The sequence below is a fragment of the Heteronotia binoei genome, chromosome 18 (assembly GCF_032191835.1).
Source record: "Heteronotia binoei isolate CCM8104 ecotype False Entrance Well chromosome 18, APGP_CSIRO_Hbin_v1, whole genome shotgun sequence".
NCBI classification, from domain to species: Eukaryota; Metazoa; Chordata; class Lepidosauria; order Squamata; family Gekkonidae; genus Heteronotia; species Heteronotia binoei.
Genome location: NC_083240.1, coordinates 3092254 through 3232585, shown reverse-complemented (window position 1 = coordinate 3232585; position 140332 = coordinate 3092254). Strand labels below are relative to the sequence as shown.

Sequence of the window (140332 nt, the reverse complement as noted above, 5' to 3'; positions counted from 1 at the left end):
CAAGTGCTCCTCACAGACAAGGCATCCATACTGAACCGGTGGTCGGAGTATTTTCAGGTTCTCTTCAGTGCCAACCGCGTAGTTCAAGATTCAGCAATCCACCTCACCCCACTTCAACCAGTGAAAACAGAGTTGGATGAGATCTCCACCCTAGAAGAGACTGTTAAAGCCATCAAGCAACTGAAAAGTGGCAAGGCAGCGGGAGTTGATGGAATTCCACCAGAGAACTGGAAGCATGGGGGCACAGTACTACATAGCTCACTTCACAAAGTACTTGTCACCTGCTGGGAACAAGGCAAATTACCACAGGACTTTCGCGATGCAATCATCATCACCCTATACAAGAACAAAGGGGGAAAGTCAGACTGCTCCAACTACCGGGGGATAACCCTGCTCTCCATCGCAGGCAAAATCCTTGCCAGAATACTCCTGAACAGACTGGTGCCCACCATTGCAGAAGAACTCCTCCCAGAGAGCCAGTGCGGCTTCAGAGCTAACAGGAGCACCACCGACATGGTATTTGTTCTCAGGCAGCTCCAAGAGAAATGCAGGGAACAGAACAAGGCTCTGTATGTGACTTTTGTCGACCTTACCAAAGCCTTCGATACCGTTAGCAGGAAAGGCCTGTGGCAAATCTTGGAACGTTTAGGATGTCCCCCAAGGTTCCTCAGCATGATCATCCAGCTACACGAAGACCAGCGAGGCCAAGTCAGACACTGCAACGACCTCTCGGAGCCCTTCCCAATAGGCACAGGTGTAAAGCAAGGCTGCGTTCTCGCGCCAACTCTCTTTACGATCTTCTTTAGCATGATGCTTCAAAGAGCCGCAGTAGATCTAGATGATGACGATGGTGTCTACATCCGCTATCGCACCGATGGCAGCCTGTTCAACCTGAGGCGACTAAAGGCCCACTCCAAGACAATGGAAAAACTCATCCGAGAGCTACTGTTTGCTGATGATGCTGCACTCGTCTCCCACTCGGTATCAGCTCTGCAGCATATGACGTCCTGCTTTGCAGAGGCTGCCAAGCTATTCGGCCTAGAAGTTAGTCTGAAGAAGACAGAAGTTCTCCACCAGCCTGCACCCCAGGAAGATTATCACCCTCCCTGCATCACTGTGGGTGAATCAGTTCTGAAGACAGTCCAGCAGTTCAGCTACCTGGGGTGCATCATCTCCTCAGATGCCAAGATTGACAAGGAGATTGACAACAGGCTGGCAAAGGCAAACCGTGCATTTGGCTGACTGCACAAAAGAGTGTGGAGCAACAAGCATCTGAAAAAAGGCACAAAGATCAATGTTTACAAAGCGGTTGTGATGACAACCCTCATCTACGGCTCCGAATCGTGGGTTTTATACCGTCATCACCTGCGACTCCTCGAGCGCTTTCATCAGCGCTGCCTTCGCACCATCCTCAACATCCACTGGAGTGACTTTGTGACCAACACTGAAGTCCTCAAGCGGGCGGAGGTTACCAGCATTGAGGCACTGCTGCTGAAGACGCAGCTGCGCTGGGCAGGGCATATTTCTAGGATGGAAAACCACTGCCTTCCCAAGATTGCCCTGTATGGCGAACTCTCCACCGGCCATCGAAATAGAGGGGCACCAAAGAAGAGGTACAAGGACTCCTTGAAGAAATCCCTTGGCACCTGTCGCATCAACCATCACCAGTGGTCTGACCTAGCCTCAGATCACAAAGCATGGAGGCACACCATCCACCAGGCTGTCTCTTCCTTTGAGAACGCACGCATAGCTGGTCTTGAGGACAAAAGGAGATTAAGAATTGCACTGCACCAACCCCAAATCAGACTTTTCCCTGCAGCCACTGTGGCCGGACCTGCCTGTCCCACATTGGTCTTGTCAGCCATCAGCGAGCCTGCAGCAGACGTGGACTATTGCACCCTTCTTAAATCTTCGTTCGCGAAGCCAAGCCGAGAACCCTCGCTCTAGATCATGCAAAATCTCTTTTTCCAAAAGGCGTTTCTTTCTTAGAAAGACAGCAACACACAGGAGAGGCACAGATGAGTGCAAAGAAAGGCGTAGGCACCAGGACGTATAATGTCAGCTTGTTGAAACCAACCCGCATGAGCGACAGTTAAACACCTGAGGGGGCATTGCACCATTAAGGTCCGGACTGGAGACTTGCTCCGTTCTCGGGTCTTTCTCAACACCTTTGCTTGCAAGTGAGGCCCTCCCGTTGACTTCGATGCAACTTACTTCCGTGAAAGCCTCCTTGGAATCTTAGCCTAAAAAGATGCCTGGCTGATAGGTACTTGGCACCAAGGTATATGTCTACCAGCAGCTGGATGTTGTACCTTAGGCTGCCTCTGTAATCAGAGGGTGAACTTTACATTGTTTCCCCAACCCATCTCTCTCCTCCTCCTTTCTATCCTAATAACAACATTCCCACCTGTGCAAAGTGCATACAGCATGTCTGTGATGCAAATGTACAACAACATAAGTTAGCTAGAACTGATGGGGAAGAATCTGTGGGCATCAGGTGCTACTTCTGACAGTCTGTTGCTTCTCTCTTTGTTATCTGTTGCTGTTCCCAAAATCTTGTAACAGGATTTTGGATTCATTTTTAAACACAATCTCACCTGTCATTTTGAATATCCTGGCATTCAAGAATACCCTAGCTTAAAATAGTTTTCTGTATCTCTTGGTTGCCAAGTTATTCATAGAAAATAATATTTAAAAAAGGAAAGAAAGAAAAATGTATCTTATTTGTTCACTTTTGTATTGAAACATGAGTAGAAGAGAATTCTCTGGCACAAAGTGCTTTCTTCAGCCACTCCTTTCAAAGTGCATTAAAGTTAAAAGGCTATTAATGATATAACTCTGCTTAGGAACGCAATCACACTTTCTCTACTTCTAGATACCAACAGGCCTTGAATTCAGCAGGAGCTCACAGGAGTGCAGCTCCTGAACCTTTCTGACGCCCCCCCCCTACCTACCTTGTCCATTGAATAGTAGGTGCAGCTGCATAACAATCCCAGGATGAGCTCCACCATCTATTTTTCTACAAAATGACCTCTGCCAGCATGATTATACATTTAGCCATTCACTATCTGAAGTTATTGAAATAGGAAATTGTATTCAGTGGCAAATTGCAGAGTAGATAGTGCCGCCCCCAAAGTGACACCACTTCCTGTTTCCCCCCCCACACAAGTGGTGGCCATTTTGGGGAAGTTACATCACTTCCTGTTTCCAGCAGGGCTCCCTCGCAAGTGGTGGCCATCTTGCGGAAGTGACATCACCGGAAGTGACATCATATCCTGTTTCTGGCAGCGTGCACACACATAGGGGGGCCCACATAAATCTTGGGCCCAAGGCCCCCAAAGCCCTAGCTACGCCCCTGCTCGGCTCCTCCACCGGCTTCCAGGCTGGTCCCGCGCAAGGCAGCCTCGCGGCCGCCTCCTTTACCTACGCGAATCCTCCTCGCTCCAGGCAGGTCGGCTCTTCAGCTCCAGGCAGGTCGTTGCTCTTCGGCCTTTTATACCCAGAGCAACGGAAGCCGAGAAAACTCTCCTACCCACGTTTTGCAGCCCGGCCAACTAGTCCCACCCCCAGGCCTTCCCTGTCTCCAGGGTGTGAGCAAGCACAAAAGATCTGGGGTAGAGGTAAGGGGCTGGGCTGCAAAAGGCGTGTGTTGGGGGGAAGCGGCGCTCACGCCCAGAATGAAACTTTCTTGACCCTAAAGACGCTCCTGGACTCTTAACTTTGTTCTGCTGCTTTAGACCAACACCACGACCCACCCCTGCATCTCTTCTTCTTGTCACTTTCCACCCAACCCAGCCCCCTTCCCCCTGCCCAGGGGCCCCTCCCTGTGACAAGAAGAGGGGGGGGCATTCCCTCCTTTGGTCAGGGGGGAGAGGACTACTTTGTCCATCTGAAAAAAAATCAGCCTTAATACTGAACAGCTTCCAAGACAAAAGAGTTGCATCCTTCTATGTTGAGCCGCTTCTTACCAGCATGCAGACACGATGCATTATTTATTCATTAATCAGATTTATATCTCGCCCTCCCCTGACAGGCTCGGGGCAGCTGACAACATTATAATATCACTCTGACATCAAGCGTCTCAAAAGTATTCACATCTGCATATTTTAGTTTCATATGAACACAGAACAAGACCACGAGTCTCCCTTCTTACACCTCCCCCCCCCCCAACACTGCTGCTCTACCACTCACTCCGAGCAGAAAAGCAATCGGGGACCGAGTTGAAATCCAGCTTGCTGAATCTCCACCATGGCCTCTGTACCCCATTATTGCCTCCTTGCACGGGTTGTCAGCCACAGAAGGATGTTTCCCAGCGTTCAAGGATATTGGGGATTCAGTTCAGGCAACATTTAAGAATGGCTGTTACAATAGAATAAAAATATTTGGAAAAGGGAGCTTTGCAAAATTATAAAATATACAAAAAGGATAAAAAGCAGTCAACTCCAAAGTCCCTCCTTTACAAAATTGTCAGGAATTCTCCTGGCAGCCACCAGAAATCTGGCGCAATCCTACCTAAATTGCAGGGCCGGATCTAGGGGGGGGGGGGGGGGCAGAGGGGGGTGCTTGCCCCAGGCACCAACAGAGGGGGGCACCAAATTGGGTATGGAGTCCATTGTATTCTATGGGACCATAAGATAGAATGACCCATGAGGGGGCATCATTTTTTAATTTTGCCCCCCCCCTCAAAAAAACATGTAGATCCGGTCCTGCTAAATTGGGGGTTAGAGTCAGCTAACAATTGCCTCTCATGGATTGTTGCCTTTGTGGAGAAACGCCATCTTGGTTAATGTTGGTGCTTGGTTGGAGGGGAACATGAAACTACTAGGCAGGCTGTGTGGCCTAGCCTTCCCTTCACTCCCCCCTCCCTTCCGGAGTTAAACCATCAACTCTAGGGGGAAAGCCTTCTAGAGGGGCAGGAAGTTCTTTAGCCTTCCCCTCATTCCCTCCTCCCTTCTGGAGTTAAACCAGCAACTCTAGAGGGAAAGCCTCCTAGAGGGGCAGGAAGTTCTTTTGTTTTTTTTATTTGAATTAGGCGGGAAAAGGCCAGTTCTCAGCTGGCGCTCAAGGAGAGAGGTTGAGAGTCTGTGGGCTCCTGCCTGTGGAAGAGGCGGAGTGGCCCCCAGGCAGTAATTCACAAGGTAGGGCAAGTTTACACCAGGGACGAGAGGATGCATTTAAATCCACCTTTTATTTGTCCTTCTTGTTGCTGTTCAGGTGCTGTGCTAAACTTTTACATGTAACTGTTTTTGTTTTTATTTTTTTTCTTTCTCTTCTTATTAAACATTTTTACTGTTGTGAATGCTGGCAGTCAGACTCTGTACCACATAGATCCCCAACCGCTTAGACCACGCTGCTTTATGAAGGGTGCCCCGGGGAAGGGGGAAGGCATGCAGTTGGATAAGGTGCCAATCCTCCAGGGGTTCCCCAAAGAAGTGCTGTGGTCTCTGTGATACCCAAGTACAGGGTGGCAGAGGACCTTGAGGCCTGGCCTCATAGCTGGAGAGGGGGATTGGGAGTCCTGTTCCTCTCAATCTGAACCCCTAGACTGAGCAGGTGGTGGCAGCGAGCCCAAGTGGCCGGAGGAGAAATAGCTCCCTCCAGGAGTTGGCGACTCAATAGGGAGTTGACGGGACCGGGTCTGAAGGCAGAATCGGGCTGGTTCGTCACAGCCTTGTCGTGGCGAGAGGGCTTGCGCAGTTCAATGAGGCTGTGGGCTATGCCATGCAGGGCCAGCCAAGATGGACAGGCCACAGCTGAGAACCCAGACTAAATGTGATCCACTGGAGAAGGAAATGGCAAACCACTCCAGTATCCTTGCCAAGAAAACCTCATGGACAGTAACAAAAGGCTAAAAGATATGGCGCTGGAAGATAAGTCCCTCAGGTCAGAAGGTGCCCAATATGCTACTGGGGGAGAGTGTTCAAGTAACCACAGAAAGAGTGAAGTGGCTGGGCCAAAGCCGAAAGAACGCTCAGCTGTGGATGTGTCTGATGGTGAAAGAACAGTCCAATGCTGCAAAGAACAATATTGCATTGGAATGTGGAATGTAAGATCTATGAATCAAGGTAAGCTAGATGTGGTCAAACAAGAGATGGCAAGACTGAACATCGACATCTTGGGAGTCAGTGAACTAAAATGGATGGGAACGGGTGAATTTAACTCAGAGGATCACTACGTCTGTTATTGTGGGCAAGAGTCCAGTAGAAGAAATGGTGTGGCCTTTATAGTTAACAAGAGAGTGAGGAAGGCAGTAATGGGATACAATCTCAAAAATGACAGAATGATCTCGGTCCGTATCCAAGGCAAACCATTCAATATCACAGTAATACAAGTCTATGCCCCAACCACTGATGCAGAAGAGGCTGAAGTGGACCAGTTCTGTGAAGATCTACAACACCTTCTAGAATTAACACCAAAAAAAGATGTCCTCCTCATCACAGGGGACTGGAATGCCAAAGTAGGAAGTCAAAAGGTGACCGGAACAACTGAAAGTTTGACCTTGGAGAACAAAATGAAGCCGGGCAAAGGCTAATAGAGTTTTGTCAAGAGAACAAGCTGGTCATAGCGAGCACCCTCTTCCAACAACTTAAAAGGTGACTCTACAAGTGGACATCACCTGTTGGGCAACACAGAAATCAGACTGATTATACACTCTGCAGTCAAAGATGGAGAAGCTCCTTACAGTCAGCAAAAACAAGACCTGGAGCTCATCATGAGCTACTCATCGCAAAATTCAGGCTTAAACTGAAGAAAACTGGGGAAGCCATTAGGCCATTCAGGGTTGACCTTGATCACATCCCTTATGAATATACAGTGGAGGTGAAGAATAGGTTTAAGGAACTAGAGTTGATAGACAGAGTGCCTGAAGAACTATGGACGGAGGTTCGTGACATTGTGCAGAAGGCAGCAATCAGCACCATCCCAAAGAAAAAGAAATGCAAGAAAGCAAAGTGGCTGTCTGATGAGGCTTTACAAATAGCTGAGGAAAGAAGGAAAGCAAAAGGCAAAGGTGAAAAGGAAAGATTCATCCAACTGAATGCGGATTTCCAGAGAACAGCAAGGAGAGATAAGGAGGCTTTCCTGAAGGAACAATGCAAAGCAATAGAGGAAAACAACAGAATGGGAAGGACAAGAGATCTCTTAAAGAAAACTGGAGAAATCAAAGGAACGTTTTGTGCAAAGATGGCCATGATAAAGGACAAAAATGGTAGGGACCTAACAGAAGCAGAAGAGATCAGGAAGAGGTGGCAAGAATACTCAGAAGAATTATACAAGAAGGACCTCAATGTCCTGGACAACCATGACAGCGAAATCGATGACCTTGAGCCAGACATCCTGGAGAGTGAAATCAAATGGGCTTTAGAAAGCATTACTAACAGCAAAGTGAGCGGAGATGATGGTATCCCAGTTGAGCTATTCAAAGTCCTAAAAGATGATGCTGTTAAAGTGATGCACACATTATGTCAACAAATTTGAAAAACACAACAGTGGCCACAGGACTGGAAAAGATCAGTTTATATTCCAGTCCCAAAGAAGGGTAATGCCAAGAAATGTTCAAACTATCGCACCATTGCACTCATTTCACATGCCAGCAAGGTCATGTTAAAGATCCTACAAGCTAGGCTTCAGCAGTATGTCGATCGGGAACTACCAGAAGTTCAAGCTGGGTTTTGGAAAGGTAGAGGAACTAGAGATCAAATTGCCAACATACGATGGATTATGGAGAAAGCACGGGAGTATCAGAGAAACGTCTATTTCTGCTTCATTGGCTATGCTAAAGCCTTTGATTGTGTGGATCACAACAAACTGTGGCAAGTACCAGACCACCTCACATGTCTCCTGAGAAACCTGTGTAAGGGTCAAGAAGCAACTGTCAGAACAGGATATGGAACAATTGATTGGTTTAGAACAGGAAAGGAGTTCGACAAGGATGTATATTGTCACCCTGCTTATTTAATTTATATGCAGAGTGCATCATGCGGAATGCTGCCCTGGAAGAAGCACAAGGCGGAATTAAGATTGCCAGGAAAAACATCAACAACCTCAAATATGCAGATGACACCACTCTAATGGCAGAAAATGAGGACCTAAAGAACCTCTTGTTGAGGGTGAAAGAGGAGAGCACAAAAGTAGGCCTGAAACTCAGCATAAAAAAAACCTAAGATCATGGCATCTGGCCCCATCACACCTTGGCAAATAGAAGGGGAAGACATGGAAGTAGTGACAGACTTCACATTTCTGGGATCCAAGATCACTGCAGATGGTGACTGTAGCCATGACATTAAAAGACGTTTGCTCCTTGGGAGGACAGCTATGGCGAACCTGGGCAGTATAATAAAAAGTAGAGACATCACCCTGCCAACAAAAGTCTATATAGTCAAAGCGATGGTATTCCCAGTACTAATGTATGGCTGTGAGAGCTGGACCATAAGGAGGGCGAGCGCAGAAGAATAGATGCTTTTGAGATGTGGTGCTGGAGAAGACTCTTGAGAGTCCCTTGGACTGCAAGAAGATCCAATCAGTCAGTCCTAAGGGAAATCAACCCAGACTGTTCCCTGGAAGGTCAGATGCTGAAGCTGAAAGACTTTGGCCACCCAATGAGAAGGGAGCACTCCCTGGAGAAGATCCTGATGCTGGGAAAGACAGAAGGCAAAAGAAGAAGGGGAAGGCTGAGCGCAGAAGAATAGATGCTCTTGAGCTGTGATGCTGGAGAAGACTCTTGCGAGTCCCTTGGACTGCAAGAAGATCAAATCAGTCAGTCTTAAGGGAAATCAACCCAGACTGTTCCCTGGAAGGTCAGATGCTGAAGCTGAAGCTCAAATACTTTGGCCACCCAATGAGAAGGGAGCACTCCCTGGAGAAGCCCCTGATGCTGGGAAAGACAGAAGGCGAAAGAAGAAGGGGGCGGCAAAAGAGGAGATGGCTGGACAGCGTTCCTGATGTAACAAACACGAATCTGAGCAGACTTCGGGGATGGTGGAAGACAGGAGGGCCTGGCGTGACTTGGTCCGTGGCTCTCACAGCGCGCAAGCAAAGCGGGTCCTGGCTGGGTGTTCGGCCGTAAGACCTCGCCTTTTGGGGCGGGCCTCCCGTTTGGGGCGGGGCCTGGCGAGGGAAAGGGGCGGGGTGCGATCCAGAGGCCCCTTCAGTTTCTTGCTGCCCGAAGCTCCGCGCGCCTCTCAAGCCCTAAATCGGCGAGATCTCAAGCGGATCCCGGCCGACTAGCTGCAAGCGGGCGCTCCCTTCCCACCCCCGCCCAGGAAAATCGCCTGGGCGCCCCTTGGGGAGAGAGAGGCCTTAGACCCGCAGCCAGAGCAAGCCTCCTGCAGCCGCCACCCGCAGCCGGACTCGGAGATTTTGGGGGGAGGGGGGGCAGCGTCCCCTCTGAGCTGCAGAGTCTTGTGAGCGAAAATTCTCCTTTGGGAGCTGCCGGCATTCAAGCTGTGAGCTGCTGCATCCGTGAGGGCGCTCTGGGCTCCTCCTTCCCGAGCTAAGACCAAAAGGTGGGAGCTGGAGGCTCCAAATCTGTGAGCGAGCTCACTCCAGCTCAGCTTAGAGGGAACACTGGTTGGAGGGGGGGGGCTAGCTTCTTTAGAGGTCCCTTCCCGACTCCCACAGATTGCCATCCTCCCAGGCCTGTAGCCGCGGGGGGGCACTGCCCCCTGTCTTCCAGGCAGGACCCCGCAACTTCCAGGGGGCCTTCGGAGCGCAGCCTGCTTTTTTCCTTCACTTTTTGCCACGGTGCCAAGCCAATAAAGCGCCAGGGTGGAGGAGAGGGAGATCCTCCTGCTTGCACACAAGCTTCTTGACTCCACCCTTTCAGCGTTGGCCGCCTCGACTTGGCCACTTGCAGAGCCTCCACCTCCCCCCCGCCATTGGTTCTGGAATCTGCCAAACATCTACATGCTAACTGGCTGCTGCTCTCCCTCGACCTATATGCACGGACTGGTAATTCCTGTTTTTGTTTCTGTCCTTGTTGCCACCCCGCCCGGCGGCCCTCTCTCTCCTGCTCTTCCACCCTGGCTGCAGAAGGGGCGCGTGGCGTGCAGAAGGAAGCGCGGTGGGCCTTCAAAGGGCCCTGCTGGACTCGAGGCTCGTGTTGCTCCAGACCAACACGAAGCCCGCTTGGCGGTCCTTTCAGCCCCGCCGACGGGCGCAGCGGAGAAGAGGAAAAGGAGGGGCCGCGGGGAAGGGGGAGAGACTCGCACAAGCCCCCAGGTAGGTTCGTTGCAGGACCCCCTCCCACCCAGGGGTGCTCCAACGGAGCCTGCGAAGAAAGAAGGTCCCGGGGGAGGAGGGGGGCAGGCAGCCGGACTGCTGCTTCTTGCGGAGGGGGGCGGTTCCGGGAGCCTCTGGGCCAGCCAGCCCCCCGCCTCACTTCTCCCCCGAGCCCGGCTGCGGGTGACTTGCAAGGCGCGCCCCCTGCCCGGGGGACCTTTGCCGCAGGACCCTTGCCGCGCCGGCCCCTTTCTCTCCCTGGGGATGACGCGCAGCCGAAGCGGGCCCGGGGCTGCTGCACCCTGGGTTGGCCGCCTGCTGTGCTGATCCAGGGAGCGGAGCTTCTGGCTCCAAGAAACAGACCGACTTCCCCAAGTTTCGCTGGACGGTGCCCGGGATCTCTGGGGCGCAGAGACGCTGCTCCGCCTTCCCTCTCAACCCCCGTCTTTCCGCAACAAATTATTTACTGCTCCCTGTAGGCATGGACGGGCCGTATCCCATTTGGGTTTTGTTTCCGTCTCTTTCTTGCCTCTAATCGGCCCTTTCTGGCAGCTAAGCTCCCCTTCCTCTCTCTGCCTATATGCAATGGTTGAGGACATTCTATTTCACTGATCTGAAAAAGTGCGCTTGCATTACGGAACCTTTTTTCCAGAACTAAACTTGCCCCGTCTCCAAGGTGCAGTTTAACGCAAACGTTTACTATGTTGATAATATTCTGCGCAGGCGCACTCTGTTGTTTTGGTGCTGTTCAAATAAGAGGAGGGGGGAGGAGCGTGCGCCCCTCCCCCTTCCAGCCCCGCCCCCCAACAGGCGGCCCCTCCCAATAAAAAAGGAGGAGCCCCGGCCGCCTATCAGAAAGGCGCTTCTTGGGAGGGGGGAGAGAAGAAAGGCCATGGCAGAGCAAAGAGTTCCCGCAGTCTCAGCCTTTTCTTTTGAGAACGTTTGCATTGTAAATATGGATTAGCCAAATAACTCATAATTACAGCCTGTGGCCCCAGCCAGGATTCCAGTGCTTGTGCACTGTTAGTCCCCACCCCCCACCCCCATTTGACCCTCCCTGATTGCAATTGCAGGCGAGCCAGAATCACCAAAGTCTGCAACCTCACCCTGCAGGTTAGTTGGACTACAACTAAGATTCGCTTAGATAGATCCAAACAGGCAGCTGTGTTGGTCTGAAGTAGTAGAACAAAATAGGAGCCGATTGCACCTTTAAGACCAACTTAGTTTTATTCAGAACGTAAGCTTTCGTGTGCATGCACACTTCTTCAGGCGAGGAATGAGGTACAGTAAGCAGAGCCACATACAGCTGGTGGGGTTTGGAATGCCAGGTGGTACAAAGTTAAAATCCAATAGCAGAATAGTAAAATTAACAAATTCAGAAAACCTTTGATCTGGGTTGCATTAGCGTGGGAAACCATAAAACAGGAACATGTCAGAATGTGGGAATGCCTGTTAATTATTCTATTGCAAATAAACCTGGGTCAAAAAGAAGGCATTTCTTTCCCAGTTTTTCCTGTCCAACTAATTTACCTTTTAACATGCAACATAACTATATACATCATTCTAGTTTGCCATTAGGAAAAAATACATTAAAAGATTGTGGAAGATGGGTTTAGTATATGTCATGAGATAAACAGCCAATATCCCTTGTTTGAGTATGTCAATACAAAAGCATTATTCTGATACACTATCCTAAAAGAGAAATACATTGGAATACTGTGGATATATTGCCATACTTGGTGATAGTAGTAAGTTCATCTAGATTTGCAGAAACACCACTTGGCGGGGAATTTTATTACCTTTTATGTCTATCCAGACCAAATGCCAAGTCACACTGCTTTATGTGACCAAGTGATCAGTTAGTTTGCCCTCAACAACAAACTGGTGGACGAGTGTTGGTGTGAAGCAGCAGAACCAAGTCTGAGTCCAGCAACAACAAAGTTTTATTCATGGTATAAGCTTCTGCGTACACACACACTTCGTCAGATACCCATTGCGTCTGAAGAGGTTGCACACGAAAGCTTATACCTTGAATAAAACTCTTCTGGCCTTAAACTTTGTTCAGTTTTTTGAAAGGAATCATAGACAGAAAAGAGGAGTGGGGGGGGCTCTAAACAAAACCTTCCGATTGTACTGAATAGACTGACCGGGGAAAGTTCTTTGGAGCATAAACCTCTGAATGATACAAAGAGAGGCATGCTTGTACCTGGGACACATTTCTCACAGAAATATCGTTCAAAAGGACGGCAACAGATATGTCCGAGAGAACAGAAGTGAGAAACAACTGCGAGAACCAGATTGGGGGAAACCTTGCAAATGGACATACCGTTAATGCTTCAGAGCAAGAGACGCTGTTCTCCGAGGAACGTCCAGTGATACTAGACATTTATGGTAAATTTATTTCCTTCTTAATGAGGAAGATGGTGGTTCTTAAGAAGAGCAATGTAGAGATTTGAGATCGTGGCCTTTTGGTGGACTCCTAGGGGCCTGTATTATTCTCTTTTACGAATAATTTCCATTTTATGATTTCTGAAACAGAAAGCAAACCAGAAGGAAACAAGCAGACACAGTCAGGACTCCTTCATCGCTGCAGATGGTGTTTTGATGAGTGTGTTTATGGATTTGCTTCCTCCCTCTCCTCTTGCTCATCTTCTCCACCATGTTGACATTTCCCAGCCAATCGATGGGGAGCCAAACCCACACATCTTGGAGCCAACGTTCTGTGCAGAGTTGACAGTAGCCTTATGAGTGCACGGCCATCTCTGCAGATTTGTTGCTGGTGACTGGCATTTTTGGGCAGATTTAGTGATAATTCTGCACACCGAGTCAGTACTTTGGCTGCTGCGACCATCTAGCCCTGCTTTAAAGAGGGCAAATGGCTCTTTCAGTGGTACATAAAAGACTAGGGGGAGTGGGGACCAGCACAGGAGAGCTGGTCCAAAGGCCTGTCAGAGACGTCTGTCCTCTGGGCAACCAGTGTAGCCTCCAGGTGGCCTTCAGGGGCATCCCTACCTGGATGCTGGAGCCAGGTCTCCACTCAGGAGGTGCTTCAGCTTGTGGGTCTCATGGAACAGGAAAGCTTGTTCCAGAATCGTAAGCTGTTGGTGCCACGGATTGGTCTTTTGTCTCAACACAAAGGTGCTCTCTTAGAATCAGCAGCTTTTCTGTTATTTTTGTACATAAATGGTTAAGCTGCATCTTCATGAAGTGGTATGTCTGTATGTTTGGCTCTTTTAGCCAAAGAGCTAAAAGAGGGAGGTAAACTGAAATTCAGCAAGAAAGATGTTGTCTATATCGGACTCTCAGTTTTCCTGCTGATCTCAGTTGTGTTCTAAATGTTTACCAGACTGGCAAGTTCTTCAAATCCCTTTTTATTATTTTCTTTCTGTGATGCTGTCATCACAGCTCCCTGTTTGGGAGCTCACACTCTGATTCTTTGGGCTTCCCACCCCCTTGCAGGTCCATGCACTCGCAGCTTCCTCCTTCCAGTGCAGCCCCTCCCACCTGCTCCCTCCATTATTAATTCTCCTCCCAAACAGAAGATCTGCAGATGAAATGACAAGGAACTGGTTTTTGGGTACAGATGACGCATCAGCAGCAGAAGGGTGACATCTCTTTCTTTTTTAGCAGTTTTCAGTATTTTTTTTTGGGGGGGGGGGGGAGAAATCGCTTATAAAATAACTGTCTTCCACAAGTTTTGTGTGTTTGTGTTAAGTGCCATCAAATATCTTCCAACTTATGGCAACCCTCTGAATTAACAACCTCCAAGGTATTCTGTCATCAACAGCCTTGCAGACCGAGGGCCCTTGTGGCTTCCTTGATTGAGTCAATCCATCTCCTGTTAGCTTTCCTCTTTCCCTAGCATTATTGCCTGTTCCAGTGACTCTTTCTTATCATGTGACCAAATCGCAATAGCATCAGTTCCATCGTTTCAGCTACTTGGGAGAGTTCAGCCCAAGGCAACATGAAGACAACTTAAAGGTGCTGCACATTTTGTAGGCCACATATGTTTCAGGGTTTTTCTCACTCAGTCTAATGACAAGAAATTTGCATATTTTGAAGGGGCAGGATTGCACCCCCAAGAGAAAGTTGTGAGTGTTACTCTTTACAACAGTTGGCAGCAGTGTCTGAATGCAAATAGAGGAGGGGTCCCCAGTTACCACAGGGAGAGGGAGTGTACTCTGCACGTGCTTAGCATCCTTTTTTCTTACTACATCAGAAAAATCAGGCTTGATACTGGACAGATGCCAAGTGAGTGCCAGACAAAAGAGTTGTATTCTTCTATGTTGAGCAGTTTGTTACCAGCATGCAGATATTATGAATTATAATATAAAGAATCACAAGAATATGAACATCTGCAAATTCTACTTTCATATGAAAACATCCTGGGCAGAAAAGTGATCAGGGACTGATGAGCCTAAATCCAGCCTGCTGAATGAGGTGCTTTAAAAAAAAAACCTCTTTAAAACAAAACAAAAAGAAACCTTTTAAAAAACCCTAAAAAACAACTTTTGAAACAGAAAACTGCTGGAAAACCTCAAGGATTTCCTCACAGCTTCTGGGAATCTGTGAGGAGCAGTGGGGATCCAGGTGGTGTAGTGGTAAGGATCTAGTGCTTGTTTTTCTCCCCAGCAGCCTCACCTCTTCCTGCAGAAATTAAATATAGCAGTCTTTGAGTATTTCTGGCTGGCAGCTGTAGAGCCATGAGCTAAACAGAGGCAGCCGGCTTGCTGAAGGAAACCCAAAATAGCAATGGAGGGCTGTTCACAATGAGATTCAATACGTCCCAACACAGAGAGGCATTTCAACAAGAGCATGATAAAGCAAGATAACTCATTCCTGACAACCACTTGGCGCCACAGAATAATGAATAATTATCATATGGCAGTATGTGCAGAATAGCCAGGAGATCCTAAGATTGTCTGGCAGCCAGAAGTTCTAGATCTTTAACATTATGCTAGGTAGCGAGCTAGATTTTTTTTAAAGGCAAGAGAGGTTTCAGAGGTGGTTGCCATTGCCTGCCTCTGTGTTACACCCCTGGTATTCCTTGGAGATCTCCTGGTCCGAATGCTAGCCAGGGTTGGCCCTGTTTAGCTAATGAGATCTGATGAGATTGAGCATAGGGCTAGCCTGGGCCATCCAGCTCAGTGTGCCACAGATTCATAGTAATGAAGAGGCTGTCCCGGAACTACATTTAGGGCTACAATTACCATGGGAAATCTCCCTAAGCCAGAGGGATTTGTCTCTTTCTACCCTCGCCAACTACAGCTGGAAGAGTAGAGCACTCTCTTATTTATCTACAACACTTTCATGTGCTTTTCCACTCAGATTCCACAAAGCAGAGGACATAAAAGAAACTTTAAAATATTTGGGCAATTAAAAATACACTTTAAAGTATAAAATAATTAAATTAAAAACACATAACACTAGCAAGAAGGGCCAGTAACTGCTGGTCGGTATTTTTGTTGTTGTTCAGTTGCACAGTCAAGTCCGACTCTTTGCGCCCCCCTGGACAAAGTCATGCCAGGCCCTCCTTTCTTCCACCATCCTCCAAAGTCTGCTCAAATTCGTGTTTGTTACACCAGTAAAACTGTCCTGCCATCTCATCTTCTGCTGTCCCCTTCTTCTTTTGCCTTCTGTCTTTCCCAGCATCAGGGTCTTCTCCAGGGAGTGCTCCCTTCTCATTGGGTGGCCAAAGTATTTGAGCTTCAGCTTCAGCATCTGATCTTCCAGGGAACAGTCAGGGTTGATTTCCCTTAGGACTGACTGATTTGTTCTTCTTGCAGTCCAAGGGACTATACAAAGTCACTATACAGAGGCACAAAATGGCAAACCACATCTGAATGTCTCTTGCCTTGAAAACCACATGGACCAAGTCACGCCAGGCTCTCCTGTCTTCCACCATCCTCCGAAGTCTGCTCAAATTCGTGTTTGTTACATCAGTAACGCTGCCCAGCCATCTCATCTTTTGCTGTCCCCCTCTTCTTTTGCCTTCCATCTTTTCCAGCATCAGGGTCTTCTCCAGGGAGTGCTCCCTTCTCATTGGGTGGCCAAAGTATTTGAGCTTCAGCATCTGAACTTCCAGGGAACATATGCCAGACCAAATGCAAAACTCTTTACAAATGCTTGAAGAAGAAGAAGAAGAAGATATTGGATTTATATCCCGCCCTCCACTCCGAAGAGTCTCAGAGCGGCTCACAATCTCCTTTACCTTCCTCCCTCACAACAGACACCCTGTGAGGTGGGTGGGGCTGGATAGGGCTCTCACAGCAGCTGCCCTTTCAAGGACAACCTCTGCCAGGGCTATGGCTGACCCAAGGCCATGCTAGCAGGTGCAAGTGGAGGAGTGGGGAATCAAACCCGGCTCTCCCAGATAAGAGTCTGCACACTTAACCACTATACCAAACTGGCTTGCAAAATGTCTTTACTCTTGAGTAGATGAGCACTATCGATCACTTCTAGATCCTGCTTCTTGGTGACTGCTGGAGTCAGTTTGGTGTAGTGGTTAAGTGTGCGGACTCTTATCTGGGAGAACCAGGTTCGATTCCCCACTCCTCCACTTGCACCTGCTAGCATGGCCTTGGGTCAGCCATAGCTCTGGCAGAGTTGTCCTTGAAAGGGCAGCTGCTGTGAGAGCCCTCTCAGCCCCACCCACCTCACAGGGTGTCTGTTGTGGGGGAGGAAGGGAAAGGAGATTGTGAGCCGCTCTGAGACTCTTCGGAGTGGAGGGCGGGATATAAATCCAATATCTTCATGTACCTCACAGGGTGTCTGTTGTGGGGGAGGAAGGGAAAGGAGATTGTGAGCCGCTCTGAGACTCTTCAGAGTGGAGGGCGGGATATAAATCCAATATCTTCATCTACCTCACAGGGTGTCTGTTGTGGGGGAGGAAGGGAAAGGAGATTGTGAGCCGCTCTGAGACTCTTCGGAGTGGAGGGCGGGATATAAATCCAATATCTTCATCTACCTCACAGGGTGTCTGTTGTGGGGGGAGGAAGGGAAAGGAGATTGTGAGCCGCTCTGAGACTCTTTGGAGTGGAGGGCGGGATATAAATCCAATATCTTCATCTACCTCACAGGGTGTCTGTTGTGGGGGGAGGAAGGGAAAGGAGATTGTGAGCCGCTCTGAGACTCTTCGGAGTGGAGGGCGGGATATAAATCCAATATCTTCTTCTATCTTCATCTTCCTTTTTTGTTCGTTCCCCTTTCCTTTGGCTGAACTGCTGTTTCTTTTAGGGTTGCCTTTTGGCTTCCTCCCCTCCCCCTCCAGACATGGGGTGTTGGATGGTGCAACACACACATCTTTATGAGGTGATATCTCTCCTTGTCTCTTTCAGGTAATAGCAGTAGATGGAAGCGCAGCACAATCGTACTCTTGGTCCTCCTGGGGATCTCAGTCACAATCAACATTGTGCTGTGGGGTGAGTTCTCCAGTTCCCTTTTTATTGGACTGTTTTGTATTTTATTAGCAGCCCTGTGGCACAGTGGTAAAGCCGCAGTACTGCAGTACTGTGGTCTGAACTCTCACCTCACAACCTGAGTTTGATTCCAGTGGAAGCTGGATTCAGGTAACCAGCCCAAGGTTGACTCGGCCTTCCGTCCTTCCGAGGTCGGTAAAATGAGTCCGCAGCTTGCTGGGGGGAAAGTGTAAAAGACCGGGGAAGGCAAAAGCAAACCACCTGGTAAAAAGTCTGCCGTGAAAACGTTGAGAACATCACTCCAGAGTCAGAAACGACTGGTGCTTGCACAGGGGAGCTTTCCTTTCCCCCTGTAGACAGAGCCCCATGGTGCAGAGTGTTAAAGCTGCAGTACTGCAGTCCTAAACTCTGCTCACGACCCGAGTTCAATCCCCGGTGGAAGCTGGGTTTTCAGGTACTTACTTTACTTTATTCGATTTATAGCCGGCTCGAAGTTGACTCAGCCTTCCATCCTTCTGAGGTTGGTAAAATGAGGACCCAGCTTGCTGGGAGGGAAGCGTAGATGACTGGGGAAGGCAATGGCAAACCACCCCGTAAAAACTCTGCCGTGAAAACGTTGTGAAAGCAACATCACCCCAGAGTCGGTGCTTGCACAGGGGACCTTTCCTTTCCTTTGTATTTTATTGTATTTATTCCATTTGTAGCCCAAATCTGTCACTGAGATGCAGGGCAGATTACAAAATTTAAAGAACATTTAAATCACAGAGCAGCTGCTGTAATGTCATTTCTCTGCCTGCCTCTTCTCTGGACATGGGAGCAGATGGCCTGAAGAAATGACTTTGTGCGTTTCTGAACTAAGTGACAGCGCAGATGCTTTATATGTTTTGAAGCGTTGTGCTTTCATGCTTTTCTGGCAGAAGTGCTGAAGGGAACGTTAAATCCTTTTCACGACCATCGAGTGAATGGTTCTGATTGTCTGTCCTTTGATCACTCTTTTGTTGTTCGGCTTTGAATTTGCTCTTCTGCTGTTGGGAAGCAGAAACGTTGAGAACAAAATGGCCCCGATTCCATTCAACAAATCCTGCTGCAAACCTTGATTGGAAATTACTGTTTAAGGGTGGAAGTTTGACCCTCAGGAGATTCTCTTGCTTGAGCCCCTTTTTGGGAAGGGGCCCTGCTCAGTGGCAGAGCCTCTGCTTGGTGTGCTGAAGGTCCCAGGATCGATGCCCAGCACTTCCTGTTGTGAAAGGACCAGACTAGATAACGGGAAAGGCTTCTGCTTGAGGCCCTGGAGAGCTGCTGCCAGCTTCAGTAGACAAAACTGACTTCAGTGGTTGGATTCAGTATGAGGCAGCTTTGTGTCTGTTTGTATCTCCCTGAAATCCGCTGCTTGGATGAGCCTTGGAAATGGTTTAGTTTCTCCTCACCACCCACTGCAGGGGCTGGGGTTGTCTGTCCAGCATGACATGATTGTCTTTCATTCGTCAGCAAAGCTGCGTCAGATACCTGCTGCCCCCAGCCCACCGGATGCCTCATCGGGCACCAGTCCCTGCCCCCAGCGCTGGCTTATGAATGAAGGACGCTGCTACTTCTTCTCTGAGACTGAGGCAACCTGGAACGCCAGCCGGATCAATTGCTCTTCCCAGGGAGGTTCCCTGCTTGCCATGGAGACTCTGCAGGAGTGGGTGAGAGAGACATTTGGGCTCCAGTTAGCTATGATGCCAGTGTGTTCTTGTCAGAGACATTAGATCAGGGGTCCCCATGGTTGTGTTATGGCGTCCCTCGACACCTTTGCGAAGGGTTTTTAGAAAGTGGGCAGGGCCAGGTGGCGCTTTTGTTCAGCAAGGCTTCTGATTGGCCACCGGAGATCTGATTGGCAGCTTTTTAAAAAACATTGCTTTGGCAGCAGTTGCCACCACAGCACAAGGATCTTCACGGTGTGTGTTGGAAGGTAAGCAGCAGCCATTTTGTAGCTGGCTCGGTCTCCAGTGGCAGACATTTTGTGGCAGCTCCCACCATGATGCCTCAGCATTCCAAAGGTGCTTGCAGGCTCCAAAAGGCTGGAGAACCCTGATGATGGTTAGGAATGGTGAGGTCTTCAGGTGGGTGATGCAGGTGGTACAAGTGATCTTTGCTCTGTGTCTGGTGGAGTGGGCGACTGGGATACAGGCAGCCTGAACAACAGCCAAGCAGCAGCATGGCTGAAGTTGTGTTGCTTCACGGAGGCTGTAACTGAAAGCCCTTAGAATCATACAATCCTAAGGAACCTCCAGGGTCATCTAGTCCAACCCCCTGCACAATGCAGAAAACTCACAAACACCTCCCCCTAAATTCACAGGATCTTCATCACTGTCAGATGGCCATCCAGCCTCTGTTCAATAACCTTCAAGGAAGGAGAGCCCACCACCTCCCGAGGAATCCTAGAGTTGGAGGGGACCTCCAGGGTCATCTGGTCCAACCCCCTGCACAATGCAGGAAACTCACAAATACCTCCACCTAAATTCACAGGATCTTCTTGCTGTCAGATGGCCATCCAGCCTCTGTTTAAAAACCTCCAAGGAAGGAGAGCCCACCACCTCCCGAGGAAGCCTGTTCCATTGAGAAATCACTCTAACGGTCAGGAAGTTCTTCTTAATGTTGACCCGAAAACTCTTTTGATTTAATTTCAACCCATTGGTTCTGGTCTTACCTTCTGGGGCCACAGAAAACAATTCCACACCATCCTCTATAGGACAGCCCTTCAAATACTTGAAGATGGTGGTCCTATCACCTTTCAGCTGCCTCCTCTCCAGGCTAAACATTCCCAGCTCCTTCAACCCTTCCTCATAGGACTTGGTCTCCAGACCCCTCACCATCTTCGTTGCCCTCCTCTGGACCCGTTCCAGCTCGTCTATATCCTTCTTAAAATGTGGTGCCCAAAACTGGACACAATACTCCAGAGGTGAGGTCTTACCAGACCAGAGTAAAGCGATACCATCACTTCACGTGATCTGGACACTATACTTCTGTTGATACAACCCAGAATTGCATTTGCCTTTTTAGCCACCGCATCACACTGTTGACTCATGTTCAGCGCATGATCCACTAAGACCCCTAGATCATTTTTGCACATACTACTGCTAAGACGAGTCTCTCCCATCCTATAACCATGCTGTCATGAGCCCTGACGAAGGGGAGCTGGAAGGATTAACAGAGCAGGAAGAGTTGCCTGCCATGAGCCCTGACGAAGGGGAGCTGGAAGGATTAACAGAGCAGGAAGAGTTGCCTGCCAGCCGAATGTCCAGTATCTCACCCATCAGTCGTTCTCCCCACATTCCAGGCACCAGCCGGCTGTTAACAATCAATCTCCTCCAGACTCTCCCCCTCCCATCTCAAGAGTTCGGAGCCGGCTCCGGAAGGCACTTTCAGAGCAAAGGCATGAGGCACACCGGTGCTTCAGATCTCTCAGCTCTGAGTTCTAGAAGAGTCATGGCCACCCAGGGAGCAGGCTGATTGAGGCTTTTATAAAACACATCCAGGACTTGGCAACCTTGTAGAAGCAAAGTAAAACAAAGAAGGGAAAGAAACTTAACCCAAAAACTGGAGTAAGAAACCTAAAAGGTTAATATGCAATTAAAGGGCCAAACATTAAAGAAAAAGTGTAAAAAAATCATAAATTAACATACATGTATTTATTGTAGAAAGCTAAAACCATTTAAGGGCCCATCATAAGCCTCTATCCTATGTACAATCATAAAACCACAATGGGAACCCACTGAACTTGACCTGACGCGTTTCGACCTAGATTGGTCTTCTTCAGAGGTCAGAAAGATAAGTACACATATTGGCTCAGAATACAGAACAAAATAAAACAATGGAACAAGGAAATTTAGTGAAGTGACAAAGGCTTAGAGATATTCTTGAGGCCTCTTGTTCTATAGCCTTAAGTCTTAATCAAGGGCATACCTATAGCATTCAGTGTTTCGTTGTATGCCACATGGTCCAAAATTGATCAAGTAAAGTCAGAGCCTATGTGCCAAGAGTTATGGCCACCCAGGGAGCAGGCTGATTGAGGCTCCCATATAACTCACACCCAGGACTTGGCGACCTTGTGGAAGCAACAAGTTGATCTTCTGGCTTGCATCCACACTCCTTCCTGATTCCAAATCCTGACCTGCATGAATTCCTTGGCACCCTGACCCTTTGGCTTTTGGACACTGACTTCTGATTCCGGTTTGCGATTTTGCTTTGGTGATTTGGCTCCTGTTAGACTTCCTGGACTTTGACCTCAGTCTGGCTTTGGATTCCCGCCTGCCTGCGCCCTGAGAACGTGATACATGCACTGGATTTTTCCTACCTACGGTAAATGCAGAACTTTACATTTATCCCTGTTAAAATTCAGCTTTCTTCGGAAACCTTCCTGTGGGCTGCAGCTTGGCAGACTGCAATCAAAGCAAAGCCCTTGGCCGGTGAGTGGCCAGCCAGCGTTTCCGAAGCAGCCCAAGAGTTAAACAGTGTAGCCAATAAAGCTGTGCTAATCTGTCCCATGCAAGGGAATGCCAGCAGAGACGGGTGAAGCGGAGCTTTGGGGAAGAGCTCAGAAGCTACAGCACCACATTCGTGATAAGACAGTGGGGCTGACTGTTCGTGTTTCTATTGGTGTTGAGCACAGAATCACGTCTCGGGTCTGGTTTTGACGCATAATTCCCTTAGGAACATTTGCAGCCCTGCAGGTTAGAGGCCGCCACTTCCTCTTTTACATCTTTGAATGAGTGGACCATACACTGAACATGAGTCAGCTCAGCAGTGTGATGCAGTAGCTAAAAAGGCCAATGCAATTTTGGCCTGTATCAACAGAAGTATAGCGTCCAGATCACGTGAAGTGATGGTAGCGCTTAACTCTGCCGCTCTGGTTAGACCTGAAGTCAGTGCCAGCTCTTGGGCAAATAGTGCCCTAGGCAGATGCCCCTCACTGGTGCCCCCCCCAGGTGTGCTTCGCTCGCCCCTCCCGCTGCCGCACTCTGCTCCCCCACCCACGGCCACAACTAAAACAGCCCTACCAGCTTTTCGCAGCCTGCGCATTTAATTAAACACACAGGCGTGGACTGCAAGAAGCCAGTAAGGCTGTTTTAGCAGCAGCGAGTGGGGGGGGGGGGGAGCGAGCAGAGTGCACTGGTGGGCTGGAGGAGGCTGGCAGTGGCAGCGGGGGGGGGGGGGGCAAACTAGGCAGTTGCCTTGAGCACCGGAGAGGGGAGCCCAATTCGGTGCCCCCGCCTCTTGGTGCCGTAGGCAACCACCCAGTTTGCCTAGTGGGCGAGGCAACCCTGCATGGAGTACTGTGTTCAGTTTGGGGCACTTTGAAGTTTAAATTTGAAGGTTCAGTTTGAAGTTTAAGTAGGATATAGATAAGCTGGAATGGGTCCAGAGGAGGGCGAGGAAGATGGTGGGGGGTCTGGAGACTGAGTCCTGTGAGGAAAGGTTGAAGGAGCTGGGGATGTTTAGCCTGGAGAGGAGGCGGCTGAGAGGTGATAGGATCACCATCTTCAAATCCTTGAAGGGCTGTCCTATAGAGGATGGTGTGGAATTGTCTTCTGTGGCCCCGGAAGGTCGGACCAGAACCACTGGGTTGAAATTAAATCAGAAGAGTTTCCAGTTCAACATTAGGAAGAACTTCCTGACCGTTAGAGCAGTTCCTCAGTGGAACAGGCTTCCTTTGGAGATGGTGGGTTCTCCTTCCTTTGAGATTTTTAAACAGAAGCAGCAATGCTGATTCTATGAATTAAAAGGGAAAAAAAAAACCTCTGGGAAATACTGCTTACTATTAAGCCTGAAGATTTGTCACAAAAGATTCTAAGGTGTCTAATAAATCAAAGAATCAACAGTTCATTACAGACATCCCCAGTAAGGACTCATAAATCAGAACGTGCTCATAGATTTATTTTAAAGGATGCATATTCTTTGTTTTTCAAAGGATTTTGTAAGTCAGTCTAAAAGAGCGAGGTATTATTGGATCGGCCTCCGGAGGACAGTAGAAGGGGAACTTTGGAAATGGTCAGATGGGTCCGTCTTCAGCAACTGGTGAGTGTGTATCAAGGGTTGCCAAGTCCAATTCAAGAAATATCTGGGGACTTTGGGGGTGGAGCCAGGAGACATTGGGGGTGGAGCCAGAGCGAGGTTGTGACAAGCACAACTGAACTCCAGAGGGAATTCTGGCCATCACATTTAAAGGGACCACACACCTTTTAAATGCCTTCCCTCCATTGGAAATAATGAAGGATAAGGGCACCTTCTTCGGGAGCTCATAGAATTGGATCCTCTGGTCCAAACCTTATGAAACGTGGAGGATGTTTTGAGGAGAGGCACTGGATGCTATGCTGAAAATTTGGTGCCCCTACCTCCAAAAACAGCCCCCACAAGAGCCACAGGTACCCATTAATCAATTCTCCATTATACCCTATGGGAATGGGTCTCCATAGGGAATAATGGAGCCCCCAGCAGACATTCCCCTCCCCCCTGCTTTCTGATGACCTTGAAGTGGGGAAAGAGCCTCCAAACTGGGGGATCCCCTGCCCCCACCTGGGGATTGGCAACCCTATCTCTCGTTCTGATATTTGAGCCCAGTGACCTGAGCAGGTTGGGGTGTGACTTTGTTCTCAAAGGGAATGGTTTCAAAATGAAAGTGTACCTAGGACTTCTTCCTAGCTGAGATGTGATCAAGAGGGGACCCACATCGAAAAATTGGCAGATTGCTTTTGCTTTTCCTGAAGGTGGTTGCAGAAATGGAATTGATTCTGCTTTTGCAGCCATCGCTCTTGGAAGAGTCCTAATCGGTGGCCTTTGACCACCAAGGGTGGCTGCAAAAGTTAGACCTACAGAGACTTGCAGAGGGAAAAATCCTGTTCCCCCCCCACACACTTTTTTTCTCCCTTACCTCAGCCCACTAGGCTTTCTGCCTTCTTTCCTGCTTTCCCTTCACCTTGGAATACCCTCTCCATCTCTTCCTCCCATTGTTTACCTTCATTTTAGATTGTTTTGACAACTATTAAGGCCAGCCCCAATTTTCCTTTTCCTCGTCACTTTTTAAGTGTGTGTTGGTGGTGTTTCTATTGTTTATGGGGGATTTTAGTACAACAGATTTTCATATTTTTCTGCAAGCCCCTGGGCTTTTTCCTGCTTTCCAGAAATATCTCCCCAATCCACATCTGTGGCCCCATTGTGCAGAATTTTTTATCTGTATGCTGGGACCAAGTGTGGAATTTGCACACTGGCTCTTCCTGTGGGGTGACTGTTGCAGGTTTTCCGTTGGAGGGGAAGGATTTTGCGCTTACCTGAGCAAAGATGAGGTCAGCTCAACATGGTGTAACAATCTCCGATACTGGATCTGCAGCAAGCATCTACATGGGGACACAAGGACATACTGAGTCTGGGTGGAGGAATCCATTTTCAATGCAGAACGAGGTATAAATAATCTGTAAGCTAAATAAATTAGAGATACGGTAGCTGAGAATTTAGAGATTCCTCACCTCAGGCATTTGTTTTCATCAATATTCTCATCTGCAGTTTATTACCGGAAGCTTGAATTATTGGAATAAAACAATAGGATAAAGGTTTTTATACACTTTGTGTGGCATCGGCCCTCCAAATGAGATGTAAAGATAGTTGATGAAGAGCTCAAAGAGCTTGTGGTTTAAAATGTTGTCTTGTATTATGTATGCTGAACTTTGTCGTTAGCCGCCTGAGCCTGCTCCGGCGGGATATAAATAAAAGGTATTATTATTATTGTTATTGTTATTATTATTATTATTATTATTATTATTATTATTATTAAAGGCTGAAGTGTAGGCTGGTATGTGCTGAGAACTTTGAGTTATCCCAGGGTGTGGAAAGTTAGCTATTGCCGAAAGCTCTTCTCTCCACTGGTGCCCAGATGTTGGCCCCTGCGGTTTTCTGCCCTGACGAAGGTTGCGTTTCAAAAGGTTTTCCTTTGAAAGCCTGAAAGGAAAGATCAATGCCTATTATCAACAGTGATTTTGATGTGTTGTGTTGTTTATGATGTCTGTGGATGTACGTTGGCCAGAGATATTGAAACTGCAGAGTATCGGAGTTCAGGATAAAAAAAAGGGTTTTTTTGCTATTAACATTTGCTGTATTAAGAGGCCTGTAGTCATGTGATGAAACATTCCTTTTTAATTATTTTAAGGATGTTATAAAATATTTATTTTTGTATTCTAAGGACAAGGAAGCTATTTTATGTGTGGGTTTTTTGTTTGTACCATATCTTCTTGGTGTTGTAACATCTGGTATGTGATTATATTTCATTTTGCTTATGTCTTTGAATGCCAGCCTAAGAAGCAGGGAGAGTTTCTAGACTGACTAGGGTTGTGTTGATATGAGTTAAATCAGAAGACTGTTGATTTATTTTGTATTTTTAAAAAATTGTGAATAGCAAACATATCAATAAATGCAAAATGGCCCTTTCTTCTGTCTACATGTTCATAAAGTATGACCAATAATTGTTTATTTACTTCATTTATAGTCCATTTTTCTCACTGAGTGAGATGGCGTTTTATAAAAAAGAAACTATGCTAGAACATTCCTAACCATCTTGAAATTAACTATCGCTAAAGGAAGAGGCAAGTCAGAACTTTGCCTAAGAATGAACCCAAATAGTGTTGATAGATGTTCATTTTTTTTTAAAATGCATGTGTTTAAAGACAATCATTAAAGAAATTCACGATCATTTTTTATTAAATATCACACTGGAATAGTGAGGAGTAAATACAGGCTAACAGCTTGGGAAAGTTTCAGATGAGGTTCCCACAGCTTCTTCAGTGTCTCTCTTGGGCATTCTGTCTTGAATTGAGGCCTCTTCCCCTCTGAATCTACGGAAGGATGGCCAGACACGATCAAATGAGCAGATTCCTTAGCAGTTTCAAATCCATGCCTGATTGTGGATTAATGATGTTAAATTGGGCCTCCCTGGGTTGTCTTGGCGCAGCCCCTCTCTTCCTTCCAGACTGTCTTGCCTCCAGGGCTCCTTTCGGGGATTCTAGTCTTCTGCCCTTGGAAGATGGGCAGAGTGGAAACATTTTCTAGAACAATCCTAAGCACGTCCACTCAGGAAAGTGTGGTCGCTTGGGATTGCAGAGAGAGCCTGCAGAGCAGGGGTCTTCAACGTCTTTGAGCCTGCGGTGGGCATGTTTGGAATTCTGACATGGGCAGGGTGGGCGCAGGCACTCAGTGGCTGCTGCAGGGGGCAGCGCCAGCCATGAAATGATTGCCACGGTGTAATGCAGTGCAGATCCTTGGGCAGTGGTAGCAGCTGCTGCCAAAACGACATTAAAAAAAAATTGCACAGGCAATCCAGTCTAAGTCAAGTGGAAGATTTTTCTGGGCAAAAGCCCTGCTTGGCCCCGCCTACTTCCTAACAACTCTTGATGGGTTGACAACTCCCCTGGGCACCATGTTGGGGAAGCCAGCTCCAGAGGAAGACTAATGGCTCTGGGTCTCGACCTCACCCTTTCCTTCCTTGCTGTGGGGCATGACTGGGGACCCACGAACAGCCTCGCTTTGCTGTCCAAAGAAAGACCCGCCCTCCACTCCCCCCTCCCGAGGGTCTCCAAGACTGCCTCCCTCCCCCATGGTGTCCACCTCATTCTACCTGCAACAAGCCTACAGTGGGGCCCGGGTGGGGCCAGGCCACTCAGTTCAATGGGAAAATTTCCAAAAGAAGATAGAACTGTAATTTGGTACTTGCTTTCAGCTGCTAGGACATTATATGTGCAGTTGTGGAAGCAAGAAAAATACCAGAGAAATGGGATTGGATTATAAAAGTTATGACATGGAGTGAAACGGACGAATTAACAAGACTATTAAGAGACTATGATTTAGAAATTTTTAAGAAGGAGTGGAAAAAATTTAGAAGATAATGTGGGAAAAGAGTGGGAAATAAAAGGACATTGGACAATTTTTGATAATGATTAAGTTTTAGAAAGAAGAATATAAAATTTTGTTTTAATAGTTAAGGGTACCTTTAAATATTAGCATTTTAAATAAATAACACCAGCGGGGGTCAAGTAACGGGGGGAGGGGTGGGTAGAAAGTAATATATGGGATAGATAAAAGAAGTTATTAAAGATGTAAGAAACAGATTTATTACCATATGTTACCAATAAAATGGTTTTAAACAGAATAGCTGTTTAAATTAAGAAGAAAGAAGATGATATTGGATTTATATCCCGCCCTCCACTCCGAAGAGTCTCAGAGCGGCTCACAATCTCCTTTTCCTTCCTCCCCCACAACAGACACCCTGTGAGGTAGATGAAGGTATTGGATTTATATCCCGCCCTCCACTCCAAAGAGTCTCAGAGCGGCTCACAATCTCCTTTCCCTTCCTCCCCCACAACAGACACCCTGTGAGGTGGATGGGGCTGAAGAGGGCTCTCACAGCAGCTGCCCTTTCAAGGACAACCTCTGCCAGAGCTATGGCTGACCCAAGGCCATGCTAGCAGGTGCAAGTGGAGGAGTGGGGCACCAAACCCGGTTCTCCCAGATAAGAGTCCGCACACTTAACCACTACACCAAACTGGCTCTCTATATTAAGTAAACATAGTGGGGGGTTTTCCTCACTTTGTGAGATTGCATCTCATAGAAAAGAGCATGCTACAACATTCCTAACCATCTTGAAAGAAAGCGACTATCACTAAAAGGAGAAGCAAGTCAGAACTCCGTATAAGAATGAACCCAAATATGTTATTTCTTTTTTTAAAAAATGGTAGCTATATATGGGTTATACAACCATTAAAGAAATTCACCAGCATTTATTTATTTATACACACACACACACCACATTCAATGTTCCCTCTAAGCTGCAGACTCGTGAGCAAATTTCTACTTTGTGAGCTACTGGCATTAAAGTTGTGAGCTATTGCATAAATTATTTTGCTCTGGGGCCATCCTTCCTGAGCTAAGACAAAAATGGGCGAGCTGGAGGCTAAAAATCTGTGAGCTAGCTCACGCTAACTCAGCTTAGAGGGAACACTGATCACATTGGAATAGTGAGGACATTAGTACAGGCTAATAACCCAGGAAAGCTTCAAATCTCAGAGGACGTTTCCATGAGTTTTGTTCCCAACATCTTCAGTGGCTTTCTTGGGTGTTCTGTCTTAAACGGAGAGCTTTCCAGTGTGAGTTATGACTTCTTCCCCTCTGACTGAATCTACAAAAGGGTGGCCAAAGAGTGTCAAATGAGGAGATTCCCTAAGCAGCTTTCAAACCCAAGGCTGGTTGTGTTTTAATGATGTTAGATTTGGCTTTCTGTGGAGATTCTGAAGCCAAAGGAATGGGGAGGGATTGTTTCAGAATAACGTGTGTCAGAGCTTTTTATGCAGAAAAAGCCCAGCAGGAACTTATTTGCATACTAGGCCACACCCGATGTCACCATTGATTCACACAGGGCTTTTTGGGTCAGCCATAGTGGTAAGTGTGCAGACTCTTATCTGGGAGAACCGGGTTTGATTCCCCACTCCTCCCCTTGCAGCTGCTGGAATGGCCTTGGGTCAGCCATAGTGGTTAAGTGAGCGGACTCTTATCTGGGAGAACCGGGTTTGATTCCCCACTCCTCCACTTGCAGCTGCTGGAATGGCCTTGGGTCAGCCAAAGTGGTTAAGTGTGCGGACTCTTATCTGGGAGAACCGGGTCTAGATTCCCCCCTCCTCCACTTGCAGCTGCTGGAATGGCCTTGGGTCAGCCAAAGTGGTTAAGTGTGCGGACTCTTATCTGGGAGAACCGGGTCTGATTCCCCACTCCTCCACTTGCAGCTGCTGGAATGGCCTTGGGTCAGCCATAGTGGTTAAGTGAGTGGACTCTTATCTGGGAGAACCAGGTTTGATTCCCCACTCCTCCACTTGCACCTGCTGGAATGGCCTTGGGTCAGCCATAGTGGTTAAGTGAGCGGACTCTTATCTGGGAGAACTGGGTTTGATTCCCCACTCCTCCACTTGCAGCTGCTGGAATGGCCTTGGGTCAGCCATAGTGGTTAAGTGAGCGGACTCTTATCTGAGAGAACCGGGTTTGATTCCCCCCTCCTCCACTTGCAGCTGCTGGAATGGCCCTGGGTCAGCCAGAACTCTGGGAGAGGTTGTCCTTGAAAGGGCAGTTTCTGGGGGAGCTCTCTCAGCCCCACCCACCTCACATGGTGTCTGTTGTGGGGGAGGAAGGGAAAGGAGATTCTAGGACGCTCTGAGACTGAGATTCAGAGTATAGGGCGGGATATAAATCCAGTATCATCATCATCTTCTTCTTCCGTATTTTGGTACTTTTTGAATGTGCGTGGGTGGGTGTGAGCGCGCTGGGAAGTCATGGCGACTTCTGGGGCCGTGGAGGACATTCAGCGAAGCGGCTTGCCATCGCCTTCCTTTGCATGGGGCCCTGGGATTCCTTGGACGTCTCGCCTGCAAGGCCTTGCCTGCGTGGGCCCGGCTTAGCGTCCGAGATCGGGCTTGCCACTGGCGAGATTGCTTGAGCGCAGCCTGCCCAGAAGGGGGCTCCTCCCGGCCCGGGAGAGGAAAGGGCGCCCCTGGACCTCTGCCGCTGCTTCGGAACCAGCCAGGCTCCCTCTCCACTCCGGGGAAGAGGTCCCAGACGACCTGCTCTTTCGCGGCGGCTGCAAAAGGTGGCAGCGGAAGCCCAGAAAACGGCGGGCCTTAAAGGGAAGCGCCCCCCGCGCCCGGGACTCGAGGCGGGCGCGGCTTCAGACCAACGACCTCTCCGGAGCCCGCTTTGCTGCTTTTCCTTTCCGGGCAGCCCCTTGGCCCCGGGCCGCTCCCTCGTTTCTCCACGACCCTCAGCCGGAGATTGCCAGGCACAGCGGAGGAGAGGGGCCTGGGGAAGGGGGAGAGACTCACACCCCCCCCCCCCCGCCGCAACATCCCCGGGCCCAGGAAGGGGAGGGGAGCCGGGGCCGTCCTAAACTGACCGGACCAGCTGGGGGGAACAGGAGAAGGGCTGCTGCTGCTGCGGGGCCACGACGGCGAGAGGCGAGCCAGGCTTGCAAAGGCGGCCGGGTCTGTGTCTTGCCCTATTCGGGGCTCGCCCCCCAGGCTTCGGGTAAGTCCGCGGCTCTGCCCCGCCGCTGCGAGGGAGGGCGGCTTGAAGGCGGCAGCGGGAGCTGGACAGTTGCTGCATCGCGCATTTGGCTGCTGAACCAAGCAGGCGTCCAGGGGCTCCTTTCAGACCAGCCCATTTTGATTCCGACGTCAGCTTTCCGGCGCTCTCTTAAGCGCTCTTCGTCAGACGAGGGATCCGGCCCAGTGAGCAGAGCCGCACAGAGCCGATTGGGGAGGGACCGTGGCTCAGTGGTGGAGCCTCTGCTTGGCAAGCAGAAGGCCCCAGGTTCAATCCCCAGCATTTCCAACTAAAAAGGGTCCAGGCAAATAGGCGTATTCTTCAATTTGTCCTGTTGCTTCAGACCCCACCCCCCCCCCCCGGCTGCAGCTCTCTCCTTGTTGTCGCTTCCCCCAACCCCCTCCCCTCCCCCTGCCCAGCAGCCTCCCGCCCCTCCCCGGTGGCTCCAGTGACAAGAAGGGGGGGGGCTTGCCCTCCTTAAGTCAGGGGCAGAGAGAGGGCTACTTCGGCCATCAGAAAAATCAGGCTTCATACGGAACAGATTCCAAGTGAGTGGCAGACAAAAGAGTTGCGTTCTTCTGGTGTCTTGCTGCCCGAAGCTCCGAGCCACCCCGACGCCTCCGCGCCTCTCCAGCCCTAAATCCGCGGGATCGCAGGAGGATCCCCGCCCCACCGACGGGCTGCAAGCAGGCGCCCCCCCCCCCCCGGACAGGAAAGTTGCCACTCCCACAGAGTTGCCATCCTCCAGGTGGTAGCTGGAGATCTCCCGCTATTCCCACTGATCTCCAGGGCACAGAGATCAGCCCCCCTGGAGAAAATGGCCCCACTTTGGAAGGTGGACTTTTCGGCAATATGCCCCGAACCCTACCATCCTCAGCCTCCGTCCCCCAAATCTCCAGGGATTTCCCGACCCGGAGTTGGCAGCTCCTTACATGAACATCTGAAGCTGCCTTCTACTGAATCAGACCCTGGGTCCATCAAGGTCAGTATTGTCTTCTCAGACTGGCAGCGGCTCTCCAGGGTCTCAAGCTGAGGTTTTTCACGCCTCTTTGCCTGGACCCTTTTGAGTTGGAGATGCCGGGGATTGGACCTGGGACCTTCTGCTTCCCAAGCAGATGCTCTACCAGTGAGCCACCCGTTCTGGCTTTCCCAGGCAAGCCACGGGACTGTGGGGAGAGGCTGCCCTAGCGGCTGTCTCCCCCCTCCCCCCCCCCCGCTCCCCGGGGCTACGTCTCCTCCTCCCGGACCCTTCCCCCCTCCGATCGCCCTCCCTCCGCCGCCCAAGGCTCACTCGGTCTTCGGCTGCCTTCCAGGCCCGGAGAGCTCGTCCTGCACACGAGAGTCCAGCGCCGCCGTCCTTTGCACGCGCACCGGCTCGGAAGCTCAGCAGCCCGGAATGCTTCGATCCGCTCTGGAGAGGAGCCCGAGGACTCCGCCCTCCATGAAGCGGGTTCGCCAATCCGGAGCTGAGTCGGAGGCGGGGAGGAGAGAAAGCACGCTCTCATGGCCTTAGATCCAAGCGGGCAGCCGCGCCCGCGTCGGTCTGAAGCAGTTGAACAAAGCAGGAGTCAAGTGGCACCTTTCAGACCAACTTAGTCTTATTCAGAACATCAGCCTTCGTGTGCTCTCTAAGCACACTTCATCAGAAGAGGAATCTGGAACAGTGAGCAGAGCCACGCGTGGCTGGTAGGCAGTGGCCCAGAATGCAAAATGGTACAAGTTTAAGATCCAATGACAGAATAGTGAAATTAACAAATTGAGCAAACCTTTGATCTGGGTGGCATGAGTATGTGAAGGCAAGAAAACAGTAATATGTCAAAATGTGAGAATGTCTGTCAATTACTCTTATCATTTATTTATTTACTTTAGATTTCTATGCCGCCCACTCCATGAGCGGACTCCTAAGCTTCTGAGAAAATAATGCCCTCTTTTTGACCCAGGCTTATATAATAGAATGATTGACAGTGTCAAGCATGCATATTTCTAACTGCCATGATGGGTTCTTAGCCTCTGGTATTCCCAGCCCCCCTTCTTCCTTCTGCATTTGGGCAAACAGTAAATCTATCTAGCCCAAGGATGTTTACGCCTCAGCCTGGCCGGTTAAGCTGTGAGGTGCCTCTCCCCGAGATTCACACAGACAGTCCTTATCAGACCACCGAGAAGTGTGAGTAAGGGAGATGTTTTTAATAACCTACATTCCTTAGTAATAGAAGAGATACTGTGTAGTAACCTTTGAACCTGTGACTCAAATTGCATCTGCATACTATCCTTTGAAGTATTTCTATATAGTAACTATGTAACCATGTCATTACTTCCAAGGATTCTGTCCTTGGTAAAGCTTCAGAGTTCCTACAATAAAGCAACTTTTGATTTAACAACAAAAGACTATTTATTGAGAAATATCGATGCTTGACAGACAGACATTCTCACATTTTGACATATTACTGTTTTATTGCTTTCACATACTCATTTTATTTATTTATTTATTTGATTTATATCCCGCCCTACCCCACTGAAGCGGGCTCAGGGCGGCTCACAGCATAAAAGTTCTAACAATAAAATTCAGAATTAAAATACAATAATAAATTACATAGTTTAAACATTAGTATCCATATCAGTGTGCTATCTATAGACTTCCTTCAGTATTTCAGTGTTTCGGTGCCGGTCAGTTATAAGCCAACCGGAAGAGGACTGTCTTACAGGCCCTGCGGAACTGTCCAATATCCCGCAGGGCCCTGACCTCTTCCGGTAATTGGTTCCACCAGCAAGGGGCTGTGATTGAGAAGGCCCTGTCCCTGGTTGATTTCAACCGGGCCTCCTTTGGCCCGGGGATTACAAGCAGATTTCGAGAGCTAGATTGCAGCACTCTCTGGGGTTCATATGGGAAGAGACGGTCCCTAAGGTAGGCAGGTCCTAGGCCATATAGGGCTTTAAAGGTAATAACCAGCACCTTGTAGCGGACTCGGTATATTATTGGCAGCCAGTGCAGTCCCCGGAGGTCCAGCTGAATGTGCTCCCGTCTAGGGAGCCCTAATAACAGCCAAGCGGCGGCGTTCTGCACTAGCTGCAACTTCATGCCATCCTGATCAAAGGTTTGCATAATTTGTTAATTTTACTATTCTCTCATTGGCCTGCTGTGCTCCACCCCATGGCGGGAAACCCAGAGGTCTCCATGTGAATGCGCCAGGGCCAACGCAGCCCCGCCTGGCATCAGGGAGCCCAGAGGTCACTGCTTGAACACAGCAACCCTGCAGATGGGAAACGCCATAGGTTTTACACCCTGCTTATCTTTTAAGTCTGTATTTGCCATTAAATGCCAACAATGCCATTCAAATCTCTGCATAGGGCAAATAGGTCAAACCCTATGCCAAAGGATAACTGGGCACAAACATATCAGCAGGAATCACAAAACTGAATGCTTCAATTTTCCAAGATCGTCAATGAGTGACCTCAAAGTAGCTGTTTTATTACAAAGGAACTACAGGAACAGTCTAGAAAGGGAGACTGCTCAGTTGCAAGATCTTCTTCGTGGTCTCTGTGCAGTCCCACACATGGGTCTTGCCGCAGGCAATGAATCCATTCCTCGGAGTTCCAATAGCTCGCCTATAGCGCTTTTGGCGCGCTCCCCTCCCGCCCTGGGGAGCAGGCAGCGACCGCGCATGCCTGGAGCGGGGGGGGGAGCGCCCATTCCACTCAGTTTCTTCCTTTCCGCCGCCCGGACAACACCTTCCTCGCTGCGCTCTTCCTTAGCTCGTCTCTCCTCAGCTCATCTCATCTCTACTTTGACTGGTATCGTTCTCTCTTCCCCCGTTTCGTCCTAAAAAAACAAAAAAAAAAAAAAAAAAAAAAACCGTTTCTGCGCTTTTCTTCTCTTTTTCCTACCCGTCCCTTCCCTCCCTTCCCCCCACCGTCCGGGTCGTATGGAAGGGAAGGTTACTTTCAAAAAGTGTAGGCACTGTGGGGCTAAAATTCCCACCACAGACGGCCACAGTCACTGCCTTTTTTGCCTCGGGGAAGGCCATCGAGTCGACGCTTGCCCGCATTGTGCGAACTTCGGCAAGCAGGCACGCAAAAACCGCGCCGCACGACTACAGGCTTTCCTCTTAGAACGGTCCCTGCGGGCTATGCCCACTTCCGACTCGCCGCCTCCCCCACCTCGAGCGGGAGATTCGGCTGCCCCGGCTGCGCCTCAGTCTCAAAAGACGCACAAGTCCGGGAAACGACCTTCGAAGCACGCCGAAGCCGGCCACAAGTCTTCGAAAAAACTGCGTCATTCCGAATCGGAGTCGGCGCCTAAGAAGGCTCGACACTCGGATTCGGCGCCTAAGAAGCCTCACCATTCCGAACCGGCGCGTCATTCCGAGTCAGCGGACGCGGCGCCCATAAAGCCCCGTAACACCATGTCCTCGACTGCTCAATCGAGTTCAGCTCAACCACTCCTGCCGTCCGAGTTGTCGACCCCGGTTGACGTCATCACGGACATGCCTCGGCTTACACCTCACACCTCCACGGCCGTGGAGGTGATTCCGATTCGATCCCGATCGCCTTCAGTACACAGCGTGGTACCTTCTGAGATCCTTGAACCCGACCGTACCACCGACCCGACACAGACTTACCTACGCCCATCTTTGCGACCTGACTCCTTCCATGATGTTGCACTCTCTCCGCTGTACCGTGAATCGGCAACGCAAGTCTCCTCCCATCGGATTCGGATTCGATCACGCTCTCCGCGTAGCCGCCACGACTCCGGTTCCTCGGTCTACTATGAACAGCAAGATTACTACTCCAGGAGGCGATATGAATACTCTCTATCCAGATCGCCCTCACCTCGACAGGGCAGGTCCCGTCACCGCTCCGGCTCCCACTCCGAGTGGGACATCCATCGTAGATATCAGGAGTCAGACTCCTACTTCCACCGTGATCCCGCTACTCCACGGATCCGTTATGGCGGTTCGCCTCGGTCTCGTTACGCGCGCACAACCCGACATGAGGATTCACCTCAGCTCCACTTCGACCGCCCTTCTCGACTTCGTGACCCTCGAAGCCATTTCGAGTACTCACCTAGACTCCTCAACCGCCTCCTATCATCTGAACAAGAGGCTGGCCCCTCGCATCAACGCCGTGAGCACCCTCGGTACCGAGACGTGGCTAAACTGCGTACTGCTTCTGCCACTGTATCTGTGGCCCCGGATTCTCGAGTTCGGTCTCCTCCCAAGACCTCGGAGCCTGCAGCCCCCATCTCGGAACCGACTGTTCATCCACCCTCCCCCTCCACGGGAGCCTCTTCCTCGGGTGGGGACTCCCCAGCCTCTTCGGATTCGGAGGACCACTCTCCATCTCTCCCCTCGGACTCTGCGCAACAGCTCAGGCTCTCTCCGTCTGATGCATCCAAAGCGTATCTCAACCTTATTACTTCTATGGCGGAGGCACTGAAGATACCTCTCCAGGCGGACTCCCCCAAAGTGTCGGACATGGTACATGACCTGGTGCAATCAGACTTCCCTCCCGGGTCCTTGCTTCCTATGCTACCGGTGCACCTGGAGGGTCTTCAGGAGACTTGGGACAAACCTGCATCAGTACCTCCCACTTCTAAGAGGCTGGACTCCCTCTATCGAGTCCATGCCCCCGACGCTAAGTTCCTCGCCTCACATCCAGCTCCGAACTCTATCATCGTTCATTCTGCCATGAAGGCCAAACCCTCCAGGCATCCCGCACCGCCGGATCGTGAGGGAAGGAAATTAGACACCTTGGCAAGGAAAATCTTCACACTTGCCTCCACCAACTCGAAGCTTAACAATTACCTGGCTTATTTTGCTGCTTATACTTTTAATCTGGCGAACCAATTCACACCACTGATACCATCGCTTCCCGACTCCTCTCAGAGAACAGCATCAGCCCTGGTTTCCGAACTCTCCAGGGTCTCCAAACAACAAATTAATTCGATTCGACATGCGGTCTCCTGTTCATCCCGTGTCTTCGCCTCTTCAGTTGCCCTGCGTCGTCATGCTTGGCTGAGATCCACTAATCTTCAACCCGACATCAAGCAGAAGATAGAGGATCTTCCCTTTGATGGCCTCGGCCTCTTTCATGCCTCTACTGATGAGGTCTTGTCCTCTGTTGACGACGGGCGTAAACGGGCCAAGCGCCTAGGAGTCTCTCAACCTGCTTCGCAACCATTTGGCCGCAAACAACCTTGGAAACCATCTTTCCAAAGACGCCAGCGTTCTCCTAAACAGTCTGAATACTGGAAAAGAAGACCTGCGCAACAGAAGCCTTCTTTTCAGCAAAGGCAACGCCCTCAGCAGTCCAAAAAATCATCCCCCCCTACCAAGCAGTCTCTTTGACTTCCCCATTCAGTCACCCTACCCCACGCGTCTTTCCCCATTCTACAGGACTTGGACTTCAATCACGACCGACTCCTGGGTACTCACCATCGTACGTCTGGGGTACGCAATAGAGTTCGCTTCGCTGCCTCGCCACCACTACTTCGTGGCTACCCCTCCATCCCATCACCTCCATCACGAGATTCTGGACTTGCTCCAGAAAAAAGCCATAGAACCGGTTCCCCTCCAACATCGGGGAATGGGACTCTACTCAAGGTACTTCCTGGTCCCCAAGAGGGATGGAGGCAAGCGCCCTATTCTAGATCTTCGGAAGCTGAACAAATTTATCCAGTACAGAAAATTCAGAATGATCTCGTTGCAGTCCATCTTGCCCTTGATTCCAAGGGATTCATGGATGGCTTCCCTAGATCTTCAGGACGCTTACTTCCATGTGACTATCCGACCTCAGCATCGCAGATACCTCCGGTTTGCGATCGGCCAACATCATTATCAATACATCTCCCTACCATTCGGCCTCTCCACTGCACCCAGGGTATTTACCAAGTGCATGGCGGTGGTGGCAGCGGCTCTTCGACTACGAAACATCACAGTCTTCCCGTACATAGACGATTGGCTCCTCATTGCACCTACTCCAAATCAGCTCGAGGCCAATCTTCACGAAGCCCTTCTCCTCCTGGAGTCTCTAGGCCTGCGGGTGAATGTCACCAAATCGCACTTCACCCCCACTCAACATCTCTGCTTCATAGGGGCCTATCTTCGCACCTCTTTACACCGTGCCTTCCTTCCAGAGGACCGTGCTATGACAATCATCACCCTTGCCAGGATGGTCCAGCTACATCCCATCCAACCGGCCCTAACTATTCAGCGTCTTTTAGGTCTGATGGCCGCTACTACAGCAGTCCTCCTCTTCGCCAGGCTACGAATGAGACCACTTCAGCTCTGGTTCGTACGTGCCTACCGGCCTCATGTGCAACCTCAGAGCACCCTGCTCACCGTCCCCAGGAGAGTCCTTCCTTCTCTCACTTGGTGGACCAGCCTCGACAACCTCCTCGAGGGCATGCCGTTCTTACCAACTACTCCAACAGCTATCGTGACAACAGACGCCTCCATGTGGGGATGGGGAGCCCACTTAGAAGGCAAGACTGTCAGAGGTCTCTGGACCCCTCAGGAGAGGACCCTGCACATAAACTGCTTAGAACTGATTGCAGTACACAGAGCTCTTCAATCCTTCCTTCCTCTCATTGCGGGTCGCCACATCCAGATTTCCACGGACAACATGGCGACAGTATTTTATGTAAACAAGCAGGGAGGCACCAGATCCCCTCGACTATGTCGCATAGCCACACTGCTCTGGGAATGGTGTATCAAACACAGCATCCACATGACCGCCATCCACCTCCCAGGTGTACAGAATGTATTGGCCGACTCCCTAAGCAGGATACGTATAGACGACCACGAATGGTCCATCAATCTGACCTACCTTCGTCGGATTTTCAGGTGCTTCGGGACCCCCAGGGTGGACGTCTTTGCCTCCAGGGACAATGCCAAATGTCACCGCTTCTACTGCAGGAAGGGCGACGATGCCTTCCTACATCTCTGGAGAGGTCCCCTCCACTACATTTTTCCGCCAACCCCCCTACTGACACGCGTGTTGACGAAGGTCGCACGGGATGGCACGGACTGCATCCTTATCGCACCGTGGTGGCCACGGCAACCATGGTTCACCAAACTTCTGCAAATGTCACAACACACTTACCGCCGCCTCCCGATCGTGGGAGACCTTCTATCGCAGGCGAACGGCCAGGTACTTCATCACAACCCTCGGGTTCTGGCCCTCACTGCTTGGAGGATACACTCACCTGCCTCTCCACAGAGGTGACCAATATTCTTCTCAACGCAAGGAAGCCTTCCACTAGACTCTCGTACCAACGCAAATGGAAGCGCTTTTGTTCCTTCGTTGCACCCTATCATTTGACTCCTGAGGTAACACCTCTAAACCTGATTCTAGATTATCTCCTATCCCTGCAGAAATCAGGCTTGTGCTACTCTTCACTTAAAGTACACCTGTCTGCCATCTCGGCATTCCATGACACTATCGACGGCAGGACAGTGTTCTCTCACCCCTTATCTAAATCCTTCCTCAAAGGAATGCTGCACCTACATCCACCGGTTAAACCATTCGTCCCAACGTGGAGTTTATCCCTTGTTCTTTCCTGTCTAATGAAGGCGCCCTTTGAACCCATGGCGACAATACAGCTCAATCTTCTTTCTTGGAAGACAGCATTGCTAATAGCCCTCACCTCGGGTAAGCGCGCAAGTGACTTATGTGCCTTCAGACATGACCCTCCCTACACCATCTTTCATAGGGACAAGGTTGTCTTAAGACCGGATCCTACGTTCCTCCCCAAAGTTGTCTCCAAGTTTCATCTGTCTACCTCCACTGCGTTACCAACGTTTTTCCCTAACCCGTCGGACCAGGGACAGCGATCCCTGCATTCTCTGGATGTCAGAAGGGCGCTAGCCTTCTATCTGCATCGCACACAACCTTTCCGTAAGGACCCTAACCTGTTTGTGGCCTACGGTAAACCACGTAAAGGACACAAAATTTCTACCCAAAGACTATCCAAATGGGTAGTTAGTGCCATCAGGTTGTGTTACGAACTGGCTAAACAGCCTCTTCCCGAAGGCCTCAAGGCCCACTCTACTAGAGCGGTCTCCACGTCTTCGGCTTTTCTACAGGGCGTCTCCTTAGAGGACATCTGTGCAGCTGCATCGTGGTCCTCTCCTTCCACGTTCGTCTCCCATTACGCTTTGGACGTTCGTGCGAGACGAGACGCCTCTTTCGGCCAAGCAGTTCTCCGATCCATCTTCCACTGAAGTATGGTGAGTGTTTTCGCTTCTGCCTCTATGTCTTGGAACATGATCTGTCTTCTTATGTGACTAACTATCTTCTTTTACCAGCACCCTCCTCCAGGTTACTCAGCTGGCTAGTCACCCATGTGTGGGACTGCACAGAGACCACGAAGAAGATAAACAGGTTGCTTACCTGTAACTGATGATCTTCGAGTGGTCATCTGTGCAGTCACACACGCCCACCCAGCCTTCCCCGCTGCTGGCTTCCTGTGATTGTTATTTAACTCTGTACTGTGTTATGTCAGCGGCGGCTGGAAGAAACTGAGTGGAATGGGCGCTCCCCCCCCGCTCCAGGCATGCGCGGTCGCTGCCTGCTCCCCAGGGCGGGAGGGGAGCGCGCCAAAAGCGCTATAGGCGAGCTATTGGAACTCCGAGGAATGGATTCATTGCCTGCGGCAAGACCCATGTGTGTGACTGCACAGATGACCACTCGAAGATCATCAGTTACAGGTAAGCAACCTGTTTTTATTACAACTCTCAGAACAATGGAATCCTTGGGACTTAACAGAGATGTTGGTTTCTTATCACACTACATATGCTAACCTTGTTTAGCCCTTACATCCATATTCTCACCAATCCCGCAGAAGGGCCATATATCCTCTTTATTTTAGCTCATATTTGGTATAATAGATTAGAAATGGTAGATTGTAATGTAAGTTAAGGAATTGTGGAAATTGGAATGCATTTCTCTGGTCTGGGGAGATTAATCTGCCCAGCCAATCGCTGCACTCCAAAGAAGAAGATGCTGTAAGGTCACCTCCATGCTCGAGATAAGACAGATGGAGTGTAACAGCAGGGTCTCAATTAATTGCTCTCAGCATTCCACAGTTAAGGATACATCTGCCCATCAGTTTCCAATTTTGTCGTCTTTATTTCCTTCATTATGTTTTCCCCTGGAATTGAACCCAAACAAATGGTGACCATATAAACAAAGCTTGTTCTTCCTGTTTGGTCCTGGAATCTGCTAAACACCTTCCTTATACTGCATGCTAATTTGCTGCTCACCCTCGACCTATATGTATGGACTGGTCATTTCTGTTTTTGTTTCTGTCCTTGTCTCGATCAGTTCGGCCCTCCGGGGCCACTAACCCCACCCCGCCTCCCTCGATGTCATGGCTGGGGACCTGCTGTTCACCGTGGCTGCAGAAGGGTGCATGCATGCGGAAGCTTATGCCCAGAAGAAAACGTGGCTGGCCTAGGCTTCCCAACCCACCCACCCCACTCTGGCGGGGGACTTCTGGGTTCGCAGCCTAATCTCCCGCCCCCCAGAAATCGGGAAGCGGGGGTGGGGGGGAGGGGGGGAGAACATACCTGCAGGCTTCATATTGTTGAGATCCTGAGCCGTTTGTAAAATGTGTGGCCCCTTTAAGGCTGGGCAGGAAGCAGAAAGAGCTTCGGAGAACAGCCCCTCCCTTTTTTCTTTCGTTTTCACAGCAAGTAGAGTTCTCCAATCTGGTAAGTATTTGTGTGTGTGAGAGGGAGGGGGTAGGGGATTCCCTGGTTTGGAGGCCCTCCCCCCCTTTAGAAAGCGTGGGGGGGGAGGGAAATGTCTACTGGGCACTCTATTATTCCCTATGGAGAACGATTCCCATAGGGAATAATAGGGAATTGATCCGTGGGTATTGGGGGCTCTGGGGGGGCTATTTTTTGAGGTAGAGGCACCACATTTTTAGTATAACATCTAGTGCCTCTCCCCAAAATACCCCCCAAGTTTCAAGAAGATTGGACCAGGGGGTCCAATTCTATGAGCCCCAAAAGATGGTGCCCCTATCCTTCATTATTTCCTATGGAAGGAAAGCATTGAAAAGGTGTGCCGTCCCTTTAAATGTGATGGCCAGAACTCCTTTGGAGTTCAATTATGCTTGTCACATCCTTGTTCCTGGCTCCACCCCCAATGTCTCCTGGCTCCACCCCCAAAGTCTCCTGGCTCCGCCCCCAAAGTCCCCAGATTTTTCTTTAATTGGACTTGGCAACCCTGGACTGGCCTTAAGTGCCCTATTGACGGTTTATGCTGCTTCAGCCCAACGCGGAGACCCGCCCATGGCCGGTGCCTGGGAGTAGGCCAAGTAGGGGGTGTGCTTCTTGGAGCCTGCCTTCCGCAGTGGAAAGCGGGCTCCACGGAGGGCAGATGCCGCTGGGCGGTTTTTGAGTTACAGGCCCAGCAAATGTGAAAGCGGGCCGGCGCCTGCGCAGTGCGCTCCTCGGAGCCCAGCAAGGATCAATTAACCAGCTGCAAAAGCTGAAGAAGAGCCAGTGACAGTTGCTGAACATTGGCTCCTGTTGCAGTTGTCTGCCGCCACGCGCCCTCCCTCCTCTACTTTCACAGAGCCACGGGCTGGGAGCCCTAGCTCAGTGGTAGAGCATCTTTCTCGCTGCAGAAGGTCTTGTCTCTGGCACCTCCAACTGAAAGGAGAGCCCTGGGGTGGGAGCCCTAGCTCAGTGGTAGAGCATCTTTCTCGCTGCAGAAGGTCTTGTCTCTGGCACCTCCAACTGAAAGGAGAGCCCTGGGGTGGGAGCCATAGCTCAGTGGTAGAGCATCTTTCTCGCTGCACAAGGTCTTGTCTCTGGCACCTCCAACTGAAAGGAGAGCCCTGGGGTGGGAGCCCTAGCTCAGTGGTAGAGGATCTTTTTCGCTGCACAAGGTCTTGTCTCTGGCACCTCCAACTGAAAGGAGAGCCCTGGGGTGGGAGCCCTAGCTCAGTGGTAGAGGATCTTTTTCGCTGCACAAGGTCTTGTCTCTGGCACCTCCAACTGAAAGGAGAGCCCTGGGGTGGGAGCCCTAGCTCAGTGGTAGAGGATCTTTTTCGCTGCACAAGGTCTTGTCTCTGGCACCTCCAACTAAAAGGAGAGCCCTGGGGTGGGAGCCCTAGCTCAGTGGTAGAGGATCTTTTTCGCGCGCACAAGGTCTTGTCTCTGGCACCTCCAACTAAAAGGAGAGCCCTGGGGTGGGAGCCCTAGCTCAGTGGTAGAGCATCTTTCTCGCTGCAGAAGGTCTTGTCTCTGGCACCTCCAACTAAAAGGAGAGCCCTGGGGTGGGAGCCATAGCTCAGTGGTAGAGGATCTTTTTCGCGCGCACAAGGTCTTGTCTCTGGCACCTCCAACTGAAAGGAGAGCCCTGGGGTGGGAGCCATAGCTCAGTGGTAGAGCATCTTTCTCGCTGCACAAGGTCTTGTCTCTGGCACCTCCAACTGAAAGGAGAGCCCTGGGGTGGGAGCCATAGCTCAGTGGTAGAGCATCTTTCTCGCTGCACAAGGTTTTGTCTCTGGCACCTCCAACTAAAAGGAGAGCCCTGGGGTGGGAGCCCTAGCTCAGTGGTAGAGGATCTTTTTCGCGCGCACAAGGTCTTGTCTCTGGCACCTCCAACTGAAAGGAGAGCCCTGGGGTGGGAGCCATAGGTCAGTGGTAGAGCATCTTTCTCGCTGCAGAAGGTCTTGTCTCTGGCACCTCCAACTGAAAGGAGAGCCCTGGGGTGGGAGCCCTAGCTCAGTGGTAGAGGATCTTTTTCGCTGCACAAGGTCTTGTCTCTGGCACCTCCAACTGAAAGGAGAGCCCTGGGGTGGGAGCCCTAGCTCAGTGGTAGAGGATCTTTTTCGCGCGCACAAGGTCTTGTCTCTGGCACCTCCAACTGAAAGGAGAGCCCTGGGGTGGGAGCCCTAGCTCAGTGGTAGAGCATCTTTCTCGCTGCAGAAGGTCTTGTCTCTGGCACCTCCAACTAAAAGGAGAGCCCTGGGGTGGGAGCCATAGCTCAGTGGTAGAGGATCTTTTTCGCGCGCACAAGGTCTTGTCTCTGGCACCTCCAACTGAAAGGAGAGCCCTGGGGTGGGAGCCATAGCTCAGTGGTAGAGCATCTTTCTCGCTGCACAAGGTCTTGTCTCTGGCACCTCCAACTGAAAGGAGAGCCCTGGGGTGGGAGCCATAGCTCAGTGGTAGAGCATCTTTCTCGCTGCACAAGGTCTTGTCTCTGGCACCTCCAACTAAAAGGAGAGCCCTGGGGTGGGAGCCCTAGCTCAGTGGTAGAGGATCTTTTTCGCGCGCACAAGGTCTTGTCTCTGGCACCTCCAACTGAAAGGAGAGCCCTGGGGTGGGAGCCCTAGCTCAGTGGTAGAGGATCTTTTTCGCGCGCACAAGGTCTTGTCTCTGGCACCTCCAACTGAAAGGAGAGCCCTGGGGTGGGAGCCATAGCTCAGTGGTAGAGCATCTTTCTCGCTGCACAAGGTCTTGTCTCTGGCACCTCCAACTAAAAGGAGAGCCCTGGGGTGGGAGCCATAGCTCAGTGGTAGAGGATCTTTTTCGCGCGCACAAGGTCTTGTCTCTGGCACCTCCAACTGAAAGGAGAGCCCTGGGGTGGGAGCCATAGCTCTGTGGTAGAGCATCTTTCTCGCTGCACAAGGTCTTGTCTCTGGCACCTCCAACTGAAAGGAGAGCCCTGGGGTGGGAGCCATAGCTCAGTGGTAGAGCATCTTTCTCGCTGCACAAGGTCTTGTCTCTGGCACCTCCAACTAAAAGGAGAGCCCTGGGGTGGGAGCCATAGCTCAGTGGTAGAGGATCTTTTTCGCGCGCACAAGGTCTTGTCTCTGGCACCTCCAACTGAAAGGAGAGCCCTGGGGTGGGAGCCATAGGTCAGTGGTAGAGCATCTTTCTCGCTGCACAAGGTCTTGTCTCTGGCACCTCCAACTAAAAGGAGAGCCCTGGGGTGGGAGCCATAGCTCAGTGGTAGAGGATCTTTTTCGCGCGCACAAGGTCTTGTCTCTGGCACCTCCAACTGAAAGGAGAGCCCTGGGGTGGGAGCCATAGCTCAGTGGTAGAGCATCTTTCTCGCTGCACAAGGTCTTGTCTCTGGCACCTCCAACTAAAAGGAGAGCTTTGGGGTGGGAGCCATAGCTCAGTGGTAGAGGATCTTTTTCGCTGCACAAGGTCTTGTCTCTGGCACCTCCAACTAAAAGGAGAGCCCTGGGGTGGGAGCCCTAGCTCAGTGGTAGAGGATCTTTTTCGCGCGCACAAGGTCTTGTCTCTGGCACCTCCAACTGAAAGGAGAGCCCTGGGGTGGGAGCCATAGCTCAGTGGTAGAGCATCTTTCTCGCTGCACAAGGTCTTGTCTCTGGCACCTCCAACTGAAAGGAGAGCCCTGGGGTGGGAGCCATAGCTCAGTGGTAGAGCATCTTTCTCGCTGCACAAGGTCTTGTCTCTGGCACCTCCAACTAAAAGGAGAGCCCTGGGGTGGGAGCCATAGCTCAGTGGTAGAGGATCTTTCTCGCTGCACAAGGTCTTGTCTCTGGCACCTCCAACTAAAAGGAGAGCCCTGGGGTGGGAGCCATAGCTCAGTGGTAGAGGATCTTTTTCGCGCGCACAAGGTCTTGTCTCTGGCACCTCCAACTGAAAGGAGAGCCCTGGGGTGGGAGCCATAGGTCAGTGGTAGAGCATCTTTCTCGCTGCACAAGGTCTTGTCTCTGGCACCTCCAACTAAAAGGAGAGCCCTGGGGTGGGAGCCATAGCTCAGTGGTAGAGGATCTTTTTCGCGCGCACAAGGTCTTGTCTCTGGCACCTCCAACTGAAAGGAGAGCCCTGGGGTGGGAGCCATAGCTCAGTGGTAGAGCATCTTTCTCGCTGCACAAGGTCTTGTCTCTGGCACCTCCAACTAAAAGGAGAGCCCTGGGGTGGGAGCCATAGCTCAGTGGTAGAGCATCTTTCTCGCTGCACAAGGTCTTGTCTCTGGCACCTCCAACTAAAAGGAGAGCCCTGGGGTGGGAGCCATAGCTCAGTGGTAGAGGATCTTTTTCGCTGCACAAGGTCTTGTCTCTGGCACCTCCAACTAAAAGGAGAGCCCTGGGGTGGGAGCCATAGCTCAGTGGTAGAGCATCTTTCTCGCTGCACAAGGTCTTGTCTCTGGCACCTCCAACTAAAAGGAGAGCCCTGGGGTGGGAGCCATAGCTCAGTGGTAGAGGATCTTTTTCGCTGCACAAGGTCTTGTCTCTGGCACCTCCAACTAAAAGGAGAGCCCTGGGGTGGGAGCCCTAGCTCAGTGGTAGAGGATCTTTTTCGCGCGCACAAGGTCTTGTCCCTGGCACCTCCAGCTACAAGGATCAAGCAGTATCCTCGCCATTTTTATTGCTTAACCTCACAATTAAAAAAGATTTAAAAAAAAAACACTGCAAAAAAATGTAACTAGTTTCAAGTTTCATTTCTCCTACAATTTTATGGGTGTTTTTTTTAATTTCGGGGGGGGGGGGCTGTGTGCTAGTGGGCCGTTTGTCTAGGGCCTCAAACCCCCTAGCACCGGCCCCACCCACCCGAACCCCGCTTTGTTGCCATTCTCCCGCCCCCGCACCGCTCCCTTGTTTGACAACCAACCGGCGGAAGTTGATGGGCTCAGCGAAGAGGAGGAGGAGGAGGGGCCAGTGGTGCTCCAACGGAGCCTGAGATGGAAGAAGGTCCCGGGGGAGGAGGGAGGCAGCCGGAGTGCTGCTTGGGGGGGGGCGGTTTCCGGGAGCCCCTGGACAAGCCAGCCACCCCCCCCCCTCGCCCCAATTCTCCTCCGCCGGGGCTGCGGGTGACTGTCGCAAGGGCGTTCACTGCCCAGGGGAGCTTTGCCGCAGGACCCTTGCCGCGCCGGCCCCTTTCTCTCCCTGGGGCTGACGCGCAGCCGAAGCGGGCCCGGCGAAGCTGCGCCCTTGGTTGGCCGCCTGCTGTGCTGATCCAGGGAGCGGCGCTTCTGGCACCAAGAAACAGACCCAACTTCCCCAGGTTTCGCAGGACGGTGCCCGGGATCTCTGGGGCGCAGCTATGCTGCTCCGCCTTCCTTCCTGGTATCGCCTCTCTGCAGCAAATTATTTCTTCTTCCCCTCTGCCTGTAGGCATGCATGGGCTGGCCACTTCCCGTTAGGTTTTTGTTTCCTGACTGACTCTGATCGGCCTTTCTTGGCAACTAAGCTCCCTCTCTTCCTATATGCAGTGGTTGAGGAAATCCTGTTTCACTGATCTAAAAGTCTCCCGGAGAGGAAAGGAAAGGTCCCCTGTGCAAGCGCCAGTCGTTTCCGACTCTGGGGTGACGTTGCTTTCACAACGTTTTCACGGCAGACTTTTGACGGGGTGGTTTGCCATGGCCTTCCCCAGTCCTCTACACTTTCCCCCCAGCAAGCTGGGGACTCATTTGACTGACCTCAGAAGGATGGAAGGCTCAGTCAACCTGGAGCCGGCTACTGAAAACCCAGCTTCCGCCGGGGATCGAACTCAGGTCATGAGCAGAGGGCTCCGACTGCGGTACTGCAGCTTTAACACTCTGCGCCACGGGGTTTTTTTTAAAGGTAAAGGTAATCCCTTGTGCAAGCACCAGTCGTTTCCGACTCTGTGGTGACGTTGCTTTCACAACGTTTTCACGGGAGACTTTTTACGGGGTAGTTTGCCATGGCCTCCCCCAGTCATCTATGCTTCCCCCCCCCCCCCCAGCAAGCTGGGGACTCATTTGACCAACTTCGGAAGGATGGAAGGCTGAGTCAACCTCAAGCCTGCTACCTGAAAACCCAGCTTCCACCGGGAATCGAACTCAGGTCATGAGCAGAGCTTAGGACTGCAGTACTGCAGCTTTAACACTCTGCCGTGGGGCTCTTGAAAGTCTCTGAGGTGCCACTAAATGCAAACTTTATTCTTTGCTACATTGATAATACTGGGCTAAAGCGCAGGGTGTTGTTTTGGTGCTATTCAAATAAGAGTGGAGGGGGAGGAGCATGTGCCCCTCCCCCTTCCACCCCCTCTTCCCCACCCGGCCCGCCCCCCTACAGGAGACCCTGCATAAAAAAAAAGAGGAGCCCCACCCTCCTATCAGGAAGGCTCGTCTTGGGATGGGGGAGAGAAGGAAGTGCAGGTTAGAGCAAAGGCTTCCCACACTCTCAACCTGTCCTTTTGGGGATGTTTGTATTGTAAATATGGCTTAGCCAAATAACTCATAATTACAGCCCATTGCCCCAGCCAGGACCCCTGCAGGGGCTTAGACTTCTTAATTTTTTGGGGGGGGGAGTCAGAGATATTTGATCCAGTGACATCATAGGGAGGAGCCAGTGACATCACAGGGACGGGCCTCCATTATCACTATGAATTTTTGGAGAAGCTCCCTCCCCATAAATTTAGGGAGCAACCCAGAAAAAGGTGGGAGTTGGCCAGTGGTTATAGTGGTATCTCACAGGTCTCTTGCTGTGTCCTGTTTTTGAAATTCACTTTTAGAATAGTCACTTTAAGATCTGCAAATATACTTATCATGTGCATAGGACAAACTAATGGTCACAAATTTTACAGTAAAAGGCAATACAGAAAAGCTTTAGGGGAACATTTCCCTCCCCCCCCCCCCCCCCCGCTGCTTTCTGATGACCCTGAAGCACAATCTCTACCTCCCCACCACCACCACCCGCAACAGACACCCTGTGAGGTAGGTTGGGCTAAGAGAGCTTTTACAGCAGTTGCCCTTTCAAGGACAACTCCTGGGATAGCTATGGCTGACCCAAGGCCATTCCAGCAGGTGCAAGTGGAGGAGGGGGGAATCAAACCCGGTTCTCCCAGATAAGAGAGCTCTGGCTGACCCAAGGCCATTCCAGCAGGTGCAAGTGGAGGAGGGGGGAATCAAACCCGGTTCTCCCAGATAAGAGTCTGCTCACTTAACCACTATGGCTGACCCAAGGCCATTCCAGCAGCTGCAAGTGGGAGGAGTGGGGAATCAAACCCGGTTCTCCCAGATAAGAGTCCGCTCACTTAACTACTGCACCAAACTGGCCGTCACCAACTACGGTATATGTTGGGTTCAGAATATGCTACAGTTTACAGTTGCTGCTGATACCGGGGCTTGACACCTAAATCATTCAGTTTTCATTTATTCTCAGAAATCAAACTTTCATTTCATTTCATGTATTCAACATATCCTGCCCTCCCCACAAAATGGGCTCAGGATGGCTCACGTCATAAAACCAACAGCAGCAAAACAATAAATAAGATCAATGATAAATAGCAAAAAAAAAAAAAAGGCTCATGGCAGATAAAATAAGTGTGTGTGCAATCTAACTGAAACAGTGTACATGCACACAAAAGCTGATGCCCAGAAAAAAACTTGGTTGGTTCCTAAAGGTGCCGCTGGCCTCAGATTTTGTTCTTAAAGGCCTCTGATCTTCATGGCCACACTCAATCTCACTTTCCCCCAAAATGTAAATTGGAACCAAGCAAGTATTTTGAATCCACCAGCAATGTTCCCTCTAAGCTGCAGAGTCTTGTGAGTAAAAACTTTACTTTGTGAGCTACTGGCATTAAAGTTGTGAACTCCTGCATAAATTATTGTGCTCTAGGGCCATTTTTACTGAGCTAAATGTGTGAGCTGGAGGCTAAAAATCCGTGAGCTAGCTCACGCTAACTCAGCTTAGAGGGAACACTGTCCACCAAAGAGAGCCTGCAGTCTGACTGCTGGTGCATTAGAAGCGGAGGGGGAAGGAGTGTCACTATTATCTTGACAATTGTTGCCCTATCCAAGGCTGGTTCATCGTCTTTTCCACCTCATGAGACTTTCAAGGCAAGAGACAAGCAGAAGTGGGTTGCCACTGTCTTCCTCTGCACAGCAGCCTCAGCTTTCCTCCAAGAACTAACCATGGTCATTCTTGTGTAGTTTCCAAACTCTGATGAGATCTGGCTAGTTCGGGATATGAGGGCTGTGACTTCTTTTTGTATTGAAGGACCTCTGTAGCTGAAGATGAACTCCTAGCCTCTGGCATGGGGGAAGCTCAATTAGCATTTCTAAGGAGCTCAGCTTGGGTTGTAAAGTCATTTAGTCAGGAGTGGCCAACGGAAGCCCTCCAGATGTTTTTTGCCTACAACTCCCATCATTGATGGCTGATGGCTGGGGCTCCCATCAGCATGGCTGATGGCTGGGGCTGATGGGAGTTGTAGACAACCCCACCAGGGCGGGTGCATCACAGGACTGGGCCTTCAGGCTGGGAAACTGCTTTACTGTCTGTGAGTTTCCCCCCCACCAGTTGAGGGCCTTTGTTGTAGGTCTGGCATGCTAGACGACAGTTTATTTTACTCTAGAGGCAGAAGGGCAGGCATCGCAAACAGCTTTTGAAAATAGATTCAGGCAGGTAGTCGTGTTGGTGTGAAGCAGCAGAACAAAGTCTGAGTCCAGCGGCAACAAATTTGTATTCCTGGTATAAGCTTCTGCGTGCACACACACTTCTGCAGATTCCCCTCGCTTCTAAAGAAGTGTGCTTGCACATGGAAGCTTATACCTTGAATAAAAATGTTGACCTAAAAAGGTGCCGATGGACTGGGCTCAGCCTTTGTTCAGCTTTTTGAAAGGAAGCATCTGCAGGAAAAAGGAAGGGAGGCTCTAAACAAAACCTCCAGACTGTACTGAATAGACCGGCTGGGGAAAGTTCTTTGGAGCATAAACATCTGAGAGAGGGATGCTGTACCTGGGACACATTTCTCACAGAAATATCCTTCAAAAGGACGGCAACAGATATGTCCGAGAGAACAGAAGTGAGAAGTGACTGCAACTGGGAGCACTGGATTGGGGGAAACCTTGTAAATGGACATACCGTTAATGCTTCAGGGCAAGAGACGCTGTTCTCCGAGGAACGTCCAGTGATACTCGGAGACATTTGTGGTGAGTTTATTTCCTTCTTAATGAGGAAGATGATTCTTCTTAAGAAGAGCGATGTAGAGATTTGAGATCCTGGCCTTTTGGTGAACTCCTAGGGGCCTGTATTTTTCTCTCTTATGAATAATTTTCATTTTATGATTTCTGAAGCAGAAAGCAAACCAGAAGAAAACAAGCAGACACAGTCAGGACTTCTTCAGCGCTGCAGATGGTGTTTTGGTGAATGTGTTTATGGATTTGCTCCTTCCCTGTCTTCTTGCTCATCTCCCCCACCATTTTGACATTTCCCAGCCAATTGATGGGGAGCCAAACCCACACATCTTTGAGCCAACATTCTGTGCAGAGTTGACAGTAGCCTAAGAACATAAGATAAGCCATGTTGGAGCAGGCCAATGGCCCATCCAGTCCAACACTCTGTGTCACACAGTAGCCACAAAAAACAACAACAACACACACCCAAGTGCCATCAGGAGGTCCACAAGTGGGGCTAGAAGTCCCACTGTGCTTGCGCCCCCCCCCCAAGTACCAAGAATACAGAGCATCATTGCCCCAGACAGAGAGTTCCAACAATACGCTGTGGCTAATAGAAGAAGAAGATATTGGATTTATATCCCGCCCTCCACTCCAAAGAGTCTCAGAGCGGCTCACAATCTCCTTTACCTTCCTCCCCCACAACAGACACCCTGTGAGGTGGGTGGGGCTGGAGAAGACTCTCACAGCAGCTGCCCTTTCAAGGACAACCTCTGCCAGAGCTATGGCTGACCCAAGGCCATGCTAGCAGGTGCAAGTGGAGGAGTGGGGAATCAAACCCGGTTCTCCCAAATAAGAGTCTGCACACTTAACCACTACACCAAACTGGCTCTCCACTTGCATAGCCACTGATGGACCTCTGCTCCATATGTTTCTCCCATACCCTCTTGAAGCTGGCTAGGCCTGTAGCCGCTACCTCCTGTTGCAGTGAATTCCATGTGTTAATCACTCCTTGGATGAAGAAGGACTTCCTTTTATCTGTTCTAACCCGACTGCTCAGCAACAATGTTCCCTCTAAGCTGCAGAGTCTTGTGAACAAAAAATCTACTTTGTGAGCTACTGGCATTCCAGTTGTGAGCTCCTGCATTAATTAGTGTGCTCTGGGGTCATCCTTCCTGAGCTAAGACAAAAATGTGTGAGCTGGAGGCTAAAAATCTGTGAGCTAGCTCACTGAGTTTAGAGGGAACACTGCTCAGAAAATTTCATCGAATGCCCACGAGTTCTTGTATTGTGAGAAAGGGAGAAAAGTACTTCTTTCTCTGCCTTCTCTATCCCATGCATAATTTTGTAAACCTCTAACTGGTGCCACAGAATAATGAAAATAATTAGCGTATGGCTTTGTGTGTAGAATGGCCAGGAGATCCTAAGATTGTCTGACAGCCAGAAGTTCTAGCTCCTTTAGTGTTATGCACCATTAGGTGGTGAGCTAGATTTTTTAAAGGCAAGAGATGTTTCAGGGGTGGTTTGCTATTGCCTGCCTCTGCATCCCAACCCTGGTATTCCTTGGAGGTCTTCCAATCCAAATACTAGTCAGGGTTGGCCCTGCTTAGCTAACGAGATCTGATGAGATTGAGCATAGGGCTAGCCTGGGCCATCTAGATTCATAATGATGAAGAGGCTGTCCTGGAACATTTATGGCTACAAATACCCTGGGAAGGCTCCCTAAGTCAGAAGGCTTTGTCTCCTTTTCTACAACAGCAGGAAGATTAGAGCACCCTCTTTTTTTATCTAAAACCAGGGCTTGAATTCAGCAGGAGCTCACAGAAGCACAGCTCCTGAACCTCCAGCCAGAGTCTGCATGCAGTGGGGCGTTCTCTCCCCACTGCACAGAGATCCTGGGGCATATGCGAATGAGATATGCTACTGAGCTCCTGCACCTTTTCTTCTACAGAACGACCCCTGTCTAGAACACTTTTATGCAGGACCGGATCGACATGTTTTTGAGGGGGAGCAAAATTTTAAAAATGACATCCTCTTATGGGCAATTCTATCTTATGGTCCTATAGAATACAACGGGCTCCATACCCAATTTGGCGCCCCCGCATCAGCGCCCAGGGCAAGCACCCCCCTCTGCCCCCCCCTAAATTCGGCCCTGCTTTTATGCACTTTTCCACCCAATCAGAGTCCACAAAGCAGAGGAGATACGAGAAACTTTAAAAGATTTGGGCAATTAAAAATACACTTTAAACTAGTATGAAATAATTCAATTAAAACACATAAACAACACTAGTAGGAGCAGGGTCAGTCTTCACAAATACTTGCAAAATGTCTTTATTCTTGAGTAGATGAGTACTCTCAGTCTAGTTCCTGCTCCTTGGTGATTGCTGGGGTCCTGATTTAACTGCCCCCCCCCCGCTTTGCAGCTGAACTGCTGCTTCTTTTAGGGTTGCCCTTTGGTTTCCACCCCCCCCCCCCACCATACACCAGACGTGGGTTGTTGGATGGTGCAACACACACATCTTTATGAGGTGATCTCTCTCCTTGTCTCTTTCAGGTAATAGCAGTAAATGGAAGCGCAGCACAATCGTACTCTCGGTCCTCCTGGGGATCTCAGTCACAATCAATATTGGGCTGTGGGGTGAGTTCTCCAGTTCCCTTTTTTAAATGTACTTTTTGTTTTGTATTTTATTGTATTTATTCCATTTGTAGCCCAAATCTGTCACTGAGATGCAAGGCGGATTACAGAACTGAAAGAACATTTAAATCAGAGAGCAGCCGGCTGTAACGTTATCATTTCTCTGCCTGCTTCTTCTCCGGACATGGTAGCGGATGGCCTGAAGAAATGACTCAGAGCGTTTCTGAACTAAGTGACGGCACAGATGCTTTATATGTTTTGAAGCATTATGTTTTTGTGCTTTACTGGCAGACGTACTGAGGAGGAGGAGGAGGAAATGACCCCTGTGCAAGGACCAGTCATTTCCGACTCTGGGGTGAGGTTGCTTTCACGTTTTCATGGCAGGCTTTTTACAGGGTGGTTTGCCATTGCCTTCCCCAGTCCTCTACACATTTCCCCCCCAGCAAGCTGGGTACTCATTTTACCGACCTTGGAAGGATGGAAGGCTGAGTCAACCTGGAGCCGGCCACCTGAACCAGCTTCCGCTGGAATCGAACTCAGGTCGTGAGCAGAGGGCTCTGACTGCAGTACTGCAGCTTGACCACTCTGCTCCACGGAGCTCTTTCAGAAGTGCTGAAGGAAACCTTAAATCCTTTTCATGGCCATTGAGTTAATGGTCCTGATTGTCTGTCCTTTGATCGCTCTTTCGCTGTTGGCTCTTTCGCTATTGGGAAGCAGAAACTTCGAGATCAACATGGCCCAGATTCCATTCAACAAATCCTGCTGCAAACCTTGATTGGGAATTACTATTTAAGGGTGGAAGTTTGACCCACAGGAGATTCTCTAGCTGGACTCCCTTCTTGGGGAGAGGCTGTGGATCAGTGGCAGAGCCTCTGCTTGGTGTGCTGAAGGTCCCAGGATCAATGCCCAGCACTTCCTGTTGTGAAAGGACCGGACTGTAGATGATGGGAAGGGCTTCTGCCTGAGACCTTGGAGAACTGCAGCAAGCTTAAGTAGGTAATACTGACTTCAGTGGTTGGATTCAGTAGGAGGCAGCTTTCCTTCTTTAGCTAGTTCTATTTATATCCCGCCCTCCCCGCCGAAGCAGGTTCAGGGCAGCAAACAAGACCAACAGGCAAGAACCAATTAAAGCTACAGGGACAGTTACAACTTTAAAACATTTTAAACAGCAAATACAATAGCATTAAGAAGAAGAAGATGATATTGGATTTATATCCTGCCCTCTACTCAGAGCGGCTCACAATCTCCTTTCCCTTCCTCCCCCACAGCAGACACCCTGTGAGGTAGATGGAGATATTGGATTTATATCCCGCCCTCCACTCCGAAGAGTCTCAGAGTGGCTCACAATCTCCTTTCCCTTCCTCCCCCACAACAGACACCCTGTGAGGTAGATGAAGATATTGGATTTATCTCCCGCCCTCCACTCCAAAGAGTCTCAGAGCAGCTCACAATCTCCTTTACCTTCCTCCCGCACAACAGACACCCTGAGGTAGGTGGGGCTGAGAGGGCTCTCCCAGCAGCTGCTCTTTCAAGGACAACCTCTGCCAGACTGACCCAAGGCCATTCCAGCAGGTGGAAGTGGAGGAGTGGGGAATCAAACCTGGTTCTCCCAGATAAGAGTCTACTCACTTCACCACTATGGCTGCCCCAAGGCCATTCCAGCAGCTGCAAGGGGAGGAGTGGGGAATCAAACCTGGTTCTCCCAGATAAGAGTCCGCGCACTTAACCACTATGGCTGACCCAAGGCTATTCCAGCAGGTGCAAGTGGAGGAGTGGGGAATCAAACCCGGTTCTCTCAGATAAGAGTCTGCTCACTTCACCACTATGGCTGCCCCAAGGCCATTCCAGCAGCTGCAAGGGGAGGAGTGGGGAATCAAACCTGGTTCTCCCAGATAAGAGTCCGCGCACTTAACCACTATGGCTGACCCAAGGCCATTCCAGCAGCTGCAAGTGGAGGAGTGGGGAATCAAACCCGGTTCTCCCAGATAAGAGTCCTCACACTTAACCACTACACGAAACTGGTGTATTCATAATGGCAGTGCACCAATCTTTCCATTATGATTTCCATCATAAGTTCAGGTCTCCAGATATAGTTCAGATCAAGAGGCAGGCTCTTTAGAAGACAATTCAGTTTGTCCAACATGATAACATTTCAGATGTGACCAGGCAGGAGTACCAGAATTTAACAATCAAAGGCTTGGTGGAAGAGCTCCTTTTTACAGTCCCTGCAGAACTGCAAAAGATCCCGCAGGGCCCTAACCTTCTCAGGAAGCTCATTCTACCAATGTGGGGCTGCAACCGAGAAGGCCCTTGCTCAGGTTGCAGCTAACCTGACTTCTCTAGGGTTGGGGATTGCAAGGTGATTTTGGGATCCAGATCATAGTACTCTCTGGGGAACATATGGGGAAAGGCAGTCCTGTAGGTATGCATGTCCCTGGCCATTTAGGGCTTTAAGAATAAGAACCAGCACCTTGAAACAAATCCAGCATACAATAGGTAACCAATGCAATGCTTTCAGTGCAGGCTGAACGTGTTCTCGCAAGGAAGGAAGGAAAGGTCCCCTGTGCAAGCACCAGTCGTTTCATAGCGTTTTCACAGCAGACCTTTTTACGGGGTGGTTTGCCAGCAAGCTGGGTTCTCATTTTACCGACCTCGGAAGGATGGAAGGCTGAGTCAACCTCGAGCCGGCTACCTGAACCAGCTTCCGCTGGAATCGAACTCAGGTCGTGAGCAGAGGGCTCCGACTGCAGCTTTACCACTCTGCACCACAGGGCTCGCAAGGAGAGACCCAATAACAGCCTGACTGCAGAATTCTGCATCAGCTGAAGCTTCTGGATTTGAGACAAGGGCAGCCCCATGTAGAGAGCATTGCAGTAGTCTAGTCGCAAGGTGACCATAGCATGGATCACTATCACTAGGTCGTCATGACTGAGGAAGAGAACCAGCTGCCTGATCAGCCGGAGATGATAAAAGGCCTACTTGGCAGTGGCTGCTACCTGGGCCTCCATTGATAAAGAGGGATCCAGGAGCTTCGTGTCTGTTTTTATGTCCTTGCAATCCTCTGCTTGGATGAAATTGTTTAGTTTCTCTCCGTCACCCACTGCAGGGGCTGGGGTTGTCTGTCCTGCATGACGTGATTGTATTTCATTTGTCAGCAAAGCTGCGTCAGATGCCCGCTGCCCCCAGCCCACCGGATGCCTCATCGGACGCCAGTCCCTGCCCCCAGCGCTGGCTTATGAATGGAGGACGGTGCTACTTCTTCTCTGATACTGAGGCAACCTGGAACGACAGCCGGATCAATTGCTCTTCCCAGGGAGGTTCCCTGCTTGCCATGGAGACTCTGCAGGAGTGGGTGAGAGACACATTTGGGCTCCAGTTAGCTATGATGCCAGTGTGTTCTTGTCAGTAGAGACATCATAAGAACCTAAGAACATAAGAGAAGCCCTGTTGGATCAGGCCAATGGCCCCTCCAGTCCAACACTCTGTGTCACATAAGAACATAAGAGAAGCCATGTTGGATCAGGCCAATGTCCCATCCAGTCAAACACTCTGTGTCACATAAGAACATAAGAGAAGTCATGTTGGATCAGGCAAATGGCCCCTCCAGTCCAACACTCTGTGTCACATAAGAACATAAGAGAAGCCATGTTGGATCAGGCAAATGGCCCCTCCAGTCCAACACTCTGTGTCACATAAGAACATAAGAGAAGCCATGTTGGATCAGGCAAATGGCCCCTCCAGTCCAACACTCTGTGTCACATAAGAACATAAGAGAAGCCATGTTGGATCAGGCCAATGGCCCATCCAGTCCAACACTCCGTGTCACATAAGAACATAAGAGAAGCCATGTTGGATCAAGCCAATGGCCCCTCCAGTCCAACACTCTGTGTCACATAAGAACATAAGAGAAGCCCTGTTGGATCAGGCCAGCGGCCCGTCCAGTGCAACACTCTGCATCACATAAGAACATAAGAGAAGCCATGTTGGATCAGGCAAATGGCCCCTCCAGTCCAACACTCTGCATCACATAAGAACATAAGAGAAGCCATGTTGGATCAGGCCAATGGCACATCCAGTCCAACACTCTGTATCACATAAGAACATAAGAGAAGCCATGTTGGATCAGGCAAATGGCCCCTCCAGTCCAACACTCTGCATCACATAAGAACATAAGAGAAGCCATGTTGGATCAGGCCAATGGCACATCCAGTCCAACACTCTGTATCACATAAGAGAAGCCCTGTTGGATCAGGCCAATGGCCCCTCCAGTCCAACACTCTGTGTCACATAAGAACATCAGAGAAGCCCTGTTGGATCAGGCCAATGGCCCCTCCAGTCCAACACTCTGTGTCACATAAGAACATAAGAGAAGCCTTGTTGGATCAGGCCAATGGCCCCTCCAGTCCAACACTCTGTGTCACAGAAGAACATAAGAGAAGCCATGTTGGATCAGGCCAATGGCCCCTCCAGTCCAACACTCTATGTCACATAAGAACATAAGAGAAGCCCTGTTGGATCAGGCCAATGGCCCATCCAGTCCAACGCTCTGTGTCACAGAAGAACATAAGAGAAGCCCTGTTGGATCAGGCCAATGGCCCCTCCAGTCCAACACTCTGTGTCACATAAGAACATAAGAGAAGCCATGTTGGATCAGGCCAGTGGCCCCTCCAGTCCAACACTCTGTGTCACACAGTGGCCAATAATATATATATATATATATATATACACACACATTGTGGCTAATAGCCACTGCTGTACCTCTGCTCCATATTTTTATCTAACCCTCTTGAAGCTGGCTATGCCTGTAGCCGCCACCACCTCCTGTGGCAGTGAATTCCACATGTCAATCACCCTTTGGGTGAAGAAGTACCTCTTATCCGTTCTAACCCGACTGCTCAGCAATTTCATCGAATGCCCACGAGTTCTTGTGTTGTGAGAAAGGGAGAAAAGGACTTCTTTCTCTACTTTCTCTATCCCATGCATTATCTTGTAAACCTCTATCATGTCACCCCGCAGTCGACGTTTCTCCAAGCTAAAGAGCTGCATGGTCAGGGGTCAGATCAGGGGTCCCCATGGTTGTGTTATGGTATCCCTCGACACCTTTCCTGGTGTTTGCCAAAGGTTTTTAGAAAGTGGGCAGGGTCAGGTGGCGCTTTTGTTCAGTAAGGCTTCTTATTGGCCACCGGAGATTTGATTGGCAGCTTTTAAAAAAACATTGCTTTGGCAGCAGTTTCCCCCAGAGCACAAGAATCTTCATGGTGTGTGATTTGAAAGTAAGCTGCTTATAGCAGCCATTTTTTCTTTTAAACTGGAATAGCAATAACTCACCGGAAATAATTTCACTCTCATACTCAAAATGTGAATATCCTAATAAGTTTTATACAAACAACAATGAAAGCACACCATTCATACCATACAGCCTTTGCCTTGAATGCAGCGACTAGTCTTTTAACAAAATCCGGGTTCTTATATCATCATCAGGAAATAATTCAAAATATGTTCCTCTGGGCTAAACGCCTCCAAAGTATTTTGCTGTCGAACCCTTGAAGATCCAATAATTGTTAAAGGAGTCCAAAGTATCCACAAGAGAGAATATGGGACTTTGCCACGATTCGATCCTTCTTCAGTCTCTCTTTAAAGCTGTTTCACAAAATAAAGTTAATATCACAAAAGATATTTGTTGTTTTCATGGTGGATGGAAGCAAATTCTTTTTCCCCCCTACAGTGAGAAAGCTAACATCAGGCAACAAACAGCCTGAATAATATATAAGAAACATAAATTTAAAACGTGTTTTCAGTCCTCCCTGGCCATAAAATACGGGCATCAAATGAATGTTGTGGTGTAAAACGCATCGCAATCTTAACATTTACCTATAAAGCAGATTTATTTTAAAAGATATGAACTCTTTGTTTTTTTCAAAGGATTTTGTAAGTCAGTCTAAAAGACCAAGGTATTATTGGATTGGTCTCCAGAGGACAGAAGTGGGAGAATTTTGGAAATGGGCAAATGGGTCCGTCTTCAACAACTGGTAAGTGCGTATCTCTCGTTCTGATATTTGAGCCCAGTGACCTGAGCAGGGTGAGCTGTGACGACTTTGTCCTCAAAGGGAATGGTTTCAAAATGAGTGAGATCCTGTCAGTAATGGTGGGAGGAGGTAGAGAATGTTTTTGGTAGACTTTCACTTCTGCGGTGCAAATCCCACCTAGAATCATAGAATCAGAGTTGGATGGGACCTCCAGGATCATTGAGTCCAACCCCCTGCACAATGCAGGAAACTCACAAACACCTCCCCCTAAATTCACAGGATCTTCATTGCTGTCAGATGGCCATCTAGCCTCTTTTTAAAAGCCCCGAAGGAAGGAGAGCCCACCACCTCCTGAGGAAGCCTGTTCCACTGAGGAACCGCTCTAATGGTCAGGAAGTTCTTCCTGATGCTGAGCCAGAAACTCTTTTGATTTAATTTCAACCCATTGGTTCTGGTCTTACCTTCTGGGGCCACAGAAAACAATTCCACACCATCCTCTATAGGACAGCCCTTCAAGTACTTGAAGATGGTGATCCTATCACCTCTCAGCCGCCTCCTCTCCAGGCTAAACATGCCCAGCTCCTTCAACCTTTCCTCATAGGACTTGGTCTCCAGACCCCTCACCATCTTTGTCGCCCTCCTCTGGACCCGTTCCAGCTTGTCTAGATCCTTCTTAAAATGTGGTGCCCAAAACTGAACACAATACTCTAGGTGAGGTCTTACCAGAGCAGAGTAAAGCGATACCATCACTTCTCGTGATCTGGACACTATACCTCTGTCGATACAGCCCAAAATTGCATTTGCCTTTTTAGCCACCACATCACACTGTTGACTAATGTTCAGCGTATGGTCCACTAAGACCCCTAGATCATTTTTGCACATACTACTGCTAAGACAAGTCTCCGCCACGGATTGGGTTTTTCGTACCTAAATGCAGAACTTTACATTTATCCCTGTTAAAATTCATTTTATTGGTTTTAACCAGCTTTCCAGCCTGTCAAGGTCATCCTGTATCCTGTTTCTGTCTTGGAACCCCTCCCTCTATTCCTTCATCCAAATCATTTATAAAGATGTTGAACAAAACAGGTCCCAGGACAGATCCCTGAGGCACTCCACTTGTCACTCCTCTCCAAGTGGATGAGGAACCATTCACAAGCACTTTGGGTGCGATCTGTCAACCAGTTGCAGATCCACCTAATGGTAACAGGATCCAAACCACATTTTACCAACTTGTCAACAAGGATAGTATGTGGAACCTTATCAAAAGCCCTACTGAAATCAAGATAAACTATGTCTACAGCATTCCCCTGATCCAGCAAGGTAGTCACTTTCTCAGAAAAAGAGATCAGGTTAGTCTGACATGACTTGTTCTTAAGAAACCAGTGCTGGCTCTTAGTAACCACAACCATCCTTTCTAAATGTTCCAGGACTGACTAAAGATTTGTTCTAAAATTTTTGTTTTAGAACTTTTGTTCTAAACCTGCATAGTTCTTTGCTAGTTTGGTGTAGTGGCTAAGTGTGCAGACTTATCTGGGAGAACCGGGTTTAATTCCCCACTCCTCCACTTGCAGCTGCTGGAATGACCTTGGGTCAGCCATACCTCTTGCAGAGTTGTCCTTGAAAGGGCAGCTGCTGTGAGAGCCCTCTCAGCCCCATCCACCTCACAGTGTGTCTGTTGTAGGGGGAGAAGATATAGGAGATTGTAAGCCGCTCTGAGTCTCTGATTCAGAGAGAAAGGTGGGGTATAAATGCAGTCATCTTCTTCTTCTTCTTTGAGACACTGCCTGTTTCCCAGTACATGGTGGGACCCATTTTTTAAGACACTGAAGCAGTCCAGTCTACTGTGTTTAGTTTCCATATATTTAAAAAGCTTTGCAAAATCATGGACTCCTTTCATCCCTAGCTGAGATTTAATCAAGAGGAGGCCCCTGTCAAAAAGTTGGCCGATTGCTTTCACTTTTCCTGAAGATGGTTGCAGAGATGGGATTGACTCTGCTTTTGCAGCCATGGTTCTTGGAAGAGTCTCAATAGATAGCCTTTAGAAGATGAAGAAGATATTGGATTTATATCCCGCCCTCAACTCCGAAGAGTCTCAGAGCAGCTCACAATATCCTTTCCCTTCCTCCCCCACAACAGACAGCCTGTGAGGTGGGTGAGGCTGAGAGGGCTCTCACAGCAGCTGCCCTTTCAAGGACAACCTCTGCCAGAGCTATGGCTGCCCCAAGGCCATTCCAGCAGCTGCAAGTGGATGAGGGGGGAATCAAACCCAGATCTCCCAGATAAGAGTCTGCACACTTAACCACTATGGCTGACCCAAGGCCATTCCAGCAGGTGCAAGTGGAGGAGTGGGGAATCAAACCTGGTTCTCCCAGATAAGTGTCTGTGCACTTAACCACTACACCAAACTGGCTCTCCACCAAGGGTGGCTGCAAAAGTTAGACCCACCAAGACCTGGAGAAAAATCTTGCTTTCCCCGCACTGCTCACCTACTTTTCTCCCTTACCCCATCCCACCAGTCTTTCTGCCTGCCTTCCTGCTTTCCCCTCACCTTGGCACGCCCACCCATCTCATCTTTTAATTGTTTACCTTCATTTTAGATTGTTTCGACAACCTGTAAGGCCAGCCCCAATTTTTCTTTTCCTCAGCCCTTTTTAAGTGTGTGTAGGTGATGTATCTATCATTCATGGGGGATTTTAATGTCACAGCTTTTCATATTTTTCTGCAACCCCCACCCCGAGTTTTCTCTTAGCTTCCAGAAACATCTCCCCTATCCATATGTGACCCCATTGTGAGGAATTTTTAATATGTATTTTGGGACCAAGTGTGGAATTGGCACTCTGTGAAGGTAAACTCTGACTCTCCTTGTGGGGTGACCATGTTGCAGGTTTTCAGTTGGAGGCGAAGGACTTTGCGCTTACCTGAACAAAGATACGATCAGTTCGACATGGTGTGACAATCATCGATACTGGATCTGTAGCAAGCATCTACATGGGAACCCGTGACGGACATACTAAGTCTGGGTGCAGGATTCCATCCTCTGCAAAGTGGAGTATAAGTATCTTAATTAATCTGTAAACTAAATAAGCTAGAGATACAGTGGCTGAGCCTCTCACAGATTACTATGCCCTATGCATCTGACTTCCACAAATTCTTATAGAATCATAGAGTTGGAAGGATCTCTAGGGTCATCTAGTCCAACCCCCTGCACAATGCAGGAAACTCACAAATGCCTCCCCCTAAATTCACAGGATCTTCATTGCTGTCAGATGGCCATCTAGCCTCTGCTTAAAATCCTCCAAGGAAGGAGAGCCTGCCACCTCCCCAGGAGGAAGCCTGTTCCACTGAGGAACCGCTCTAAACTCACAAACACCTCCCCCTAAATTCACAGGATCTTCATTGCTGTCAGATGGCCATCTAGCCTCTGTTTAAAAACCTCCAAGGAAGGAGAGCCCACCACCTCCCGAGGAGGAAGCCTGTTCCACCGAGGAACCACTCTAAACTCACAAACACCTCCCCCTAAATTCACAGAATCTTCACTGCTGTCAGATGGCCATCTAGCCTCTGTTTAAAAACCTCCAAGGAAGGAGAGCCCACCACCTCCCGAGGAGGAAGCCTGTTCCACTGAGGAACCGCTCTAAACTCACAAACACCTCCCCCTAAATTCACAGGATCTTCATTGCTGTCAGATGGCCATCTAGCCTCTGCTTAAAAACCTCCAAGGAAAGAGAGCCCACCACCTCCCGAGGAGGAAGCCCGTTCCACTGAGGAACTGCTCTAAACTCACAAACACCTTCCCCTAAATTCACAGGATCTTCATTGCTGTCAAACAGCCATCTAGCCTCTGTTGTGCGGTTTATTCACAAAGCCACAAGTCTGCATTATTTTAATAATAAAGTGATGCGACTTTCTGTGTAGCATAAGTTTTGGCTCATTTAGCATTAACCAGCACATGAGACAGGTTTGTCAATGAACAGCTCAAAAGCTGGAGTGTTGGCCTGCATGTGCAGAGAACTCTGACTTACAGAGCCAGGGCGTGGAAGTAGGTGGCGTAAGCAGCTGTCTAGGGTGCCCCCCCCCATGAGCCAGGCCTGGGGCTCGCATCCCACACTCCTTGCAAGCATCACCTCCCCCTCCAATCAGGCTTCCTCCAAGGAAGCCTGATTAAGGGATGGGGCTTGTGTCCAGCGCTTCTCGCCCCTCCGCCTCCCTGATGATGTCACTTTTTGTTACGTCTTCATGCCGTACGCGCTCTTCTCTCCTCTGGTGCCCAGATGTTGGCCCCTGTGGTATTCCTGCCCTGAGTGAGGGGGCCAGAACCACCACTGGTTTCCATGAGGGAGGAAGACGGCTCCCTCAGGCCGCCTCCTATGGAGGTTTTAGCTACCCTCAGGCTTGCAGTCTATGGGGAAGCCTATGGGGCAGGCAGGAGTAGCCAGAAATGGTCAGAACCAACATCAGCAAGGGAAAAGAACAGTTCATGTGATTTGTGTTTGAACTGGTTCGTGTGATTTGTGATTGAAGGACACATTGATCTTCAAACAAACTGTTACCAAACTCGATTTTGATATGTTGTTAATAATGTATTATTCATTCATTCATTCATTCATTCATTCATTCATTCATTACGTTAAGCTTATATCCCGCCCTCTCCGCAAGCGGACTCAGGGCAGCTCACAACATCACATTACTGCCATTAAAAACCAATAAAACATATAAAACATAATGACATATTTAAATTATTTAAAACATTTCATGGTGCTGTATTAATACAGTACAGTATAGCGGTTCTGAAAGTTCGATGGTGACCGTCATACTCTGCATGGTGCTCTATATGATGTCCAGTGGCAGCTCTCTCTCGGTTAAATGTCGAAGGCCTGTCGGAACAATTCGGTCTTACAGGCCCTGCGGAACGTAGACAAATCCCGCAGGGCCCTTATGGCCTCCGGGAGAGCGTTCCAGAGTTCTGGCGCTGCCACCGAGAAGGCCCTGGCTCGTGTCGTACGCAACCTGGCTTCTTTTGGTCCAGGGATGGACAATAGATTTTTCGTCCTTGAACGCAGTGCTCTCTGGGGAATATGCAGAGAAAGGCGGTCCCGCAGATAGACAGGTCCCTTACCATAAAGGGCTTTAAAGGTCAACACCAATACCTTGAAACTGACTCGGAACACAACAGGAAGCCAGTGCAGCTCTTTCAGCACCGACTGAATGTGCTCCCATCGAGGGAGTCTCATTAACAGCCGTGCCGCAGCGTTCTGCACTAGCTGTAGTCTCCGGGTTAGCGTCAAGGGTAGCCCCATGTAAAGAGCGTTACAGTGATCTATTCTTGAGGTGATCTATTCTTGAGGTATGAGGATTTATGTTGGCCAAAGGCACTGAAACAACAGAGTATCAGGGTTCAAGATTCAACAGTCTGAAAAAAATATCCATTTGAGATTTCCAGTGGAGCATCTGCTACGAAAATATGCTGCTAAGATTTCTGTTCAATTTTCTATAAGAATGTAAATACTAAAAACCCTGTAATGTAATGAAAAATTCATTTTTAATTGTTTTAAGGATGCAATGAAACTTAAAAAAAAAAAAATTCTAAGAGTAGGAAGCTATTTGATGTGCCAGTTCTTTGTGCCGTTTCTGCTTGGTGGTGTAACTCATGGGGTTTTTTTAGCAGGAAAGCACAGGAACACAGTTCGGGCTGGCTTGGCATTAGAGGGAGAGGCCTAATATGCAAATTAGTTCCTGTGAAACAGTGGCTACACCAGGGGTGTGGCCTAATATGCAAATGAATTCCTGCTGGCTTTTTCTACTAAAAAAGCCCTGGTGTAACTTATATCTGGTACATGATTATTATGTTTTGTTTTGCTTGTGTCCTTGAATGCCAACCTAACAACAACAGATATCGTTTTAAAATATATAGAATGTGTTTGGAAACAATTTCAAATGGAGGTGAGGAAAAAAGGGGGAAGAGCAGGCATGGAGAGTTTTCCAGATGAATGGAATTAAAGTTTTTTTCTGGGCTGACCAGGCCTGTATTGTTATTTGAGCAAAATCAGTAGATTTAAGTTATTTTTTTTAAATGGTGAGTAGCAAGCATATCAATAAATGGGAAATGGCTTTTTATTTAGTCTGGATGTTCATAAATCGTGATCAATAGCTGCTTAAGACGGAGGTTCTCTATCTGAGCCATCGTGGCCCGGGAAGGGGGATCCCCTTGCTGGCTTTTGATGGGGGGCCACTAATTCCGGCCCCGAAGGTCAAGAGCCTGGGAGTGCTCCTGGAGTCCTCCTTGTCTATGGAGGCCCAGGTAGCAGCCACTGCCAAGTCCGCCTTTTCCCATCTGTGGTGGGTACAGCAGTTGGCCCCTTTTCTGGAGCACTGCGACTTAGCAATGGTGATCCATGCTACGATCACCTTGAGAATAGACTACTGTAATGCCCTCTACATGGGGCTGCCCTTGACTCTGACTCGGAGACTGCAGCTAGTGCAGAATGCTGCAGCACAGTTGTTGATGGGGCTCCCTCATTGGGAGCACATTCAACCAGTGTTGAAAGAGCCGCATTGGCTGCCTATTGTGCACCGAGTCCGTTTCAAAGTGCTTTTATTGACCTTTAAAGCCCTATAAGGCCAAGGACCTGTCTATCTAAGGGACCGCCTTTCCCCATATGTTCCCCAGAGAAAACTGCATTCGGGAACTCAAAATCTACTGTCCATCCCCAGGCCTAGGGAGGCCAGACTGGGCTCTATATGGCCAGGGCCTTCTCAGTGGCAGCACTGATGCTGTGGTACGCTCTCCCCGAGGCCATAAGAGCCTTGCGGGATCTCTCCCGATTCCGCAGGGCTTGTAAAACCGAACTTTTTAAACAAGCCTATAACAACTAGGGGAGAAGGCTGCCACTCTTATTCTGCTGGGCAACTCCACCAGAAGGACCACCAACAGGTAAACGGAAAGCCTAGTATGATCTGAGCCGTCTAAGCTTTTGATATGTTGTAAAGCACCAATATTTTGTTTTAAATTGTAAATTATTATGTCTTATCATTTTATATCGGAAACTGTGATGTTGGTTTTATTTTTGATTGTTAGCCGCCCTGAGTCCGTTTGGAATGGGCAAGATAGAAATAGAAAGTAAATAAGAAAGAGAGAGAGAAAGAGAAAGAAAGAAGGAAAGAAAGAAAGAAAGAAAGAAAGAAAGAAAGAAAGAAAGAAAGAAAGAAAGAAAGAAAGAAAGAAAGAAAGAAAGAAAATATAGTTTCTCTCTCACTGAGATTGCATTTTTTCTCTCTCACTGAGATTGCATTTCATAGAAAAGAGCATGCTACAACATTCTTAACCATCTTGAAATAAAATGAATATCACTAAAAGGAGAAACAAGTCAGAACTTTGTTTAAGAGTGAACCCAAATAGCTGTGTTATGAGTTAAACAACCATTAAAGAAAGTTGCCAGCATTTAAAAAGAAATTATCTATCACATTGGAATAGTGAGGACATTAGTACAGGCTAATAACTCAGGAATGCTTCAAATCTCAGATGACGTTTCCTTGAGTTTTGTTCCCAGCATCTTCAGTGACTTTCTTGGTGTTCTGTCTTAAATTGAGAGCTTTCCAGTGTGAGTTATGACCTCTTCCCCTCTGATTGAATCTACAAAAGGGCGGCCAAACAGTGTCAAATAAGGAGATTCCTTAGCAGCTTTCAAATCCCTCGCTGATTGTGGATTAATGATGTTAAATTAGGCTTTCTGTAGGGATTCTGATCCAGTGTGGATCACAGCCTTGGATAATAACATTGAAGGTGTCCAATCAAAATTCCTCCAGAAAATTCTGGGATTCCCAAAGTGCGTACCATATGCAGTTTTGTGTTTAGAAACAGGGATGAATCTTGTGGAAACACAAGCATGGCTAATGTCACTTAAATACTGGCTACGGCTACATTTCCACTCTGACTCAGAGAGCCTTTTATATCAACTGCTCTCAGAATCTAATTTGTCAAATTGGCTAGTATTTATTGAGAGGGAAATAAAATCTATGGGCATTGATTTAGATTCACTTCTTATGCTATCCTTAAAAGAAGCTTTTTTGAAACTTAAGCTCAGAATTCTAGATATTGAAATGCAAACGTTATATAGCCTGGCCAACAAGTCCTGCTCCCCGCTGAATTTCGAACTTCCTCTCTCAGTAGGGAAATCAGCGTCATATTTCTCCTCTCTGCAAGCTCCACAGCAACGGCGTGCGTTGTAATACATTACCATCTGCTATCCTATTTGGTAGATTTAACAGGATTGAGTACTCTAATAGATACTGTCTTTGTAATTCCAAGTGTATTGAAACTATTTCCCATGTACTACTGAACTGTCCTCTTTATGATGATATTCGTTGTATATACTTGAAAGATATCTTAGCAGATATGTTGGGCTGTGCTGATTCAGGCAAAGTCCACAAACTTTTAAATGGCACTTGCGCTGAGGTAACTTTAATGGTGGCTAGATTTCTCCAACAGGCCATGGAAATACGACAGATAATGGTTCTGGAATGACCACATTTTATCTTTTAATTATTTAATTTGGCTAAACTCGACTCATATATATTTTACTTATTTTATGTATTTTAGCTCCCTATGTACTTTATAATCTAGGATTTTATATTATTTATATTGCTATTTTACTGCTAAATCTGTGTTATGCCAATAAAGGCTTGCTATTTGCTATTTGAATCCCTTTCACAGTGTTTGTCTGCTTGAGCTGGGGGGGCCCTGGTTCTCCCAGCTCCTCCCCTGGGTGACCTTGACCCAGCCCCCTCTCTTCTTTTTGGGGGGTTCTAGTCTTCTCCCTTGGGAGGACAGCTATGGCGAACCTGGGCGGTATAATAAAAAGTAGAGACATCAGCCTGCCAACAAAAGTCCGTATAGTCCAAGCGATGGTATTCCCAGTAGCAATGTATGGCTGTGAGAGCTGGACCATAAGGAAGGCCGAGTGCAGAAGAATAGATGCTTTTGAGCTGTGGTGCTGGAGAAGAATCTTGAGAGTCCCTTGGACTGCAAGGAGACCCAATCAGTCAGTACTCAGGGAAATCAACCCAGACTGTTCCCTGGAAGGTCAGATGCTGAAGCTGAAGCTCAAATACTTTGGCCACCCAATGAGAAGGGAGCACTCCCTGGAGAAGACCCTGATGCTGGGAAAGACAGAAGGCAAAAGAAGAAGGGGACGGCAGAAGATGAGATGGCTGGACAGCGTTACTGATGTAACAAACACGAATTTGAGCAGACTTTGGAGGATGGTGGAAGACAGGAGGGCCTGGCGTGACTTTGTCCATGGGGTCCCAAAGAGTCAGACTCAACTGTGCGACTGAACAACAACAACAACAAAGTCTTCTCCCTGGAGCCCCCTGGAAGAAGGGCAGCATGAGACATTTCCCAGAAGACCACTCCTAAGCGGGTCTACTCAGGAAAGTGTGGTTGCTCAGGATTGCAGGCCTTGCCAACCACTTCGAGCCCGCAGGGGGTGCCTTTGGAGTTCTGACGCGGGCAGGGGGGGGGGCCCAGGCACCAAGCAGCTGCTGCAGGAGAGGGAGGCCACCACAAAATGATTGCCAGTCAGGCACACTGCACAGCACAGATCCTTGTTGTGCCAACAAAGCAACAGTTTAAAAAGCCTGCACAGCCAGACAGATCAGTCTGTTGGAAGCCCTGCTGTGCAAAAACCCTGCCTGACCCTGCCCGCTTCCTAAAAACTTGGCAGGCACTGTGTTGGGGACCCCTGCTCCAGAGGGGGGGACGGGACCGCCCTGTCCTTCCTTGCTGATGGTGTGCCTTGCGGCCTGGCCAGGGCCTTTTTATGTAGAAGAGTCCCAGCAGGAACTCATTTGTATATTAGGCCACCCTCCCTGACATCACCATTGTTTCACATGGGGCTTTTTGTGTGGGGAACCCCAGCAGGAACTCATGTGCATATTAAGCCACACCTCTTGACACCAAGCCAGCAGGAACTGCATTCCTGGGCGTTCCTGCTCAAAAAAAGCCCTGGGCACAGCAAGGGGGACTCGCGGACAGTCTCACTTTACCGTCCAAAACCACCCCGGCCTCCCCTCCGCTGAGAGTCCCCAGAACTGGCTCACCGCCCCCCCCCCCCTCCGCTCCCTGCAGCTCTGCTGAAGAAGTGGCCTCTGGGGAATGTGCCCCCCGCTGGCAAAGGCAGGTACAACTGCAGTATGTCATCCCCCACAGCAGGCCTTCCTGGCGCGCCCCCCCCCCACCTGCGTCCTGTGGTAGGTGGGCAAGCCCGGCGGCAGCAGTAGAGAAACTAGCCAAATAAGAGCCAGTTTGGTGTAGTGGTGAAGTGAGCAGACTCTTATCTGGAAGAAGCGGGTTTGATTTCCCACTCCTCCCCTTGCAGCTGCTAGAATGGCCTTGGGTCAGCCATAGTGGTTAAGTGTGCAGACTTATCTGGGAGAACCGGGTTTGATTCCCAACTCCTCCACTTGCAGCTGCTGGAATGGCCTTGGGTCAGCCATAGTGGTGAAGTGAGTGGACTCTCATCTGGGAGAACCGGGTATGATTCCCCACTCTTCCACTTGCAGCTGCTGGAATGGCCTTGGGTCAGCCAAAGCTCTGACAGAGGTTGTCCTTGAAAGGGCAGCTGCTGTGAGAGCCCTCTCAGCCCCACCCACCTCACAGAGGGAGAAGATATAGGAGATTGTAAACCGCTCTGAGCCTCTGATTCAGAGAGAAGGGAGGGGTATAAATCTGCAAGTCTTCTTTTTCTTCTTCTTCAAGTGGCGAGGCGGAGCCGGGAGGCGGTCCCGCCCCACCTTGGCAGCCAGTCTCTCGGCGCCGGCTCCTTGGCCGCCACAGGCGGGTCTTCTTGAACTCGGTCCCGGGCGGGCGCCTTCTCTTTCCTCCCGAGTGTTCCAGCCCGGCGGCAGCCTCTGGCACCCGGGGCCCTGCCCTGCAGCGACCAGGCCCTTCGGGGGCAGGATCGTCCGCTCTGTCCGCCGGCAGCGGCTCTCCAGGGTCTCGGGCAGGCTGAGAAGGAAGGAGGGCTGCCGGCGCCGGGCTGGGACTTCAGTGCCCCGCTGCTTGGAGAGGCCAGCCGGGCCCTTGAGGAAAGCTCGCCCCAGCTATGAGCTTGCACGGGCACGGTGGGTAGCTGAGGAAGGGCGCGTGCACACGACGGATCGTCGTCCCTCGAGGAAACTTTTTGTCACTCTTCAAGGTGCCTGGAAAGGCAGGGTCCCCTGTGCAAGCACCGGTCGTTGCCGACTCTGGGGTGCCGCTGCTTTCACGACGTTTTCACAGCAGACTTTTGACGGGGTGGTTTGCCCTTGTCTTCCCCAGTCATCTACGCTTCCCCTCCAGCAAGCTGGGGACTCATTTCACCGACCTCGGAAGGACGGAAGGCTGAGTCAACCTGGAGCCGGCTACCTGAACCCAGCTTCCACCGGGGATCGAACTCAGGTCGTGAGCAGAGTTTTGGACTGCACCTTTACCACTCTGCGCCACAGGGCTCTTACAAGGGCTGAAGAAGGCTGTGTAAATTTGTTTTGTGAATCTTCCTAAGGGGGAAAGGAAAGGAAAGGAAAGGAAAGGAAAGGAAAGGAAAGGAAAGGAAAGGAAAGGAAAGGAAAGGAAAGGAAAGGAAAGGTCCCTGTGCAAGCAGCAGTCGTTTCCGACTCTGAGGTGACCTTGCTTTCACAACGTTTTCACGGCAGACTTTTGACGGGGTGGTTTGCCATGGCCTTCCCCAGTCTTTTACACTCTCCCCCCAGCAAGCTGGGGACTCCTTTGACCGACCTGGGAAGGATGGAAGGCTCAGTCAACCTTGTGCCGGCTACCTGAACCAGCTTCCGCCGGGATCGAACTCAGGTCGTGAGCAGAGAGTTCAGACCACAGTACTGCTGCTTTCCCACGCTGCGCCACGGGGCCGCTTTCAAGGTGCCTGCTGCTTCAGCCCCCCGCGGCTGCCCCTCCCTGGATCGACCTGGAGAGGAATGATCGCCCCGGGAGGTCTCCAGTCGCCCCCGGGAGGACGAGGTCCAGGAGCCTGCAGCCCGGCCGCCTACTTAGCAGGGCTCCGCCCACTTCCTCCCCCCTCTGGGCCCGGACAGGCTTTCTGATTGGCCGCGCGTCCCAGCCCGAACACGCGGGGAGCTTCTCTTTCTCTTTTGGTTCTTTGCGTTCGGCGGCGCTGCCTGCCTGTCTGCGGGGGGACTGGTCGGCGGAACCGCCCGAGACCAGGTGAGGAGGAGGGAAGTGCTTCGGGAGGGGGGGATGGGATTGAGGGGATCCAGTGGCGCAAGGAGGAGCCAGGAGCGTGGGCGATCCAGCAGCCCTCTTTTTGGCACGTGCGGCAGGCGTCGTTCTGGGGTGGCCTTGGAAGGAGGTGAAACCTGCTAGTGAAGGAGCGATCTGTCAGTGGCCGTGGTGGACCCAGAAGAATGGAGCCCCCATGTGCACAGGCAGTCTATCTCTGAAGGCCAAGCAGGACAGGAGGGCTGCTGGCTTCAAGCCCTCGAGGCGGGCATCCCAGAAGCTGCTGGCCAGCTGCCCCAGGAGGAAAGGGCAAAGCCCAGAAAGTGGGGGTACAAAGTTGAGGTTGAAATTCCTTTTACTGCAGTTCAAAGTAGTTCCTAAAAATCCCAGACACAGTTTGAGAACTTCCTCTGAAATGATAAATGGAAGCGCTGAAAATTGTGTGAAAATGAAACTCCAAGGGGATGGGGTGTTCCCGTCGCAAGAGATGTTTAACATACGTGTCACTTGAAGAGCAAACTTCATTCCCTTTAGATACCCTTGATTGTTTTTTTAAAGTTAAACATTTATATATTAACAGATAAAGGCTTTGAGACCATGAAAACTTCCCCTCGAGGGTTCGGAAGAATCCACCCAGTTTATTCCTTTGTTGTTGGCGGGAGTAGGAAACAGGATGTTGAGCTGGATAAATAGCCCCTTTTCAAGTTTATTTTTAGGAACAGGTGGGAGGCAAAAACTCTTTCAAGTGGGCGCTGCATTTTGCCCAGCCTCATCTTTAGCTTGATCCAAGCAGGCAGCCATGTTGGTCTGAAGCAGCTGAACAAAGCAGGAGTCAGCTCTTAAGCACGCTTCATCAGACGAGGAATCCAGCACAGTAAGCAGAGCCATCTTTAGCTTGTCTGTGCATTGATGTATGGCCTGGAGGCAGGAGGTGTGAAAGGTGGAGGAGTTTCCATGCCACGAGGAGAGACTCAAAAACTGTGGTGTTTTATAACAGGATAGCAGCAACACAAGAGGCAGCCTAGGACGTGAGAGACCCACCTCTGAATCCCCCCCCCCCTGCCACAGACGCTGGCTTGGGCAGCCTTTGCCTCACTTACCGATAAACTGGAGGCGAGGAGAAGGACGTGAGGTGTGTTGGGTTCTCATTGGTGAGAGAAGCAGACTATAAACGAAAGAAGAAAGAATATGATCTTCCGCGTCTTTTCAGCTGAGGCATTATTGTTCTTAGATGAGGAGGCCAGTCGCTCACCTGAGCAATGGGGGTAACAGGTTAGCTGTAACACGTGAACCTGTTCTAAGGCCTTGGCTTATACAGGAGGGAAAAGGGGAAATCCCTCAAAAGAAGAAGCTTACTCTGCAGAAAGTCCCACAGGGCATGCCCCTGAAGAAATGTGCTCATTTACTTGGGAGTAAGTTTTATGAAACACCATGGGTTTTATGCCTGAGTAAATGTGCAGAGAATTAGGCTTCTTGCTTGCCAAAGCTGCTTCCCCAAAGTTAAATGTGATTTGCATTTAAAGGCGATTTTTAGCACACAATCCCCTGTTGGTGTGTTGTGTTCATAGTGAAGTTTCTGAATGATGGGTGACTGAGCAGTGGCCTTCTTTGCACAATGCAACTGCATGTGTGGTTTTTGGTCTTCCTCTGTGAAACTCCTTGTGGTATTTCTCTGCAAAAGGTTGCGGGGGAGAGTAGATTCAGCATTTGCACTCAAAAACTGAATGAGTTTCTAAGGGAGTTATGGAGATGCCAAGGGGCAGAGAGCTATCCATGCCACCCTAAGCCTGATGGCAGCTTTCCTGTTGTAGCAGGACTCCCAAGTTGTGTGTTGCCTCAGGCTTGTTCCGCCTCTATGCTTGAAAGAGCTGAGAAAGGACATAAATGAAACCTGCTGCCCAGCCCGGGTTCTCTTTGGGTCTTTCCCATTATGCTACAGAGTGGCAAATGGGCAGGAAGACTTCTCCTAAAAAAAAAAAAAAAACAAAGTTCCATGTGCAAAGCGTTTTTAGGATGACCAACACTTTCGATTTCTCCAGCAGTCTTCATGGAGAGCTGGTTTGGTGTAGTGGTGAAGTGCGCGGACTCTTATTTGGGAGAACCTGGTTTGATTCCCCACTCCTCCACTTGCAGCTGCTGGCATGGCCTTGGGTCAGCCATAGCTCTTGTAGGAGTTGTCCTTGAAAGGGCAGCTGCTGTGAGAGCCCTCTCCAGCCCCACCCACCTCACAGGGTGTCTGTTGTGGGGGAGGAAGGTAAAGGAGACTGTGAGCCCCTCTGAGACTCTTCGGAGTGGAGGGCGGGATATAAATCCAATATCTTCTTCTTCATACAGGAAGGAAATGAGTCAGAAAGAAGCTCCCAGGTTAGACAAAGAGAGGCAGGCATCCTGTTCATTAAGAAGATCACACACATGCAGACATACAGAGCAACATAGCCGACTCCAATCTCCAGGCAGGCTGAGTCAGCTTGCTCCAGTAAAGCTGCAACATTACACCTTTTTTCATTTCTAAAATATTGTTCTAAAGTATCAGTTATGCATCCCACTGTTCTTTGCAGTGCTATTGTTTGTTTAATGTTTGTTCCAGCCTATTCTGTGGCATTCCAGAGGCATTTTGGCCCAGAATGGTGAATAAAAGTGTGAGAGTTCCATGTTTTCATTTCCGGAATGAAAAAAGTCTGCCAGAGCCCCCACGCGCCCATGCAGTGCCTTTTAGGAGGACCCAGACTTTCGAGTTCTCTGGTAGTCTTAGAGGCTTGCATTTATTTGTATTCTGCTTTGCTCCCCACAGCCGGGACCCAGAGTGGCTTTCAGCACATCATCGTCCACCTCTCCACCATCCCTGTCAGGTAAGACCGGCTAAGAGTTTGTGATGGGCCCAAGTCACCGAGTGAGTTTCTGTGGTAGACGTGGGGATTCGAACCTAAGATCTGCTGCCCCGCATAGGCTCTCTGAGCAGGTTGGCTGCAGAACAGCTGGGAAATAAAAAGAGAGACGGGAGGAAACGGGAAGTTTCAAGGCCTGATCTTCAGGCTTCTTAGCTTCCTCTTGGGTCGACTCTTTGTATAGGTGGGGCTGCGTTCAAATTGGAATTGCTCCTTTAGCTTGGTGAGCTGAAGACTAAAGGGGCATATTAAAAATATTTTTAAAAAATATCTTGATCAAATGTTTCTTTGGTCTGACTACAGCCAATTTAACTTTTGATTGGGGAGTTGGTGACCATTGTTATCAGTGGACAATTCTGAAGAGATTACTCTTAATTGTTCATAACGGCAGATCTATTTTTACCTCCCACACAGATGATTCCCGTTGACTAAGCCACCCTCCCTGCCTCCCCACAGCATGGTTACTTCCTTTTATAGGCCTCGCCCCTCTTTAGCTATCATTTCCACACCCACTTCCAAAATCATGAAAGGCTGTAATTCACGAGTAACCCAGACCTTGAACCTCCCGAACTGCTACAGGGCTGAGTCTGCTGCACCCCTAAAAAAATCTATTTTTAATTATTGCACTAATTGAAGTGAGCTTATATACTAACTTCTGAATGGCAGAGAGGTATTCCGAGTGCTTTATGGACCTTGTTAGTTTATTGTTCTCCTGGGTTGCAGAGTCGCCACCTGAGAGCAGAGAAATGAAGGGATCTTGGAATCCGCTTGAAGGAAACCTTGGAAAAGGAACCACGAATGCAGCATCTGGTCAAGCGATACTGTTCCTCAATGGATGCTCAGGAATGCAGGACTCCTGTGGTAAGCAGATTTCCTCTCTGTGTAGGGCTCAGATCTTGGTCCTTGAATGGAGGGGAGCCAAACTGGGCCTGAAGCAGCACAGTCATCCCCACTCCCACCCCAGTATCTGCAGCAGAACATTTTGCAATGCACTTCATTGCTCTCAGGACTTCTGTTTCTCACCAGAGTTAATGACGCAAAGGTTTCTGTAGATAGATCCAGGTGGGCAGCCATCTTGGTCTGAAGCAACAGAACAAAGTAGGAGTCCAGTAGCACCTTTAAGACCGACAAAGTTTCATTCACAACGTAAACTTTCGTGTGCATGCACACTTCTTAAGACAAGGAATGAGGTACAGTGAGAAGATAATGTAAAGTAAATGTAATGTAAAATTTTATTTATACCCCGCCCTCCCCCGCCAGAGCAGGCTCAGGGCGGCTTACAACATTTAAAATGAACAATACAATAATAAAACATTAAGAACACATTAAAACCAATCAGTGATTAAAACATTCCTAGACTAACAGTGGCGGTAAGCATTATTAATTTAGCAGTAAACATTGGTACCATCATTAATGAACGCCTGTTTGAAGAGGGCGGTCTTGCAGGCCCTGCGGAACTGATCTAAGTTCCGCAGGGCCCGCACCTCCTCTGGGAGCTGGTTCCAGAGTTGTGGGGCTGCGGCGGAAAAGGCCCGAGTGCGGGTGCTTTGCAGTTTTACTTCTTTCGGCCCAGGGATATTCAGTTTATTTTTGCCTACTGACCTCAGTGCTCTCTGGGGCTCATATGGGGAGAGACAGTCCCTCAGGTAGGTCGGTCCTTGGCCATATAGGGCTTTAAAGGTTATGACCAGCACTTTGTACCGGATCCGGTATACAATCGGCAGCCAGTGCAGTCCGCGCAGCCCAGGCCGTATATACCTCCATCTTGGAAGACCAAGTAGTAGCCTGGCTGCTGCATTCTGCACTAGCTGCAGTTCCCGGGTCCGGTATAGAGGCAGCCCCATGTAGAGAGCGTTACAGTAGTCCAGTCTTGAGGTGACCGTCGCATGGATCGCCATCGCTAGGTCCCGCCGCTCTAGGAAAGGGGCCAACTGCCTCGCCCGCCTCAGATGAAAGAATGCTGACTTGGCAGTGGCTGTTATCTGGGCCTCCATTGATAATAAAGGCTCCAGTAAAACACCCAGGCTCTTCACCCGTTGCGCCGTCTTCAGTGGCGCCCCGTCAAAGGCCGGGAGAGATATTTCCTTCCCCAGAGTGCCACGACCCACCTGGAGAACCTCTGTCTTCGCTGGGTTCAACTTCAGCCCGCTCAGTCTGAGCCACGTTGCAACAGCCTGCAAAGCCCGGTCCAGGTTCCCCGGGGCGGAGGCGGGCCGGCCGTCCATTAGTAGATAGAGTTGGGTGTCATCTGCATATTGATGGCAACCCAGCCCAAATCTCCGGGCAATCTGAGCGAGGGGGCGCATATAGATGTTGAATAACATCGGGGAGAGAACTGCTCCCTGGGGCACCCCACAATCTAGTGTGCGCCTCTGGGATCGCTCACCCCCAATTGCCACCCTCTGTCCCCGACCCATGAGGAAGGAGGAAAGCCATTGTAAGGCCAGCCCCTCTACCCCTATGTCGGCGAGGCGGTGAATCAGCAGCTGATGGTCGACTGTATCAAATGCAGCCGACAGGTCTAGTAACATCAGTATTGCCACACCGCCTCGATCCAGTTGCCGCTGGAGGTCATCCACCAAGGCGACCAGGACCGTCTCCGTCCCATGGCCCGGCCGGAAGCCAGACTGGCACGGGTCTAAGACAGAAGCGTCATCTAGAAATCTCTGTAGCTGCCATGCCACTGCCCTCTCGATGATTTTACCTAAAAATGGTAAATTAGACACCGGTCGGTAGTTTGCCAATTCGGCCGGGTCTGCTGTAGATTTTTTCAAGAGGGGGCGGACCAAGGCCTCTTTCAGAGGCGTTGGAAAATGCCCCTCTAGGAGGGATCTATTTATGATGTCCCATAAAGGACATCTAAGCTCCCTCTGGCAAGGTTTAATCAGCCAAGAGGGGCACGGGTCCAGATCACATGTTGTCGGGCGAGCAGCAGAGAGAATTCCATCAACTTCTTCCAGGCTGAGCGGGTCGAAGTGATCCAGTGTCAAATCTGAAGACAGGCGCGGAGCCTCAGATTCACTTACTGTATCTAATGTGATAGGCAGGTCCTGGCGGAGCGACGAGATTTTATCTGCAAAATATTTCGCAAATGCCTCACAGCCTATCTCTAATTCTCTAATATTTGGTTTGCCTTGTGGCAATGCTATAAGATCTCCAATTACCCTAAATAATTGTGCCGGGCGCGATTTTGCAGATGCAATCTTGGCTGCAAAGTATAATGATGATATTGGATTTATATCCCACCCTCCACTCCGAATCCCAGAGTCTCAGAGCGGATTACAATCTCCTTTACCTTCCTCCCCCACAACAGACACCCTGCAATCCACCAGGGACAGGGCCTTCTCTGTAACGGCTCCTTTCTGGTGGAACCAACTGCCGGAAGAGGTGAGGGCCCTGCGGGACCTTGCCCAGTTCCGCAGGGCTTGTAAGACAGCCCTCTTCCGGCTGGCTTATAATTAACTGGCACTGGAAGCTGAGTGTAGTTTTGACAGACCGCCGCTATATGTTTTATTATCTGTTTTATTATTTTATTGTTTTAACTGTAAGATGTTTTAAACTCAAATATGTTAGTTTTTTATGTGTTGTGAGCCGCCCTGAGCCACCTCGGTGGGAAGGGCGGGATATAAACTTAAATAAACTTGAAACCTGTGAGGTGGGTGGGGCTGAGAGGACTCTCACAGCAGCTGCTCTTTCAAGGACAACTCTGCGAGAGCTATGGCTAACCCAAGGCCATTCCAGCAGGTGCAAGTGGAGGAGTGGGCGAGTGGAGTAGCAGAACTACTTATAGCTGGTGGGCCGTGGTTGAGCATAGAAAGTGGTACAAAGTTAAAATCCAATGGCTAAGGTTTCTGTGTTTTGAAAACGCAGAATGACCTCCTCACAGTACAGTCTTCTATATTATGCTTGGCAATATTACGCAAAGGAGTAAAGTGTTCTGATAGACTTTTTTATTTTTTTTGCTGTCAAGTCACAGCTGAGTTTCGGCCACTCCATACGGTTTTCATGGCAAGTGGCATTGCCTGCCTCTGTATTATGACCCTGATATTCCTTGAAGGTCTCCTATCCAAATTCTAGCTGGAGCTGACCTTGCTTAACTTTTGAAATCGGACAAGATAAGGCTAGTTTAGTCAGGGCTCTCTGATAGATAACTTTTGTCCTTCCATGCATAGAAACCTGAGTTAACAATTATTATTGACCTTGATTTATAAACTGCTTTCCTGTCCAAAATATGCAAGCTATCCCTTGCGCAGTTAAATTAAAGCAAGGCAAAGGAAAACTGCTTTCTATCTCGGCAGTGTTAGTAAGGTGCAAACCAAAGCGGTCAGAACTCTCTCAAATAGGCCAGTTTTACTTAAATGGTAAAGAGAACATCAAGATGGTACAAAGAGAGTTCTAAAGACTCCTCCCCCCAAGGGGGGCTTGCAGGACTCCAGGAGGACCTTTATACGGTTGATCCATTTCTGGGTGTAGACAAAGAGATAATGTGCCATTGTGGGCTACTGAACTTCTCTTTTCCATTAACAGTTTCCATTTGGTGTCTTGTTCACTTTCTGTTTTCTAAGTGCAAAAAAAAAGGTCATTGAAAGCGCTCCTTCATCAGTGCAAGAGAGTCATGCAAAGCCTAGGTAAGTGTTTATTGCTTGTTTCCAATCTCAAAATAACAAACCACTGAGGGGAAGAGGCATGGCTTAGTTGCAGAAAATCATCTTGGTATGCAGAAGGTCCCAAGTTCAATCCCTGGCATCTCCGATTGAAAGGACCAGGCATGAAAGATCTCAGCCTGAGACCCCTGGAGAGCTGCTGCCAGTCTGAGTAGACAATACCGACCTTGATGGGTCCCAAGGGTCTGATTCAGAAGAAGGCAGCTTCACAGTCTTGAGCAGAAAACAAGGGGGGAATTATTGTGGTCCTCAGCATCTGAGTCAAAGACCCCCATCTCTGTTTGTGTTTCTGTGAATTTCTGTTCCGTGGTTGAATATCCCTGCTGTTGAAAGTGGTCCCATCAGGACAATTCAACAATGCTGGAGCGTGAAAGGTCACGCCACAGCAGTAAATAACTTGCAGGGTCTGCCCAGCTGCAATAGGCAGCCCAAGCTGTAGAACCTTCCAGTGTTTCTGTTTGTGAGAACATCAGCAATCTAAGCTCAAACAGAGAGCCATAGGAAGTGAGCTGTTTTGTGTCTCTGTTTCTTTTAGCCGATAGGCAGGATTCTGAAGTCACCACAAAAGACATTGTCATCGTCGTCACCTTGGCCGTGCTGTTGCTGATCTCCGTCGGTTTCAATATTTACCTGGCTGGTGAGTTCTTAAATCCTTCCCTGTTGCCTTCCAGCTCCTGACACTGCGGCCTTGCTGGCGGCCTCCTTTTTGGACCACAGCTATTCAAACCTGGATTTCCTACATTGCGATTTGTCCCCAGTCTACCAGCCGTTGGCTCTGTTCTTTCCTCTCCCACCTGGCCTCCTCCACTGTCCCTCTAACCTCTTTGCTTAGATCGGGAGCCCACAGATGAGAGGGACCAGGAAGCAGAGAATGAATCAAAGTGGGGAGGGACGGTGGCTCAGTGGTAGAGCATCTGCTTGGTAAGCAGAAGGTTCCAGGTTCAATCCCCGGCAACTCCAACTAAAAAGGGTCCAGGCAAGTAGGTGTGGAAAACCTCAGCTTGAGACCCTGGGGAGTGGCTGCCAGTCTGATTAGACAATATTGATTTTGATAGACTGAGGGGGGGGGGTCTGATTCAATAGAAGGCAGCTTCATATGTTCACAGGGAGGGACGGTGGCTCAGTGGTAGAGCACCTGCTTGGTAAGCAGAAGGTCCCAAGACGTGGAACTTCAAGTAGAGGCGGATCGTAGCGTTTGTAACTATGAATCCATTTATTGAGAACGCACAATCAGCAAGGAGGCAGATTGAGTTTGATGCCGACCCCAGTTCGGGCCAACCTTTTCTACATTTCAAAAACAGGAAACAATACAGCCTGTGGCGGAACCGGCCCGATTCTGCCTTCAGACCCGGTCCCGTCAGCTCCCTATTGAGTCGCCAACTCCTGGAGGGAGCTATTTCTCCTCCTGCCCCTTGGGCTCGCTGCCACCACCTGCTCAGTCCCGGGGTTCAGATTGAGAGGAACAGGACTCCCAATCCCCCTCTCCAGCTGTGAGGCTAGGCCTCCAGGTCCTCTGCCACCCTGTACTTGGGTTTCACAGAGACCTCAGCACTTCTTTGGGGCACCCCTGGAGGATTGGCACCTTATCCAACTGCATGCCTTCCCCCCCTTCACCTGGGGCCCCCTTCTTAACACAGCGTGGTCTAAAGCGGTCTGGGGATCTATGTGGTACAGAGATTGACTGCCAGTATTTAAAACCGAAAAAACATTTATTTAAAAGAGAAAAATATAGGAAAAGAAAAACAAAACAAAAACAGTTGCATCTACAAAATTAGCACAGCACAGCACACAGCATAACAAAGAAAAGTTGATTATAAACGCATCCTGCTGGCCCTGATCTAAACTTGCCCTGTCTTGTGAATTACTTACTTAGTCTGCCTGCCTGGGGGCCCCCCAGGCAGGAGCCTCCATTGCTCACCACATGCTTGCTCGAGCCCCAGTTCAAATCTGCCTTCTCTTCCTGCCTAACACATGCAAGGAACAACAGCACTTCCTGCCTCTCTAGGAGATTTTCCCCCTAGCGTTGTTGGTTTGGCTCTGGAAGGGAGGGGGGGAGTGAGGGGAAGGCTACAAAGCTTGCTGAGGGATTTACTGACCCCTGCCAAATGAAGCACCACCACTGACTAAAATGGCGTTTCTCCACACAGCCCTTTCACACCCCCAGAGACAGCAGAATCTTCCCAGGGCCTTATCTCTCTTCCCAAGAGAAGGGCCTTGGAGAAGTTGACTTCAAAGCCGCAGATGGTTTCTCTCCCTAGTGTGATATTTTACTCTTTGCGGTTACAGCCGGCTGGGGTGGAAGGAAAGGCATTTGCTACATTTCTCAGGGTTAGTAAAGCAGAGGTTATACTGTTACACATCATGGCGTTAGTCATGTCAAACAATTCTATACTACAATTCAGGTCTAGTAAGTTACACGGCTGACAGTTAAATCCCTGGCATCTCCAACTAAAAAGGGTTCAGGCAAGTAGGCGTGAAAAACCTCAGCTGGAGACCCTGGAGAGCTGCTGCCAGTCTGAGTAGACAATACTGACTTTGATGGACCGAGAGTCTGTTTCAGTAGAAGGCAGCTTCATATGTTCATATGCCTGAATGGAGATACATTGTAAATTTCAGGCTCTGCTCCTTTCTGGGCACAGATGTCCAAGCAAGCTTTCTGAGACATCCATCTTGGGGGGTGAATCTCTTGCTTGCTTGGCTGTTTTTAGCAACCAAGCTAATTCCTTTGTCAGGAAGCAGAAACTTGAGGAGCATAACAGCAGGGGCTAAAACAAAGCAGGAGTCCAGTAGCACCTTTAAGACCAACACAGTTTTATTCGGAATGTCCGCTTTCGTGCGCATGCAGACTTCTTCAGATGAGGGGATGGGGTCCAGTGAGCAGAGCTACATATAGCTGGTGGGCAGTGGTTAAGCAAGCAAAGTGGTACAAAGTTAGATTCCAGTGGCAAAATAGTGAAATTAACAAACTGTAACAAATTGGTCTGGATATCATTTGGGTGGGAAATCAATAAAACAGTGATGTGAAATGAGGCAATCAATGTTGTCTGTGAATTGCTCTATTGTTAGCAAGTCTGGGTTAAACTAAGGGCGTGCCTTTCTCAGAAGGGCTAAGTTAGTCTCTCGAAAGATCCTGCAGCTTGGTTTGGAGGTCAGGGATTGTGTTTTGGGGGCAGGTGCTGGACTGATTGAGGAGGCTCTTCTCTTGAATCTTTCCATACCATCGTTCTGCTGCTATCGTCTGGCTGAGCCTGGGAAATTGTCACCATTTCCCCCAGAACTGCAGGCGGAGATGCTGAGGGGTCTCATAGCTTTTCTCACTGTCTTTCCCTCAACAGTCAAGCGCCAGCATTTGCAAGCTGCTTTGAGCCAATCGTGCCCTGAAGGCTGGGTCCGGAGTGGAGGCAGGTGCTACTATTTCTCTGCTACCAAAGAGGCCTGGGACTTTGGTCAGGATCATTGCCTTTCCAACGGGGGCTCCCTGGTGGCGATGGACACTTCGCAGGAAAGGGTGAGAGAGCTGAGCTTTGCGGTGTGGATCCGGCAGAAGCGTGTGGTTGCCAGGGACTGCCAGGCTCGGCTTGGGGGAGCTGGGGTTCAGATTTTTTGAGCCAGACAGCTGAGATTGAATCCAGACAAGACGGAAGTCTTGGTAGCTGAAGGGGGTCTGTAAGCAGGAAGATCCTCCAGATTCACAGAGTCCAGCCTCTCCCACAGTCTGATCCTCTCCACAGCCTTGAGATACTCCTGGATCGAGCACCGTCACTGGAGCTTCAGTTTCCCGAAATGGCAAGGAGCACTTTTAATCCGCTGCATTTCATCCCAAGGCTGCTTAGTTTGCTTTTAGCTTTAGATCTAATAACTGCCTGTGGGAAAAGCTGTGGCTCAGGGGTAGCCATGCAGAAAGTCCCAGGTTCAATCCCTGGCATCTCCATTTAAATGGACCGGGAGGTATGAAAGACCTCTGCCGGAGACCCTGCCAATCTGAGTGGACAATACTGACCTTAAAGAGCCAAGGGTCTAATTGAGTATAAAGCAGTTTGTTCATATGTGGCTCAGTGGTAGAGCATCTGGTTGGCATGCAGAAGGTCCAAGCATCTCCATACAACAACCAGGCAGCAGATGATGTCAAAGACCTTTCCATAAGACCCTGGAGAGCTGCTGCCAGTCTGAGTAGACAAGACTGATGGGCCAGTGGTCTGGTTCACTGTAAGGCAGTTTCATGTTTGTATCCCTGAGAGCCAGTTTGGTGTAGTGGTGAAGTGCACAGACTCTTATCTGGGAGAACCGGGTTTGATTCCCCACTCCTCCACTTGCAGCTACTGAAATGGCCTTGGGTCACCCATAGCTCTTGGAGTTGTCCTTGTGAGCCAGTTTGGTGTAAAGGTTAAGTGTGCAGACTCTTATCTGGGAGAACCGGGTCTGATTCCCCACTCCTCCACTTGCAGCTGCTGGAATGGCCTTGGGTCAGCCATAGTGGTTAAGTGTGCGGACTCTTATCTGGGAGAACCGGGTTTGATTCCCCACTCCTCCACTTGCAGCTACTGAAATGGCCTTGGGTCACCCATAGCTCTTGGAGTTGTCCTTGTGAGCCAGTTTGGTGTAAAGGTTAAGTGTGCAGACTCTTATCTGGGAGAACTGGGTCTGATTCCCCACTCCTCCACTTGCAGCTGCTGGAATGGCCTTGGGGCAGCCATAGCTCTTGCAGAGTTGTCCTTGAAAGGGAGAGCTCTCTCAGCTCCCACCTCACAGGGTGTCTTTTGTGGGGGGAGGAAGATAAAGGAGATTGTGAGCCGCTCTGAGATTCGGAGTGGGGTATATATCCAATATCTTCATCATCTATCTAGTGAGGTTGCCCTGGTCTAGTGCATGAGCCCCTTTTCCTCCTTCCCCGGGGTCTGCTTGTGACCAATGCTGGGTTTAGCAAACCAGAACCACTGTACATCAAAGAATACCTGTTGCTCCTGGTTCAACCACATGAACTCTCCTTTCCCACCAATAAAGAGGCGGTAGACAGCCCAGCATGGGACACGTCCTTCAGCTATTTATTTCCCTGCTTGTACCCAGCTCCAACCTGTTGTGCCTGTTTCTCTGTGAATTCAGTTGATCCGCAAAAAAGGAAACAGTTGCAGTAACACTTAGCTTCACTGTCTCAAGGGGTTTGCAGGCTAATTCTGCCGCACTATAGGGTGAAAGGAGTGGAGTACTTTCCTTCTGTCCACTGGCTAAAATCCGATGATGGGGAGGGAGCGTTTTCTGCATGTTGCAGGAGCGCGGGAATTCATTTATGTACCCGGATTATGGGTTTGTTTTAAAATGAAAGACATCTATATTTTTGAAAGGATTTTGTCATGAGCTCGGAAGACTTGAATGAATATTGGATTGGTCTCTGGAGAGAGGGAGCTGGAAAGCCCTGGAAGCAGCCCGATGGGTCCCTCTTCAGCAACTGGTAGGTCTTGTGAACTTTGGGGAATTTGAGAGGAGGAAGTGGGGAATCACTTGCAAAGGAAGGCCTTCTTCGGGCTGACTTTCCAGGGACATTTTTATTGCATGAATCCTTGACAAGAGAATTGTGGCATTTCCTAAGCAGTGCATTAATGTAAACTAATTTTCTTTTCTTTTTTAAATATTGCATTGAAATTAACCAGGGTCCAAATCCTGGGTCCTTTAAGGTCTTTAGGTAAAAAAAATCTCCCATTTAGATTTCTCCATCCAGCTTTTTTCCTCCCTGTGGTTGCTCAGAAACATTTCAGGAGATCTTCAGTTTAAATAAGAGTCCCGTGGCACAGAGTGCTAAAGCTACAGTCAAGTCAAGTTGAGTTTAATACGGTCAGAGACCCATCCAAAAAGAAAGAAAATAGGTTAAAAAAACAAAAACCAAACCAAGGTATGCAATTGAACTTGGGCACAATACCTTCTGGAAGTACCTGGGCCAAAGGAGGCCAAACTAAAAATAACTAGAGAACAGGCCTTCTCTATAAAAGCACCCCAATGGTGGAACCAGCTGCCGGAAGAGGTGCGGGCCCTACGGGACCTTAGCCAATTCCGTAGGGCATGCAAAACTGCCCTCTTCCGGCTAGCCTTTCAAGATGGAGCTTGAAATAAACATCACGCCATCACTAACATTAATAACTGAGATAGCAGTGAGATGAGACTATTTTAGGCTGCTTTTAGATTGTTTTAGATTATGTAAAAATTTAATGGTAAATTGTAAATTATATTGAATTGTATAACTGTTTTATTGTTCAACATGGCCTCTGCCATATCTTGTAAGCTGCCCTGAGCCTGCCTCGGCGGGGAGGGCGGGGTATAAATAAAATTTTATTATTATTATTATTATACAAAATATTATACATAAAAATTTCAGTTTCCATTCCTAGTTATAAAACATTTCTAGTTATAAAACATAAATTAAAATATTTCATAGACATTTAAACGTTCTTATCCATTAGTCTGAGCTCTCTGCTCATGACCTGAGTTCGATCCCGGTGGAAGCTGGGTTCAGGTAGCCAGCTCAAGGTTGACTCAGCCTTCCACCCTTCCGAAGTCGGTACAATGAGTACCCTGTCAGTATTGAGTCTAGCCTTTACACAGTCTGACAGCTCTAATGTGACAGCAGATGATCTAGCTGGCAAGCTAGGTCACAGTGACCTTATCTACAAGCCGGTTCTAGCCGGTAAGGGACAGGTGGAAAGTACCTGCTGAGTCAGCATGACTGTGGACTGCCAGGATTGGCTGATGGAACTATATATGGACTGTGCTGCCAATGCACAGGTCTCTCTTCGAGGAGTCACATGCTGGCGGAGCACTTTGGTCCTGTATTTGATGTATATCTCTGCACTAGTGAGCACGTTGTATATATTCTGTAAATACACTGTTTTAGCACTAGCTGCAGGTGTCTGGCTCACTTCTTTACTGGGGCTCACCGTTGTACACATCACACCGCTCTCTCTGCACACACCCGCACCGACATACCCAGCTTGCTGGGGTGGTGGTGGTAGTGTACATGATTGGGGAAGGCAATGGCAAACCACTCCGTTAAAAAATTCTGCCATGAAAACGTCATGATGTGACATCGCCCCAGAGTCGGAAGCGACTGGTGCTTGCACAGGGAACTGCCTTGACCTTTTTCACTTTAAAAGGTCTGTGGTGGCGGACAGACCTGAAAGCTTGCTCACCCAATTACAAAGGTTCCGCTCCAAAACCCAGCCAGAGAGAAAGGTTCCTCTTGGTTCCTCTTTGAAGAGCTGTGGTTTGTGCTTTGTGGCCCGAGGGTCCCAGGCTCAGTCACCAGCATCTCCAGCTAAAGGATCTCAAATAACGGCAGGTATTGAAACCTCCGCTGGCAGACAGAGGAGACCACAGCTTTCTTTGTCCATTCAAGGCTCCAACGAGGGCCTGGCTGGGTCTCTCAGCAGGTTGATACTGAGCTCTGGGACCTGGCCTCCAGCGTTCCAGCACAAGGGCCCAGGAGGAGGCAGAACAGCCGTCCTTCAAGTATTTGTAGGGTTGTCCTATAGAGGAAGCAGCCCTGTGGCACAGAGTGGTAAAGCGGCAGTACTGCAGTACTGTGATCTGAAGTCTCTGCTCACGACCTGAGTTCTATCCCAGCGAAAGCTGGTTCAGGTAGCTGGCCCAAGGTTGACTCAGCCTTCCATCCGAGGTCAGTAAAATGAGTCCCCACCTTGCTGGGGGGTGGGGGGGGGAAGCGTAAAAGACTGGGGAAGGCAATGGCAAACCACCCCGTAAAAAGTCTGCCATGAAAACGTTGTGAAAGCAATGTCACCCCAGAGTCGGAAATGACTGGTGCTTGCACAGGGGACCTTTCCTTCCTTTCCTTTCCTATAGAGGATGGAGTGGAGTTGTTTTCTGTTGCAACAGAAAGTGAGACCAGAACCAACGGGTTGAAATTAAATCAAAAGAATTTTCAGCTTCCTGACAGTTTGAGCGGCTCTTCAGGGGAACAGGCTTCCTCCTCGGGAGGTGGTGGGCTCTCCTCATTTGGAGGGTTTTAAGCAGAGGCTAAGTGGCCACCTGGTGGCAGTGCTGGTTCTGTGACTCACTGCGAATTTTGGCAGATCATAAGAGGCTGGGCAGGAAGTGCTTGGCTCTCGTGGTCCTTTCTGATATCCCAGGGTAATACCAGTTGCCACTTTGAGTCAGGAAGAAATTTTCCTCCAGGCCGGATCAGCCACAGATCCTGGATTGTTTTTGCCTTCTCTGGGGGAGTGGTGGTGGGGAAGTAATTTTTAATTCCCTGCATTGTGCAGAGATTTGGACAAGATGAACCCTGAGATCCCTTCCATCTCTCTTTCTAGAAAGGCTTCCTCTCCGCCCATTGACTGAGAATTCGGGCACCAGTTGCCAAGGATTCTTCTTGGGCAGGGGGATGGATGATTGAGTTTGTAAGGTGGCCTTGAAGTTTATATCCCTTAATAAGGGGAGGGACGGTGGCTCAGTGGTAGAGCATCTGCTTGGTAAGCAGAAGGTCCCAGATTCAATCCCCTGCATCTCTAACTAAAAAGGGTCCAGGCAAGAAGGCATGAAAAACCTCAGCTTCAGACCCTGGAGAGCCACTGCCAGTCTGAGTAGGCAATACTGACTTGGATGGACCAAAGAGGGTCTAATTCAGTAGAAGGCAGCTTCATATCTTCATATGTAAGCAGAAGGTCCCAGATTCAATCCCCGGCATCTTCAGCTCAAAAGGGTCCAGGCCAATAGGTGTGAAAAACCTCAGCTTCAGACCCTGATTCAGTAGAAGGCAGCTTCATATGTTCATATGTTGTTCATATATTTTTGTTTTTTCTTTGTGTGTATGTGGGGTGAGGGGTAGGTGTTTGGAATGGGCTTTGCGTGTAAGAGAGAGTTTCCTAGGAGAGTGGAAGCTTGTCCTAGGAGCGGTTGTGGAGTGAATGGGGGAGCGAGAAGAGTCCAAGGGGGCTCATTGGGTGGGGTCCTGCTGGAAGCAGAGAGAGTGTGCAGGTGAAGTCACTGTGGGGAAATCGGGTACTATAAAAAGGGATCGCAAGGCTAGCTGAGATTTATGTGCATGTCAGTGAAGAGGGAAAGGTGGTGGTGAAAGAGTTCTCCATCCTTAAAGGGTTGTTTGTCTGCTTTGTATCACAGCATAGCCAAATACTGACTTTAGGGTGATTGCATTGTAGGTTTCCAATAGGAGGCAACGGGCTCTGTGCCTACCTGAGTGATGAAGAGGTCAACTCTACACGGTGTGTCAACAGCCGGCAATGGATCTGTAGCAAACCTGTTGGTGGTTTTCTCTCAACAAGCTCAGAATCATAAGATGTACTATAAAGGGGAGGGGCTTTGTGGAATCCTCTGACTGAATCCCCCCCATCATTTTTGGGAAAGATTATGTCCTTGCATATTTCCCTTAATACAAATATTTAGGACAAGCATAAACTTTTCTATTGATTTAAATACCTGAATAAACATGGCCTACCTCAAAGATCTGAACATAAGAGAAGCCATATTGCAGGGGTGGCCAAGGGTAGCTCTCCAGGGGTGGCCAAGGGTAGCTCTCCAGATGTTTTTGCCTACAACTCCCATGTTGTAGGGGGAAAAACATCCAGAGAGCTACCCTTGGCCACCCCTGCCATATTGGGATAAGGCCACTGGCCCCTCCAGTCCAACACTCTGTGTCACACAGTGGCTGTGTGACACAGAGCATTGGACTGGATGGGCCATTGGCCTGATCCAACATGGTTTCTCTTATGTTCTCATGTGACACAGAGTGTTGGACTGGATGGGCCATTGGCCTGATCCAACATGGCTTCTCTTATGTTCTTCTGTGACACAGAGTGTTGGAGTGGATGGGCCACTGGCCTGATCCAACAGGGCTTCTCTTATGTTCTTATGTGACACAGAGTGTTGGAGTGGATGGGCCACTGGCCTGATCCAACAGGGCTTCTCTTATGTTCTTCTGTGACACAGAGTGTTGGACTGGATGGGCCATTGGCCTGATCCAACATGGCTTCTCTTATGTTCTTCTGTGACACAGAGTGTTGGAGTGGATGGGCCATTGGCCTGATCCAACATGGCTTCTCTTATGTTCTTCTGTGACACAGAGTGTTGGACTGGATGGGCCATTGGCCTGATCCAACATGGCTTCTCTTATGTTCTTCTGTGACACAGAGTGTTGGAGTGGATGGGCCACTGGCCTGATCCAACAGGGCTTCTCTTATGTTCTTCTGTGACACAGAGTGTTGGACTGGATGGGCCATTGGCCTGATCCAACATGGCTTCTCTTATGTTCTTATGTTCACCAGATGTTTAAGTCTAAACACAGTCAGATTAGCCACAAGGTATAGAGGGAACACTACATCTGGAGCAGTGATGCTTTGTCTTCTTGGTGCTTGGGGAAGCAACAATGGGAGGGCTTCTGGAGTTCTGGCATCACAGGTAGATCTCCTGATAGCCCTTGGGTTTTGGACACTGGGTGGACCACTGCCCTGATCCAACATTGCTTCCATTCTGTTCTTATATCTGGGACAGTGATGCTCTGTCTTGGTGCTTGGGGGGCAAGAATGGGAGGGCTTCTGGAGTTCTGGACGTGCTGGTGGACCTCCTGATGGCACCTGGGGTTTTAGCCACTGTGATCTGAACATAAGAGAAGCCATATTGCAGGGGTGGCCAACGGTAGCTCTCCAGATGTTTTTTTTGCCTACAACTCCCATCAGCCCCAGCCAGCATGGCCAATGGCTGGGGCTGATGTGAGTTGTAGGCAAAAAACAGCTCAGCCTTTGTATTTCCTCCAGACTCCTCTTTGAGGAAATGGCTAAATGTGGAGTAGAATAAGATCAGAGTAACACAAGTTATTCCAGTAGAAAAGAGCAAGAGTGCTGTAGCACATTAAGGACTAACAAATTGTGTGGCAGGAGAGGAGCTTTTCTGAGTCCCTGCTCACTTCTTCAGTGGCTCAGAAAAGCTTCTGAGAAAGGAGAAAATCAGCTTCCCGCAAGGGTCTCCCATCAGTAAGTCTCCATCCTTTGCTCTAAATCTGGGTTTCTGTGTTTGTTCTGGATGCCGCATTTAACAGGTTTCTTGGATTTCTCTCCCAGGCATTCTCTGAAAATCACAAAAGAATGAAACTTATATTAGAAATGTATGTAAAAGTGGTGTTGTCTTTGCATTGCTGCCTTTTCAAAGAAGCCAATTGTGAGAGAATATAAATATTTTATAAAAATAAATAAATAAAAGGATTCAATTTATTAAATTATGTAGCAGTCATCCATTTACTCTTAATGCTTCAGGACGTCAGTTTAGAAAAGAAAGGCATGGGTTAGGGTTGCCAGGTCCAATCCAAGAAATATTTGGGGACTTTGGGGCTGGAGCCAGAAGACTTTGGGGGTGGAGCCAGGAGCAAGGCTGTGGCAAGCATCATTGAACTCCAAAGGGAGTTCTGGCCATCACATTTAAAGGGGCCACACACCTTTTGAATGCCTTCCCTCCGCTGGAAATAATGAAAGATAGGGGCACCTTGTTTTGGGGCTCATAGAATTGGACCCCCTAGTCCAAACTTTTAAACTTGGAGGGTGTTTTGAGGAGAGGCACCAGATGCTATGCTGCAAAGTTGATGCCTCTACTTCAAAACACACCCTCCCCCCCAGATACCCATGGAACAATTCTTCATTATACCCTATGGAAATTGGTCTCCACAGGGAATAATGGGGCGCCCAGCAGACATTTACTTCTCCCCCCACCCCGCACTTTCTGATAACCCTGAAGCAGGGGGAGGGCCTCCAAGCTGGGGGATCCCCTGCCCTCAACTGGGGATTGGCAACCCTAGCATGGGTACAAGATGCTGTCAAATTCTGTCTGAAAGGTTTCAGTTGATATGCAGAGAAACTGATTTCATGTTAACTTATTTACGAATACTGGGTGTGGATTTGCTAGCATTTTCCTGCTACAGGGGATGTGAAGCACACTGGGGCATAAAAGCACACAACTCTGGCACCTCCACTGAAAAGGGTAGTCAGGTAGAAGGTTCTGGATTTTTTTTTTTAACCCCGCCCTCGCCCCCAAAACTGGTATTTTAAAATTTATTATTTCAGGGCAATTAACACCAAGGTCTAAGCGTCCCTTTGAATAATTAACGTGTTTGTGGTTAATTCTCCCCAGCTAGGGTTGCCAAGTCCAATTCATGAAATATCTGGGGACTTTGGGGACGGAGCCAGGAGACTTTGGGGGTGGAGCCAGGAGACACTGGGGTGGAGCCAGGAGCAAGGGCGTGACAAGCATAATTGAACTCCAAAGGGAGTTCTGGCCATCACATTTAAAGGGACAGCACACCTTTTAAATGCCTTCCTTCCATAGGAAATAATGAAGGATAGGGGCACCTTCTTTGGGGGCTCATAGAATTGGACCCCCTGGTCCAATCTTTTTGAAACTTAGGGAGTATATTGGAGAGAGCCACTGGATGCTATACTGAAAATCTGGTGCCTCTACCTCAAAAAACAGGGCCTGCAGAGCCCCAGATACCCGCAGATCAAGTCTCCATTATTTTTTATGGGAACAAGCCTCCTTAGGGAATCATGAGTTCCCAGCAGACATTTCCCTCCCCCCCTCCCGCTTTCTGATGACCCTGAAGCGGGGGGAGGGCCTCCAAACCGGGGGATCCCCTGCCCCCACCTGGGGATTGGCAACCCTGTACCCAGCACACTGCCCCACAACGGGCACTTCCGGTTTCTAACTGCCAACTTCCGCCCTTCTTCCGGGGTTGTCGACGCCGTTGCCTTGGATACCCCTTCTCGTTTCCTGTTTCTGGCTGCGCTCGCCTCGTCGTATAGGCGGAGAGAAAGGCGAGGCGGTCGCGTGACGCGCATGCGCGCGAGGTCTGGCTGGCTCCGAGCCTCTCAGGGCGGAGAGGAGGAAGATGGCGGCGGGGTGCGGGGCGGGGTGCTGCGGCTGCTGCTGCGGGGAGAGGGAGAGCCGCACCCCGGAGGAGCTGGTAAGGCCGGCGAGGGGGGCGGGATGCCATTGGGTTCCGTTCCCTTTGCCCTTCCCCTAATAGGCTAGCTAGGCGGTGGCGCCTCTGAGCATGTGCAGAGTGCCGGTAGCGAAGAACTAACTATCCTCCGCCCCCCCCCCCTTTAATGTCATGTCCAACTGCATGGAAGCATAAATGATGGCAATACAAATAGTGTTGATAACATAGGGCAGGGGTGGCCAAGGGTAGCTCTCCAGATGTTTTTTTGCCTACAACTCCCATCAGCCCCAGCCATTGGCCATGCTGGCTGCGGCTGATGGGAGTTGTAGGCCAAAACATCTGGAGAGCCCCTGCTCCCAACCAAACCCAGCTCCAGACTGGGTCACCCCACAAACAGCAGCAGGCAGGGGAAGGGACCCCCCCTTGCCTCACACCCAGCCAGGGAAGAGAAGAGAAGGGAAGGGAAAGGAGGGGAGGGGGCTGGCAAAATAAAACAAGACCCCTCCCCTCACAAGACCCCCCTCTTCAGAACAGCAGCATTTGCTTGGGGGGGGGGGAGAATGAAGGACTCAAAGACAGACGCTTAAGCAGGGGTGGCCAAGGGTAGCTCTCCAGATGTTTTTTGCTTACAACTCTCATCAGCCATCAGGCTGATGGGAGTTGTAGGCAAAAAACCATCTGGAGAGCTACCCTTGGACACCCCTGATTAGGGTTTTTTCCCCTGCAGGGCCAATTTTGGGGAGGGGGTGGGGGGACTTCATGTTAAGGCTCCCCACGGAGCCTGCTTGTAGAATAGACGCTCGTGTATGGCACAGCGGGAGGAGCGTTTCTGAGGATGTGCAGAGTGCCCTTCCTATCTCTCTTCTAGAAATCCTCATTTTCCTTTACTCGTATAAAATCTCCAGTGGAAACCAATTTTACTGTTCAAGGAACCAGATTTAAGGGCGAGGGATTCTCACAGGACTGGATCGGGAGTCTCCACCCTGCAGGACTGAGTGCCAAGGAAAGCATCGTTTGGTGACTCACAATATTGGGTAGGCAGCGATGGAGGGGGCCTTTGAACATAGGCAGAGATGCCTCTGAGCATGTGCAGAGTGCCTCTTTGGGTTGTCTGTAGCGAAAAGCTGCAGCTGTCCTCTACCTCCTCTCCTTTTAAAGATATCCCCAATTACATGGAAGCATAAATAATGGTAATAAAAACAGTATTGGTAACTCAGGGAGGGGGATTCTGCAGGGCCAATTTTGGGGTGTGGGGGGAGTTCATTTGAAGGCTCTCACAGAGGCTGTTTATAGAATAGATACCGTGTATGGCACAACAGGAGGAGTGCTTCTGAGGATGTGCAGAGTGCTCTTCCCCTTTTTCCTTTACACGTATAAAATCTCCAGTGGGAACCAGCATGTTCAAGGAAACAGATTTAAGGGCAAGGCGGGGGGGGGGAGTCTCCACCCACCCTACAGGGCTGAGTGGCAAGCAAAGCATCATTTGGTGACTCACAGTATTGGGTAGGCAGCGATGGAGGGTGCCTTTGAGCATAGGCTGAGTGCTTTTCCAGCCTTCTCCAGTGTTCTCTTCTATCCCCCACCCCACCCCACCCCACCCCTAGCACTGACATGCAGTCCTTTTTTATACACATTCATGGTTTAGACACACTTGTGTAGAAGTGTGGGGAGGAGTTGTTTTGTGGAGGATTGGAGGGGGAAATGGAACCTTAGCAGATTTTAGGGCTCTCTTGGTGTCATGCGTTATTTAGCTTTTTAGGGAAGTACGTTTGCTTAGAAACGTTTGTGATTGACAGCACTCGCTCAGCATTCAGCCCCCTTCCTCAAATGCACCAAAATGATTGCCTATGTAATACATGGGCATCATGTATACAAAAATATAATACATCTCCTAAGAAAAACGTGTTGAATGTCGATACATATAAAATTAGGTAGATCGTGATATTCTCTTAGCCCTTCCTACCTCTCACCTTCCTATCATCCTATCTGAGCTAGGATGGTTGCAGATTTGGGGTGCTTCTTTAAGAAAAGCCAGTCAGTGGCTGATGAGCTGTGGAGAGGGGGCCAGTCTCCCAGTTGCCTCAGAGTTTTGCAGAACAGAGCATTGCATCAGGGGCCACTTCTCCCTTGTTCCAAACATTCCTTCTTCCACGTGGCTCTGGAAGATGCAAGATCCCAGTTGCCTGCTTTTCCGTACGGCTCCCTTACGGCTGGTATAGGGTGACAAAACCCGAGGGCAGCCCCAGCATAGGCAATAAACGAGGTTGCGGAGCGAAGGGTGGCTTTTTTTTGTGCGAGCAGCAATGGCTTTTGGCGAAGCCCTGGCATTGCTGAAGCCTCAGCAAGATCTTTGGCAGCTGCGGCTGCTGAAACTGCAGCTCTTTTGTTAAAATGCAGATGGGGTCCTCACTACCGGCACTGTGGGCATGCTCCGTTTCCTTGGCAGGCGTGAGCTGGCCAGGCTGTTTCCTGCCACCTCCTCTTTTTCCCAGACATCTCCATTATCTTGGTAGCGCAGAGCTGTTTGCTTTCAGATCTGTGGGTTTCTCTACATCATGTTTGCTCTTCCCTGCTTTCCTGTTCTTTGGATGGTGCAGCCATTTATTGTCTGCAGCGCTTCACTGGCTTTTTGTTGTGTCTCGCTGGTGATTGGGCGGGGGGGGGGGGACCCTGCGCTGGACAGGAGAGTGCGTGTTTGGCATGCGTCTGGTCCCATCCGCAGCTTCTCCAGTGAAAAGGCTCTCAAGAGCAAGAGAAAGATGTGTCTCTGCTTAAGACCTTGGAGAGCGCTTCTGGCTTGGCTGGGGGTGGTTGGGCAGGTTGCTTGTAAATTCAAAGGACTCCCTCCCTGCGGCAGAATGAGGTGAAAGGGTGCGACCCTTGCATTCCCAGAGTTAGTGCCCAAAGTAACTAATGCGTTTTCTCTAAGCCGTCCCTTACCTACATGTAAAAAACCCTAATTAAAGTGACAACACAGTATGTAACAGCAGCAAAACAACCAACACTGTGTACAAAACACTCAATAAAAAAATCAATAATATAAAGTTTCTCTTTGTTATTTCAGTAAGTGTAAAGATGATTCAAAATTTCGTCTTGTTTTGTATAAACAGTCATTGCGACTGTATGCTTTAAAAATTTTTTTTTTGTAATTGTGGTATAATGGATGAAAATTTGTAAGATACCTTTAAGAAGTTGATTAGTAACAACTGGGACTTCTTGTATAAGGAACTTCGTTTTGAATATGGTTACTGAGCCTTGTGCCTTGGATGAGAATGTAATCGAGTGGCCTTAGTTGATGTCAAAAGGATGTATAGCAAGTATGGTTTTGTACTATTCGTAGTATATTTTGCATACGGTTTGTAGATACTTCATTATTAGGTGTTATATTTTACACAACATAAGAACATAAGAGAAGCCATGTTAGATCAGGCCAATGGCCCATCCAGTCCAACACTCTGTGTCACAGAGGAACATAAGAGAAGCCCTGTTAGATCAGGCCAGTGGCCCCTCCAGTCCAACGCTCTGTGTCACAGAAGAACATAAGAGAAGCCCTGTTGGATCAGGCCAGTGGCCCATCCACTCCAACACTCTGTGTCACATAAGAACATAAGAGAAGCCATGTTAGATCAGGCCAATGGCCCATCCAGTCCAACACTCTGTGTCACAGAAGAACATAAGAGAAGCCCTGTTGGATCAGGCCAGTGGCCCATCCAGTCCAACACTCTGTGTCACACAGTGGCAATTTTTTTTTGTGGCTAATAGCCACTGATGGACCTCTGCTCCATATTTTTATCTAAACCCCTCTTGAAGGTGGCTATGCTTGTGGCCGCCACCACCTCCTGTGGCAGTGAATTCCACATGTTAATCACCCTTTGGGTGATTGGCTCTATGAGGAAGCACTTCATGAGAAATGTGATCCAAAAGTCAATGGGCACATAAGGAAAATCACCCTTGGAGCCTGATCTTTTAAGGAAATGGGATACCCCAGAGAACTGAGCAAAAGGATTGAAGGACTAAGTACAGGGGACTTTGTATTTTCCATTCCTGGTGGATCCTGTTCCTGTGTGATTTTTTGTATGCTTTGTATTTGGTATCATCTTTACACTTACTGAAATAACAAAGAGAGACTTTATATTATTGATTTTTATTGAGTGTTTTGTACGCAGCGTTGGTTGTTTTTCTACATGTAAAAAACAGCAGCTGTTGCAAAGCTGGGACAAATGCAGAAGGGGAGATTGAGAAAATTAAAGAAAAGCTGGAAGAGTTTGGAACATTTAGTTTAGGACCAAGGAAGGACATGAGACTGTATAAAATTATTCATGAAAGCGGATGGAGAGAACTTTTCCTGACTTCTCCCATAATACCAGGAACCCAGTGAAACTAAGTAGAATCGGTTCGGGGCAGGCAAAAGGAAATATTTCTTCTCTGAACAAGTAATCAGATTTCTCATGAACAGTGAATCAGTCTCTGGTCCATCAAAGTCAATATTTATTTATCAAATTTATATCCCGCCCTCCCCCGACAGGCTCAGGGCAGGAGATATTGTTTGCTCTGACCGGCAGCGGCATTCCAGGGTCCCAGGCGGGGGTCTTTCCCATCACCCCCTGCCTGGCCCTTTTAAATGGAGATGCCGGGGACTGGACCTAGGACCTTCTGCATGCCAAGGAGAGGCTCTGCTGCTGAGCCACGGCCTCTCCCCTTGTGGAAATTGTGGAACTTACTGCCGGTGGATGTAGTGAAGGTCACGAGTGATAGCTTTAAAAGGGGTTCCTAATCAATGGCTGCTACCCGTGGTGAATGAAACGAACCTCCATATCAGGGGTGGCCAAACTGTGACTCAAGAGCTATGTGTCACTCTTTCACACGCATTGTGGCTCTCAAAGGCCCCACCATACTGTTGGCGGGCTTGGAGAAGGCATTTCTCTCTTGACATCACTTCTCCAAGCCAACCCAACAAGAAGCTTGGAGAATGCATTTAAAGTTGCTTTCTTTCCACCTCTCCTCCCTTAAATTTGCCTGCCTGCCTGCTCCCCAACATCTGACATTCATGTCTTGTGGCTCTCAAAACCTCTGACATTTAGTCTGTGTGGCTCTTATGTTAAGCAAGTCTGGCCACCCCTGCTCTGTATTCAGAAGCAGCCAGTGTTTGAAGACCAGCGCTGGAAGGCAGCAAGTGGGGAAGGCCTTGGCTCCAGCAGGGCTCTGCTTGCAATATAAATTCCTTATTGGGCGTCTCTGTGCTGAGAACATGGGGGAGCTTTATCTGCCGCCCCCTTCTGCCTTTGCGGTGCTGGTGGGTGGTGTTGCAAGGGTTAGTGCCATTGTTTTCAAACCCTGGCTTTGCTTAATAAGAACATAAGAGAAGCCCTGTTGGATCAGGCCAATGGCCCATTCAGTCCAAAACTCTGTGTCACATAAGAACATAAGAGAAGCCCTGTTGGATCAGGCCAATGGCCCATTCAGTCCAAAACTCTGTGTCACACAGTGGCCAATATATATGTGTGTATGTGTGTACACACACACACACACACACACATATATACATACATACATATACACACACACATATATATACACACGCACACACACACATATATATATATACTGTGGCTAATAGCCACTGATGGACCTCTGCTCCATATTTTTATCCAATCCTCTCTTAAAGCTGGCTATGCTTGTAGCCACCACCACTTCCTGTGGCAGTGAATTCCACATGTTAATCACCCTTTGGGTGAAGAAGTACTTCCTTTTATCCGTTTTAACCTGTCTGCTCAGCAATTTCATCGAATGCCCACGAGTTCTTGTATTGTGAGAAAGGGAGAAAAGGACTTCTTTCTCTACTTTCTCCATCCCATGCATAATCTTGTAAATCTCTATCATGTCACCCCGCAGTCGACGTTTCTCCAAGCTGAAGAGCCCGAAGCATTTTAACCTTTCTTCCTAGGGAAAGTGTTCCAACCCTTTAATCATTCTAGTTGCCCTTTTCTGCACTTTTCCCAATGCTATAATATCCTTTTTGAGGTGCGGCGACCAGAATTGCACACAGTAGTCCAAATGAGACCGCTTGCAGCTTGATCAGATATTTCTCAGTGGGATGCTGCGTAAACATCCCAGGGACACCATTTGCCCAGCGTTGTTGGTCGTTCCTGCAATGCACAATCCCGTGGGGGTGCTGGGAGCGGCATAAGGCATGCTCTCCCTTTGCTCCCTTTGATGAGCCTTCATAATGCTCCATGGGCACATACCAAGCTACCCACTGCCAAGTCAGGCTTTCTGTCATCCAGGCAAGGATTGTCTGTCCTGGCTGATTAACCCTCTCCTCCACTACCACTCATCCCTCAGGACCCTACAGCCACCTAAGCTGAGCGTAATCTCTGCCTGGGGAGGGCTGTGCAGGGTGCTTGAGAAGTCAGGAAGCAAAGCTGGGACTTCCTGCATGCCCAGTCGGTGTCTGACTCCCTGAGCTGTGCCACAGACTCTGGGAATGCCTTCGGATATCAGCTTGGGGCCCAACAACAGACCTACGGGGGCTCCAAGCCATGTTCCCTCCAAGCTGCGGAGTCTTTGTGAGCAAAAATTCTGCTTTGTGAGCGACTGGCATTAAAGTTGTGAGCTGCTGCATCACTTAGGGTGCTCTGGGGCAATTTTTTTCTGAGCTGAGACAAAAATGTGTGAGCTGGAGGCTAAAACATTGTGAGCTGGCTTACGCTAACTCAGCTTAGAGGGAACACTGGTTCCAGGGTGAAATGAATGACCCAGGCCCCCTGGAAATCCTTTTTGTTTGCTTCTGGGCTGGATTCTTGTTTTTTATTATTGACATCCCACCTTTCTTCCCAGCGGGGACCTGAAGTGACTTAACATCATTCTCCTCTCCTTTGTTTTATCCTCACGACAGCCCTGCGAGGCAGATGGGGCTGAGCATGCATGGCTGAGCTTTGGTGACAGGGTGAGGATTCGAACCTGGGTCTCCCAGATCTCGGTTCAATATTCTGGCCACTACAGCACAGCACCTCTCAGTTAGCAATGAGCAAACTTGTTTCTGGCATCATTTAACTTAGCATGGCTTGCAAATCTTGAATTTGCTTCCTAGACCATCCTTGGAGAGACTCAAGAGGAAGATGATGAGATTCTCCCACGCAAGGACTATGAGGTGAGGGGCTCTAGTATGTTGCATGGATGCTGGGGGGGTGGGGGTGGATTCAGTGTGTGTCTGTGGGGGGGCTGTCTCCTCTTTTATGGGGGTGAACTAGTTAGGGGTGAGTTCTTTTGGGGAACTCCTCTCAGCTTTCCTTCCTGTGTTGAGGCAGGACAAATTGTTCTCTCGCCGCTTTCCTCAGGATGTGTTCAGAGGTCAGCAGCAAGTCTACAGAACCCCTTGCCGAGAGGTCCAGAGAAGTTAGGGGCACCCCATGTCGTGTTTGCTTGCTGGCTTGCAGAAAGCTAGCCTCAGTCCTATGAGGCTCATTGGAGGTCTCAGAGAAACAACAATTCTCCCCACACATGCTCTGTTTCAGTTTACAAACCCTCCTTTTGGGGGCTTGCTGGTGCCAGGCGAACAGTTGTTCAGATGCCTTTGTGGAGAAGTTCTGCTCTTGAGCTTTTCTGGCCCCAGTTCAGTCTTTTTATCATAACAGAGGAGAAGTGCCTGGCTGCTGAAATGTCAGGGCAAATGAGTTCTTTGCGCAAGCGCTGGTGTGGTCGTATCTGTTCTCACATCACTGCCTCTTCTGGCATGAATGTGGTGGTTTCAAGACGGGGTGTGTCTGTCTTGTCTTTTTCCAGAGCCTGGATTATGACCGCTGCATCAATGAACCCTACTTGGAAGTACTGGAAAGTCTAGATAAGAGGGTAGGACTTATTGCTGCCTTCCGTTTCGGTAATTCAGAGGAGGAAGAAGTGGTAGAAATCAGGAGGTGGTGGGCTCTCCTTCCTTAGAGGTTTTTAAACAGAGGCTGGATGGCCATATGACAGCGATGAAGATCTTGTGAATTTAGGGGGAGGTGTTTGTGAGTTTCCTACATTGTGCAGGGGGTTGGGCTAGATGACCCTAGGGGTCCCTTCCAACTCTGTGATTCTGTGAGCAAATCAGAGGTTTACTTCAGGTTTGCACAGACTTTCCCTGTGCAGATGAAATACAGAGGTGATACTGATGCAGACTAACATACATGTAACCTTTTTTTCTCCTCCTCCTCTACAGAAAACCCGGCGGTACGAAGCAGTGAAGTGGGTGATGGTGTTTGCTATTGGAGTTTGTACAGGACTGGTAAGGTGCTTTCGTTAGTGTCCGTCAAAGGTCTCTGTTTCTTTTGTTGTCTTCATGCAGGACGTACCTGGGGGTGGCAGTTGGGTTGGCTTTCTTTAGTTTTAAGCTTTCTTCAGTTTTAAGTGTGTGTGTGTGTGTTACATACAGTCAAGTTGTTTCTGACTTATGCAACCCTTCTTGGAGTTCTCAAGACAAGCGATGAACCAAGGTGGTTTGCCGCTGTTTGCCTCTGGGTATGGACCCTGCCTTCCTTGGGGGGGGGGCGTCTCTTGTCCAAGTGCCAGCCAGGGCCTACTTAGATACATTGAGATTGGGCTTGCCTGGGTTATCCAGGCCAGGGCAAGAGAGGAGCAGAGGTGGAGGAGCCTCTGTGTAGGGGCCCTGTTATTCCTTAGGGAACTCCCATCCAAGTCCTGATCCAGGTTGAACCTGCTTAGCTTCCAAGAGCTGACAAGACCAGGCTAGCCTGGCCCATCAAGGTTAGGAAGGACATCCACCAATTCTGCCTTCCAGCTGCAGACACCAGACTTTTTTGCCATTCCTGAGAGCCAGTTTGGTATAGTGGTTGTGTGCGGACTCTCTTCTGGAAGAACCAGGTTTGATTCCCCACTCCTCCCCTTGCAGCTGCTGGAATGGCCTTGGGTCAGCCATAGTGGTTAAGTGAGCAGACTCTTATCTGGGAGAACCAGGTTTGATTCCCCACTCCTCCCCTTGTACCTGCTGGAATGGCCTTGGGTCAGCCCTAGTGGTTAAGTGAGCGGACTCTTATCTGGGAGAACCGGGTTTGATTCCTCACTCCTCCCCTTGCAGCTGCTGGAATGGCCTTGGGTCAGCCATAGCTCTCGCAGGAGTTGTCCTTGAAAGGGCAGCTGCTGTGAGAGCTCTCTCAGCCCCACCCACCTCATAGGGTGTCTGTTGTGGGGGGAAAAGATATAGGCGATTGTAAGCTGCTCTGAGTCTCTGATTCAGAGAGAAGGGCGGGGTATAAATCTGCAGTCCTTCTTCTCTGTCCCCCAGAAGCAGCATTTTAGGAATGGGCTGGAGTAGGACTTTTCGACTAGGAGGAGTGCTTTATATGAATGAACATATATGAACATATATGAATCTGCCTTATACCGAATCAGACCTTTGGTCCATCAAAGTCAGTATTGTCTTCTCAGACTGGCAGCGGCTCTCCAGAGTCTCAAGCTGAGGTTTTTCACACCTGTTTGCCTGGACCCTTTTTTGGAGATGCCAGGGATTGAACCTGGGACCTTCTGCTTCCCAAGCAGATGCTCTACCACTGAGCCACCGTCCCTCCCCTTGGAATGGGAAAGCAGTCTGGCTCCACCCCATTGCCAGATCCTCAGAGTGTTGCGTTGTGAGTCTGTTCACAGGAGCTCTCTGCTTCTTCCTCTGCAGGTGGGCCTCTTTGTGGACTTCTTTGTCCGGCTCTTCTCCCAGCTCAAGTTCCGGGTGGTCCAGAACTGTATCCTCTCCTCGCGTGGGCGCTCTTGCCAGGCCTCGGTGGGTGGGGGGTGCAGCTCGAGTGTCATCTTTGTCAGCCTTCTGGCTTGGAGTGGCTCCGCAGCCCACCCTGCCCGACTGTTGGAGCCAAGTCCGGGAGCGTCTGCTTAGCCTGGTGTGCAGGGCGGTTGAAGGGGAGGGAGGCTGGAGTCCCACTTGTGGAAAGGTTTGGCCGGTCGGCTGGACCCGTTTCCTTGACTCTCCTCCCGCAGCGGTGGAGGAGTGCAGCGAGAAGGGCTGTCTGGCTGTCTCCCTGCTGGAGCTGCTGGGATTCAACCTCACCTTCGTCTTCCTGGCCAGTCTCCTCGTCTTGATCCAGGTAATGCCTGCAGGGCCAGGCTGAAGTTGGCCCCCAGAAGTTCTTCCTGCGTGACCCGCTCTGAGTAATACTGTTCTTACGAATTGCCACAGTCAGATGTTCGACTGGTAGGTCGTGTTCTGCGATTTGAGGCCTAGCCGAGTTCTTGGAAATTGCAGAGGTCTCTTTCCAGGATTCCGGCTGTTCCAAGCACCACTGCCTTCTGCGGCTGAGCTGGTGTTATTTGCTCAGTGCCCAAAATCTCCAGGCGTTTCGTGAGACTTCTAGGCGCCGCTCCAAGGCTCTAAGGACAACTTCCTGATCCCAGAGGCTCTTAACTCTGTTTGTAGATCTTGGTATTTTGTGATCTTATTACTGTTACTATTGATATTACTGTTATTATTTAAAAGATATTTATGTTGCTTTTCTGCCTGATCAGGGTCCACGAGGTGGCAGACGTTTAAAAAAAATAATTGAACAATTAAAATAATAATTCCTTCTTTTCGGTTATTGTTCATTCGACCCTGTGGTCTTGAACAGTCACTGAGATGTTGTGTTTAAGCAATTAGTGGGCAGCTGCCCATGTAATGATAGGGTATGTGCTGTTGCTTTTGAATGGTTCTGTATTTCTGCAACAGCAGCCCAAAAGTTAGCCAGCCTACATGTAATCTATCCATCTTCATTGTGAGCAACCTGGAAGTCTCAGCAGTTGGAGAAGCAGAATCCTTCCAGGATGTCTTACTGAGGCCTCTTATCCTAGCACTGATTATCTTCCATGCTGTTCTGCTTTTCATCCAGAAATTGTGTGTTAATGTAAAGCAGGGGTGTCAAACTCATTTGTTATGAGGGCCGCATCTGACATAAATGAGACCTTGTCGGGCCAGGCCATGCGTGTCCTAAAATGTAATGCCAGGTAGCAGAGAAATAAACTTTATAAAGAACAAACACAATTAAAGATTTTTTAAAAACTTAAAACATGATTGAAACATTAGCACTCGTTGGTCTTAAAGGTGCTTTCTTTGCATCTCTCCAATGGGATCCAGGGAGCTGGTCAAAGGGAGCTCTGGCTCTTTCCTTCCTTCCCCAGGGGACTAGGAGAGGGAGGAGCCTCAGCCAGAGAGAAGGAAGAGGAGCTTGGCTCAGTTGCTCTGCTGTGCGATTGAGGGAGCCCGGCAAAGCAAGCTCTCCCTCCCCCCCTTCCTCCCCAAGGGAGGAGCCTTGGAGACAATAGAGGCTTTGCTCTGTAGCTCCTGTGCGATTGAGTGATGCCGAAGCAAGCTGTGATGCCGAAGAAAGCAAGAAAGAGGGAGAAGAAAGCAAATGATAGCCAGTTGCGTGAGGGCCTGATAGGAGCTCTCTGGGGGCCTGATTCGGCCCCTGGGCCGCATGTTTGACACCCCTGATGTAAAGTGGCCTCAAGTTGCAGGTGACTTATGGAGACCCCATAACAGTTTCAAAACGAGGCTAACTGAGGTGCATGCCATTGCTTTCCTCTGCGTAGCAAGCCTGGAATTTCTTGGTGGTCCCCTCTCCGAACACTAGCCAGGGCTGGCCCAGTTTAGCTTCTAAGATTCAGGCTCTCCTGTGTCATCCAGGTCAAGCTATCCAGAAATTGCCTCCATCAAATCCAGAGACCTTTCAATTAGCGACTGACTTAATATTTAGATTTAAAAAAAAATTCTTAACTTATTAATTAGGATGGGGGTGGGAGGGATTATTTATTAATAAGTTTAGGAACTAATGAATTTATATGAATTTAAACTAATTGGTTGTAAGGTGGCTTGGGAGGGCTAACTAAGTTAATTAATTTAAGACATAAGTAGTTGGTCTATTAGCCGGGAACTGGAGGGGTTATGGTGAGGAGGGTAAACTGAAACGGCAGGTGCAAACAAATCGGGGGAGTGACACGGGTGGGTTTATCTTGGGTTCATCTTGGGTTGGTGCAGATGTCCGGCCAGGGGATCCCAGTGCTCCTGGGGAGGGGAAGATATGACGGTGGGAATAGACAAAAATATAAGGGAAGGAGACAGAGACAAAATGGTGCTCGGCCACCTTCCAGTCTACTTCTCATCCCAATGGTAGCAGGTAGTGGGACCAAGAGGAGATGCTCGCCTCTGTCATTGGTGTTATGTAACGCCAGGTCCATAAATAATAAGACCGCAACCCTTAGGGAGTTTCTGCTACGGCAGAACATGGACCTGGCTTGCGTGACCGAGACCTGGGTGAGGGACGGGGAGACAGTAGCCCTCTCCCAGATGTCCCCCCCGGGATACTCGGTCTTTCACCAATCACGGATGAGCGGGCGGGGGGAGGGGTAGCATTACTCATACGGGAGGATTACTCCTTTCGGGCTCTCCCAGATCCAAAGATTGACGGGATTGAATGCACCGGTCTGGCATGGGATGTTGGAGAGGGGTTGGCAGTTTGGCTGGTGTACCGTTCGCCCAACGCACCAGCTAACGCCTTACCATCACTATTGGAGGCAGTGGCGGGCTGGGCGTTGGAGTACCCGAGGCTTATGGTCCTGGGTGACTTCAACGTCCATGCCGACGACACGGCCTCCACTCAGGCGATGGACCTAGTGTCGTCCATGGCGACACTGGGACTCTCTCAATTTGTCACGACTCCCACGCATCAGGCCGGGCACACATTAGACCTGATCTTTGCAGCCGGGATTTTGGTGAACGATATCGCCGTAGAAGCGGTTCCATGGTCGGATCACCTAGCCCTTAAGGCCCGTATGGGGACGTCGCCCCAACCCTGTATGGGCGGAGAGCCTATTTTGGCTCGCCCTCGGGGCCTGATGGACCCGGAACGGTTCCAAACGGCCCTGAGGGATCCCTGGCCCACTGGCAATTCCCTCGATGACCTGGTGGAAATCTGGCAGGGCCAGCTGTCCAGGGCTATCGACGAAATTGCACCCCGGCGCCCTCTGCGCCCTCGTATGAAGCTGGCTCCATGGTATACCTTGGAGTTACGCCAGCTGAAACAAGGGCTCAGACGACTAGAGAGGCAGTGGAGGCATACTCGGGACGAAGCAACGAGAACATCCTATAGAACGTTTATGAAGTCTTATGAGATGGCAGTCAAGGCTGCAAAGAAAGATTACTTTGCAACCAAGATTGCATCTGCAAATTCGTGCCCAGCACAATTATTTAGAATAATTGGGGATCTTACAACGTTGCCACAAGGCAAACCAAATGTTAGAGAATTAGAAATAGGCTGTGAGGCATTTGCGAAATATTTTGCAGATAAAATCTCGCTGCTCCGCCAAGACCTGCCTACCACATTAGATACAGTGAGTGAAATTGAGGCTCCGTGCCTGTCTTCAGGTTTAGTGCTGGACCACTTCGACCCACTCAGCCTGGAGGAAGTCGACAGAATCCTCTCTGCTGCTCGCCCGACAACATGTGATCTGGACCCTTGCCCCTCTTGGCTGATTAAATCTTGCCAAAGGGAGCTTAGATGCCCTTTACGGGACATCATAAATAGATCCCTTTTAGAGGGGCATTTTCCAACACCTCTGAAAGAGGCTTTGGTCCGCCCTCTCCTGAAAAAAGCTACAGCAGACCCGGCCGAATTGGCGAACTACCGGCCGGTGTCCAATTTACCGTTTTTAGGTAAAATTATTGAGAGGGCCGTGGCGTTGCAGCTACAGGGGTTTCTGGATGATGCTTCTGTCCTAGACCCATGTCAGTCTGGCTTCCGGCCGGGCCATGGGACGGAGACGGTGCTGGTCACCTTAGTGGATGACCTCCAACGGCAACTGGATCGGGGCGGCGTTGCGGTACTGATGCTGTTAGATCTGTCGGCTGCATTTGATACAGTCGACCATCGGCTACTGACGCGCCGCCTCGCCGACATTGGGGTTGAGGGGTTGGCCTTGCAATGGCTTTCCTCCTTTCTCCTAGGTCGGGGACAGAGGGTGGCTATCGGGAGCGAGCGGTCCCAGAGGCGCACACTGGACTGTGGGGTGCCCCAGGGAGCAGTTCTCTCCCCGATGCTGTTTAACATCTATATGCGCCCCCTTGCCCAGATTGCCCGGCGGTTTGGGCTGGGTTGTCATCAATATGCAGATGACACCCAGCTCTATCTACTAATGGATGGCTGGCCTGACCCCGCTCCAGGGAATCTCGACCGGGCATTACAGGCTGTTGCGACATGGCTCAGGCTGAGTGGGCTGAAGTTGAACCCAGCAAAGACAGAGGTCCTATGCGTGGGTCGCGGCGCTCTGGGAAGGGAAATAGCTCTCCCGGCCTTCAATGGTGCGCCATTGAAAGCAGCGCACCAGGTAAAGAGTCTGGGTGTTTTACTGGAGCCTTCATTATCGATGGAGGCCCAGATAGCAGCCACTGCCAAGTCAGCATTCTTCCATCTGAAGCGGGCAAGGCAGTTGGCCCCTTTCCTTGAGCGCCGGGACCTCGCAACAGTGATCCACGCAACGGTCACCTCAAGACTAGACTACTGTAATGCCCTCTACTTGGGGCTACCTCTGTGCCGGACCCGGAAATTGCAGCTAGTGCAGAACGCGGCGGCCAGGCTGTTGTTGGGACTCCCGAAACGGGAACATATACGGCCGGGGCTACGTGAACTGCACTGGCTGCCGATTATATACCGGGTCCAGTACAAAGCGTTGGTCGTTACCTTTAAAGCCTTATATGGCCGAGGACCTGCCTACCTGAGGGACCGTCTTTCCCCATATGAACCCCAGAGAGCACTGAGGTCAACAGGGAAAAACCTAATGACTATCCCTGGGCCGAAGGAAATTAAATATCAGAGCACCAGAGCACGGGCCTTTTCGATCGCGGCCCCTACCCTATGGAACCGACTCCCCGAGGAGGTGCGGGCCCTGCGGAACCTCAAACAGTTCCGCAGGGCCTGCAAGACCACCCTTTTTAAATCAGCATATTTGGATTGCTAAGAAAAACGGTAATCAAAGATCCGCCAATGCGGTCTAAAGATCTATACCGCAGTATAATTGTATCTACTAGACTGGTTTTAATTTAATGTTTTATTGTTCTATATTGTAAATCTAATGCTTTATTACTGTATGTTTTTATGGAATGTTGTTAGCCGCCCTGAGCCTGCCAAGGTGGGGGAGGGCGGGATATAAATGAAATTAATAATAATAATACTCTTCCTCTTTCAAACCCCACCCAAAGACCCTCACTCACAACCCCTCCCCCCCAGTGCATAAATGTGTTTTCCTTGTAGCCTGTGGCTTCCGGCTCCGGAATCCCAGAGATCAAGTGCTACCTGAATGGGGTGAAGGTGCCAGGGATCGTTCGGCTCCGGACTCTGGTGTGCAAAGCTCTCGGGGTGCTCTTCAGTGTGACCGGAGGTAAGAGAAGTCCAGTAGCTTATCTCTCTCTCTGTGTTGGTGGGAGGTGTTTTATTACGTCTTTTTCTTCCACTTCTCCAGTCTTGGCAATCTTTGTAGAGGACAAGTGTGTCTCAAGCATTGTTTCCCCCCCCCCCAGGTCTCTTTGTAGGGAAGGAAGGGCCCATGATTCACAGTGGTGCTGTGGTGGGGGCCGGCTTGCCTCAGGTGAGTGCTGGAGCCTTCGCCCACACGGGCTGGCTGGTAGAACTAGCCGTGCCTCCTAAAAACTCAAATTCTTCCATCTCCTCAAATTGTGCAGGTTTGCATAATTCATCTTAATTGGCAGACTCGCCCAATCTGTTCTGGCTTTGCTAGGTCTAGGGGCTGGACCAGGATCTAATGAGGGTGGGGCAGCCCCTGTCTGTCTTAGCCCACCTCCTCTCCAGCTTGCAAAGGGGCCCTGGGCATGTGCTCCTTAACTGCAGGCTTCAAAGAGAGGTGACTGAATCTGAATGTAGCACCCAGTTCCACATCCTGCAGGATATTAACTCCTGTAGAGTCTTAATAGAGACAAGAGGGTCCTTCTAGGGTCTTTTTAGCTGGTTTTTGGGTACTTAGATTGTATCCATCTTTTTTTTCCTGCCATCTCTCCAGTTCCAGAGCATCTCCTTAAAGAGGATCCAGTTTAACTTCCCCTATTTCCGCAGCGACAGGTACGGTACAGCCTTGGGGAGGGGCTCAGGGGACGGAAGCCGGCAGGAGTCTGAGGAGCAGCCAGGCTGAGCAGACCCCCAAAACTCAATTCTCTCCTCTCAGCATGCTCACAGACAGCTGCGGACACAAGCATGGCTTCCCCGCCAGCGTCCAAAGCTGTCTTGCTCCAGTTTAGAAACTCCTCCTGATGGTTCGTTCTCTCTGCTTAGGGACAAAAGGGACTTTGTGTCTGCAGGAGCCGCTGCTGGGGTGGCTGCAGCTTTCGGCGCCCCAATTGGGGGCACGCTGTTTAGCTTAGAGGAGGGTTCGTCCTTCTGGAACCAGGGGCTGACGTGGAAAGTGGTGAGTATCAGAGACATGCACAGACACTATCTGAGCAGATCTTTAGACTCTCTGACGCAGGGGTCCGCAGCCTTAAGGAACCCGTCACAGCATGGTGGGTGCAGCCACACAAATGGCTGCCACAGGAAGTGGAGGCAGCCGCAAAATGGCTACAGCTGCATACCTTCAGCCACACAGTAATGATCCTTGTGCTGGCAGCTACTTCCAACGCAACATTTTTTTTTTAATCTGCGCAAAACGGTCAGAAGCCTTGTTGGGAGAAACCCTATCTGGTGGCCTTGTTCACTGGACTCTAACTTCATTCAACTCAATCATATCCGTTTCCACTGGCAGTGGCTCTCCAGGGTCGTAGGCCGAGAAACCTGAGTTTCTGTTAACTGGGGGATGGCAGGTTTTGAACCCAGGACCTTCTGCATGCAAAATGAGTGCTCCATCTCTGATCCGTGGCGCGGAGCCTACCTACTCCCTTAAGTTTGGTCTTTGGCACAGAAATGTCTTGGGTTTTTTTTTTTTTTTTTGCCGCATAGAATCCATTAGCCAAGAAGCAGCATCAGCGCCTAAAGAACCAAATATCTGACTGTTTTCTCTTTCCTCTTCCAGCTCTTCTGTTCCATGGCCGCCACCTTCACTCTGAACTTCTTTCGTTCTGGGATTCAGTTTGGAAGCTGGGGCTCCTTCCAGCTCCCCGGTTTGCTGAATTTTGGGGAGTTTAAGGTGTGTGGTGCTTGCAACTTTTCTCTCTCCGGCCACTTTTGGTGTTTGGAAAATATTGTACACCAATGATACTCACCTCTCTGAAACGCAAAGGGGATCTAATGGAACGCCTTGACTGTCGCGCATTATGTTGATCCTCCTTCCTTCCCCTTTCCGTTCCTGCTGGCGTCTTCACCTTCCAGTGCTCGGAATCGGACAAGAAATGCCACCTGTGGACCGCCGTGGACTTGGGCTTCTTCATCCTGATGGGGGTCGTGGGGGGCCTCCTGGGGGCCTCCTTCAACTGCATCAACAAGAGGCTGGCCAAGTACCGCATGCGGAACGTGCACCCCAAGCCCAAGCTGGTCAGGTACCCGGACACTTTCCCCGCCTATTCAACCGTCCCCTGGGTTTTGTTTGCCCAGCTGTTTGTGGCAGAGCAGAACTCGCTGGCGATCGCCAGTCTCGGCACCGAATCAGGTAGCGCTTTGTCCTAGATTAGTCAGTGCTTCTCCCAGGCTGATGCTCTCCCCACCTCCCCATGTGGCTGTGAAGGGTGGGGCAACCTTGTGCCCCCTCTCCCCCTTTCTTTCCTTTGAGACTGGTGACGGGGTCAGGAAATAATTTTTCTCCAGGCCAGTTAGGCCAGGGATCCTGGAGGTTTCTTATAATGGTCTGGGGCATGGAGCCTGCAGGGATCGCTGGCAATGTTCCCTCTAAACTGTGGAGTCTTGTGAGCCGAAATTCTACTTCGTGAGCTACTAGCATTAAAGTTGTGAGCTGCTGCAAGAATTAGTTCGCTCTGGGGCCATTGTTTGTGAGCTGAGACAAAAATGTGTGAGGCAGAAGCTAAAAAACTGTGAGCTCGCTCACATTAACTCAGCTTAGAGGGAACACTGGTTGCTGGGTACTTGTGGATTTCCTGCATTGTACAGGGTGTTGGACTAGATAACCCTGGAGGTTTATCTAGAGGTCCCATTCAACTCTATGATTCTAAGGTCCAGTTTCAATGCATAACAGCCCAAAATGTACTTTTTCTGTGAGAGGTATATGTGAATTTCCTGCATTGCGCAGGGGGTTGGACTAGATAACCCTGGAGGTCCCATACAACTCTATGATTCTAAGGTCCAGTTTCAATGCATAACAGCCCAAAATGTACTTTTTTTGTGGGAGGTATATGAGAATTTCTTGCATTGCGCAGGGGGTTGGACTAGATAACCCTGGAGGTCCCATACAACTCTTATGATTCTAAGGTCCAGTTTCAATGCATAACAGCCCAAAATGTACTTTTTCTGTGAGAGGTATATGTGAATTTCCTGCATTGCGCAGGGGGTTGGACTAGATAACCCTGGAGGTCCCATACAACTCTTATGATTCTAAGGTCCAGTTTCAATGCATAACAGCCCAAAATGTACTTTTTTTGTGGGAGGTATATGAGAATTTCTTGCATTGTGCAGGGGGCTGGACTAGATAACCCTGGAGGTCCCTTCCACCTCTACAATTCTGTGGCCCAGGGGAGAGGGGCCGATTGACCTCCAAGCCTCCCAAGTGTCTCAAGGCCTGTCCCAGCATTGGAATTCCAAGGCTTCTTCAGGCTGCCTCCTCCCAGCCCATGAGGGTCTGTCCCCCCACTCCTTCCCTCCAAAGGGCCGGGCCACAGAAGGCAGCTCTGAGCCGTGGGTGTTCCCTGCATGGTTTCTGTCTTTCTTGCTTGCAGAGTCTTGGAGAGCCTGTTGGTGTGTCTAACGACCACCCTTGTGGTCTTTGTCGCTTCCATGGTTCTAGGGGAATGCCGCCCGATGTCTTCCAGCAGCCACGGGGACAACACCTCTTGGGTCTTGCAGGTAATGGAGTGTGCCGTGAGCCCCCAGGGGTGTCAGAGCACCGTCACAGTTTGTTTAATTAGCACCCAGAGACCCAGTCCGTCCCTGCTTGTCTTGCGCTGGGTCTCAGTTGCCAAGCAGGTCTGGCCTTGTGAGCTTTTCCAGCTGGGCCAAAAAGCTGTAGCCTCTTCCCTTTCTGGTCAGTGCTGCCTTTGCGGTATTTCCTGGTGCTGACTGCCGGGAGCAGGAGGGAGACTCATCTGGCACCAGTTGGGTGTCGTGGTTAAGTGAGCAGACTCCTATCTGGGAGAACCGGGTTTGGTTCCCCACTCCTCCCCTTGCAGCTGCTGGAATGGCCTTGGGTCAGCCATAGTGGTTAAGTGAGCAGACTCCTATCTGGGAGAACCGGGTTTGATTCCCCACTCCTCCCCTTGCAGCTGCTGGAATGGCCTTGGGTCAGCCATAGTGGTGAAGTGAGCGGACTCTTATCTGGGAGAACCGGGTTTGATTCCCCACTCCTCCCCTTGCAGCTGCTGGAATGGCCTTGGGGCAGCCATAGTGGTGAAGTGAGCGGACTCTTATCTGGGAGAACCGGGTTTGATTCCCCACTCCTCCCCTTGCAGCTGCTGGAATGGCCTTGGGGCAGCCATAGCAGTTAAGAGTGCGAACTCTTATCTGGGAGAACCGGGTTTGATTCCCCAATCGTCCACTTGCAGCTGCTGGAATGGCCTTGGGGCAGCCATAGTGGTGAAGTGGGCAAGCTCTTATCTGGGAGAACCAGGTTTGATTCTCCACTCCTCCCCTTGCAGCTGCTGGAATGGCCTTGGGGCAGCCATAGCTCTCGTAGGAGTTGTCCTTTAAAGGGCTGCTGCTGTAAGAGCTCTCTCAGTCCCACCTACCTCACAGGGTGTCTGTTGTGGGGAAAGGAAGGAAAGGAGATTGTAAGCTGCTCTGAGGCTCTGGGTGAAGGGCAGGGTATAAATCCAATCTCCTCCTCCTCTTCTCCTTTTACTCCTTCTTCCACCTCCTCCTGAGAGCCAGTTTGGTGTCGTGGTGAAGTGCACAGACTCTTATCTGGGAAACCTAGGTTTAGTTCCCCACTCCTCCACTTGCAGCCTCTGGAATGGCCTTGGGTCAGCCATAGCTCTCGTAGGAGTTGTCCTTGAAAGGGCAGGTGTTATAAGAGCTCTCTTAGTCCCACCCGCTTCACAGGATGTCTGTTGTGGGGGAGGAAGATAAAGGAGATTGTGAGCCCCTCTGAGCCTCTGAGATTCAGAGTGTAGGGCGGGGTATAAATCCAATATCTTCTTCTTCATCTGCCATTGAATGAAAAAGCGTGCATGTGCTCTTTAAAATGCAGTATGCAGCAAGCCGCCAGCTGAATTCCTGTGAGGTTTTTGAGGCAAGAGATAAAGAAAAGTGGTTTGCCGTTGCTGGCCTCTGTGCAGGGACCCTGGGCTTCCTCAGTGGTCTCCCATCCAAGTCCTAACCAAGGATTGACCCTGCTTAGCTTCCAAAGTCTGACAGGATCGGGCTAGCCTGGGCCATGCAGGTCAAGACAAGAGACGAACAGAGGTGGCTTACTGTTCCCTGCCTCTTTGTAGCGACCCTGGATTTCCCTTGGTGGTCTCCCATCCGATCCATATACTAGACAGGGTTGATGCTGCTTAGCTTCCGAGACCTGGGGAGATCAGGCTAGTCTGGGCCATCCATCTCAGGGCCCCTGCAATGTAGGTAAGCCCAGTTTCTAGGAGAGTCGTGCCGTCTTGTTTGCTTCGTCCCAGAATACCAAATGCGACCTTGACGTCTGCTTTTAGGACTCCTCCTCTGAAGAAGTGAATTCGAGCATCAAGACCTTCTTCTGTCCCAACGACACATACAACGACATGGCGACGCTTTTCTTCAACCCCCAGGAGTCGGCCATCTTGCAGCTCTTCCACCAGGAGGGTGAGTGCGAGAGCAGAATTGCTTGATGATGCAGACGCGGGTGCGGGCGGGGTCTGGTTTAGCAGCTTCTTGTATTTCGGGGCTCACTGATTGCTCATCTCTGTGTTCATCTCTGTTGGAAGAAGCCGAGATGACTGGCTACTCTTGTGAGGACCTGACCATGTGACCAAAGCCTCAGATTGGATCAGACGGCGGCTAGTTTAGGAAAGGGAATGGCGACTGGTTGAGGGATCCGAGTAAAGATGAAATAGGAGAGATTTTCTCATGCTCACACCTTCTGTTTTCTGGACACTCACAGTCTGTACAAACAAATCAAAATGGGGTGGCGAATAAAGAGTAGTGTGTGGGATTTCCATCAGCTTCTGTGTTGAAAGCCAGTCTGGTGTAGTGGTTAAGTGCACGGACTGTAATCTGGAGAAGTGGGTTTGATTCCCCTCTCCTCCACATGCAGCCAGCTGGATGAGCTTGGGTCAGTTGCTGTTCTCTCAAGAGCAGTTCTCTCTCAGCCCCACCTACCTCATGGGGTGTCTGTTGTGGGAAGGGGAAGGGAAAGAAACTGTAAGCTGCTCGGAGACTCCAAGCAAAAAGCAGGGTATAAATCCAGTCTCTTCTTCTCAATTGGAATTTTGATTTAACCTTGAGAGTCTCTGTTTGGGACAAAAATATTTGAGAGCCAGTTTGGTGTAGAAGTTTAGTGTGCGGACTCTTATCTGGGAGAACCGGGTTTGATTTCCCACTCCTCCACTTGCTGGAATGGCCTTGGGTCAGCCATAGCTCTCGCAGGAGTTGTCCTTGTAAGAGCAGCTTCTGGGAGAGTTCTCTCAGCCCCCACTTTCTTCACAGGATGTCTCTTGTGGGGGAAGAAGATAAAGGAGATTGTAAGCCGCTCTGAGACTCTGATTCAGAGAGAAGGGTGGGGTATAAATCTACGGTCTTCTTCTTCCTAGTAAGGTTAAAATCAATTGCTTTTGAATCCACATCTGCTGCTATTTTTTCTTTAGTGAAAATTAACTTCTGCTTCTAGAGGTAATAGACATCTATTTTTGTGCTATTTGATCTGGCAGCTTCAGTGCTTCTGGGGACTTCTGTAAAGTGAGGAGTTTGGGGGCGGGGCTTTTGCGGAAGGGGTGTGGCCTCTTATTCCAGGGCAGACCTCCTACAGGCCACTGCTCAGCCCTCGCTCTCTCTTTCTCGCTGTTGTCTTGCAGGTACTTTCAGCCCCGTCACGCTTTCCCTGTTCTTCCTTCTCTATTTCTTACTCTCCTGCTGGACCTATGGGATTTCTGTGCCCAGCGGCCTCTTTGTGCCATCTCTGCTCTGCGGAGCCGCCTTTGGACGCCTGGTCGCCAACCTCCTCAAAAGGTGCCTCCGTTGCTTCGGGTTCACGTCTCAGGGGGTGCAGCCTTCGCCTCCCGGCCCTGATGCCCCCTCTTGTCTCTGCTCCTCCTCAGCTACATCGGCTTGGACCACATTTACTCGGGGACCTTTGCCCTGATTGGAGCCGCGGCCTTCCTGGGCGGGGTGGTCCGCATGACCATCAGCCTCACCGTTATCCTGATCGAGTCCACCAATGAGATCAGCTACGGGCTCCCGATCATGGTCACCCTCATGGTGAGTCCAGGCCAGGGCGGGCCAAACTGGCTTAAAGGAAGAGCCGCATAGAATAAACGTCAGATGGTAGAGAGCTGCAGGACATCAATGGCAGCTGTTTGAGAGAAGGAAGGAAGGAAGAAAGGCAAATAGATGGGGGAGGGAGGAGGTAGAGGTGGAAAGAAAGCAACTTTAACTTTAAAATGCATTCTCTAAGCCAGAAACCTCAACCCCCAGGCGGCAGCCCGGTACCAGGCCACCTCCTGTCCTTCACCTGGCCACCTAGCCTCACCCCCCCACACCTCCCCGCAGCCTCACCGCCCCCCCCAGCTCCCCGCAGCCTCACCGCCCCCCGCCCGCAGTACCTCCTTCTCCCCCACCCCGTGAAGCTTCCTCCCCCCTCTGTTTTTACAATATTAAGGCTGGGGAAGGGGCCGTGAAGCACCTTCTGAGCTCTGAAAAGGCTGACCACCCCTCCCCTCCGATCACCCGATCAACGGGGAAGCCATGTGAAGCCGTGGCAGCAGCAACCAGCAGCCGCTGGAAAAGCCACGCTGCCCTTGCTTCCTTCCCACTTCCTTCCCCAGCCTTAAGATTGTAAAAACGGAGGGAGGCGCAGGTGAGGCGGGGCGGCAAGGCTTTGCGGCACCGTGTGTGTGTGGGGGGGGGCGGATGAGGCCGAATTCGGTGCTCCCACCCTGCCGGCCCTGGGGCTGCGGTGCGCTGGCCAGACCTGGGGCCGGTCCCTGGGACCAAAATGGTTGGGGACCACTGCTCTAAGTCACCAGCTGGCTTGGCTTGGAGAATGTTTGGAACACTTTCCCTATGAAGAACGGTTAAACCGCTTGGGGCTCTTTAGCTTGGAGAAACATCAACTGCGGGGTGACATGATAGAGATTTACAAGATTATGCATGGAATGGAGAAGGTAGAGAAAGAAGTACTTTTCTCCCTTTCTCACAATACGAGAACTGGTGGGCATTCAATGAAATCGCTGAGCAGTCGGGTTAGAACAAATAACAGGAAGTACTTCTTCACCCAAAGGGTGGTTAACACGTGTTGGACTGGAGGGGCCATTGGCCTGATCCAACAGGGCTTCTCTTATGTTCTTATGTGACACAGAGTGCTGGACTGGATGGGCCATTGGCCTGATCCAACATGGCTTCTCTTATGTTCTTATGTGACACAGAGTGTTGGACTGGAGGGGCCATTGGCCTGATCCAACAGGGCTTCTCTTATGTTCTTATGTGACACAGAGTGCTGGACTGGATGGGCCATTGGCCTGATCCAACATGGCTTCTCTTATGTTCTTATGTGACACAGAGTGCTGGACTGGAGGGGCCATTGGCCTGATCCAACATGGCTTCTCTTATGTTCTTATGTGACACAGAGTGCTGGACTGGAGGGGCCATTGGCCTGATCCAACAGGGCTTCTCTTATGTTCTTATGTGACACAGAGTGCTGGACTGGAGGGGCCATTGGCCTGATCCAACAGGGCTTCTCTTATGTTCTTAAGGGATTTAAAGAAAAAAGTATCTTCTTCAAGCTGGCCAAGAGGGCAGTGGGGGCTTTGAGAACCACCCCAGTCCAGCCAGTGATCAGCAGCAGCTGGGAGGGCTGTCTCCTTCTGTGTGTCCCTGGGAACCAGCTACGGCCATCGGGTAGCCAGCCTGACCTCCCGCTTCCTCTGTGTCGCAGGTAGCCAAGTGGACCGGGGACTTCTTTAACAAGGGCATCTACGACATCCACGTGGACCTGCGAGGGGTGCCGCTCCTGGAATGGGAAACCGAAGTGGAAATGGACAAGTGAGTCTGTCGTTAAGTGTTAACCGAAGGTCGAAGCTTGTCCCTGGTGGATCTGTGCAGCCGGCAGCGGGTTCTTCTTTCTTCCTGCCCCTCTAGGCTGAGAGCCAGTGACATCATGGAGCCCAACTTGATGTACGTGTACCCCCACACCCGGATCCAGTCCCTGGTGAGCATTCTGCGCACGACGGTCCATCACGCCTTCCCCGTGGTCACGGAGAACCGGGCCTACGAGAGGGAGTTCATGAAATGGGACCAGCTGATCAGCAACAACATCAAGTTCAAGGTGAGGTTATGCCCCCTCCCCCCGTGGCTGCGGAGAAAGGAGCAAACTGTTTGCATGTGCGACTCAGATCTTAGCTTCTTAGGGTATACTTCCGGTGGAGGTGTGGAAAGGAGGATTGTGTGTCTGTGTGCAAAGTGCTGTCCAGTCACAGATGACTTACAGCAACCCTGTGGGGTTTTTGGTTTGCCATCTCCTGCCTCTGCACAGCAACCCTGGGCTTCTTTGGTGGTCTCCCATCCAAATACTAACTGGGGCTTAGCTTCTGGGACCCAGCTTAGCTTCTGAGATCTTACAAGATCGAGCTAGCCTGGGCCATCCAGATTAGAAGAGGATGATATTGGATTTGTATCCCACCCTCCACTCCGAATTTCAGAATCTCAGAGCGGTCACAGTCTCCTTTACCTTCCTCCCCCCCACACAACAGACACGCTGTGAGGTGGGTGGGGCTGAGAGAGCTCTGACAGAAACTGCCCTTTCAAGGACAACTCCTACGAGAGCTATGGCTGACCCAAGGCCATTCCAGCAGCTGCAAGTGGGGAATCAAACATGATTCTCCCAGATAAGAGAGTTATGGCTGAGCCAAGGCCCTTCCAGCAGCTGCAAGAGGAGGAGTGGGGAATCAAACCCGGTTCTCCCAGATAAGAGTCCGCTCACTTAACCACTATGGCTGTCCCAAGGCCATTCCAGCAGCTGCAAGGGGAGGAGTGGGGAATCAAACCCGGTTCTCCCAGATAAGAGTCTGAACACTTAACCACTATGGCTGTCCCAAGGCCATTCCAGCAGCTGCAAGTGGGGGAGTGGGGAATCAAACCCGATTCTCCCAGATAAGAGTCCACATACTTAACCACTACATCAAACTGGTTTAGGGGTGAAAGGAGGATTAAGATGGTACAAATAATGGGATCGTTGCCTTTCAGCTGATAAAAGCAGATTTTGTTACAACATTTATTTTAATATATTGGGGAGTTGGTTTGGTGTCGGATCTGGGAGACCCAGGTTCGATTCCCCTCTCTGCCCTGGAAGTTTGATGGGTGACCCTAGGCTGGACGTGCTCTTGTCAGCCTCACCTGCCTTACAGGGTTGTTGTGAGGATAAAACGGCAGAGAGGAGAAGGATGCGAGCTGCTTTGGGTCCCTTCTGGAGAGAAAAGGGAACATCAATGAAGGAAAACAAGTTTAATGAAAAGGGCATTTCTTATGTGAATTGAAAAGAAAGCAATGGGACTTTTCTTAGTAGAAGGTCAGAGAGGGTGGTATGGACAGCATGTACATGTTAGCGGGGAGCTTCCTCATGGTGCAGCTGTTGATTGGGCCATGGTTTTTAAGTGCCCATCTGAGCAGTGCTGTAGGTGAGTAGGGGACTGTTTGTCTCTTGCTTAACATGCACCCTCCCTTCCGCCTGCCAGAAATCCAGCATCCTCACCAGGGCTGGGGAGCAGCGCAAACGCAGCCAGTCCATGAAGTCCTACCCATCCAGCGAACTGCGCAATGTGTGTGACGACCACATTGTGACCGAAGAACCGCCAGAGACGGAAGACATGTTGCAGCAGATGCTGGAGCGAAGGTGAACGCGGGCGGGAGGGGGGGCTGTATCTGATACCAGAAGGCAAAAGCCGTGCCTGGAGTGGGTGAAATTAGTATCATCAAGCCCCTGTATAAGGCGATGGTGCGGCCTCATTTGGAATACTGTGTACAGTTCTGGTCACCGCACCTCAAAAAGGATATTATAGCATTGGGAAAAGTCCCGAAAAGGGCAACTGGAATGAGTCAAGGTTTGTAACACTTTCCCTATGAAGAAAGGTTAAAGTGCTTTGGGTTCTTTAGCTTGGAGAAATGTTGACTGCGGGGTGACATGACAGAGGTTTACAAGATTATGCATGGGGTGGAGAAAGTAGAGAAAGAAGTACTTTTCTTCCTTTCTCACAATACAAGAACTCGTGGGCATTCAATGAAATTGCTGAGCAGTCAGGTTAAAACGGATAAAAGGAAGTCCTTCTTCACCCAAAGGGTGATTAACATGTGGAATTCACTGCCACAGGAGGTGGTGGCGGCTACAAGCATAGCCAGCTTCAAGAGAGGATTGGATAAAAATATGGAGCAGAGGTCCATCAGTGGCTATGTGTGACACAGAGAGTTGGACTGGATGGGCCATTGGCCTGATCCAACATGGCTTCTCTTATGTTCTTCTGTGACACAGAGTGCTGGACTGGATGGGCCACTGGCCTGATCCAACATGGCTTCTCTGATGTTCTTATGTGACACAGAATGTTGGACTGGAGGGGCCACTGGCCTGATCCAACATGGCTTCTCTTATGTTCTTATGTGACACAGAGAGTTGGACTGGAGGGGCCACTGGCCTGATCCAACATGGCTTCTCTTATGTTCTTATGTGACACAGAGAGTTGGACTGGAGGGGCCACTGGCCTGATCCAACATGGCTTCTCTTATGTTCTTAAAGCTCATCCTGGGATGTCTGGCAAGCTGCAGTTGCAAGCCAGCACACTGAGCTGAGAGGAACACCGGTCTGGATTCAGTATTTCTGCCAGCTCCTGTAAGCCTCTTCGTCAATCCATAACCCAGGCATTACTCCCTTTTTCGCAGGTATACTCCCTATCCTAACCTTTACCCGGACCAGTCACCCAGCGAAGAGTGGACCATGGAAGAACGTTTCCGGCCTCTGACCTTCCATGGCCTGATCTTGCGCTCCCAGCTGGTCACCTTGCTTGTGCGGGGGGTCTGTTATGCAGAGAGTCAATCGGTGAGTTCCTTGTGGTCGGCGACTCAGCCAGGCAGGCTCCGAAGTAGCTTCTCCTTCTGCAGCTGAGATGTGGGATATGCTAGGAGGTATGCGAAGGGCTGTGGCTCAGTGCTAGAGCATCTACTTGGTAAGCAGAAGGTCCCAGGTTCAATCCCCGGCATCTCCAACTAAAAAGGGTCCAGGCAAATAGGTGTGTAAAACCTCAGCTGGAGACCCTGGAGAGCCGCTGCCAGTCTGAGAAGACAATACTGGCTTTGATGGACCAAGAAGGGTCTGATTCGGTATAAGGCAGCTTCATATGTTCATATGAACAATGGATCTCCCAAAGTCTTTAGAGGAGGGATGGTGGCTCAGTGGTAGAGCATCTGCTTGGTAAGCAGAAGGTCCTGGGTTCAATCCCCGGCATCTCCAACTAAAAAGGGTCCAGGCAAATAGGCGTGAAAAATCTCAGCTGGAGACCCTGGAGAGCCGCTACCAGTCTGAGAAGACAATACTGGCTTTGATGGACCGAGAAGGGTCTGATTCAGTATAAGGCAGCTTCATATGTTCATATGAACAATGGATCTCCCAAAGCCTTTAGAAGGGGGATGGTGGCTCAGTCGTAGAGCATCTGCTTGGTAAGCAGAAGGTTCTGGGTTCAGTCCCCAGCATCTCCAACTAAAAAGGGTCCAGGCCAGTAGGCATGAAAAACCTCAGCTTGAGACCTTGGAGAGCCACTGCAGTTTGAGTAGAGAAGACTGACTTTGATGGACCAAAGAGGGTCTGATTCAGTAGAAGGCCGCTTCATTTGTTCAGGTATAGTGGGCCAAAGGATTCAAATGTCATCCGTTGGTTGCTTTAGATGTTCATAAACAGCGGACAAGGGAGTAGGGAAGCAAGAGCCAAATGCCCTTTCTCTCTTTCCCTTGAAGGCAGTGCCTGTTTTCCACAGCTGAGAGTTACCCTTTCCCGCACTTTGGGAATATGCCTCCCTTGCCACAGCGGAGAGAGAGAGGTCTGTTTTGGATGACACCTGGACCCACAAGGCTCCCTAGAAACACAGGGCAGTTCTTATCATCTCCCTGTTCATTTGACTCAAATGTCTTGAACAGATCAAGATCCAGCTCTCTTACGGGCAATCGCTGTAGAAAATATTTAGTGACTTCTAAGGTAATTTTCTGATCCTCATTTACAAGGGAAAAAGACCTGGACAACTTTTTTGAGAGGATAAATTCACATACCTGATCAAGAAGGAGAGCAAACAGCTCTTTGTCAAATCAGGCCAGAGTTCACACTCCAATATAATATGTTCTAAGGATTCCAGTGGACCACATTCACGTATAGAAATTCTGTCTGAATACATTATGTCTGTGAATCAGCCACCTGGTATTGCCAAGCAAAAAGCATTTAACCAGGTGACCATAAGTTCCCTTCCATAATGAAGGGGCTGTTAGGTCTTTTAGGTAACCTTTGCAGCTTGGGACAAGAAATTCCCTTCCCTGCCTTAGAGGAGATGGAGTCTTTCCAACACTCACTGCCCCCTTCCCTTGAGAAGGACAAAAATTCAGACTCCTTTTTCTTGGTGGTGGTGGGGGGGGGGAGACATCTCTTCCCACCTTCCACCTTGCGTTTGTGTCTTGCAGAGCGCCAACCAGCCTCGTCTCTCGTACGCCGAGATGGCCGAGGATTACCCTCGCTTCCCCGACATCCATGACCTCGACCTTACACTGCTGAACCCCAGGATGATTGTGGTAAGGGGGGGTGGTCTTGGCTCTGGCTATCAGGGCTTTTTTTGGTAGCGGAAGCTCCTTTGCATATTAGGCCACACCTCTCTTATGTAGCCAGTCCTTCAAGAACTTACAGTAGGTCCTGTAATAAGAGCCCCGTAAGCTCTTGAAGGATTGGCTACATAAGAGGGGTGCGGCCTAATTGCAAAGGAGTTCTTGCTACAAAAAAAGCCCCGTTTGTTATAATGGCATAAAGTGCATGTGAAGCAACCAGTACGGTGTAGTATTGTTTAAATGCTGTGGACGATCAGCTTTCCGGGGCTGTTTTAATGGCTTCTTGCTGCCTTTGACAGGATGTGACCCCCTACATGAACCCGTCTCCATTCACCGTTTCCCCCAACACTCACGTCTCCCAAGTCTTCAACCTCTTCAGGACGATGGGGCTCCGGCATTTACCGGTTGTGAATGCTGTTGGGGAGGTGAGTCCATTTGGGCTGGTGGGGGGGGGTGGTTTTGACGGGAGGGCCTTCCAGGGAGTCTAACCATACACCCTTTAGAGTGACTTTCTCTTTCAGTTTATCTCAAAACAACCAGTTTGGTGTAGTGGTTAAGTGCACAGACTTTTATCTGGGAGAACTGGGTTTGATTCCCCGCTCCTCCACTTACAGCTGCTGCAATGGCCTTGGGTTAGCCATAGCTCTTGCAGGAGTTGTCCTTGAAAGGGCAGCTGCTGTGAGAGCCCTCTCAGCCTCACCCACCTCACAGGGTGTCTGTGGTGGTGGGGGGGGAACGTAAAGAAGATTGTAAGCCGCTCTGAGACTCTGATTCAGAGAGAAGGGTGGGGTTCATGTTCTGCAGTCTTCTTCTTCCTCAATTGATGGTATTTTGGTTGACAGTCAAAGGGTGGGTAGGGGATAGCCATTCTGTAGAGCTGACCGTGGTGCATGGAAGGAAGTTCTTGCCCTGGGGTCCAATCAGCATTCCTCCCGGTCCAGAGATTCTTATATCTGGGGCTACTGGATCAGACCAAAGACCTGTAAAGTTCAACATTTCTGTTCATGCAATGGCTGATCAGCTTCCAAAAGGAAGCCCGCAAGCAGGATGGCTGCGGCAGCATTCCCTCCCCTGTGCTCCCCAGCAACCGGTAGAGCACTCCAAACCACGGGGCTCCTGCTGTTACGCAGTTTGGCTTTCTGTATTTCTCCATGGAAGAGCTGGGAGCTGAAGCTGACCTGCTCAGCCAGCCTCGGCCACCAGATGTCACCAGTCTCCTGCGAGATCCCCGAAAGCAGAGTAGGAGAGGTGGGTTTGCCCGCCTCAGAGCATCTGGGAGATGAGCTGCCTTGTTCGGCCCAGAAGCTGCCAGCTGGGGGGAGGCCAGATCGGGTGTGAAACTATAATCTCCGGCTCTGGGTGTTTGCCTGGGAGCACGTCTGCCTGGTCAGCCGACTCCTCTCCACCGCAAGCTGGAAAGATACTGTCCGAGCTGATTTGTTTTATTTTTTTTAAACAAAAAATTGTATGGGGCCCAACAAAGCAAAACATAACATCGCATTTTAAAGCCCCCACACAAAAGGCACATTCTTAAAACGAGAGATACGCAAAGACATAAAACCAGCAATTAAAACAGTGGGCAGGAAGAAGGGCTCACTGAGGGGATTCTAAACGAAGACGGAAGATGGCAACGGAAGGGAACAGAGAGATCTGCCTGGGGAAATTGAGTTCTAGAGTTTTGGTGCCAGGACCCAGGAGGCCCTGTCACGGAGTGCCACTTGCCTAATCTCAAAAGGCAGGGCCACCCAAAGCAGTGGAGGCAGAGAGCAAATAGGGGGAGTTGGAGGGAAGGAGCCTTTTCCTAGGAGCCTGGCCTAGCCCTCCAAATGTCTCCTCTGTTTAGGAGCAGCAGTTAGGAAAAGCTGTGGCTGAGTGTGACATCAGCAGCCAGTAGACCAATCCCCTCCCTCTGCTTCTCCCTATTTGCATGTGTGAAAATTCCATGGCGTGTTGGGCCCCTCTTCCTGGTTTCACACTTGCCTGTTACTTGGGCATCCCACAAGAGTATAAATGGTATAAATACTTATAAATGGTTAGGATCCAAGAAATGTCCATGGGTGGACTTTCTCAGAGCGCAAACCTCTGTGCCACATAGCAACTGAGGGAATCGCATTTTAGAAATCCGGTTTCTGTTCCAGGTGGTTTAACTTGGAATGTCACAGCGCCTTGGTCTTTTTCTTGCTTTGCTGTGGGCATCTCAGATCCCATGACTCAATCCATGAAATGAGGGTGTCTTGTCCCAGCATGCATTGCTTTGTACTCACATTGAATTTCTTGTCTGCTGATTCATTTCCTGTTCACCCAGTTTGGACAGGTACTTCTGGAGATGTCTGTAGGCCCTTTCATTGTCTGCAGATGTCACTGCCTCACGGTTCTCTCCTCCCACCCCAGTTCCAGGTCATTGTTGAATAAATTAAGTTGCTCTGATCTCAGCATAGTTCCCCTGGGGGACTCCACTGCCCCACCTCTCTTCTCTGCAAAAACAGTCCCTTGCTCTCTCTTCTTTAACCTGTGACCGGTCTGTGTAACATTCTCTTACATTGCTAAGAAGCCCTGGGTTAGGCACTTAGTCAAACAGTTTAGGAAAGGCCGGGTATGCAGCGTGTACCAGTTCTATGTGCTTGTGGACACCCTTGGAGATTTCAGAGGATGGTGAGGCGGGACTTCCCTTTGCAGAAGCCACACTGACAGTCCTTTTCAGCAAGGCTTGTTCTTCTGTGCATTTAACAAGCGGGTTGTGTGCTTTTCAATCAAGATAATTTGTGAGCTTCACAGGCCTAAATATGTCTCTTGGGGATGTCGTGTGCAGGGAACTGGGCATAACCTTGTAGCCTAAAGCTGTGGAGAGTTTGGAGAGAGCGCCCGAGAGGGGGTTTGTTTCACTGTGGCTGAAAGCTGCTCCGAAAGGGACAGTAGGAAGGGGGCACGAATCTCAGACCGGCTTTGTGGATCGCAGGCTCTGGAGTTCCAGCAGTGCATGTGCTAACTTCCCTACATCCCAACCACTAGAGAACCTGGGTTCGGATCTTGCAGTCCCTTTCAGCTTTCTTCTGTCGTCACGCATGTCCGAACCAGTCCCTTTGACACCTGCCCTGTTCTCCACTGCCTTCCAGATCGTCGGCATCATTACCCGGCACAACCTGACGCACGAATACCTGCAGACGAGGCTGCGGCAGCATTTCCAGACCATCTGACTCCTTCCGACACCTCTCCTCTCCCCTTCCCCTTCTGCTTCCTTTCTCACCGGTTCTTCCCCCCGCCCCCCAAAGCTGGCTTGGTGCGCCCTTCACAAAAACGGACTGCTGTCGGTTTCTGGCTGGAGGCTTCCAGTCATCTCGCCAGCTGGGAAATTAAAGGCGACGTTGAGGTTTCTGCCCTCGTTGTCCAGTTCTCGGGGACTCACTGCCCGCTCTCTGAGGGAGCTGCCGGCCTCGTCCAGCAAGGCTTCGGAATGATGCGCCGGGAATGTTTTCCTGTCCTGTGGACATAGTTTGAGAACGCTCATCCCCGTGCCGCGCCCCAGGCGGAAGGAGCCCCGTCCTGTCTGTTCCCGGACTTCCCTGCAGAGGCCGCCGTACCGCCAGCCTGGCTTCCTTGGCCCGAGGACTTACGAACTCATTCCACATTTTTCTTTATTTCAAACTTTAGCCAGTTGCCTCTCGCGGCAGGGTTAACGTTCTTGAGAAAGTTGAGAGAGGGTCACTAACCCCCCCCCCCTTTATGGGAGATTCTGGAATTCCCTGGTCCTTGCATGTGTGTGCGTTGTGTGTGTCTGTGTCGTAGACATTTCTTTCCATTCCACTTAGGGTTCCGTTGTTGGGGGAGCCTTCCAAGCCGGGTCTTTGGCTGCTGCTGCTTCTCCTGGCCAGGCAGCCAACCTTTCTGAGTTATAGATGGTGAAAATCATGTGTCAAGGAGAGAAATGAACGATCTTTGGACCACCGTCTGTGTGTGTGCATCACTTCCGGGGACAGGAACCTGCCGACCTTTGTCCAAGATTGCTGTTTGGTGACCTAAATGAGTTTGGGTGGATGTGGGTTCATAAGCACAATTTTGTGTTGATTCGGACAGGGCTCGACACTCAAGATGTTCAGCCGTGGCTCTCGCAGTGGCTGGACAGGCTCTGTGTTTGAGTCCAGCCGCACCTTTAGAAACCAGATCTTTGGGGTATAATAAGCCTTCAAGAGTCCGTGCTCCCTTCGTTAGATACAAGGCAGAACGGAGATCTCAGAAGTTTATACCAGGGGTGGCCAAGCTGTGGCTCAGGAGCCACATGTGGCTCTTTCACACATAATTGTGTGGCTCTTGGAGCCCCACCCCCCACTGGCCAGCTTGGAGAAGGCAATTGTCTCTTTAAATCACATATCCAAGCCGGCCAGCATAAGAACATAAGAACATAAGAGAAGCCATGTTGGATCAGGCCAACGGCCCATCAAGTCCAACACTCTGTGTCACACAGTGGCAAAAAATGTTATATACACACATACACTGTGGCTAATAGCCACTGATGGACCTGTGCTCCATACACTGTGGCTAATAGCCACTGATGGACCTGTGCTCCATACACTGTGGCTAATAGCCACTGATGGACCTGTGCTCCATATTTTTATCTAAACCCCTCTTGAAGGTGGCTATACTTGTGGCCGCCACCACCTCCTGTGGCAGTGAATTCCACATGTTAATCACCCTTTGGGTGAAGAAGTACTTCCTTTTATCCGTCTTAACCTGTCTGCTCAGCAATTTCATCGAATGCCCACGAGCAGCTCAGAGAATTCTTTTAAAGTGACTTTCTTTCCATCTCTCCCTGCCTACCTTCCGTCCTTCCTGCCTTGTGGCTCTCAAACATCTAACATTCATGTCCTGTGACTCTCAGACATCTGATATTTATTCTGTGTGGCTCTTAACGCTAAGCAAGTTTGGCCACCCCTGGTTTATACCCTGAAAATCTTGCTGGTTTCTCAGATGCTGCCAGGCTCTACTTCAGCTGCAGATGAGCAAGGCTGCCCTTCATGGCCAAGGCTCTGGACGCTGAGACTGTTTCTGCATTTAGCATTTGCCTCCCTTCTGTGTGGGCCTCCTCACAGGGGCTCCTTTCCCCCAGATTCTGCAATGGCGTCTCTGGAGCGGGGCTGCATGTTCTCTGCTTGCTCCCTGCCCCGTGCAAACTCGAGAGCTGAGAACGAGACCAGGACAAAGGCCAGCGCGGAATCAGTCCGAGTGGCTGGATCTCCGCCTTCAAGCATTGCTGAGCAGCAGCTGTGGCATTGGCGAGAGTCATTCTCTTTTCCCGGGAGAGACTTTGGCTCAGTGGTCATCGGTCAGCTGCCCCTGATGTGCAAAACACCGTAAGCACGTTCTCCTGGCACTCCTGCGGGCAGCCACCTGCAGGAATGGGTTCGAGGCTGCATCCTTCCCGGGGTGTTAAGGCTGAAGGGTTTCGGATGCCTGCACTGTGCAGAGGGGTTGTGGGGACTGGGCCCAGTTTTCCCCTTGGTTCTTCGGACACAGGTTGGCCAGCAGTGGGGCTGGCTGGCTTTTCTGTATTGACCTGTTCAGATGGAGAGCCAGTTTGTTGTGGTGGTGAAATGAGTGGACTCTTATCTGGGAGAACCGGGTTTGATTCCCCACTCCTCCCCTTGCAGCTGCTGGAATGGCCTTGGGTCAGCCATAGTGGTTAAGTGAGCGGACTCTTATCTGTGAGAACCGGGTTTAATTCCCCACTCCTCCACTTGCAGCTGCTGGAATGGCCTTGGGGCAGCCATAGTGGTTAAGTGAGCGGACTCTTATCTGTGAGAACCGGGTTTAATTCCCCCCTCCTTCACTTGCAGCTGCTGGAATAGCCTTGGGTCAGCCATAGTGGTGAAGTGCAGGGACTGTTATCTGGGAGAACTGGGTTTGATTCCCCACTCCTCCACTTGCAGCTGCTGGAATAGCCTTGGGTCAGCCATAGTGGTGAAGTGCGCGGACTCTTATCTGGGAGAACCGGGTTTGATTCCCCACTCCTCCACTTGCAGCTGCTGGAATGGCCTTGGGTCAGCCATAGTGGTTAAGTGCTTGGACTCTTATCTGGGAGAACCGGGTTTGATTCCGCACTCCTCCACTTGCACCTGCTGGAATGGCCTTGGGTCAGCCATAGCTCTCGCAGGAGTTGTCCTTGAAAGGGCAGCTTCTACGAGAGCTCTCTCAGCCCCACCTGCCTCACAGGGTATCTGTTGTGCGGGGGTGGGTGGGAAGGTAAAGATGATTGTGACTGCTCTGAGATTCAGAGTATAGGGCGAGATATAAATCCAATTTCTTCTTCTGTCTGCACGCTGCATCTTCTAGAAACGGCGAGTCTGGCTTGCCTTCTCCCTCCTTTCTGCTCTGGGAGGGTGTCAGTGTGCCACACCAGTGTGGTTGGTCCCAGCTGGCTTCTGCTGGGTTGCTGCCTTGTAGTTCTTCTCTTTCCCTGTCCTTGAGCCCACACAGGAAACCAAGCTGTTGGGGCATCCATCATCTCAATGTCTGGACACGGCAGGGGGGAGGTCCCCAGGAGAAGGAGAAGATACCATCTGGTTTCTCCCAAGATCCACACTCTGTTTTGTGCTGCTGGGAATTGTCACCCACATGAACCATTGTTTTGTCTCTGCTGCTCCCCGTTACCCCCCTTATCCTTTCCTCTCCCCCCCCCCCAATGACATCTGATTCTTTGGGCCTCCCCCAGAGGTATGCCCTGCTTTCCCCCCCACCCCCGTCCGTCCTCAGTCATCAAGCTGCTGCTGCTTCAACAGCCGTCTTGTAAAGCCAATTTTCATCGAAAGTTGTGGAGCAGCACATCCACCTTTGACGTGCCCCCGGGGATGGGGAGAATAATTTAAAAGTTGCAAATGACACCCAGATAGGACTGGAATAGTTTTCTTGGGGAGGGGGGGGAGCAGCTAGAGAGCTGTCTGCGTTAGCCTTGGGGTTGCTGGTGCAGTTTCTCAGAGGCCCTGGCCAGCCGCAGCCGGTCTGGGGCTTCTAACAGGCCCCATCCTGGCTGGACCTTGAGTCGTTCCAGCGAGCGCCTGCCTGCGTGGGTCTCTGCCTTCGCATAAATCTCTCCTCCGGGGAAGCCCGCCTCCAGCATCGGAAGAAGCCATGCTTCTGATGGGCTTGATAAAGCACAGCGTTGGTTTTGTGCTGGTTCTTCTCGAGGACTGGCCTGAAGAGGCAGGGGGATGCAACCCAGAGAAGGGGTCTTGCAGTTGTCCCCGCCCCGCCGCCAATATCGACCCAGCCTGTGGCCCATTCCATGCTTGGGGCGTGTGGCAGAGAATCGATTCAAAATATGCACAGAGGCCGAATTAAAACTTAAATTTCTCCTTCAGAAGTCCCCTGCTTCGTATCTGGCACGTGGGCGCTTTCCTCGGTTCGGTTCAGACGTTACGCGGCTGGCCCAAGGTTCGTTTTCCTGCTTAGTGTTGTAACCTGCCATCTGGTTTTTTGTAGAACAAAGCAGGAGTCAAGCAGCACCGTTAAGATCAGCAAAGTTGTATTCGGACGTAAGCTTTTGTGCGCTCTACGCACGCTCCATCAGACAATAGTATGGGATGGCCGGCAGTCCTAAATATAGAGAAAGTGGGCAGTGAGTTAGTATGCAGTCATGGAAATGTTTTTTTAGCAGATTGAAAGAATCACAAGTTGGGGTCTGCTAAAAAATATTTCCATGACTCCGCATACTAACTCGCTGCCCACTTTCTCTGTATTTAGGACTGCTCGCCATTCCATCCTGTTGTCTGATGAAGTGTGCTTCGAGCACACAAAAGCTTACAAAAAAAGATATTATAGCATTGGAAAAAGTACTGAAAATCGCAACTAGAATGATTAAAAGGTTGGAACACGCTCCCTATGAAGAAAGGTTAAAACGCTTGGGGCTCACTAGCTTGGAGAAACGTCGACTGTGGGGTGACATGATAGAGGTTTACAAGATTATGCATGGGATAGAGAAGGTAGAGAAGTCCATTTCTCCCTTTCTCGCAATACAAGAAGACGTGGGCATTCAATGAAATTGCTGAGCAGTCAGGTTGGAACGGATAAAAGGAAGTACTTCTTCACCCAAAGGGTGGTTAACACGTGGAATTCACTGCCACAGGAGGAGGTGGTGGCGGCTACAAGCACAGCCAGCTTCAAGAGGGGATTGGATAAACATATGGAGCAGAGGTCTATCAGTGGCTATTAGCCACAGCATATTGATGGAACTCTCTGTCTGGGGCAAGTGATGCTCTGCATTCTTGGTGCTTGGGAGGGGCAACAGTGAGAGGGCCACTAGCCGCACTTGTGGACCTCCTGATGGCACTTGGGTTTTTTGGCCACTGTGTGACACAGAGTGTTGGACTGGATGGGCCATTGGCCTGATCCAGCATGGCTTCTCTTATGTTCTTATTCTGAATAAAACTTGGTCGGTCTTAAAGGTGAAACTGGGCTCTTGCTTTGTTCTGCTGCTTCAGACCGACACGGCTGCCCACCTGGATCTATCCGGTCTTTGTGTAAGACTTGCATGACCCAGAGTTCCTTCTGGGACACGGCCACGGAAGGGAGAGCTGCACGCCAGCATTTGGTTACATGCAAATTCTGTGGCAGAAGAATTGTACAAGAAGGATCTCAATGTCCTGGGCAGCCATGACAGTGAAATCGATGACCTTGAGCCAGACATCCTGGAGTGTGAAGTCAAATGGGCTTTAGAAAGCATTACTAACAACAAAGTGAGCGGAGATGATGGTATCCCAACTGAGCTTTTCAAAGTCCTAAAAGATGATGCTGTTAAAGTGATGCACACATTATGTCAACAAATTCGAAAAACACAACAGTGGCCACAGGACTGGAAAAGATCAGTTTATATTCCAATCCCAAAGAAGGGTAATGCCAAGGAATGTTCAAACTATCACACCATTGCACTCATTTCACATGCCAGCAAGGTCATGTTAGAGATCCTACAAGCTAGGCTTCAGCAGTATGTAGATCGGGAACTACCAGAAGTTCAAGCTGGGTTTTGGAGAGGTAGAGGAACTAGAGATCAAATTGCCAACATTCGATGGATTATGGAGAAAGCACGGGAGTATCAGAAAAACGTCTATTTTTGTTTCATTGACTACGCTAAAGTCTTTGATTGTGTGGATCACAACAAACTGTGGCAAGTCCTTAAAGAGATGGGAGTACCAGACCACCTCACATGTCTCCTGAGAAACCTGTATAAAGGTCAAGAAGCAACTGTCAGAACAGGATATGGAACAACATTGGTTTAGAATAGGAAAAGGAGTTCGACAAGGATGTATATTGTCACCCAGCTTATTTAATTTATATGCAGAGTACATCATGCGGAATGCTGGCCTGAATGAAGCACAAGCTGGAATTAAGATTGCCAGGGAAAACAATAACCTCAGATATCCAGATGACACCATTCTAATGGCAGAAAGTGAAGAGGACCTAAAGAACCTCTTGTTGAGGATGAAAGAGGAGAGCACAAAAGTTGGCTTGAAACTCAACATAAAAAAAAATAAGATCATGGCATCCAGCCCCATCACACCTTGGCAAATAGAAGGGGAAGATATGGAAGTAGTGACAGACTTCACATTTCTGGGATCCAAGATCACTGCAGATGGTGACTGTAGCCATGAAATTAAAAGACGTTTGCTCCTTGGGAGGACAGCTATGGCGAACCTGGGCAGTATAATAAAAAGTAGAGACATCACCCTGCCAACAAAAGTCCGTATAGTCAAAGCGATGGTATTCCCAGTAGTAATGTATGGCTGTGAGAGCTGGACCATAAGGAAGGCCAAGCGCAGAAGAATAGATGCTTTTGAGCTGTGGTGCTGGAGAATACTCTTGAGAGTCCCTTGGACTGCAAGGAGACCCAATCAGTCAGTCCTAAGGGAAATCAACCCAGACTGTTCTCTGGAAGGTCAGATGCTGAAGCTGAAGCTCCAATACTTTGGCCACCCAATGAGAAGGGAGCACTCCCTGGAGAAGACTCTGATGCTGGGAAAGACAGAAGGCAAAAGAAGAAGGGGATGGCAAAAGAGGAGATGGCTGGACAGTGTTACTGATGTAACAAACACGAATTGGAGCAGACTTCAGAGGATGGTGGAAGACAGGAGAGCCTGGCATGACTTTGTCCAGGGGGGTCACAAAGAGTCGGACTCGACTGTGTGGCTGAACAACAACAACAAAATGGAGCCGCTCCTGCCGAGTTTTTTCACAGGCCGTCGCTCCTTTGTTCGAAGCTCCTCATTCCTGGCTCAAATCGATGAAGTCCCAGACCGGCCTTTACAGCCAGTTGCTGGTCTGGAGCCTTGGATGAGAAGAGCGGGCCTGAAGCATTTCTGCATCCAAGGGGCCGTGGATGTTTGGGTTGCTTGGGAGAAACTGAGGGTGGCTAGATTGGGACCGTTCTCTGGGCTCGAAGCCAAGGCTACCTGACTTGAACTCTTCCAGCGAGAGGTGCGACTCCTGGGGGCAGGAAGGAGAATCCAGAAGGGAACACTGGTTGAAACCGGTCTCTGGGCCTGTGGCCATGAGTGCTTGTGCTGCAGGATTGCTGGAGATAATTGGAAAGGCAAAACAAAGGGTAGTGAGCCTGTCGGGATCTCGTAAAGGCCGGATTCGTATTGGGGGAGGGAGGAGGGAGAAATCAAGGCCAAGCTGTCTGAATTCTCCTCCCCCGAAAAAACAGCTTCAAACTTGAGTGCACAACTCCTCTTCAGCCTGAGCCCAGTATGGATCTGGGTTGCCAGTTCTGTTACAGCCCATTCCGCATTTGCTTCACTCGGTGCCTTTCAATAATAGATAACTCGATGCAGGTTTGGGGCGGGGGGGGGGGCAAGGAGAACGCAAACTGGAGGACTGTCTTCTTCGTCTGCTTGCGTGAGGAATCTGTCTCCACTCCCTTTCCAGCATTAATTTGGGTTTTTCAAGGAAAGGGGGAAACCCCTGTGTTGGTTTCTAGTTTTCTCCTTCCCTGTCAAATTTGCTGAGGTTTCTGTCTCCCCCTTTCTTTTCACTCATGACTGCTTGACCTCCCCCTGCCCCACACCAAAGTATAGAGGGACGAAGTTTAGCAATGTGTTTGTGCTTAGAATGTGGTTCCGTGGCGCAGAGTGGTAAAGCAGCAGTACTGCAGTACTGTGATCTGAACTCTCTGCTCACGACCTGAGTTCTATCCCAGCGAAAGCTGGTTCAGGTAGCCGGCTCGAGGTTGACTCAGCCTTCCATCCTTCCAAGGTCGGTCAAATGAGTCCCCAGCTTGCTGGGGAGAAAGTGTAATGACTGGGGAAGGCAATGGCAAACCACCCCATAAAAAGTCTGCCTTAAAAACGTGAAAGCAACATCATCCCAGAATCGGAAATGACTGTTGCTTGCACAGGCGACCTTTCCTTTCCACATATGTTAAGAGCCCCGTGGCACAGAGTGTTAAAGCTGCAGTACTGCAGTCCAAACTCTCTGCTCACGACCGGAGTTCAATCCCAGTGGAAGCTGGTTCAGGTAGCCGGCTCCAAGTTGACTCAGCCTTCCATCCTTCCGAGGTCGGTAAAATGAGTCCCCAGCTTGCTGGGGGGAAAGTGTAGATGACTGGGGAAGGCAAGGGCAAACCACCCCGTAAAAAGTCTGCCGTGAAAACATTGTGAAAGCAACGTCACTCCAGAGTCGGAAACAACTGGTGCTTGCCCTTTCCTTTCCTTTTGTGGCCTTGGACGTTTCTGGTTTAGAGCAGGTCACCTTCAGCTTGGCATCCCTTGTTGACCTGCTGTCTGGCCGGGGCATTCGGAATCTGACTTTCTCTTCCCTCTTCAATCTACTTGTCTGGAAGAGGAGGATGGTGGCGCTTCTTACTCATTGCCGCGTTTGCACCTTTTCTCTGACCTGTTGGGTAGACTTTTTGAAAATGGTTTTATGTGCCTGGAAGTCACAGCAACTTCTGGCGCCCCCTACTGGGGCATGGAGGACATTCAGAGAAGTGGCTTCCTACAACCTGCCCCTGCGTCCCAACCCAAGGAGGTCTCCCTTCTGATTCCTTGCCAGGGTTGGACCTGCTTAGCTTCCAAGATCTGATGAGATTGGCTTGCCTGAGCTACCCAGGTGAATCAGGTGATGGTATCGCTTTATTCTGGTGAAGTGATGGTATCCCTTCGCTCTGCTCTGGTAAGACCTCACCTGGAGTCTTGTGTTCAGTTTGGGGTACCACATTTTAAGAAGGATCTAGACAAGCTGGAAGGGGTCCAGAGGAGGGCGACGAAGATGGTGAGGGGTCTGGAGACCAAGTCCTGTGAGGAAACGTTGAAGGAGCTGGGCATGTTTAGCCTGGAGAGGAGGCGGCAGAGAGGTGATAGGATCACCATCTTCAAGTACTTGAAGGGCTGTCCTATAGAGGATGGGGTGGAATTGTTTTTGGTGGCCCCAGAAGGTAGGACCAGAACCAGTGGGTTGAAATTAAACCAAAAGAGTTTCCAGCTCAACATTAGGAAGAACTTCCTGACCGTTAGAGCGGTTCCTCAGTGGAACAGGCTTCCTCCGGAGGTGGTGGGCTCTCCTTCCTTGGAGGTTTTTCAACAGAGGCTAGATGGCCGTCTGACAGCAATGAAGATCCTGTGAATCGAGGGGGAAGTGTTTGTGTGTTTCCTGCGTTGTGCAGGGGGTTGGACTAGATGACGCTGGAGGTCCCTTCCAACTCTTACGATTCCAGGTGTGCAAATCCCAACCACGGGAGCCAGGGATGATCTGATACATTTGCCGATTGGGGAAAGCAAACATGAGAGTGTCAGGAAGGCCTGTTTGTGTGACTTGTGAGATGCAGAACCAATTACCATTCTGTTCTCCACCCCCCACACCCCAGCTGGAGAAACTATCTGAGTGCCAAGTCCTTGGCATCCAACCGGCAATCAAGCAGTTCTCCTTTATTAAAAGCGAGGTGTCAGTTGCTGCTTGTCTCTGAAGATAATGCTTTCTCCTCTCCTCTCTCTCTGGCTTGTTAGTTGGGAGGCGGCTGACGCCCCACAGGCTGCGGCAGACGCCTTGTCAGTGTGTTTTCCTCGCCTGTCTCGTCCTCATCTGTCTCCCGCAGCAACAAGGTAGAGCCGCCACTGTGACAGTTCCTAAGGGAGGGCTGAGTTTTGGAGGGGCTTTGTGGGAGAAGGAGGGGCACGCATGAGAAGTCTGCTGTGCACAGAGCATCCCACCTGAACCACCAAAAGGTCATGGGTTTCCACTCCTTGCAGAACTTTAAACTGGCTCTGTTTGCTTTTTTGGGGGGGGAGGGGGGCAGAGTTCCTTGTTCTTCAGCTACATTTTTGTGAGGTCAAAGTGATCTTTCAGAACCTGTGGAAGGAGAAGAAGATGATATTAGATTTATATCCCGCCCTCCGCTCCGAATCAGAGCGGCTCACAATCTCCTTTATCTCCTTCCCCCACAACAGACACCCTGTGAGGTGGGCGGGGCTGAGAGGGCTCTCCCAGAAGCAGTCCTTTCAAGGACAACTCTTATGAGAGCCATGGCTGACCCAAGGCCATTCCAGCAGCTGCAGGCGGAGGAGTGGGGAATCAAACCTGGTTCTCCCAGATAAGAGTCCGCACACTTAACTACTACACCAAACTGGCTCTCATATCAGGGTCCTGATGCGAATGTTACACCACTCCCCGGGATATTAGCATATCAAGGATTGCTTCCTTGCTCGCTTTATGCAAGAACAGGACCTCCTTTGGCTTTTCCTTGCCTTCCACTCCCCCTTGAAATCCTCATTTCTGCCTACGGTTGCTCTGCTCGGCTTCCGGCCCTACCAGAGTGCCTCTGGGTTTCTTTTCTTTCCCCAGAGAATGCATGCCCATGTGCCAAAATGCACTCAGTTTTCAGGTCAGTGTTCATCTCAGTGGGGAGGGGGCAGAGGAGGGGAGGGCTTCATTGTGTCCTCCAGTCTCTTGTGCGGTGTGAACAGGTTTGGCCAAGACAAAACCCCCAGCCGGCTCTCTCCCTGCCTCCCATCCAGAAGCTGCTCTGAGGACAACCACCTCTCCCTTCTTTTTTCCTGTTCAATCTTGTTTTTGTTTGGAGGGCAATAGTTTTTAGAATTTTCCCCCCATATCAACAGGTTAAGGAAGCGAATTCTGTGATCCACGTCAACTTTAAGCCAATTCTCTGATACGCGCCAGTTTTGTTGGTTTTTAAATCCTGTGTTAAGTAATGATTTCTTCTGTATGTCAGTACCTGAGTTGTATAACTGTGACCTGATTTAAAAATAAATTCTTGTGTTTTCATAACTGGTGGCAGCTTTTCCTTCCTGCAAGTCACCTGCGTTTTAGCAGCACAGATCAGGTTCTCCTAGCCTGAGCCTCAATTGCGTGTTATGTGGATTTGCAAGTGTTTCAGCAGATGAAGAGCTCTGCTCTGTCAATTCTGGGGCCAAGTAGATATTTCTCAGAAGCCTTGCTCTTCTCTGCCCCCGCTGTGTAGCATTTAGAGGTGTACTGCTTCTGAGCAAGGAGGCTCCGTTCAGTCATCGTGGCTACTAGGCTGGGAGCGAGGCCTAAATTGTCTTAATCCTTTCAGTTCCAGTATTAATAACGTTTCTAAAAGCCTATTGCTTGCTTTCTCCATGCCGTAGTTTAATAGACTTCTATCACATCCCCTCTCCGTGACACAATTAGAACATGAGGCAAAGAATTCAATGAAATTACTGCACAGTTGGGTTAGAATGGATAAAAGGAAGTCCTTCACGCAAAGGGTGATTAACATGTGGAATTTAATGCCACAGGAGGTGGTGGTGGCTGCAAGCATAGACAGCTTTAAGAGGGGTTTAGATAAAAATATGGAGCAGAGATCCATCAGTGGCTGTTAGCCACAGTGTATTGTTGGAACTCTCTGTTTGAGGCTGTGATGCTCTGTATTCTTGGTGCTGGGGGGGGGGCAACTGTGTGAGGGCTTCTTGTGTCCTGGCCCCACTGGTGGACCTCCTGATGGCACCTGGTGTTTTGGGGCCACTGTGGGACACAGAGTGTTGGACTGGACAGGCCATTGGCCTGATCCAACATGGCTTCTCTTATGTCGGGGGCAGTGGTGCTCTGTATTCTTGGTGCTTGATGGGGGGGAGAGTGGGAGGGCTTCTGGAGTTCTGGCCCCACTGGTGGACCTCCTGATGGCACCTGGTGTTTTGGGGCCACTGTGGGACACAGAGTGTTGGGCTGGATGGGCTGTTGGCCTGATCCAACATGGCTTCTCTTATGTTCTTAACTTGCCTTTGTGACTTGTGCAGCAACTCCAGCTGAGCAGCTATGCATGGTTAGTTTGCACCTTCAAGATCCAGAGCTCTTGCAGATCCTGTACTGGTGTATTTACTATGCACATCTTGCTACTTGTGGGTTCAGCACCTGGCCTCATGCAGGGAAACTGTTTGTCCCCCTGGCATTGAGGTCAAATCATGCCCCAGTTATCTCTTTTCTGAACTAAACAGCCCCAATCAGTTTTGCTTCCCCTTCTCTGCACTTTTTTTCCAGCTGTTTTGGAGATGGGATGTTTGTTTTCAGTTCAGAAACTCCTTGTAGGATTTTTCTCTCACACTGCTTTTTGGCCTGTTTTATTGTGCCTCTAAAAACAGGGCAATCTGAACAATCTGAAGGATTAACAGACTGCATTTATTGCCGTGCGACACTTTCACCATCTTTCTGCCTTTATTGATTTCCCACACAAAAGCTATCCAGACCAAATGTGCTTTCAATTTGTTAATTTCACTATTTTGCCATTGGAGTCTAACTTTGTACCACTTTGCATTCTTAACCACTGCCCACCATCTATATGTAGCTCTGCTCATTGTACCCCATTCCATTGTCTGATGAAGTCTGCCTGCATGCAAAAGCTTGCAGTCTGAATAAAACTTTGTTGGTCTTAAAGGTGCTACTGGACTCCGATTCTGAAGGAGGTTTTGAGTGTGCCGTAAATGTCATCTGTTTATAAGCCAGGCTCCTGTCTCTTGAATGTAGTTTGCTTATAAGCCAGGCTGCTGTACTGCAGCAATGTAGCAGAAGAAAGCATTTCCCATCCTTTGGTCTTCATACCTCTAGAAAGCCTTCTGCTGCTGCTAAATTTCTGCAGGCCATCTCATTCACCAGTCTGGTGTGAGAACCAGTCTGGTCTAGTGATTAAGTGCACTGGTTCTTATCTGGGAGAACTGCATTTGATTCCCCACTCCTCCACTTGCACCTGCTGGAATGGCCTTGGGTCAGCCATAGCTCTCGCAGGAGTTGTCCTTGAAAAGGCAGCTGCTGTAAAAGCTCTCTTAGCCCCACCCACCTCACAGGGTGTCTGTTGTGTGTGGGGAGGGTAAAGGAGATCGTGACCGCTCTGAGATTCAGAATATAGGACAGGATATAGATCCAATATCATTATATTTTTTCTTTTTCTTCTTTCTCCTTCTTTCTTCTTTCTTCTTCACAGCATTGGAGCTAGGCTGGGGTGGGTGGGAAGGAGATGTTGTATACTCTCAGCTGAATTTGGACTTTCTAAATCACTCCACTTCAGAATAAAATACTCTGTTTGGCAACCAAGATGGAATGGGGGCAGGGCGTGTGTGTTATGTAGAGCCGGTGGCAACTGGAGATCCGTCGCATCCACTTCTTGGATTTCCCAGCAGGCTTCATCCCCGTGCCTTTGAAAACTAGGGATTTTCTTGCTGTTGATTTGTTTTGAATGAGCTGGATTTCTCCTGATGCTGGATTGATTATGTCGTGATGAGGCTGGGTTAGCCTTTATGTATTCCTGAATATAGAGGTTCCTTCTGCAATGGGGAGGCAGAGTGGATATCATAACAAGGTTTCTTTCCCCCCACCCCCCTCCATCATGCCTGGTCTTCAATAGCTTTTTTTCCTTTTTACCATCAAGTCAAAGCCAGTGTTCCTTCAAAGCTGAGTTAGCGTGAGCTAGCTCACAGATTTTTAGCCTCTGGCTCACACGTTTTTGTCTCAGCTCAGGAAGGACGGCCTCAGAGCGCACTAATCGATGCAGTAGCCAAATCACTCATTCACAACTTGAATGCCAGTAGCTCACAAAGCAGAATTTTTGTTCCCAAGACTCCGCAGCTTAGAGGGAACGTTGGTCACAGCTAGCCAATAGCAAACCTGTAGGGTGCTCAAGGCAAGAGGTGAACAGGGGTAGTTGCCGTTGCCCGCCTTTGCATAGATCACGAACGGTAGCCGTGTCGGTCTTTCTGTGGAAGTGGGAAAGAGGAAGAATCCAGGAGCACCTAAAAGTCTAACACAATTTGTGGCAGGGGAGGAGCTGTTGCGAAGAAGTGAGCAGCGAATCCCAGCAGCCCCTCCCCTGCCACAAATGTTGTTAGTCTTTAAGGCGATCCCGGACTCCGGCTCTTTTCTACTCCCTCTCCCTCAATTAGTGTGCTCTGGGGCCGTCCTTCCTGAGCTAAGACAACAATGTGTGAGCCAGAGGCTAAAAATCTGTGAGATAGCTCGCGCTAATTCAGCTTCGAAGGAACCCTGGACTTCCTTGGTGGTCTCCCTTCCAAGTACTGTCTAAAGCTGACCCTGTTTCGCTTCTGAGACCTGATGAGATCAGGCCAAGCTGGGTTCTCCAGGTGAGGGTTCGATAGCTATTAGGCAGTGCAAATCAAGAAACAGAAGAAAGCCGGGGAAGGTGCAGTTTCTTTCCTTAGACCCTGAAATCACGTTTGGTGAGTGATGCTTTGCAGGAGTGGCAGATTCCCTGTATTCCCCTCCCCTCCCCCCCCTCCCTCCTTAGTGCAATTGGGAGGAAGTCGTCTGCAGGTGGAGGTCTCTGCTGTCCTGCTGGCTGTGAGGTCAGACCTGCCTTTTGAGTGTGCATCCAGTTCTGCTTTGGAGCAAAGCAAACATCACACTGACTCTTGAAGCCATGGCTCTTTATTCAAGCAGGTGGCCTAGCAAACCGGGGGAAGTGAAGGGTGAATGTTGAGCCCCAGAATTCTGGGAGGTTGCTGCCTTGGGAGGAATCCTAAGTTTTTGGCTGCAAACCCCATTATGCCAGTGAAAAAGTGCCTTGCTTAGTATTGATTTCTCAAATGCCACCGTTCCACACAAATTCTTTGGGATGGGGGGAGCTTTGGCATCCTTCTGTTCATCTTTTCCCACCATGTCTCTCCCAGAACAGAAAATGGGAGTGAGAAAGTGGCCAAGAGCCTCTTTTGCTGGTTCTTAGACTCCAGGCTCTCTAACAAAAACCCTCTAACAAAGCCAGAATGTCACCTAGATTTATGGCACTTCGCACCCACTACAGCACTCTGCTTTTGATCACTCTCCATGTTTTTTCAACCCTGTTTTGTCCCAACACTAACAAACACAGATCCTTATCGGTGATTCTTTTAATCTGCTAAAAACATTCCCATGATTCCACACTGCCCACCTATATTAAGTCTTACTGCTTGCCATTCCCATTTTGTCTGATGAAGTCTGCTTAAGAGCATACGAAAGCTGACTTTCTGAATAAAACTTAGTTGGTCTTAAAGGTGCACTCGGCCTACTGCTTTGAAGTAGCTTTTGCGATTCGCAGGCGGTCCTGGCTCTGTCCTTGGTGCTGAAAACTTTTATAGGCAAAGAACTCCAGAAGGCAGAGGGGTTCTGGTTGAGCGGTGGAGGAGACAGAATTCTCTTTTCCTACTAGTTTGCTTGAATTCTTGTTTCTGCACAATTTGTCTCCCGTCCTATTTATCTCCCTGACATCAGGCTAGACGCAGAGGAACATGCCAATCCATTATTTGTTCGTCGAGAAAGTTGAGTGTCTCTCGGAGTAGGTTGCTCGCTAAAGTCTTTAATCAGGCTCAGAGGGGTTGGAAGTTGATAGTTTGGGGGGGGGGGAAATTCTGATGTCTTCAGGTTTAGCTTCAGTGCTGCCCAGGGAGAGAGAAGAGACAAGCAGTATTTATCACAAAACTGTGGCTTGTTCAAGCCCAGCTTCTGTTTGAGGGACTGCAGCTCTGGAAACTGGCCATGCCGGGCAGCTTCGCAAATAAACATTATGGGATGGAAAGGCAATTCAAGCACTTTGCCTTTTTCTCCCCCCCCCCCTCGCCTCCCTTCTCGCCCCAGTGATCAGAGACAGGGAGCTGGCAGAAGATTCCCTGTCTTAGCAGTAGTATGTGTGAAAAGGATCTAGGGGTCTTAGTGGATCATATGCTGAACATGAGCCAACAGAGTGACGCTGTGGCTAAAAAGGCAAATGCAGTTTTGGACTGTAACAACAGAAGTCTAGTGTCCAGATCACGT

General features: G+C 49.8%; 4 protein-coding genes across 4 annotated transcripts; all 4 read left to right on the top strand.

Moving 5' to 3' along the window:
- The first annotated feature begins 14462 nt into the window (after positions 1 to 14462).
- LOC132587311 (C-type lectin domain family 2 member B-like) lies at positions 14463 to 26093 on the top strand. The gene is made up of 6 exons (XM_060259590.1): positions 14463 to 14469; positions 17556 to 17639; positions 19125 to 19321; positions 23587 to 23693; positions 24910 to 25297; positions 25458 to 26093. The coding sequence occupies exons 1-5, from the start codon at positions 14463 to 14465 to the stop codon at positions 25034 to 25036; spliced, it is 522 nt and encodes a 173-aa protein (XP_060115573.1). The 3' UTR covers positions 25037 to 25297; positions 25458 to 26093.
- A 15310-nt stretch (positions 26094 to 41403) lies between these two features.
- Positions 41404 to 66384, top strand: LOC132586969 (C-type lectin domain family 2 member B-like). Its single transcript, XM_060259137.1, has 8 exons — positions 41404 to 41452; positions 50473 to 50630; positions 50778 to 50843; positions 53149 to 53232; positions 56385 to 56581; positions 59152 to 59258; positions 62140 to 62299; positions 66331 to 66384. Exons 2-7 carry the CDS (start codon positions 50486 to 50488, stop codon positions 62255 to 62257), a joined length of 717 nt encoding a protein of 238 aa, XP_060115120.1. The 5' UTR covers positions 41404 to 41452; positions 50473 to 50485; the 3' UTR covers positions 62258 to 62299; positions 66331 to 66384.
- Positions 66385 to 71420: 5036 nt separating this feature from the next.
- On the top strand, positions 71421 to 88333 carry LOC132587310 (early activation antigen CD69-like). Its single transcript, XM_060259589.1, has 7 exons — positions 71421 to 71472; positions 75096 to 75233; positions 78938 to 79000; positions 79572 to 79673; positions 82372 to 82544; positions 84376 to 84482; positions 88198 to 88333. Exons 2-7 carry the CDS (start codon positions 75119 to 75121, stop codon positions 88331 to 88333), a joined length of 696 nt encoding a protein of 231 aa, XP_060115572.1. The 5' UTR covers positions 71421 to 71472; positions 75096 to 75118.
- Positions 88334 to 91887: 3554 nt separating this feature from the next.
- On the top strand, positions 91888 to 125024 carry CLCN6 (chloride voltage-gated channel 6). The gene is made up of 23 exons (XM_060259238.1): positions 91888 to 92000; positions 99070 to 99129; positions 99762 to 99827; positions 100177 to 100242; positions 101644 to 101710; positions 101961 to 102067; positions 107261 to 107387; positions 107527 to 107594; positions 108024 to 108082; positions 108293 to 108425; positions 109026 to 109139; positions 109322 to 109488; positions 110836 to 110962; positions 112759 to 112888; positions 114097 to 114250; positions 114340 to 114499; positions 116175 to 116281; positions 116378 to 116564; positions 117970 to 118127; positions 119165 to 119321; positions 120944 to 121051; positions 121381 to 121506; positions 124195 to 125024. Exons 1-23 carry the CDS (start codon positions 91926 to 91928, stop codon positions 124273 to 124275), a joined length of 2604 nt encoding a protein of 867 aa, XP_060115221.1. The 5' UTR covers positions 91888 to 91925; the 3' UTR covers positions 124276 to 125024.
- The last annotated feature ends 15308 nt before the right edge of the window (positions 125025 to 140332 follow it).

Excerpts from the sequence above, each read along its gene's own strand:
- LOC132587311 (XM_060259590.1), top strand. Across the intron at positions 17,640-19,124 it reads AATCAACATTGTGCTGTGGG|CAAAGCTGCGTCAGATACCT; the intron begins GTGAGTTCTCCA and ends TTCATTCGTCAG. Across the intron at positions 19,322-23,586 it reads TGGAGACTCTGCAGGAGTGG|GATTTTGTAAGTCAGTCTAA; the intron begins GTGAGAGAGACA and ends TGTTTTTCAAAG.
- LOC132586969 (XM_060259137.1), top strand. The coding sequence starts at position 50,486 with ATGTCCGAGAGAACAGAAGTGAGAAGTGACTGCAACTGGGAGCACTGG. Across the intron at positions 50,844-53,148 it reads GCGCTGCAGATGGTGTTTTG|GTAATAGCAGTAAATGGAAG; the intron begins GTGAATGTGTTT and ends TGTCTCTTTCAG. Across the intron at positions 59,259-62,139 it reads GGGTCCGTCTTCAACAACTG|GTTTTCAGTTGGAGGCGAAG; the intron begins GTAAGTGCGTAT and ends ACCATGTTGCAG.
- LOC132587310 (XM_060259589.1), top strand. The coding sequence starts at position 75,119 with ATGAAGGGATCTTGGAATCCGCTTGAAGGAAACCTTGGAAAAGGAACC. Across the intron at positions 75,234-78,937 it reads AGGAATGCAGGACTCCTGTG|TGCAAAAAAAAAGGTCATTG; the intron begins GTAAGCAGATTT and ends CTGTTTTCTAAG. Across the intron at positions 79,001-79,571 it reads GAGAGTCATGCAAAGCCTAG|CCGATAGGCAGGATTCTGAA; the intron begins GTAAGTGTTTAT and ends TGTTTCTTTTAG.
- CLCN6 (XM_060259238.1), top strand. The coding sequence starts at position 91,926 with ATGGCGGCGGGGTGCGGGGCGGGGTGCTGCGGCTGCTGCTGCGGGGAG. Across the intron at positions 108,083-108,292 it reads CCCTATTTCCGCAGCGACAG|GGACAAAAGGGACTTTGTGT; the intron begins GTACGGTACAGC and ends CTCTCTGCTTAG. Across the intron at positions 116,565-117,969 it reads GCAACAACATCAAGTTCAAG|AAATCCAGCATCCTCACCAG; the intron begins GTGAGGTTATGC and ends TCCGCCTGCCAG.